Genomic DNA, 104714 nt, shown 5'->3' with positions numbered 1-104714 from the left:
GAGGGAACCGCCAGAAGGCCCTTGGCGCTGGACCTCAGCGTCCGGGCAGAACGATGGGGGTGGAGACGCTCCTTCAGGTATACTGGGCCGAGGCCGTTTAGGGCTTTAAAGGTCAACACCAGCACTTTGAATTGTGCTCGGAAACGTACTGGGAGCCAATGTAGGTCTTTCAAGACCGGTGTTATGTGGTCTCGGCGGCCGCCCCCAGTCACCAGTCTAGCTGCCGCATTCTAGATTAGTTGTAGTTTCCGAGTCACCTTCAAAGGTAGCCCCACGTAGAGTGCATTGCAGTAGTCCAAGCGGGAGATAACTAGAGCATGCACCACTCTGGCGAGACAGTCCGTGGGCAGGTAGGGTCTCAGCCTGCGTACCAGGTGGAGTTGGTAGACAGCTGCCCTGGATACAGAATTGACCTGTGCCTCCATGGACAGCTGAGAGTCCAAAATGACTCCCAGGCTGTGCACCTGGTCCTTCAGGGGCACAGTTACCCCATTCAGGACCAGGCATCCCCCACACCAGCCCGCCCCCTGTCCCCCAAAAACAGTACTTCTGTCTTGTCAGGATTCAACCTCAATCCATTAGCCGCCATCCATCCTCCAACCGCCTCCAGGCACTCACACAGGACCTTCACCGCCTTCACTGGTTCTGATTTGAAAGAGAGGTAGAGCTGGGTATCATCTGCCTACAGAACACTGTGACGGAAGCCAGAGCACACGGAAACGCTGTTTCCCTTCCCGCCGCAGTGGTACCTATTTATCTTCTTGCACTGGTGTGCTTTCAAACTGCTAGGTTGGGAGAAGCTGGGACAGAACGGGAGCTCATCCCGTCATGCAGATTTGAACCACCAACCTTCCAATCAGCAGGCTCAAGAGGCTCAGTGTTTTAGACCACAGTGCCACCCACTCTCTGCCACTTAGATTAATTCATAAACATATGAACGGCTAAGATTTGCTGCCCCACAAAATTAAGACTTATTATACACCACCTTTCGTTTTAGGGCAGTGGAATCGATATAGGTAACCTCTTAATTATAAGATTAGAGCATATTCCAGCAGGTTGCTGGTATTCTGAGAAAGTCCAGGTCACATCTGTGACAACATCCATTCCCTGGGTAAAAAGCTGACAGCTCAGCAGGATCACACGCTGCTGGTGAATCAATCTCTCCACCTCCTCAGGTCCCTTTCCACATCACTGCCTGATTCTTCCAGGCAGATGGCGAACACTGTAGAGTCCTCTGCTGCAAATGGAGCAGCATGTGACAGAAATGGATGCTGCAATAGTCAGAAGTTGTGATACCTGGGTGGGGAAAATGTGTCTTTCTTGGAAGGTAGGAAAGAAGAGAGATGCTCTTTGAATCAGATTGCTGGACGGAGGAGAGGCTTTGCTGGGAACTGTGAAGGATAAACTGTACTGCCCATAATTATTTGAAGGAAATAATGTGCTTTGAAAGTATAGTGTGTACACAGCCTACAACTGCAATTTATTGGTCTTTTCAATGCATGCTGGATGTTTTGATGAGTTGCTTGATATTACCGATTGAAAATGCAAACACAAATAAAAAGTACAGTATTAGGTGTTAGTAAAGAGAAGCTGCCTGCCCTGCCATGATTAATTTCTCTCCTGCATGTTTCATTTTCCTGTGGCTTCCTTGATGCAAACCCCTAGACCTAGTCCCCACCCCCTACTACAACTAAGTCTAAATGCATGCAACCACAGTAATTGCATATTCTTTCCCTTAATCCCCCTACCTCTATTTCCCACCCCCTTCCTCTCTTGTCTCCTTTGGGTTATTTTTTGATTGTAGACCTCCTGGGGCAGTGATCTGTCCACTCATTCTTTCAATGGATGACTCCATATAAACAATTTATTGATAATTATATTTGCAGCTAATGCTTTGCCTCCTTGCGATCAGCTGCCTCTGTGTCAAAAATTATGGCATATTCTGTTGGGCTGAATGTATGGTTCTATTGTACTTTTAGTGGAAGAAAGATTAGTACTATTCTAATAGTACAGTGCCTCTCTCAGATCATTGTAGCAAGTTATTTTTGAATGAAATATACTCTTCGACTTCATAATAATAATAATTTATTATTTATACCCCGCCTATCTGGCTGGGCTTCCCCAGCCACTCTGTGTGGCTTCCAACCAAATATTAAAATACATATTCATAAATATGACCGTTAAAATATTTTCATGTGCGCTGTTGCTGTTTTGCATTTATATCCTGCCTTTATTCTATCCTAGAACCCAAAGTGGTGTGCAGGAGCTTCTCAGGTTGCCAATTGACCAGGAGAAAGCAGCCTAGGCTGTTTTGCAGTCGGCTTGACGGCAACAGAGTTAAGCTTGATCAGCTTCCAATGCCTGCTTATCAAGCTGCAGACTTGAACTGTTCAGTCAATGGCTATTAGTCATAATACAGTAGTTAAATGGAGGCTTCACTTGCCAAAGACTTGAGGTTAACAACACCTTCCTCCCTGGCAGCACTCTCTCATGTAGAGGATTACATGCTCATGATGACAACCATAAATTCAGCAGGTGTGGCTTTTATAGCATTTGGACTTCAGCTCGTAAGTTTCAACTGGCTAATGACATTAAATAAAGGGGGGGAAATCCTGATAAGTAAGAGGGAAAACATAACTGAAAATCCACTCGTCCTCATTTGTTTCTATGCAGTGTTGATTTACAGATTATACGGAAATTATAGCCCATACTCTTAAATAATCACGCTAAAGTAAACCCATTAACAAAGTCTGTTCAACAGCCTTTTTGCCTTTGTAAGCGTGCTCAGTCTCGCAGCCTAAAAACTACACTTCCCAGAAGCCCGTGCGGCTTACGGGTGGATCCCAGCCAATCCGGGAAAGGTTCTTTGTTAGGTGCAAAGATGGCGGAGCCCAGGAACTAAGACAATTGTGTTTCTTTTGTACAGGAAAGGAAATCGGTAAGTGTTGGCAGCGCATTTTTTCCTTTTAGCGGCCAAATCCTGCTTTGGCCAACCAGTTCTCCTTGCCAGAGCTAGTTATAGCACCCGGGCACCCCAATCTCCCGCCTTTGTTTTAATTCCGGTTCAAACTATCTTCAGCTTTTCGCGATCTCTGTATTTGTTGAATGAATGCACCACGTCCGATGTGTTCAGAATTTAACAGGGAATCCCATATGTGTGCATATGGAATAAAGTCCCTCTGAATTTAACGGGATTTACTCCCAAGTAAGCATGTTGCTACGGGCAAATCCAGAATACAGATAACTCAGGATCTCCAAATCAGGCCTAAATGGTGTGTATTAAGTAATCTTGAGTACTTGTTCTTGTTTCAAAGTATGAAAAGCGTCTTGCTGGCTTAGACCAAGGTCCAGCATCATTTATTTATTTGTAAGAATCTTAGCAAGTGCCAGGTAGTCCAACATAAATAAGCTAGCGGTTTGCTATGATCTGCCTTCTCCCAATCTCTTTTCTAGTCTACATTATTTTCCTAGGATTTTTTTTTAAGGACTAGTGTCTTTGACCTGGGTTCTCAGACCTCCCTAATATATGAGGAGTAGCTGGAGGTAGTTATTCAAATGTGAGATGAAGATATTTCATATCGTTTTACTTGTCTCATGCGTTGGTTAACAACCACTTCATGGATTACTCTTTTTTTTGTAATGTAACCTAAGGTTGACACGGTTAGACTCAGTGAAACTTCCAAATAAGCATGATGCACAGGAATGGATTCTCAACATGTTTTACAAGTACAACTGTAAAGTGGGGATTATGATATGTTGTTGTATCTTCAGAGTGCACCATCCAGTGTTCATTGTGCTTTAAAGAGGACAGGTTTCACTTGCTGAGGAGTTTACAGCCTAAAACGTGTCTCATAAACATATGCTCATTCAGGAGCGATGGTTAGTAATGGCTCTGTGAGTGTATATTTAACAGCAAATACTGGCTTGTGAAAAAGCCCTTTTTTCTGAGCAGATGTAAGCTGACGTGAATGCCTGCTTCTCACCTGTTCTGGTCTTGTAAACATAGGACCAGCCAGCTCTGCTGGTTTACTAGTAAACTGGGATTTTCCCAAAAGAGGCGTAAGCAGAGGCCTGCTGGATCAGATGAAAGGTCCATCTAATTCAGCATCTGCTTTCCCACAGTGGCCAATAGACACCTCTAGGATGCCTACAAGCTTGGTTTGAAGATAGTGGCCCTTCCCAGCTGTTAGCACCTTCCAACTGGATTTCAGTGGTTTACAACAAGAATATGGACGCTCCATATAGGCATCATGACTAATAGGCATTCATATATTTTTTTCTTCCTTAAATTTGTCTAATCCCTTTTTAAAACTATCACCACATCTTGTGACAGCGAGACTAAATCAATTATACATTGTGGTGATGAAGGACTTAAGTCTGACAAGAATCATCTACAAATCAAGTTCGTTGTGTGACTATATTGTAGTACTATGGGTCGCCATTTTCTCCACTTCATGTCCACTCTTCATTTTCTTTCTTTCCTAAAAACCCCCCACCTAAGTGATTTATTCCTTCTGGGAAAAGTACTCTAACCACTTGATCATTTGGGTTGCCTCTTTCTGCACCTTTTCCAGCTACATATCCTTCTTGAGATGAGCTTAACAGAATGTATGTCACAGGGGTAGGGAGACCTGAACTGGGCCTGATCCAGCAGACCTGATTCTTCTCTATCCTACCTGCAGCAAATGGGGGATGGATTAGAGTGATGTGCAAATGTGGTCTACCTGTCCTGCTGATCTCATTTATTTATTTTGGTTCTGGGTCAGGCAAACCAGATAGAATGGTGGGATTTATCAAATATCTTCTGCTTTCTGTAGCTCAGCCCTTCTGTTTCTTAGAAAAAAAGCATTAGAATTTGACATGCGAAAATGATTTCCTCCCTAGGCCTGGGAGTATAAACCAGGAATTCAGGTTTCCCACTTTTTCTACCACCCAATTTGCAAGACCTACCAGTGCCATTTCATATTTGCTGCATTTGTACAGGCATGCAACATTTGAAGCAAGGTTCAGAGACTTGTTTTTGATCATTTGCAACATTAAATTGCAAAATCACGCTATATTTTAAGCAAAGGAATTTATGCCTTTGGTCATCAGTAATTAAATGGGATGCCTGACATAGTCACTCAGGCTGCAGTCATAAACATAATTAGAGAATTGGTTCTTTTGAACACAGAGGGACTTACATCCTGATTAAAAACATGTATAGGATTGCATTGTTTAAAACCAGTGGGCTGGTCAGAGGTGCTGCTGTAGAATAACGACCTATCTAAAACCTGGACATGCTTATGTATGTGCACAAGCTATATGAATGATTGTGAATGCTTCCTTCCCTAACTCACCTAGCACCATATGGCACTACCTGCTTTTCAAATGTATTTTCTGGAAGTGGAAATAGAGGACAGGATTTGACTGCCTCTAACATTTGAATGTCAAGTACTGTTCTTTGAGGGAGACAGCTTGTCATAAGCCAAATGTCTAAGCAAAATGGGGCCTGTATATGGCATATAGGAGGTGGGAGGGATAAGAGTATGGGCTTGGGAAACACAGGTTCAAATCTTTGTGTACAGGAAGTACATGGAAGGCTCCGAGAAAGGGTTCTCTTAGCCTAAAGGATGTAGGGGTTACTCTGTGCACCCTGGAAAATGTTATAGGGTTGTTTAATAATAACTGGAGTGCTGGAAACTTGACAGGGATATATGGCAGAGTTGCTGTGTCATGTTTTTCTGTTTCCTTTAGGACAGGAAGATGATGAAAGTGGTCAACCTCAAACAGGCCATCCTCCAGGCTTGGAAGGAGCGGTGGAGTGATTACCAATGGGCCATAAACATGAAAAAGTTCTTTCCTCGGGGGACTACATGGGACATCCTGAATTTAGCAGGTCTGGTTCAAAGTTCGTACAAATCATAAGTGTTGAGTTTGTTTTTCCTAAAGTTAACTTTGTGACCTATAAGCAATAAACTGCAGTTGCCTACTGTTTTGACAGCATAGATATTAGCACTTGACTGAAAATGCCCCAGCCACTGTGGTGGTTTCTAGTTCTTTATAGCGCTGCATTATATTAAATTTAGTCGCTACAGGGAGGTTCATCATGTTAGAGATGATGCAGGTGGTGCTGCAGGTTTGGATTAACTACCTTTTTGCTTCCTAAAAGAAATATATTTTCTCTAGTTTGGGTGCTGCCTAAAGAACTTCAGCAAGCTGACAGCTACAAATTATGAAATGGATAAAAAAAGTAATATTTGAGTCTTGTGGCTTTTTCAAATTCTCCATCTCTTCCCTCTTATGCTATGCTACTTGCACATGTGTAAGAAGGTGTGTGTGTAGTTTGTTTGCTTTCAAATGCTTTAAATTGTTTTTCTGTTTTGATGTGTACCACCCTGTGCTCCACCAGGAATAGAATAGAAATTTAATAAATGGGGGGAAAAATACATTTCATGTGTATTGTGTCAGAATACAAGGCAGTAAACATGACTAAATCACAATGTAGTTGTACATTTTGGTGCTGCAAAAGACAATTAGTTAAGGTGAATGGGCACCATGCAACTGAATATTCTGGATTCATCAATTGTTTTCTATTTTGTATTTTAAGACTCAGGTTGTGGGCAGTTTTGAGAGAGGCTGGTACTGACATTGCCTCTGCCTGCTCTTGTTATGAAAATAAATGCAGATAATTAGACAGAGACCGATTTGCCAGATCTGTGTGTGCCTTGACTTGTGTCTCACCATTTGCCCACATAAAGGATGTATATCCACTTTTTTTTTTTTGCTGTACCCCAGTACCATTTTTCAAACATACTACCAAACCAGGGTTTAGCATGATGGCCAGCTTAGTTCACAGGCAAATTACGGTTTGTGTTCAACAAACAATGATTTATTACGGGGTGGGGACTGAATTTATTCAGTCAAGTTTTATTTATTACGCGGTGGGGTGGTGGGCCAGATCCAAAAATCCCTCAACTCTCTGCAGGCCACACTGGCAGGTGGGTGGGTGGGGCCGTCCACCTCTCAGCCATCCGATGTTGCATGGTGGTTTGCCTTGCTTCAGAGAAGCCATGGGCTGGAAAACCAGGAACAAACCTTGGTTACAGCTTGTGATTTGTGTGGAGCAAGACAAACTAAAAGGCCTGGGTTTAGATGACATGCTAAGCCAAACCATGAATTAGCTCGTAGCAGCAGGCCCAGAGAAGGAATAAAGCAGCTGCAAGTTCCTCTCTGGGTACCCTCACGCCTGTGTTCATGCTAAGCCATAGTTTGGCTTAGTGTTATGAGCAAGCCAGACCATTCTCAACTCTGTTAAAATTGGTCTTTGCTTAGGCTCTTGCCAGTGTATTAACTAAAGTTTTTGTTGATTAATCAACCAATTAAACTGAGGTTGGTCAGACTGGCTTGCAGTGGCCTTCAAACATTTTGTTAAGACTCATCTGTTTCTGGAAGGCCTTTTGATGAGCTGTAACTTTAGCAGGTCTATCTCCTTACCGGTTCTTCAATTTTATTGCGCATCTCGCAGTCATTGAAAACGAATCTAAAAACTTATGCAATGTTTTAAGTTGGCTTTGGAAAGTTTAAATTTGGGTTTTTTTGATCGTTGGGCTGATGTGTGGTTCTGATACAGCCCAAAAGGTGGGATAGGAATGAATTAAAAAGCACATAGTTATAATAATTAGAAGCATCACTTTCACATTGTGTGCATTGAAAATTAAAGAAGAAAAGCAGAAGGAGGGATCTAAGGGAAGTCAGACTGACTCAACTGTTCTGGGGTCTCTTAATGTTCTGATTGCTAGAACTGGAGTGATTGAGAAGAAGTAATGGGTGGGGTTATGAGAGCAAAACTCCTGGTTGTCTTCTTGGAGCAAGAATGAGTAGTACAGAGTTCAAATCAATCTTATGTCCTGTTTAAACTTTGGAGCAAGCCTATTTTAAAATCATGCTGTAAAGATAAAGGACCTCTGGATGGTTAAGTCCAGTCAAAGGTGACTATGGGGTTGCAGTGCTTATCTTGCTTTCAGGCTGAGGGAGCTGGCATTTGCCCACAGACAGCTTTCTGGGTCATGTCGCCAGCATGACTAAACTGCTTTTGGTGCAACGGAGCACCGTGATGGAAATCAGAGTGCACAGAAACACTGTATACCTTCCTGCCACAGCAGTACTTATTTATCTACTTGCACTGGTGTGCTTTCAAACTGCTAGGTTGGCGGTTCTCAAGTAGAGAACTATGGTTAAACCATAGTTTATCTGTTGTTTGTCTGGATTAGAACATAATGCTTATCTGTAGTAAATTACAAACAGAAGTGGAAGTGTCTGAGCCCCTCTTCATGGGCACACCAGAGGATGAAGACGACATGCAAGCCCCAGATTCTCCTTGGCTTGTTCACATAATGATAAACCATAGTTCGCTGTTCCATCTGAATGGGACCACAGTGAAAATTATAGTTGTTTCAGATTTAATTTTCTAATACAGGTACACCTTCAGACCATGTTGCCCTCTAGATCCTGAAACCTAAGTAGACACTGTCCACAGGTTGTCATACTTGGTTTCATAACATTAAGGACTAAAAGCTTGCTTTTTAGGGAAATATTATATATGTGATACGTGGAATTCTTCTATATTACTGAATTTTGTGTTACCACTTCCCTGTAGTTTTCTGGGCTTCCCTCTCTTTTGGCTGTTGCTTGCATTCCTCTTCTGTTTTAATAATTTCTTTTCTTTTCAAAACCCAGATGACACTTTTATGGTCATTTTAGTTATCTTTTCTTGTACGGTACAAGCTTTGGAATTAAGTTTGCACAGCACTTTTTTTTTTTAAGGCGGCAAAGATTTTATGGCTGGGATCTGTTTTGTTTAATTTTGTAACATACCATGTGGATTAATGATGAACTATAAATCGCAGTGATCATCATTAATACTCCTGCGTGACTTCTGGAGTTTTCCAGCTGAACCACAGAAGATTTGGGTTCTTTGTTTGGACGTGACAACTTTATGTCTGCGTAAGCTGTGGAAACTCTCCTCCACATGAAGGCCATGGATGGACTGTAAAGATGGGTCCCTTTGTGAGTAGCTGTAGTAGTTGGAGGAGGAATAATCACGGTGTTGACATTGATAACTCTCCAAAGGTCATAGGAGATGGATATGAAGGATATGCCCACTGGAGGGAAGTCCTCATGCTGTGAACTGCTTTGGGTAGATGGAACTGTGAGTAGGCCTAGCGGTTGCTAAGGCAACACTGTGAAGGGTACCTTAGGAAGGACTGTAGTAAACTGGGCTTTGAGTGGGCTGGTCAGCCTTAAAAGGGCACACCTGTGGTGGCTGTAGCTGTTGCTATGGGCAACTTCAAAATACAGATAACTGAGAAATGAATTGATTTTAGAATGCTGTGTTACTTTTATTGTTGTTAGCCGCTCTGAGCCCGGCTTCGGCTGGGGAGGGCGGGATATAAATAAATAAATAAATAAATAATTATTATTATTATTATTATTATTATTATTATTATTATTATTATTATTAGCAATAGCATTAGACATAGGCTGCAGCACCACTGGCTAGGCCTAGCGATTGCTGACACTGGAACAACTTAATGGCTGAGATTGCTGTTTGGGGTAGACCCCCACTGGGCCTAAATTGTTGATAGGGGTGTTGTTCACTGTGAAGGTGTGCATTACCTGAATTGTTAGTTTGCCTTTGGCGTAGTCTCTCTAGTTGTGGTTGGCGACCTTTGGAGTACACTGTGGATGTTGATGTGAGGCAGGGCCGGATTTAGGTTTTATGAGGCCCTAAGCGACTGAAGGTAATGGGGCGCTCTATATGTCCAGCTGTCCTTTGTCAACAACAAATCGTCTTTTTTTTTTTAATATATGCTATATGGTAATTTGTGGACCTAATAGGTCCATACACAACACAAAACACTGTTGCTGTATGTAGGTTTTATTTTATTTGTTTTTTATCTTATATTTTGGAAATATACATCCTGGTTTTTTGTTTCCTTTTAAAAAAAAATTGGGCCCCCAAGAGAGTGGAGCCCTAATATAATAATAATAATTTTTTATTTATACCCCGCCCTTCCCGGTTCAGAAAACTGGGCTCAGGGCGGCTAACAACAAATTTAAAACACTTAATTGTAGAAGCAGCATAAAATACAGTATAAAAACATGAATAACAAAAAAAGTCAAAGTTCTTGTTTAGCTTATACATAAATCCGGCACTGACGGGCGAGTTGTGTCATTTATACACCGGTAGGCAAAGAGGGCCAACCATGCAATGGGGGATTGTGGCCTTTTTTTGGGTGTGATTCGAAAAGGGAGCGGGAAGTAATAGTTAAAGGGCACACAGTAAAATGGGTTTGACTTGGAAAATCCCCCCCCCCTACACCCCTGTAGTTATTCAGATGGTTAATCAAAAGCTTGACTGAGCAGATAAGACGTATGCTGCCCCTTTCAGCCTTGCCAAATCTGGCATGTTGGCAGGCTGCCACTGGGAAGCGCATGCCAGCAGTTGGTGCTCATTCTGCTGAGAGATCTTGCCTGCCATGTCTCCACAGCCCCTTCCCTCCATACCACCTTCAGTCTTAGGAAAAAGCATCTGCAAACACTGATGCTGCCAGCGAGCAGAGGTGAGGTCTGAGAAGAGTCTGTGTACGTGTCCTTTTCCATCTGAGGCCGCAGAGGTCAGGCAGAGGTCATTGCATTGACTGCAGCAATTTCTGCACATGGGGAGAGTGTTTGGTCATGATGTCCATTTCCTATCCAGAATGCCACCAACTGCCTCTTTTCTTCCTTGAATTATTTACTCCGCCGCCACCGCCGCCAGAAAATGCAATATTATAGCATCCTTGCAATTCCTGAGAGTTCCCCACGTTTTGTGAGAGGCCTTTGCCATAATGGTCTTTATTCTTCATGAGCGTGTATATACATTTCCAAGATTGAATTTCTTTCCTTTTTTCCTTCTTTTTTTAATTGCAGAAGCACTTCTTGAGCAAGCCATGATTGGCCCATCGCCAAACCCACTGCTCCTGTCCTATCTGAAGTATGCCATTAGTTCCCAGGTAATAATCCCATCGTAGACCCTTTCATCTTCAGAGTGTGTAAACACATTAATGGGTGAATTATTTAGTTAGGAAATCTGTACGTTTTTTAAAAATTGATTTTTTGACAGAACCATGACCTAAGTAACTTGACAAAGTTTTCCTGCTTTTTTCCTTTCTGAAGTACTTGACCCCCTTTTTTTTTTTTACAATGAATATTTTTTATGAAATAAATAAACAAATAGTTATTTATTTTGCATGATTCTGTAGTTCTTACTAGTTTGCATTATTTATTCTGGTTTTGCTAAATTGTGGGGAAGGTGATATGCAGGGAGTTGAAGCTCCACCCCAAACCACTGGAAATCTTACTAAGTGCCTTTTCTGGATTCAGAAATTTCAAAATAAGTCACCCACACATTTTGGGGCACATCTTTACAACCACAAGCGCTAGACACTTGCTATTTTAAAAAGGAAAACATGTGCATCTGAAGAAGCAGAATTCTGAAGAATTCTGTGCCATTGTAGTCTTGAATGTTATATTTTTGGTTTAGGAGTTCAAGGGTTGTTACAAGCCGTTGGCCAATTAGAAAGAAAAATAAGTGAATGTTTACTAAGCAGTTGCTACTAAAGGACCTGTGGGTCTGAAAGAGAATCTTGGGATATTTTGTTCACCTTACGCCAAGTTGATACTGACAGCGCATTTTCCCACATAGCAATTTTCCCAAGATGAAAATGACAAATGGCCTTTCCTCTCTCTTCCTCTTACTACAAGAGGTGCTTGGCTGTGTGCATACAAGATGCTTGCAAGACCCCTCGCCACAGAGAGAAGCTTTTCAGTTGCTTTTTAACTTCTTTCCTCCTCTCTACTCGCTCACTGTAAAGTTGATGTGAAGCAAATATGCCATCACCTAAAAATGTCTGTTTAAATTTGTGCCAGACCAGTGCTTGAGCAACAAGCTGCGTCCCTGTTAAGTGACCTTGTCGCCCCCCCTCGGCGGTCGAAATGGCAAGGCTTGTTTGTGGATTGGTTTGTTTAAATGTTATCTTTGGCTTGTAACCATCTCTCTCTCTCTCTCCTTTGTATTGTTTACAGATGGTGTCCTATTCTTCAGTTCTGATGGCCATCAGCAAGGTAGCATTCAAGCATTTCTCTCTCTACCTTTACCTAAATCCTGAGCACCGCTTTCTTTCCTAATATCCCTTGATAGAAGGCATCAGTGAATACTGAGGGATTGTGGGAACTTCACTGCAGCATTGTGTATGATATACAACCAGCAGCTTTTGTAAGCTCAGGAGAGAAGCACAGCAATGGCATGTTTCTAGCCCTCATCGTTATGTACAAATGTAGTTACTATTGATGGCTGAAAGCTGTCAGAATATACAGTGGTGCCTCGCAAGACGAAAATAATCTGTTCCGCGAGTCTCTTCGTCTAGCGGTTTCTTCGTCTTGCGAAGCAACCCTATTAGCGGATAAGCACGTTTAGCGGCTTAGCGGCTATTAAAGGCTTAGCGGCTTAGCGGCTTAGAAAAAGGGGGGAAAGCGAAAAAAATCGCAAGACTCGCAAGACGTTTTCGTCTTGCGAAGCAAGCCCATAGGGAAATTCGTCTTGCGAAGCGCATCGAAAAACGGAAAACCCTTTTGTCTAGCGGGTTTTTCGTCTTGCGAGGCATTCATCTTGCGGGGCACCACTGTACGTTGCAGGTTTTGCTAAACTGAAGTTTTGAGAGGAGATGAGGCTTGTTTGCATTCTCTGAGTTTATCCCTGCCTTCTTTTTCAGACATGTACCTTTCCCTTCTTTCCTAGTCCTTCACAAGTGAATCAGTATATGCTTCACAATATGGTAGAAAATAAAATAGAAACGGCATGGTTTGTCGCTATTTCAGAATCCTGGGTTCTTTACAGAATTTGAGATTTTAAAAGGTGTACAAAGTCCCTGCTAAATTGGAAAAAAGAGATCATGATGTTTAAACAGGCAGCAGATCTGAATCCAGACCTCCTGAGCCTCTCACATGGTAGTCTTGCTCACCTCCTTCTTGAGATCCATTAACTGCAGCTACCAGGAGTTGAACTTCAACTCTCATATATAAAAACATCCTCTTCACTGCTGGGCTTCCAACCCTGTAGAAGTGTAGGCTGAGTAGAGGTTAGCAGACAAAAGCCAGCAGAAATTCAAATGGTACACAACAAATGGAACATGCGATACTTTTCCTTTAGCGTTTCTTTGCAGAGTTTCCTTTGTCAGTTACTAAAGTATTTGCAAAGTGGGCCTAGTTTAAAAATGTACGCCCCAGAGGGTGTTTGCCGTGGACTCCCTCTTGCCCCCTCTCCCCTCGTTTTGCACCAGGAAGACTCCAAATCACTTCTGGATTTCTTTAATGGATAGCCAGGGCAAAATGCAATCCAAACCAAAACCAAGGTGCTGATAGGATAGTTGGTGATTCAGTGGATTGGGGAGTTGATGTTTTGCCCATTCTGGATTGAGTTGCACTCTCACTTAAGGAGCAGGTTTGTAACTTGGGGGTGGGGGTGTTCTGTTACATCCAGCCCCCCCTCCTTAGACGCTTGAGTTGCATACATGGGACAAAGCGCCTTTTCATCAGCTAGGCGTACTAATCATGGCCCCTTCTAGGCAGAGATGGCCTTGGTGCAATTATCATTGCTCTTGTAACAGCCAGGCTAGACTATATGAGGTGCTGCAGCTGGTTCAGAACATCGCTGGAGTTAAATAATTCTGAAACTCCAGTACTGATTCTAAAAAAATGCGTTGGAACTGGTGTACTGCTGGACTCAATTCGAGAAACTGTGATAAACTGTACTACTTATTTATTTTATTTATTTCATACAAAATTGTATGGCACTTGATTAAAGGGGGAAAAAACTGTACTGTATTTTTGGACTGCACCACTTCAAATGGAAGGGAATTAACAAAAACCTGTGTAGGAAGAAAACAAGGATCTCAAGGTCCTATCCTAGCCATCTCCTCAGTGTGTCAGTTTTCTATGTAAAGTGTGAGATTGATGTAATTTTGTATTTAAAAACACTGTCCCACAACTCTACTCTTGAGTAGTACAGTTTTTGGAGCAATCTTCCCCACCTACCACATTAGATTCCTTAAACTCGCACGTGTTTCGTCATTCTGTTGACCTAGGCTTGGTCTATATCGTCCAAAACAGTTTGAAGTTCGTATCGTGATACTGGTTTCATAATTTTTGACCTGGCAATATATTGCAAATTGTGTGTGTGCGCGCTATGCAAAAATCTAAATGTGGGAGAAACCATGAAGCCAGCCAAAATCTCTACATAGCTCCATCCTTATTTCGGACATTGTGATATATCAGTATAGCACAGTGTTTAGCTGGTGATATATCACAAAGCTGAAAACCAGACATCGCCCAGCCCTACTGTTCGCCTCTACATAGTTCCATCCATATTTTAGACATTGCGATGTTTACCTGGTGATATATTGCAATGTTGAAAACCAGATATCACCCAGCTGTGACTCTTAGCTGTGTTTATAAGACCAGGTGTGCACTTCCAGCTCACAGTTCTTTCCTTTCTTTTCGTGCTTTGATTTCTCTCTTCTCATAGAATGTATGAAGAGCCTTATAAATCAGACCAAAAGCCCATATAGCCCAGTATCTTATTTTTGGAGTGGCTAACTAGGTGCCTATGGGAAGCCTGCACACAAGACCTGAGCACAACGGCACTCCCAACTTGTGATTCCAAGCAACTGGCAGTACCCAGCCTTCATGGCTGGTAGCTTTAGATGCCGTGAATTTGTCTTCATTCCCTTTTGAAGCTGTCCCAAGTCTGTGTTTTGCATGCTTTTCTTTTGACACCAGCTCTTGCTTTTCTTTTACCTGTTTCAGTTTGATGACTTCTCCCGAGACCTCTGTGTCCAGTCATTGCTGGAAATCATGGATATGTTCTGTGACCGGCTCAGGTAGGGAGTGAGGGATACTTTCCAGTACACACGTTTGTAGTGAGACATAATCCAGGGTGGGCAGAAGCTGAACAGTAATCAGCTAATGGACCACTTGGCACCTGCTGGTTGTTGGGATTGTTGAAAAAGAATTACTGAGTAGGTGGGCCTTCATCTGATCTGGCAAGGGACTCCTTAGGTTCTTAAATAAGAGCACGTACCGTACTTTTCCGTGTATAAGACTAGGTTTTTTTTCTTTAAAAACCATGCTAAAAAACGGGGGTCGTCTTACACATGGGTATAAGGGTGGGTGTTTGATTGGTTGCTGCCGCAGCTGTTAGCAGCTATTGTGCGTGTTATTGGTTGCTGCGTCAATGGTTGGTGTTGATTGGTTGACGCTGCGGCAATTGGGCGGGCGATTGGCAGCTTCTGCCGGTGAGGGGACAGACGAGGAGTGTGTGTGTGAGTGATTTTCAGCAATTCCCCCTAAAAAAAGCTCAACAGCCCTGGGTAACCCCCCTCAAAAGCTCAACAACTCTGTGCCATCTCCCCCCATTTTCTTAAATTTGAGTCCCTCAAAGTAGGGGGCGTCTTATACAGGGAAAAGTACAGTATTCTGTTTTGCTGAACTGTGCATTGACTCTAGTTACTGGTAGGTAGCCATGTTGGTCTGCCGTAGTTGAAACAAAATAAAAAAAATCCTTCCAGTAGCACCTTCGAGACCAACTAAGTTTGTTCTTGGTATGAGCTTTCGTGTGCTCGAAAGCACATACCAAGAACAAACTTAGTTGGTCTTTAAGGTGCTACTGGAAGGATTTTTTTTATTTTGTGCTTTGACTGTTAGGAGATGCTAAGTATGTACTCCTGCATTGTAAATTGGATCATGGTAATTTAGTTTTTTTAAAAAAAGCTCCTACAAGACTGAAATTGACCCGCAGCAGACATAAACAACAACTAACAGCCACCAACTACATCTCCTAATAATTAAAGCAGAACTAATTTGCATTGGATATATAGTATACTTGCCCGTGTAAGAACATGAAAGTGTAATGAGAGGTTTCTTCACCCAACAAAATGCTTACCAGAAAAAGATTAGAGAAGGGGAAGACTACGCTGAAAAGGCAAAACTGACCAGAAAGCTCAAGGACCAAGAAGACAAGAAAGAATGGGAAAAGTTTAGAATTTATTTAGGAGACCACTGTAAGCTGATGAAAACATTGGCAGAGTTTAATCTCCCTTACAGTGTAACAGATACTATGGACAATATGGGTAGGTATAAAATACAGATTAAGAAATAATATGCAGTTGAAAATGTTGACAATAGAACCCATGGAGGGGATGGGGAGAAGTCTTAAGATTCAGAGTAATCTCTTTATATGGTTGTGTATGGTTATAAATTTTTATCTGTAAAATAAAAAAACGATTTCAAAAAAGAAAAGAAAAAAGAACATGAACGTGTACTGCTAGATCAGACCAAGGCCTGGCTAGTCCAAAGTGTCTTTAGAGTATGTTCTTGATACTTGGAAACAATGGGGCTGTGTGCTATGCTAGTCCTACTCAGAGCAGACCTATTGAAAATAATGAACCGAAGGTGGGGGTGGGGGGGAGAAAAAAGAAAATAATGAACCAAAGTTCATCATGTCCATTAACTTCAGCGGGTCTATTCTGAGTATGACCAGCATTGGATACCACCCAATGATGGCATACTAGAGTGGAGGTGCTTTCTTAGGTAGGTTGGCCCAAGCCACAGAAGTCCTTGTAGCTCAAAATCAGCTACTAGACTTGTGATGTAAAGCAATGGGGAGCCACAGGAAAGCTTTTTAGCCTATATAACATGCTGTATGACAGTGGCGCTGTGGGTTAAACCACAGAGCCTAGGACTTGCTGATCAGAAGGTCGGCGATTCGAATCCCCACGATGGGGTGAGCTCCCGTTGTTCGGTCCCAGCTCCTGCCAACCTAGCAGTTCGAAAGCATGTCAAAGTGCAAGTAGCTAAATAGGTACCGCTCCGGCGGGAAGGTAAATGGCGTTTCCGTGCACTGCTCTGGTTCGCCAGAAGCGGCTTAGTCATGCTGGCCACATGACTCGGAAGCTGTATGCCAGCTCCCTTGGCCATTAAAGCGAGATGAGTGCCACAACCCTAGAGTTGGCCACGACTGGACCTAATGGTCAGGGGTCCCTTTACCTTTACCTATGACAGTATTAAATGTGACAATGTGCTACTTTTTAAATATAGATTCATCAAGTGCCTTGTCCAGTGGCGTAAGTAGCTAGGGACAGAGTTTGTACAGGACATGCATATGCATGCACACAAAATACTGTGCATTGGAGTTTGGTGGATGAAGAGCCGTTACAATGAAAATACTGTACCTAAATTGGCAGCAATATGTGCTTAAACCCCCTGAGTGGCATGCAGTGACTGATATTGCTAATGTTATATTCGCAACCGTGAGAACTAGAAATGCGCTTTTTAAAATGTGCAGAATGATGTATCAGTAAAAGAACACAAGAATTGTCAGGAAACCCAATTCTGCCCTCTGTACAGGAGAACCACAGTTTTTCATGAAACTCTCATATCTTTGGTTTTATCAAAGAATAAAACCCCCGCCTTTCTAAAATCTTGACAAAGCCTGTGATGTTTTTTCTATAAGAGCCCTTAGTTTATTTAGAGCTAACAGGTGAGTACACTGGAGCAGACTGCAATAGGAGGAAGCAGGAACTCTCCCTTCCTACAAGAAAACAGAAACAATGAATATTAACCTGTCACAGAATGGTGATAAACAGCTGTTCTCAGCCATATACAAAGCCGACGACTTAATCCTCTCCCTGGTTAATTCAATCTTCTGTTTTTCAATTTGATCAAAACCCTTCAGGTCTGGGATTATTTGTTCCTACTGCAGTAGTGCTTGTCCCGTTGAGAGGGTTTCTTCTTCAATCCTCGTTCGCTTTCTGAGCCAGGCCACTTTAATCATAGGCTTGGATAATTTTCCTTTCCCCTTTTTAATTTGTTTAAACAAAGGCAAGTACTGTGGCGATGGTGAATGTGACAGTGTACCCAGCAGTGCCACAGGGTGCAAGCTCCAGATGCTTGATTTCTTCCAGTCATCGATTCTGGCATCCCAGGATGGTAGGAGAAATCCCCCATTATCCTCTCCCTTCCTGGGGTTGCTGTGAAGCCCCAGTAAAACAGTATTGGGCAGAGATGCTTGCAAGCTTAAGGAGGTTGGGCAACAGAGTTTTGCGACTTGAGCAATTCTCTGAGCCCCTACATTCCCCACGTACTGCTGTGTGGTGGCAGTAATGATATGTCACATTATTGTGAATAGCTTTTAAAAGGTAAAGGGACCCCAGACCATTAGGTCCAGGCGTGGCTGACTCTGGGGTTGCGGCGCTCATCTCGCTTTATTGGCTGAGGGAGCTGTCGTACAGCTTCCGGGTCATGTGGCCAGCATGACTAAGCCGCTTCTAGCGAACCAGAGCAGCGCACGGAAACGCCGTTTACCTTCCCACCAGAATGGTACCTATTTATCTACTTGCACTTTGACGTGCCTTCAAATTGCTAGGTGGGCAGGAGCAGAGACCGAGCAACGGGAGCTCACCCCATCGGAGGGATTCGAACTGCTGACCTTCAGATCGGCAAGTCCTAGGCTCTGTGGTTTAGACCACAGCGCCACCCACGTCCCTTGTGAATAGCTTTACGTACATATTATCTCAGTGATTCTTAAAATAGTCCCGTAAGGACACCTGAGTGTCGTTATGCTTATATTGCAGATGGAGGGTTGAAGCTGAGATAATGGCTTGCCTGAGCACCCTGGCAGGTTCCTGTTGAAGATATGATTTGAACCAGGAACTTCCTGGTTTGCAGTTTATTCTCTTAATAGGCTGCACAAAGTCCCTGAAAATGTACTTAGTCTTCTTTTCACTGAACCACACACAGCTTTGCAGCTTTTATTCACTACTTCCTGTGGATGAAGTGAAGGCACGCATCATATGTCATAAATGCATCTGCCTCCACCTCCCTTGTCTATTGCATTCAGCATCTTCACATAGTAAATATGCCTAGACTTGCCAGACCATTGGGACTCTCAGGAATGAGGCTACTGTTTTTCTTCAGTAAGGGCAGTTAGAGTGCTCAGACATCACTGTGGAAAAACCAGTTACTACAGTGATACCTCAGGTTACACACGCTTCATGTTACATATGCTTCAGGTTACAGACTCCGCTAACCCAAAAATAGTGCTTCAGGTTAAGAACTTTGCTTCAGGGTGAGAACAGAAATCGTGCTCTGGTGGTGCATCAGCAGCAGGATGCCCCATTAGCTAAAGTGGTGCTTCAGGTTAAGAACAGTTTCAGGTTAAGAATGGACCTCCAGAACGAATTAAGTACTTAACCTGAGGTACCACTGTACTGTGAAACTCACATGAGGCAGCTGAGGAAGAGGAAAATTTCCAACAACAATTTCCGACCCCTTTCAGTGTTCCTCCCTTCTTGCTGTACTCAAACAACAGCAGAAATTTGAGTAGAGCAAGGATGGAGAGACACTGAGGGACTGTTCTTTTTTTAAAAAAGCAAGCAAACTAGTTTTAATGAGGAGAAATAGCAGAGCTGGGGGTAAACAGAAGGAGAGGGGATAAGGCAAGGAAACGGGTTATCTGTGTGCAAGAGAGAGTTCAGAAAAGTAAGGAGGGTGTAGGAAAAAGGGGAATGAAGGTGAAAATGAGAGGGCAAAGGGGACTGCACAAAAGGAGGGAGTGTGAGGCATGGGAATGGAGTTGAAGATGAAGGTGGGGGCATGAAAAGGTATTTAGGTGGCCATTCACTGTTTTTCTACTAGTTCAGGCCTCCTGTCCTGCCTGTCTCATTTGGCATGGTAAACCAGAACACAAATAGAAAAAGACCTTCCCTGATTGTGTTCACATTCAAGTTGTCTTTTCTGCTCCCATCTCTGTCCTGCTTCCCCTTCCCCTGAGAAGTTACTGGATGGTCCTCGATACACTTTTCTTTTGGTGGTTCTGTCATTGTCTCCCAAGTTCCCACACGCATCTGAGTGGAGCTTGGGGGGGGGGGGGAGAATGAGACCTGGAAAATGATGCAGGTGTCCCAAAGTGAAGCTCTTAGGGCCAATCCCAAAGTGAAGTTCTTAGGGCCACCGAAGTCATGTGACTGAATTTGCCCTCTCATTTTTGCTTTTTGTGCAGCTGCCACGGCAAGGCAGAAGAATGCATTGGCCTCTGCCGTGCCTTGATGAGTGTCCTCAATTGGATGCTGCGCTGCGCTGCCTTCTACACAGAGAAGATGAAGGAGCCTCTGGAGCAGGGGTCTGCTGAGAACCAGCTCACAATGTGCCTGGAGCGGCTGGCAAAGATCCTGGGCAGCACCAAGAACCGGGCCCTGATTCATATAGCCAAGTTGGAAGAGACACGTACGTGGCTGGTGGTCTTGTGGGAGAGAGGCAAAATATTTACATTGAGCACTGTAGGGCTTGATTTGAATCCAAGATTCCAGAACTCTCCTGTAGTTTTGGTATGGATTCCCCCCCCCCCTGAAAATCACAAGGGCCCTTTACAAGATCTGAAGTAGCACCACCCCAGTCTTCTTTATTAACGGGTCTTCTTTCTTCTGTTTTGCCTACATGGAGATTGCACTGCTGCTTCCCTATTGGGCAAGCCTGCTGTTTCACAGCTTTCCCTCAAAAAAAATAATATTTGGAAATACTCTGATGCCTGTTTTTAAACTTCAGGATCTCCATTGCCTTTTTAAAAAGTTCAACATGGAAGCAGTATCTTCAGCGTTCGAGGTGTGATCCCAAACATTAATAAATTTACCTGGTCACGATAAAAGCCTCAGTTTGAGGAAACGGTTTCGCTTAGAAGGTCCTGGGGTCAACCCCTAGCATCTCCCAAGGCAGCAGAACTGGGGAAAATCTGTTACCAAGGACTAAGACTTGATTGGAATTTAAAATGCTGCTTTTCCTTTTTAGCTTCCTGGAGCGCGATCGAACAGTCTCTTTCCAAGCTGGGAGACAATTTAGGACACATCAGCAACAGCCAGTTGCAAAGCCAGGCAGAGGAGTGCATCGGCCTTGTCAAGAGGTAGGCAGATGGCAGCTGCACAGTGAGGAGCGAGCTTTTTCCTTTCCATACACAAACGGAACCGAAATTCTAATACCTCCTCTGCCTCCCTGTCCCAATTTTCCACACAGTATCCCCACTATGCTCTCTGTGCACGCGGAACAGCTGAACAAAACTGGCTTCCCCACGATCCATGCCGTGGTGCTGCTAGAGGGGACAATGAACCTGACTGGAGAGCCACAGCCGCTGGTGGAGCAACTCATGATGGTCAAAAGGATGCAGGTATGGCTGGACCATAGGAAGGATGCTTTGTCTCACTGCGTCTGTGGCTCCCATTGGATTGGGCTGGGCAATCCCATTGCATGGTAGAAATGCTCCACTTCGGACTGCAGACGGGGGCTTGCATATTTGAATTTTCTTCCATGAATAAAGAAGAACATCCAGCACTTAGGTAGCTAGCATGTCGCAGGAAGACTGGACTAGATCCCTTCCCCCTGGCACAGTTTTCTATATGAATAACATGCTTGTATAGCAGTGAATTCAGTCTTGTGGTCCCTCTTATGCATTCCGAAACGGTACTGTCCAGGATCAGTTTTACCATGAGGCAAACTGTTTATCTAGTCTGGGCATCTGTTGTACCTCTCTTTTGAAATACAAATTAAAACAATGGAAAATTAAAGAGAGTTAGATGACAGTAGGAGACCTATACTGGCTGCATAGTGCTGGCTTTGCCCTATAAATTTGGGGATGGAAAGAGGAAAAAGGCAGATGTAGCTTTTTAAGCAAAGTTTCTGTGCTTTTGGTTGGAAACTTGGGAGAGCTGGGAGCTTCTAGTCTCTGGAGAGAATGCTTCAGCATGATTTCTCCCGCCGTTATTCACTTAACAGGCTGATGACCAAGGCCCAGTTTTTCTTGTGATGCTTCTCTCTTTCTCTCTGAAGCGTAGGAGCGGATGGTGGCTTCATAACTGGACGTAAGGGTGCTTGGTAGTTGAAATGTGTAGGAGGGGGAAGACGCAGGAAGTTACCCACAGAGGTGGTGTATAGGGGAGCTTGCAGTAAAGGAGGGAGGAATGGACATGAGGGTAAAGGTGAAAACAGGTACGTGGTGGGGCTGCAGAATGCAAAAGAGAAGTGTCTTTAGAAATGGCTTGGGAAGGTGGAAAACAAGCTTAGTAATTGTATGGGGTGGGAAGGGAAAGGAAGCTCTAGGGGTTAATGTGGGAGGAATGGCAGGGGGTTGGCGAGCAGGGGTGCAGCCCCTAGTAAAAGAACAATGTGGTTGTGTGTGTGTTGCTGCAAGGAAGAGAGCAAAACATGGAGCGGGTGTCTATGATAGGAAAGGATATTGTTATTGAAATTGGAGTCCTACCTCACTTTGTATGGGCATGAATGAATCTGTGTAGACGTGGGTGCAAAGAACAAGGAAGAAGCTATTTGAGTCGAGAGAGTTTGGAGGATCTGAGAGGGAGGCAGTATTTTTGTGAAGAGCTGTTGGACAGGGATTGGGAAAAACCAGGACTAGCCTTTGGGAGAGGGAGGCTCTGTTATTTAGTAGCATATGTTATACTTGCAAGGGAGGTGGGGGCCGTATCTGCTTTCTAATAAGAGAAGTACACAGGCGCCATGCCACCTGTCCTCTAAGCTCTTCTCATTCATTTGTGGGTGGGGGAGGAGGAAGGGGGGGCACTGCACTCGCTTAGTGGAAAGAGGGACTGTCGGTGCTTATAGGAACTTAATCTTGTTGGCTAGGTTATCAAGCCCAGCTGCAGTTTGTGGACTCTTGGCTGAAGGATCATGATGCACAACACTCTTCAGAGTGTGGGAAGTCTGCTTTGCATGAGAAGTTGGGGTGATGGTGGAATGGGACTGCTGGATAGTCCAACGAGTGTGCTGGAAATCTTGCATCCAGCCTTTTTTTTGTCAGTACTGCACCACTCTGAATCCAAAATGTGTTCCCTGAGGAAGATCCTGAGGCCTTCTCTCCCTGTGTCTCTTCTCCCTGCTAGCGCATTCCATCCCCGCTTTTCATTCTGGAAATCTGGAAAGCCTGCTTTGTGGGGCTGATTGAATCTCCTGAAGGGACAGAGGAACTCAAATGGACAGCCTTCACATTCCTCAAGGTAAGGTGCCCTTAAGCCCAAATAGCTGGGGCTCAGCCTTTCGTAAAGTTCTTTTGTTGCCATCTGAGTTTCCCAGCTTACCGAGCAATAGAGACCAAAAGGGTTATGGGAAGTTGGATAAATTCGTGGTCGTTTTAGGGCATCAGGTACAAGAGAGGGCAGTAACTCAGTGGTAGAGCGCATGCTTCGCATGCCCAAAGCCCAATCTTTGGTATCTCCATGTGAGAGCTGGGGAACATCCCTTGCCTGAAATCCTGGAGACAGTTGGTCACTCCCAGTTGGTGCAGACAGTACTAGAGGGACCCATAGTCTGACATGATATAAAGCAGTTCCCTGCATTCCTGATACATTGCCTTAGCCCATGTCTCTTCCTGAGCAGTGTTGTTGACCTAGGTGAAGGGAACGGGTTTCTCTTTATCCCTCACCTACCCCGCTTCTCCGTAATTCAACAGTTTTCTCCCCCCTGCATCAGGCTTCTTTCTGCTTCTATTTTCTGGCATTGCACAGGCTTGATAGACTCTCCCAAATATCTGGTTGATATTCCTGTTTTTCCAGCCTGGTTACACACACACACCCAATTAGCCTTGGGGGTCTCCCTGCAGCCCCCTGTCCCCTGCTTCATTTTTTGATAGGGGCACCTTTGGAAATGTGTATGTGGAACATTTCAGACACTGATTCCAAACTTTTAGCAGAAAATGTGAGTTATATGTTCAAGGCTGTGGTTGTTTTCTGCAACTGCAAGGTCTAGAAATGTTATTTAAGCAAAATGGGGAAGGAGAGTGTCTCAGTAACCTGACCACTCTAGTGCTCCTTACTAGGTTCTCAACCAGGGAATCTAAACCTGTGACCTTCAGGTGTCATTGGACTCAGACTCCCAACAGCCTGAGTCAGTTTGGCCAGCGGGTCAGGAATTGGGAACTGTAATTGAACGACATCTGGAAAGCTACAGATTCTCAATCTCTGCTTAAAACCTTTATTGAACTCTGGCTGGGACCCAGCCTAATGAGTACCTGGGGCTGTTCTTGGGCCCCGGAGTTCTCTTCAGGTATAGAAGGCATGGATAGGTGTGTCCAACCTCGACCTCTGCAATTGGCAGGCAGCACGAGACCTCTGGAATGGCCAGTCTTGTGAGCACTTTGGAGCCCAGCCTTTTGCTTTTGACTGCTCAACAGAATGGTAGCTTCTGCCAACTCTACTGCAGCCTCACCTCTGGCTTCAGGAACCCTGGTTTGGTAAAACACGCTGCTGATCAGCATCAAGTATGGCTGCCCCTGTATCAGTCCTGGCACAACACAGCTGCAACATTAGGGATTAGGAATAAAAAGGAAGAAATACCAAAATCCTCTAGGGTCTTGGTCAAAGACTTTTACTCTCACACTGTAACCTCTGCCGTGCTAATTCTTGCCCTTTGTAATCATAGTTTACCCCATCTGCCTCAATCTAGGTTCTCAGATCTACTAGCAGCTGGGGTCTTAGATGCCATTCACTATTATAGTGAGTGGAAACACCAATCTCTTCTTATGCTCTTTCTGGGCTGTCATCTTTGGTAGAGCCTGGAAGAGTATCTGTATTTAGCTATATACTTCTTTTATTTTTTATTTTTTTGCAATGTAAACATAAGCCAGATGGCTCTGTCTTCCTTCTCCCTGGCTTTCTTGGTAAACACACTTGTGACGCTGCTAGATTCCCCCAAAGAGATCCAGCAAATTGCAACTTAGCATTCCCTGCCTGCTCAGTAAATCTCCATTGCAACTCAAGTACATCATGTAACTTATCAGCCATGCAAAGAGGAATAAATTAAGAAGTATGAAAGAGACAAACACACACACACACACTCCTGAACAAACTGGAAAGCAAAAGAAATAGCAAACAGTTAATCTCTGGAGCTTGTTGCCATATGATAGCATGAAGATCAGATTAGACATGCCTAATTCTACATTTAGGAGTTTGTTGGGTTTTTTTGAATATTTATTTCCAGTTTCATGTGCAAAATGCTTTCTTATCTTCAAAAGCAAGGGAGAAATCGGTTTCATAGCCGAGTTGAGATTTGAAACCTTCCGATTCAATATTTATCGCCCTCGACCACATTAGCATCCACCCCAGATTTGTCACTGGAAGTAATTAAGCCAGTTTGCGACTTTGACTTGGTTGATAAGGAGACCAGAAGCGGCAACCACACTGACTTCGAACCTTTTCTGAGCATTAGTTAGGCTAGTTTCACGTCATGGAATGTTTGTAGATGGAACATGAAATGTTCTAATACCGGAGTGTGAAGATAATAGTAACAAGAAATTGAAAAACATCTTGGCATTTATGAGGAAAGCGAAGGCCAGTTTGCACAGGGTCTGTGTGTAGTTAGGGTTCACAGGAGAATAGAGGTAGGAAAGTGTTTTGGGAAAGAGGACTGCAAGCAGCTGTGGAAAACTTTGGACACTTGTGATATGGCTGAACCATCCTTGGCCGTGCTTGCTGGGGTGATGGAGGACCAGAGGATTGTTAAAGGGCAATGGGACTGAATGAAACAGAAGTCAAGAACAACTGTCTTGCAGGGTCCAGGAGGAGAAGGAGGAGGGGCTGTGAAAAGGGGGAAGGGAGTGAAAATGCAAAGGAGTTTTTGGCAGTCCAGGACGAGTTAGCCAGGGAGCAAAATTCACAAGGAGATGGGGGGGGAGCGATAGTTCTGACGTCCCTTATTAAATTCTTACTTTGCTCTTTTTCAGATTCCACAAGTACTCGTAAAACTGAAAAAATATCCTCAAGGAGAAAAGGTAAAGGTTGCTTTTTGAAAAGCAAACCATCATCATCACAACAGCTACATCAGAGTTCTATTTACAGTGGTACCTCGGGCTACAAATGCTTTGGGTTACAAACTCCGCTAACCTGGAAGTAGTTGCTCCGCGTTGTGAACTTTGCCCCAGGATGAAAACGGAAATCGTGCGGCAGTGGTGCGGCGGCAGCAGGAGGCCCCATTAGCGAAAGCGCACCTCAGGTTAAGAACATTTTTGGGTTAAGAACGGACCTCCGGAACGAATTAAGTTTGTAACCCGAGGTACCACTGTATTTGTTTAGAACTGCTAAAAATTATTTGGGAAGAAAAATGGAAGCAAGTCATCATGATTTTAGTTTTGCAATTAATAATGCTTAGGTTAAAGATGGGATTTTCAGTGAGAACAAGGCCCATCAGTGACTCTAGCCATGATGGGTAAGGGTGAAGAGCCAGAATTTCTATGATTATCATGCTTTAGATCAAAGAAGAAAGGCATTTCCATCATACCCTCTTTGTGAGCTTCACAGAGGCATTTGACTGCTGTCTGCTGCCTTAGACAGAATGCTGGGCTAAATGGAGCTTTTGGTTAAAAAGTAGTTCTTCTGCCACTGAGTGAGTTTATGGCTAAAGTGGGATTCAAACCGGTCTTCCCAGTCATAGAGGTAATCTAATGTGGTCTTTAAGAGAGGCAGATGAAAACAAATTAGTCTCAAAGCTTAACATTTGAAACTGCCTCCTTTAAAAAATACAAATTAAAAAAACCACCTGCTATTCATATTTCACCTTTCAAACCTCAGCATAAGTTTACTTTTTCTTTCTAAATTCCATGCTACATAAAATATGGGGGAGACAAAAATGTTCCACACACATTTATCATATTCTCCCTTACTCTATAAAACCCCCAACTGCAATGGACCACTTGCAAAGAGCAGTTCAAAAGAAGTAATTCTTCACCAGTGTGTCTGCAGGGCTTCAGTTTACTTAATCAAGTGATTCAAGCTTCTACACCACAAAAGGGGGGCGTGGAGAGAAACAAAACAACCAACCCTTTAACTTTGCTGGAATTTTTATTCTAGCTTGCTCAGTGGCAAATTCTGTAGCATGAAACTTGCTGAAAAGAAATGACCAGGAGCTAATGTTCTCAGTGGGCTTATTGGGATGCACTGCCTTGGCCTGTTTTTATAGGGGATTATGGGTGGGGATTCCAGTACAGCATTGGCAGACCCTTTAGATGTAAGGGAGAAAATAATAATAGTGCAATTGCAGGACTTCACTGAAGATGTGAATTGTGCCTTTGAGTTCCTCCTGAAGCTGACGCCCCTTCTGGACAAGGCTGACCAACGCTGCAAGTAGGTTCCCTTTCTTCATGGCTCTTCAAGTAGAGGGGACAGAGCCCAAGGGCTTTTCCTGCTTGGCCTGGGAGTTCTTCTCTCAGTTTCACTCCCATGTTTATCAGGGTCTCTGCTCCCATGAGATGCCACTCTCTTACCTGCCAGCCACCATCCTTTGTCCTCCAAAGCTCCACTCCTTGAATCTCAGGGTCTAACTCTTAGGGAGCTTGGCAACCCTATTGTTGCTTTTTAAATTTTTAAATGAAGGCTGCTTTTAAAATTTAATGTTGTTGTTTGATATATTTAATTGAACGCAAAAAAATACAGCAAGTGACTAGAGACAGGACATAAACACATCATTATTTCCCCCCATTGAGCCAAGTTGAATAATGAGCATTGAAGACGAGGTTGGAGGGATATTTTGGGCAAAACCAGTTTGCTATTTGGAGTAGGGGCGTGCAAGGTGGGAGAACAGTCAAGGTTGAGATGAGAACAGCCTGATAGACATGGCAGAGTTGAGCAGGGTAGATAGTGGGATAAATTGCTGAGGTGGTTGACATCCAGAGGAAGTTACATGGACCAAGTGGTGAGGGAGGTGTGTTTGTTACTCAAACTGGAACCTGGTAGAAGCTCTCTGAAGTGGTCACCGGTTACAGAAAGTGGTGTGGTTAGTAGAAGAGGTCTGTGGGAGGACTGGGCCTCTTCTTCACTGCTCAGACCTACTCCCTGTTTTCCTAACACAGTAGCATTCCAGATGTTGATTGGTTGACTGTGTTTACTTACATGCTGCTGTGTCCAAAGCGGCCTACACCAAGCATTCAAAGCATCGAAAGAAAGTGTTGAAAATACAGATATATAAAATACAGAACAATAGCACTGACAACAGAAAACTAGAAGCTAGCACAGTTTAATCTGAAATGGGAATATTTCAAGGAAAATTCCCTGTTTTCCCCCTGCTGGGTGGGATATAACAGGAGATTAGAACTGGGGGAAGGGCCAGGGAAAGCAGGCAGCCTTGTAAACAGAATTCGCCATGCATAGGTTTGCTGCTGATGTCGCAATTAGAACTGTTTGTTCTGCATGATAGATTAAGACCCAAACTCCCCAATGTGTGAAGCAGTCGGTGTCGCTCTTGCATAAAGTAGTATTTTGAATCAGTTTGGTCCAATTTTTTTGTGCCCAGCTGTTGAACGCTTTGTTCTGTTATGAAGACATAAGCACAAACTTGAGGTGGTTCTTTCTTACTCTTAATCCTTCAGCCTGGGCTGGATGCGCACTGTGCATGATACATGATAAATTGCCTGCCAAAGAGCTGTAGGGTAGAATGGGCAATTCCTGGGTTCTGTTCATTCTGCACTCCTGAGAATCCAGGTGTTTGTTTTAGGTTTCTGGTGGGTTTTTGGGTTGTTGTTTTTTTAGGTGTCATGTTTTTAAAGTAGCCTTGAAAATGAGTGGATAGAGGCTCAGAAACGTCCAGTAGTTAGCGACCTCTCTCTCATGGCTGGCAGAAAAACTCAATAGATTATGCAAAGGAAGTGAGTGTACACATGCAAATGTGCTTTGTTTACAGAACTGAGCCAACCAATTTGGTTGGACTTGTAGGTAGCTGTGTAGTAATGGGAAGAGCATTGAGCTTGGATGGAGGAGACCAGGGTTCATTTCCCTGCTCCTCAACTAGGAAGCTGACTGGGCAGCATTGAGCAAGCTTCTGTCTCTACCCGGAAGGCATTTGTGTGGCTAAAATGACATATTCCCCATGAAAGCAAAACTTAGGAGTACCATGGATACAAATGCACAACATACCGCAGTAGGCCACTTAGGCCTCTAGAGACAAAGCTGTATCTGTGGCCATTCTGAAAATGCTAACCAATCCTTGAGTGGGGAGCACAACCCCCTTCAGGACAGGTTGAGCAATTTCCTTACTGGGCCCAAAGCGAAATTTAGAGCATGCAGTTGTTGGTCACTGAAACCACACAGATGCTTTTTGAACTTTTGAGCCTTTCAGCAGCGGTTGTTTCCACTCGAGGTTTGTCCTTTCCTTAACGCTGTGAAGACTAGAAGGTTGAATCCTGGTATCCTCCTTTGTATTCCTCCTTTTCCTGATTGTTACTATATTTGCAACGTCAAAAATGGCGCTCAATAAAAACTCTACAAATTTTATGACAGCTGAAACGCAAGGACTTTATACCCGATCAAAGAGAGGCATTTTAACAGGGGATTCGTTCTGTGCCTCCCAGTTATATTCTTTCACCTTTAATTGTATTCCCACCATCTCTTCCTTAATTCACCTTGTGCCATCAAGTGTCTTTCTCCAAAAGGCCCAGCGAGAGAACAGTCTGTCTCCATCATGGACCATGTTTGTTCAGACATTTTTACACATGTTTTTTTCCCTTCCTCTTTTGGCGGTTGTTCTTCCAGCTGTGACTGCACGAGCCTTCTCTTTCAAGAATGTGGCAAGCAGGGTCTGCTCTCCGAAGCCAACATGAACAACCTCATTGCCAAACGGTAGGCTTATCTAGCTTTGCGCAAAAGGGGCGATAGGCTAGATGCAGGGGCAAAGATGCATATAGTGGTTGCTTCAACATTTCTTGAGCTTCTGCCCCTTAACTTGTGGGGAAGAGGAAAGGAAGTTCTCAGCTGCCTGACAACTGTCTTGAAAACGTTCCCCTAGCAGCTGTGTATTATTCTCAGCTTCTCTAAAACCATGGGCGAATGCATGCGATCAACTTATCAAGTGGTAAATGCAAGGAAGCTTGCCCATTTCTTAAATGTAAGCTTAAAAGTGCAAGTGTACACAGGTGACTGTGGCAGGCTTTGTTTTAATCTGTGGCTGCTGTGGCTTCAGCTTCATTTACTGACTTGCTCTGCTGCAGTGGAGGGAAGACATCGCCCTCTGTGCCTTCTGGAAGCGTTTTGTCACTAGTTATTTCTTTAGGGAAGTGGATGGTTAATATATTCCCACAATCTTAAGGGTTTATTCATACTGATAATAGCGTTGTTGTTTCAAAGAGGCCAGTGAAACTTCTCACCCTGACTTTCAAATTTTCTTTCTCTTAAGGGGAAAAAAAAATACGGCTTTTTTTTAAAAAAAAAGATTGCATTTGGTTTTAAGCTGGCAAAGTCATTAAATGCATTGCTTTTTAAGCCTGTGAAGCATCTGCTGTGCTTAATTTCACACCTTTTAAACTGGTTGCGGGGGGGAATTGTATTCTCTTTCCCTCCCCACCCACCTCTCATCATATCACAAACTGACGCCTTAGCAAATAAACCCTCAGACACACTGTAGTAAGCTGTCCAGTGCTGATTTAGTCTTGTTTTATTAATATGGATTGGGCAAGGATGTACGTAGACTTTTCCTTCCATTTTCTTTCAGTTTCTGCTCAGGGTATCCAGCCACAAACAGCTTGTGAGTAGGAGTTCTGTTTGCATATTAAAAGGTTGCTCCTCAACAAAATACACTAAACTTAAGTTAATATTTTTTTTAATTTAAAAAAACAACCTGTCAGAGGCTGTAGATATTTCAGCATGTTTAAATGATAAACAGCACTTGGAATGGATATCTGAACTCTTTTAAAAAAACTGGTAAAAAAGCAGGGAAGACAAAAATCTTGCTTTGAAAGACAGCAGTAGCTGTGAAATGCTATAACTCAGGAGCTGTCTTCCTTACTCCAGGTCATATTTGCCTGCCACAGATTACTAATACAGATGACTAGTTTAGTAAGTTGGGACTGTAGGCCTTCTTCATCTGTTCTTTCAAAAGCCCCGAAACTTTTTGCTCCTCCTCTCCTTGAAATCCTTCTACTCTAGCTTGTCATTGCAAGAATTCTGTAGCTAAGAAATAATGGTTCCTGAGCTTGCTTCCCCACCCAACCCCTCCACCACCCTCTCAGTTGCATTTCCTTTTGTGCCATGTCTTTTTTAGATTGTGAGCCTGGAGACAGGGACTGTCCTGTCACCGACATAGCGAGATGAGCACCGCAACCCCAAAGTTGGTCACGACTGTACCTAATGGCCAGGGGTCCCTTTACCTTTACTTTTTTTAGAACAAAAATGTTTCAAATAAATAAGCTGCAAATGTGGGGGAGCCTAGCCACATGATAAGGTCTTCAGACTTTAGCACACATTAGAATGAGCGGTGGGAACCCCACCACATTTTCCTAAATACAGACTGGGGATGGGATACCTATGGTTCTCTAGATGTTGGACAACAATTTACATCACCCCCTGACCTTTGGCCACGCTGGCTGAATCTGATAGGAGTTGGAGTCCAAAAGCTTCCAAAGGGTTAAAGGGTATAGACAAAGCAAAACCATGGTAGAAAATTTTACCACTCAGTCAGTTTGTCATCTGCATTGAGCCCAAGGGGACTAGGAAGTCTTGTTTCTGAGAACCCACAGGTTAAATATGCAAGTTAACCTGAGTCAAACTCTCAGAAATTAAAAGTTCATTGCCCTGAATTTTCATCAGAAGCTTATAGATATGTGAATTTTGTACTGGTGGGGTGGTCCTTATAACAGAATATTCCACTTTCATTAAAGAGCTCTTTACCCTCTTATTTCAACTTTGGGTGTTTTTCTTCTGACCTCACCCAGGACCGCTGATCGGGAACATGCGCCACGTTTAAAGTCTCCTGAGAATGCTAACATTCAACCCAACCCAGGCCTCATCCTGCGAGCAGAGCCCACTGTCACCAACATCCTGAAAGTAGGCACTAAACTTGTGATGGCATCTTGAACACAGAAACTGGACTACCTTTATTATTTTTAGTACTACTGCTGTAGTAGTCTTTGGTGCTACTGAGGCCTAGACCAGGGGTAGGCAACCTAAGGTCTGTGGGCCGGATGCGGCCCAATTGCCTTCTCAGTCCGGCCTGTGGACGGTCCAGGAATCAGCGTGTTTTTACATGAGTAGAATGTGCCCTTTTATTTAAAATGCATCTCTGGGTTATTTGTGGGGCATTGGAATTTGTTCATTTCCCCCCAAAAATATAATCCAGCCCACCACATGGCCTGAGGGACGGTGGACCGGCCCACGGCTGAAAAAGGTTGCTGACCCCTGGCCTAGACACACTCCCACTGAACTCGGTGGGCCTTAACCTCTGTGTGGATATGCACAGTAGTTGTGTTTTGAAATGATTATGTTTGGCTATCTTCCCTTGACGTTGCTCAGAGCAATGTTTCATCTCGGAGATTAAGGCTACAAACTGAACAACCCCACTTACCTGGAAGTGAAGCCCACTGAGTTGCATCCAAGTAGACATGGTTTGAATAGCACTGTAAATTAGGTTGAAAGAGAGTGTCTTGTCTCTGGCTGATAGCAGAGCTTCACAACTGGGGATTTGAACCTACGCCTTGCATATCTAAAAGTGTATCAAATGATTTCAAGGCATTTTGGGGAAAGGGACAGGGCACGAAATATCCTGGGACAGTGGTCAGCTGTTTGGCACAAGAAGCCACTTGAGTAGTTTGTCTGTGCTTGTATTAGAGAGAACACAGCAAAACACACACTATTCTGTTGTTCTGTCACACCCATTGGGCTGTCACACATAAATCTGTGGTGGCTTTGCCCTCTGGGACAAAGTGACACAGGAATTGGGGGTGGCGCACCAACATTTACCAAGTTAGCAAACAGTGTGACCCTAGACATAAGGTATCTGAAAGTATGGTTTATTGTAGAAACAACTACCAGTTTTGCTACTCTGAAGGTTAAGTAGAGCCAGGCACATTTTTACAAGGCCTGACAAACATTTATTGAACATGTAACCAAAGAAACAACGGGCAGACCCTCATCTGAAGTATACAGATTCCTCTGGAAAGACATCCATGAACTAGTCTTGGAAATGCAATCCAGATATATCTGTTAATTCTCTGAAGACTTCTCTATGTATCTTGTTACCTTCTTGTATGTCTTGATACTGCTTGTAAAGACAATCAAGACAATCTATGGTAAGTTACGCGTTCTGTGTTTTCCCCCTCTTAGTTGGTGCTTTGTTAATGTGTGTTGATTGATTGTGACTTAGTCATATTTTTTTCTTTTTGAAAGAATGGAACCGGAGACATTTCTGTGTTAATTCTCTTTCTAATATTGGACAAAGCCTTCACATTCCTTTTAGCAATCGAAAAAATTTCACCTTTCTTTAGTTCAGGGATTCCCAAACTGTGATCTGCGGACCACCAGTGGTCTGCTGGCTTCATTCAGCTGGACCATGGCATGTCCACATTCATCTTGTTTTTTAATTGTATTTTTATTTCTCATATTGTATTTTTTTTTGTTTTACAATTTGAATTCTGTGAAATGGTGATGAATACCCACGGGCATGTAGTTAAGTTGCTAAGAGCTGATTTCTCTTTACACAATTCTCTGTAGTTTGTTCCCTGCCGGCTACCAATCGGGAACCTTCGTCGACTCAATTACTTTCTTTATTTATTTCTCTGCTACTCCAGACAATGGATTCAGATCACTCGAAAACCCCAGAAGGGCTGCTGGGCGTCTTGGGACATATGCTGTCTGGGAAGAGCTTGGATCTGTTGTTGGCAGCTGCAGCAGCTACAGGGAAGCTGAAAGTCTTTGCCCGGAAATTTATCAAGTGAGTGGGTCTGGATAGTTGGGGAGCTGGAGTCTGTCACTACGGTCACAGAGCGTGCAAGTGCTAAAACACTCACCCACAGCTCGGTTGAGCTTCTGCTGTTAGCTAGAGCTGGAGCACACACAACTGGCCAATTAAAAAAAAAGTCTTTATTAATAGTAAAATAAAATAAAGTAAAATAGTAAAAATAAGTAATGGGGTATTAGCTCTGCCCAAGGCATGATGGGGAGCAGCAATGGCTGGGAAAAGATAGACATAGCATTTTACAAGGACAGGAAGGAACACCACCAACAGAATAATTGTCACACACAGGAGGAATAAGGATATAGTTTGAATGCTTCACCTATAGATTTATAAATCATTTAATGTGTTAAGATGAGTGGATGTCATTCATATTACAGTTGTTGTATAACGGATTGTTATTTTAGATGGAATGTAATTGAGATGAATAAGGTTTGGAATGCAGAAAAGTAAATAATCAAACCATTAGTTCTAGCACATGTGGGAGGCCACCCAAATTTTATAATTTGATATTTGAATGATTGGGATTAGTAATTGTACTATGATTTGGCATTGTTATAATGAGGCTACCATTGGGTTATTGTAATTGAAAACTAATAAAAATTATTGGGGGGGGGGAGTTAAAAATAAAGTGAAGTACAGTTAAAATAGTAAAATAGTGAAAAAAGTAGCAAAGTAGAATAGAACAGATAAACAATATGCTCCAAGGCTATAGTCTCACCCAGCCTTGCCCATCCAGTTCTGAACTTGGGAGTATGAAATATTGTGCTGTTGTCATTCAAAAGGAGCTTGCAAGGCTGATGTGCAATGGCTAAAATGCAGTTGAGCATCCATTGGTTGAGTGTGTTGGAAGCTGTACCCTACCTGGCTTCTGTCTACATAGGATTCAGGCTGTTTTTAGATCCGCATCAGCACTTCCAGGCACAGTTCAGTGGGGGAACCACTGCACAAGGTGTCGGAGTAAAGTGCCCCCAGCTGTTAACAACTTAAATATTCCTATCACGTACAAATCACTCTTGATCTGGAGTTCGTTCTTCCCCTTCCTCCCTCTGCAGAAACAATGAGGCAGATTCGTAGAATTTCCACTTCACATAGATGGGAAACTGAGGTGGTGGCCGAAGCCTCGGTGGCATGGTAGGCTGACCTATCCCACAGCAAGAGCAGCGTGAACAATGTCAAATTAGCAGTTCTCGTTAATGTTTCTCTCCCCAGACATCTTGTGAAACACTTCTCATGACATGACATCACTGCATGTTGTGTTCCTCTGCCCTGGGAGTTGGGAAACTGGAAATACGTGTAGACATGGTGACTTAGGTGTTGTTGGGGCAGATCTGCTGCTTTCAATGGCAGCCAGGTGGCTTCCTTAACGTTTAGGGATCTAAGCCTTCAAGCCTGTAAGCCAATCTATCCTAACAGAATACAGGCACCATATGTATTTTAGCTGTAAGGCTGTTTTGCTTTTCTGAATTCCTGCCAATGACAAGAGATCAACTCCCTGTCTCCATTCCTCTTCTTTTATTCCACAGCCCATCCCCAATTCCATGTAAGGCTGCTGCATTTTTTCTGAACCCATTTGTGTCTTAGCTGAAGGGGCTATTAGGTAGCCACTCACGAGGCTGTTAAACCTCCCACAAGTGGCTATTTTACAAGCACACTCTGGCCTTTCTGTACTTGAGCAAATCAAGCAAGATTGTGGGGTAGGGGGGTCTTCTCCCACCCGTTATTAGACGCAAACAATTCTCCTGCAGGGTAAAGACAGATTTGTTTTTGATGTTGCTGTCAGGAGGGGGAACCGGGAGTGGGAGGTGGGGCTGGACTATCTTTTGAGCCATGTGATGGTAGATTTCTGTCACAAGACTCCTGTCTGAATAAATCTATTCCACTCCTCCACGTATAAGCTGCAAGCGTGCGAGCCCATGTGCTGCAGTATAGCTGCTGTGGCCATGTGTAGTCCACACAAGTGTGGAACATGATACCGAGTATGTAATTCAGCATCCTGTGTGAGGTTGAAAGCGAAAGGCTGTGCCATACCAGAAAGCAGGCCTTTCTTTCAGCCAGAACTCACCAGAACTGAGTGTGTCTGAGTTGGTGGGTTCTGTCACCTATGTGGCGTGTTCCGGCAGCTCTAGCATTGCGGCATGGTGGTGTGCGGCAGAGGCTGTGGGCGGCACATCTGTGCGGCAGAGGGTGGTGGCATAAGGTTTTGGTGGTGGGGCAAAGAAGAGAAGCTTTCTTAGGCCATCCTACCCCTAACAAAAGCTCAACAACTTGGGTGCTCCTCCTAAACAAGTTCCGGCACCTCTTCTATCTAGAAAAAAAGCCCTGCCAGAGTGTCAAAATGTTTGCATTATGGGAACTTGGCTTGCTGGATGAGCCACATCTGGGTGGGAAAGGCCTGAATCTTTTCCAAAAGAGTAAAGGCAGACTAAGGCTGCATCCACACTGTATACAGTGGTACCTCAGGTTACAGGCGCTTCAGGTTACAGACCTCTAACCCAGAAATAGTACCTTGGGTTAAAAACTTTGCTTCAGGATGAGAACAGAAATCGCGCAGCGGCAGCTGTGGGAGGCCCCATTAGGTAAAGTGGTGCTTCAGGTTAAGAACAGTTTCAGTTTAAGAACGGACCTCCAGAATGAATTAAGTTCTTAACCCGAGGTACCACTGTATTTTCAGAGCATATCTAAAGCAAGCCTCCCCCCCCCCCAAAATATGGGAACTGTAGCTTACCCACAGCAGAGCTACAATTCCCAGCACCCTTTACAAACTTTAGTTCCCATGATTCTTTGTGAGAAGAAATATTTAATTAAATGTATAGTGTGTGCACAGCCTAAGAGGAGAAGAATGGAGGTGGGGAATGGCTAAGAAGGTTTCAACTTGATGAGATTGGTAAAAAGAAGAAAGGACGGGGCAGCCCCCAAATTCAAGTCCCACTTGAGAGGTGCATTTAGTCTTGCCAAGTTGCTGTCTTGGTTCTTCTTATCATCTGTAGAATGGGAATGATTGCGACCTACTTTTTAAGTTCGCATTGTGTTTCGCACAGCAAGGTGGTCGACATTTTAGAAAGTAAAAAAAATAAATACGTGGGGCCAGTTACGATACTTGATTTGGTCCCTTACGAAATAAATGCAGCCTTAGCTCATTCTTTTCCCTTTTCTGTTCCTTCACCTCTCATTTTAGGCTTAATGAACTTACCAAGCACATCAGCGGAGAAGGCTGTAAGTCCCTGTTGTCTTGCTTGATTTCTTTTCTTTTCAGTCTGATGTTACTGCAGCTCCTTCCTGAGGCTCTAGATTGTTTTGCGTGTTAACTGAAAAGTCTGGAGGGGGTGGGGAAGAGTTGAAAGTGAGCCATGGTGCCTGGCAGCGTAGGCAGTGCCAGCGCAGCATTCCTGATGCAACAAGGGGGGCATTCAAGTTATGACTGGGGTCCCTTTGTCTTTTGGGCTACCACGTGCATCCTCCCGTTTCCCCACCACCCCTGAGAATAGTCACTTTGTGCTGCTTGGTGGGGGACCTCGGCCCTGGGAGGGGAAGGGTTAACTTGCAGCTGTGAGCTTGCCCTCCCTCTCCTCTCCCCTTCCTTTCCTCCCCACAGTCCTCTGAGCGCCCATACAGCTCAAGTCCTTTGGATGGAGTGATGTGTGTGAATCCCACTTAACCCAAGATAAGGATTCTGAATGCGTTTTGCATGTGATTAAATGCACAAAAGACCCTCTGACCTTCCACTGGACTGATGGGAACGGGAGCTCTCTTTAGCCATTGGCAGTTTTTGTTTCCTGCTTGTTCATTTTTCAAGATGTTTGGAGTGCTTTGAAACTGTTAATCTTGGTCACACCCTCAAAAGGGTTTGATAAAAAGTGAGGAGCTGGAAAGAGGGGCCTGAGTCTGATTTTCATTAAGGATGTCCATTGCTCTGTTCTTGCTGCTTTCTATGATTACTAGAAGGCCAATAAATAGCTAGGGATGCAGGTGGTGCTGTGGTCTAAACCACTGAGCCTCTTGGGCTTGCCGATCAGAAGGTTGGCAGTTCGAATCCCTGAGTTCTTGTTGCTCTGTTCCAGCTCCTGCCAACCTAGCAGTTCGAAAGCACACCTGTGCAAGTAGATAAATAGGTACTGCTGCGGTGGGAAGGGAAACAGTGTTTCCATGCGCTCTGGTTTCCGTCACGGTGTTCCATTGCGCCAGAAGCAGTTTAGTCCTGCTGGCCACATGACCTGTAAAGCTGTCTGTGGACCAACACTGGCTTCCTCGGCCTGAAAGCGAGATGAGCACCGCAACCCCATAGTCGAATTTGACTGGACTTACCCGTCCAGGGGGTCATTTTTAAATGAATAGATAGATCCATGGTTTTTTTGGGCGGTGTGTCATTTATATATGCATGTTTGGAGGAAAGGCAGAGAAGATGCATGTACCAAAAGCCCAGGCAACAGGACTGTTTTCAAAAGATGTCTAAAAGAAAGCAGGGTCGAGCCTGGCCGGACTTCTCTTGGCAAGGAGTTCCACAGGGCAGGGCCAGCCCTAGGCTAAAGGCGCAGCGAAGGCATATGGGAAGAGGGACTGCCAGAAGCGCCCCATCAGAGGCTGTCAGTGATCAATGAGGGACGTAAGGACTCAGCAATGGAAAGAAATGAAAAAACACAGAGCGAGAGATCTCCTCTTGTGTCAGTACAACGAACGAGAATGTAGTTGCAGAGCACTTCTTATGCACCAGATGTCGTTAATGGTCATAATAAATTACTGATAGATTTGTTGTTGTTGTTGTTGTGTGAACTTATCATTGTGGGTTTCCTCCCACTTCTCTAGCCAAAGCGGCGTCAGTCAGAGCGCTTCTCTTCGACATTTCCTTCCTCATGCTGTGCCATGTCGCCCAGACCTACGGCTCTGAGGTAGGGTCTTCTCTGCGCTGTACAATACGGGGGCAAGGGATAGGTAATGGTGGAGGAGAGGTTCTCTGCATAGGCACAGAGATGTAAGTAAAATGGGGTTCTTCTCTGAACACATGCAGTGTACCTTCCGAGCTTTCTACTCTCTTCTCCCCTCCCCCTGTGAGGAATATTTTTAATTTGCTTTGAGTTTTGTCATGAGCCACCCTGAGAACTTGGCAACAGGGTGCCATGAAAATGCCATAAATAAACAAATTGGGTGGCCAGAACCCTGACAGTGAGGGCTTATTCCAGGCACGGGAAACCAGGTCCCATGTTCATGCCCTGCTTGTGTTGTCCCTAACCTCTCACTCACTAGGTGGCGCTGTTGCTGTGGTCGAGGGCTTCATGATGTCTCTACCCTGCCCAACCCCTTTGGCCTTCTCTCTTTCAGGTGATCCTTTCTGAAGCTGGTCCACCTGGGGAAGTGCCTTTCTTTGAGACCTGGATGCAGACCTGCATGCCAGAGGAAGGGAAGATCCTCAACCCTGACCACCCTTGCTTCCGGCCCGATTCCACCAAGGTGGAGTCTCTTGTTGCTTTGCTCAACAATTCGTCAGAAATGAAGTTGGTGTAAGTAGCTGTGCTAGAATAGCTTGGCCTAGGAATTGGTGCGCTAAAAATAGCGCGCTGAAGGTTCCCTCCTCTCCCGAGCACCAGTCACTTTCTTCATGCTGCAGGGCTATTCATTGTTTTCTCTGTCCATGCTGTAGAGTGGATTCCTGAGCCTCGTGGCTTTCAATTTCTTAAAGCAGGTTTCTAGTCCTCATGGTTAAACACAGGGCAGGCAATCTCAACAGAGCTTTCTGATAGTTAAGATGTGGACTTTCTGTGCATCCCTTGCTGCTCCTGCCTCCTTCCTTATCCTGTATACATGGTTTCACCAACATTTATGTTTGGTGCCAACAAAACCTGCAAATGGTGCATAATTCTGCTTCTGCTTACTGGGGGAGGGAGAGACTGGAAATCTTTGCTCAGCCCTCACTTTTGAGCTTTTAGCAGGTATTGCTAATACACTTTCAAGAGAAGAGGAGGCGGGTTTGGAATGGGGGGAGGGAATGGCTAATGATCTCCTATATTCCTGAGCAGTTTTCCCCTTGATTCTTTCCCTCCCATCTGAGCAGGCAGATGAAATGGCAAGAAGCATGTCTGAGCATCTCTGCTGCTATCTTGGAGATCCTGAACGCTTGGGAGAACGGGGTTCTCACCTTTGAGTCCGTCCAGGTAATGACAGAGAGCAGGCTTTTCTAGTGAGCTTTGTATACAAAGGAGATGTGTTGCTATTCACCTTTTAAAAGCCCACCACCACTCAGAAGCAAAAATCCAAATCGGGAATGGTGCAAAAACATTCTGGGCTGTACCATGCAACAGGGAGGCTGCGTGTTTCTCCCTTTATAGAAAACCTCTCTGAAAAGAGAAAACTGTAGCAACAAACTCACTGCACAATCCTGATGATTTGGTGCTTTAGGCTTGTTCTTTCTCTTGTGTCGGTACATATGGGATGCATAGAATTGAGAGTTGGAAGTGATCTTAGAACTACTGCTGCAGTTGCAGTATGTTTGGTATCCAAACCATCCCTCAATTAATGAAAAGTAGAAAATCTAGAGTCTCAACAGCTGCCTTTTTGCCTCACTTTCCCTCCTCCTTCTCCTCCTCCTCTCTTCCCCAGAAAATCACAGACAACATCAAGGGGAAGGTGTGCAGCATGGCCGTGTGCGCTGTGGCCTGGCTCGTAGCTCACGTCCGTATGTTGGGCTTGGATGAGAGAGAGAAGTCATTGCAGATGATCCGGCAGTTGGCAACTCCCCTGTATGCTGAAAACACCCTGCAGTTCTACAGTGAGAGGCAAGTAAGGGTCTGGGTAGCAGAAAACAGGGTGTTAAGCGAAGGGTTTAAAATGTGGGGTAAAGGCTGCATCTGCAGGGCAGGTTAACCTGCTTGTATTCTGCTTTGTGCCCCCGGTGCGTGTTCTGCTTTTTTGTATGATTTCCATGCTGATATCATGTCTCTCATAAAAAAACCCACTGAATTAAGCATCCTGAAAGATCAGATATAACTGGGAGGTGGCCCAGGCTTTTTGCTGCATGGAGAAAAAAACCAGTTCAAATACTCTTTGGTTAAAGCATAGTGCTGATAATGCCAAGGTTGCAGGTTTGATCCCCTTATGGAACAGCTGCATATTCCTGCATTGCAGGGGGTTGGACTAGATGATCCTCAGGGTCCCTTCCGACTCTACCATTCTGTGATTCTATGGCTCCACAGGCAGTACGGGCAGTGAGCAGTTGATCAGCCACGTCGGGCTACTCTGGCTACCAGGCCGCACTGCCGCTGTTCTTAAGGTGGCCATCCTGGGACAAAAAGAGCATCAGAGGGAACCTGCAATGTGAAGCTGCTGAATTGCCACTCATTCATCTGGGTCTGAATGGAGACAATGGTTTCCTGTCCCAGTGTGAGGGTTAGGTTTACACAGCAGCGCTAAGATAATTCTGTTATTCCTCAATCACTGCTGCTCTGAAGGGTCATTTTGCAAATATTAAGCTCTGGTCAAAGACTGCTTCAGCACATTCCTTAGATCCTCAACTCAATGCCTTTAGTTGACGTTGCTTGGAATTTGGGGGCATCAGCAACTTGGAGCTGCCAAAGAAGCCTTGATAAGGATGCAGGTTTAGGGTGGCCATACTTTACCCTTTTTTCTCTCCCCTGCCCCCCCGTCCAGAGTGGTGATCATGAGTTCAATCCTTGAGCACATGTGTGCTGATGTCCTGCAGCAGACAGCTGCGAATATCAAGTTCTCAGCCACAGGAGTTGTCACTATGCCCTACTGGAACTTCCTTCCTGCCAAGAAGCCAATCAAAGAGGTGCTGATGGGCGTCTTTTCCAAGGTGCTGGAGAAAGGCTGGGTGGACAGCCGCTCCATCCACATCTTCGACACCCTTCTGCACATGGGTGGAGTCTACTGGTTCTGCAACAACCTTGTCAAGGTACGGCGCACACGCGAGTACTGTAATTTTCCAACAGCTAGAAAAAAGACTTCACCTATTGGAAGCACTACGTTGTAAATGGTTTTCCTGAAATTGTTGTGGGTGCTATGCTTTAGCAGAAGATGTGGGTTGTAAATGCTTACTAAATAAGTGGAATAGCTTTGCTTTTCATAAAAGAGTTTGCTTTACCTAAGTGGTCAAAAGGCTCTGAATTTGTTCTGAAAACCCTCACCCACTCTCCTACGAGGCAGAAAAGTTTTCTTTCTGCATTCCCAGTTGGGTGAGGCAAGACTGAAGCAGAGAGAGAGTGGCTTGCCTCTAAGTCACCCAAGGGATTCTCATGATGACGCCATGATTTGCATTCTTGGCCTTACCGTAGCTCATTAGCAGCTACATTCAGCCTAGATGAGGCTACTCGGAATTGCAGTCTCTTGATGCCTGGCCTCAGCTGCATGCCTTCCTATATGCATATTTGAGAAAGACCTGTGAGCTAATTAGGAATAGTCAAGTCACATAATTCTAAGCTCACTCTTCCCCCCCCCCCCGTTATATTGCCTATTATTATTATTATTATTATTATTATTATTATTATTATTATTTACTTACACCCCACCCATATGACTGGGTTGCCCCAGCCACTGTGGGCAGTTTCCAACAGAATATGAAAAAGCAAAGAGGAACATCAAACGTTAAAAACGTCCCAATACAGGGCTGTGTTCAGATGTCTTCAGAACATCTGATGGGAGGGCGGCCCATAGGGCAGGTGCCACTACCGAGAAGGCCCTCTGTCTGGTTCCCTGTGGCTTCACATTTCGCAATGAGAGAACTTCCAGAAGGGCCTTGGAACTGGACCTCAGTGTCCAGGCTGAATGATGGAGACAGAGACTAAATGTCCACAGTGATGGACTCAGGTGGAACTGCAGAGCAGACAGATTCCAAAGGTTCAGCACCATGACAGACAGACCTGGGGGTATTTGTAGCTGCATGTAGTGGACTGAATGCCTCCTAAGTATATTCCCTGCTCCTAACCATCTGGGAGGTGGGCTTATGTGGGTCAAAACTATGCCTCTCTCTCTCTACCTACCCCCTCCACTTCTTTCTGTTGGGGATACTGCAAGAGGAATGTTTCTTCTTCTGCGTTTAGCTGCACGGTGCTGTTCTATGGGGCTGTTTCTGACCACTGACAAAGCATGGGCGAGAGAGAGAGTCTGTGCGAGTTTTGTCCGTGGCCCTATGCTGCCATAGGCTCCCAGAGTAGTTCGGCACTCATGGCATTAAGCGAGGAGCGAATGTCGCTGCTCATTGCCCCTCTGCTCTTGTGACTTTCTGTTGTCCTCTCTTCCCTCTCAGGAGCTGCTGAAAGAGACACGGAAAGAGCACGCAATGCGGGCTGTCGAATTGCTCTACTCCATTTTCTGCCTGGACATGCAGCAGCTGACGCTCACCCTCCTGGGACACATCCTGCCCAATCTGCTCACAGACTCCTCCAAGTGGCATATGCTGATGGACCCTCCGGGCAAGGCTCTTGCCAAGTAAGAGATGAGCAGACAGGTGTTAATGAGCCCCAATTCTGTGCCGGTATGAAATCCACAAGCCAAAATATGATGTGATGTTAAGGACACTGGTGCCATTTTTTTTGCACAGTTTATTCAGTTTCTGGTTGCCATGAGAAAGAGAAAAATATTGAGTGCAGAAGCTCTGTCTCCAGCTTCCTGGGAATCCTGCATTCAGTAGTTAGCAGGTACCAGTGAGGTTACAGGGAACCAGGCAGAGGGCCTTCTCAGGAGTGGCACCTGCCCTGTGGAATGTCCTCCCATCAGATTTCATGGAAATAAGCAACTATCTTACTTTTAAAAGACATCTGAAGGCAGGGAAGTTTTTAATATTTGTTTGGGAGCCGCCCAGAGTGGCTGGGGAAACCCAGCCAGATGGTAAAGGTAAAGGTATAGGGGCCCCAGACCATTAGGTCCAGCCGTGACCGACTCTGGGGTTGTGGCGCTCATCTCGGGAGCCGGTGTACAGCTTCTGGGTCATGTGGCCAGCATGACTAAGCCGCTTCTGGCGAACCAGAGCAGCGCACAGAAACACCGTTTACCTTCCTACCTATTTATCTACTTGCACTTTGATGGGCTTTCAAACTGCTAGGTTGGCAGGAGCAGGGAACGAGCAACAGGAGCTCACCCTGTCGCGGGGATTTGAACCACCGACCTTCTGATCAGCAAGTCCTAGGCTCTATGGTTTAACCCACAGCACCACCCGCGTCCCAGCCAGATGGGCAGGGTATAAATAATTATAAATTACTATTATTGCCCTGTACCCTTTCAAGCCATGAAAACTAGAGTCTTTCCTTCCTTCCTTCCTTCCTTCCTTCCTTCCTTCCTTCCTTCCTTCCTTCCTTCCTTCCTTCCTTCCTTCCTTCCTCTTTCTTCCTTCCTTCCTTCCTTTCTTTCTTTCTTTCTTTCTTTCTTTCTTTCTTTCTTTCTTTCTTTCTTTCTTTCTTTCTTTCTTTCTTTCTTTCTTGTGAAAACATTTTGCTGAGCGCTTTAAAACATGTGAAATAATGATAGCTGAAAGCTAGAAGCAATAAGACATGGGAAGTTGAAAAATGACCACAAATTGAAAACGCTGTTAGAGGCAAGCTTTGGGAATGAAACATGGGAGTCCTTCCAGCCCATCTCCAAGGCCCTCCTAGAACTTCAAAGCTGAATTCCCACAAACACTAACAAGAAACATATTTTTATGCATCAAGGCAGTAAAAATGGCATAGTTTCACAACCCAAATGCAAGCTTCTAGGGTTCACTCCATTAAACCACAAGCTCGGCTTTTCTCATATTGCCCCAGCAATATGTTGTTTCCCCCCGTTGAGGCCGCCTTCCAAGCTTAGCGTGACATCTTGTGTGCTGGGGTACCAGGGATGATGGGGTCCAGGGAGTGGGAGTGGAAGAATGCATTTATTGATGTAAACTTAAGGAGACATTCTCTGATTACTGATCTCCTCCAAATATGATGCTAGTTTCCCTGTACTCCATATACGGTATGAGAATGTCGTGGTTCATGAAAACCCGCATCCAGTAAGAAAAAGGAAAAAAATCACTTGTCCTTCTTTGGAGCTGATGTATGCTTCTTTTTCCATTAGGTTGTCTGTGTGGTGTGCCTCCAGCTCTTACTCCTCCCACAACAAGGGGCAGACTTCGGCTTGGCAGCGCAAGAGGCACCGAGAAGATATAGAGGTAAACTGCTCTTCCCACAAGGATGTTGGGAAAAGGAAAACAGGCCGCAGTGGATTGATAAGTGCAATGGGAGTGGCTGGATTTGAAGAAGCGAGAGGAATGAATGGGGGAAGGAGAATTGTGCAAAAATGCAAACTTGTACAATTTTCAGTTGTAAAATTTAATTATGATTTTTCATTTTAAAAAATTAATCACAGTTTTAAATTGTAAGCTTTGAGATTGTAGCAAAGGAACTGTCTTTTCTTGACCTCTAAGAACATTAGAAACCAGCAACACCTTGTTGGATCAGACCAAGGATTCAAATCAACTAGCGTTTCGTTTCCAGGAACAGCCAGTCAGTTGCCTCCGAGAAGCTCAGAAACAGGGCATGGAAGTGACAACCTTCCCTTAATTTATGTTCCCAAAATTGAACTAGTATTGAGGTTCTTTGTCACTACCATGACTAATAGCTGTTTATAGACGTGTCCTTCATGAATTTGTCAATCCTTCAATAAGATGATCTGATTGTGGTTAGCTATCTTCCCCGCCCCTCTGATATTGTGTAGCATCTTGGACTGCATGCAACCCTATCTGAAACAATTTCGGACTTCAGTTTTCCTTACTTGCTTGCATTAAAAAATACAGACCCCTGAGATATGAAACTTTTTATTGATACCAAAGTGACTCCCTATGTGCACTAAGCTCTTGGGCAGTTATAGGCAACTTGGCCCTCCAGATGTTTTGGGACTACAACTCCCATCATCCCTGACCACTGGTCCTGTTAGCTAGGGATGATGGGAGTTGTAGTCCCAAAACATCTGAAGGGCCGAGTTTGCCTATGCCTGCTCTTGGGAACTTCACTAGTGTCCATGCCTCAGATAATGTGGCTCTGCAGTGTTAAAAATTCCAAAAACAATTATTATTAAGTGAGCACACACAGAGAAAAAAAGTTCTGTATGAAAACAAGAGGTGTGGCGCACAGGGGAACAGGAAAGTCTTTTTTTTCTCATTCTATCCCTCGCTCGCTCCCTGGATGCTTCTTCAGCTGATCCAGTGAAGGAGAAAAAACATAGTTCAGTAAGAGTATATACTTGGGTTACAGGAGGCCCCAATTTCAGTCTTCAGCATCTGCTGGTTGGGCTGCGAAAGACTTCTGCCTGAATCCTTGGAGAGACATGGCAAGTCAGGGTAGAAAATACTCTGCTAGGCGGACCGACAGTCCAGCTCCGAGGGCCTTCTGGTGGTTCCCTCACTGCGAGAAATGAAGCTACAGGGAACCAGACAGAGGGCCTTGTCGGTGGTGGCGCCCGACCTGTGGAATGGCCTCCCATCAGATGTCAAGGAAATAAACAACTATCTGACTTTTAGAAGACATCTGGAGGCAATCCTGTTTAGGGAAGTTTTTAATGTTTGATGTTTTATCGCTTTATTATTATTATTATTATTATTATTATTATTATTCTATTGGGAGCCGCCCAGAGTGGCTGGGGAAACCCAGCCAGATGGGTGGAGTATAAATTAATTAAATTATTACTATTATTATTATTATTATTTTTATTATTCCTGTTTCCATGAGATCAGTGTGAAAAAGCAGCTTGTCACATTTGTAAATGGAACAGACATTTTACAAACAAGAGGAGGGATAGCATTTTGTTTATGCAATGTGTCACATCCATTGTGGAGTAGCTCAGCCCTGTGAGGTAGGTTAGAATTGGAGTTTGAATTGGGGGCTTGTGGGTCGCAGCTCAGTCTCAGGCATCACACTACAATGGCTCTCTGGCACCTCTACTTCCTTCTTTTAAATATGTTGATGAGAAATGGAGTATGTGAATCATCCTTTTTTTTGAGAGAGGCAAAGGTGAGACAGTACAAGTCCATACATGAATGACAAAATCAGGACCAGACTGCCTGCCTTATTCATGGTTGTGTATATCAGTAACCGTGATGGACTCTTTTCTGTCCTTTCGGTTCCTCTTCCAGGATTACACCAGTCTCTTCCCGTTGGATGATACCCAGCCTTCCAAACTGATGCGCCTGCTCAGCTCCAATGAGGAAGACACCAGCATCCTGTCCAGCCCCAGTAAGTGGAATCATGGTGAGAAAGCTTTTCCTGGAATTAATATGAGTCCAAACAGGCTCCCTGGAAAAGACTGGCCAATCTTGAATCCATTCTAAACCTGACTAAAGCTCATTCCACTTCCTCTCTCTCTCCTTTTAATCGCGTCAAAACAACACCTTCAATCCATCTAGGAGGATTCAGATTAGAAGGATCTATTTAAAACATTTAATATTTTGCTTTTTTTAAAAAAAAAGTTATTAATTGTGAACTCTGCTTCCCCCAAGATAATAAGTAAATAGGTATAAGCCACAGGGAATGAATGTGGGGGTTACTTTGTTTGCTTCAGGGAAAATTTAGGTGTGCTGTTTGGAATGGGTGGAGGTATCAGAGCTCAATGTAGGTCACGTGCAGCTCCTCAGCTATCTAGCAATTCTGGCCCTTATTGGAGGCTTCTACACATCATTTTGATTTGTAATTGTGCCCCCTGGGAGGGTATGCTACCAGGAGCAAGTAAAGGTAAAGCTGACTTTTTAAAAGTTAAGGATAGCAGTACAGCACAGAACTCTGTCGGCAGTGGAAGTGTCTAAAACGGAGTCTGGCTCAGCGTAGGCATCCAACTCGGATGGAAGAATCTCTTGATATGAAGGAAGACCAAAAGCTACTAGATGGAAAGAAGACAAAAGTCCCTACCAGAGAAGAATGGCAGGTTAAGTTGATGGATTATGCTGAAATGGCAAAAATGACTGGAAGAAATCAGGAAGACCAAAATTTCAATAAGGAATGGGGGAAATGTATAATTTATCTTAAAAACCATTGTGTAAAGGGCTAAAATCATTAGTAGGATTGGAATAGCACTTGTAGTTGAATGTTGAGTTTTGGATATAATGGAGATATGAAAGGTTTGGGTTATTATAAAAGATGCAGGAGGAAATGGTTAACACAAGGACCCACAAAGGGGAGGAAGTTCAGGAGTTTCTTTGGAATCTTGCTTTTATGTTGGTTGCTGGACTGTAAAAATTTAAACTGAAAAAACTAATTTAAAAAAACAACAACTTAAAACTACTTAGAAAGAACTGAGACCTGGGTGGGCTGTGTCTAGGAGGAGCTGTAAAAGCTAGTAAAAGGTGCTTCATGCCACAAATCCCACTTGGGCTTTCTGTGTTCTGGGGGACCAAGAGCCACATGCAAAGAGAAAGGCCACTTCCCTATGCAGCTCCAGTTATCAGCTCACAGATGAGAACCAGGAGATCAAATGATCAGTAACTTTGTCAGTAGGGGAAACTGGTGACCTATGGATATGGAGAACATTACTGCTCATCACCTTGGATTCTTGCCCAGTGATTCAGAGATCTTGTTTTTGTATATTTCCCTTGCTCTCGAAGCCCATGATTTCCCTTTATTTCGTTATCCTTTTGTTGTGGTTTTACTTTTGTCTACATAACAATGCAATTGGGGAGTTTTCTCTCCCTAATTCCTCCTGTCATAGCAGTGATTTGGCACACCCGTGTTTCCTCTCTGATTTGCATACGAGATTATTTACAACCAAGCCTCTATCCTTGATCCAGCTATGAATCAGAGGGAGTGTTGGAATTTAACTTCCTATCTTGCAGCGTCATTGCATCTGATTCCACTCTCAGGGCAATTCCATGGCAGAATTGTGGAAATGGATAGAGAAGGTCTGTGAAACCCACCATCCAAAGCTGGACTGCTTAGCTTTTAAACACTTGGTGGTGCAGTTGATTTTGTAGCATATCTTTGTACATTCCTCAGTTATGCCATGTAGAAGAAGATCTGGGCTCAATTGGCACTGGATTTAACAGTTGACCAATCTCTGTGTTCATGTCTTCTTAAAAAAAGAAGTTTCTAATCCTCTTGGGATATTTGCAGTAGGTACTCAATCACACCTTGTTCATTTTTTAGTGTTTTAACATGAAGTTAAATCTTTACATTTATATGGTGCAGGGGTGGGGAACTGGTTATAACTAGCGGGCCAGATCATTCTCCCTCTCTCTACCAACAGCCAGGTCCACATTTGACAAGTGGGCAGGGCCACCACCTGTCATTCATCTGACATCACACAATGACATCAAGTGACCCTTATTTGCCCACATGGTTTGAAATCAATGTGCTGGCAGAGGGACAGCCTTCAAATGCCAGTGATTAACTGATCTTCGGATCTTGGGAATCCCCTTGCAAACCGCTCTGGAAGACCAGATGATCTTGCTGGATCTTGACAAACTCTTCACAGGACTCGATGATCAGCTGATTCTTGAATGTTGCAAAGCCCTGTGCGCAGTGCTTTGCTGGTGCCACCAATCAGCTGATCGCCAATGCTGCAAACCCCCATTTGGCTTGAGCCAGGTCTTTATGCATCCCATACCTGACATCATATATTACATCAGGCATGGGGCAGGTGCACTGGGCTTGTCCAAACCGGTCTCACAGAACAAATTGGGGGCAGTGGGCTGGCAAAGCCTAATTATGCCTGCAGGCTGGAGCTTCCCCACCCTTGACAGACTGCTTTCATACACCCAAATTCTTTCACTTACATTACTATGTTGTAATCATTTCAGTAGTCGTGCATAGTAGGTCAGTGCTATTATCCCCATATTGCAGATGTTGGGCTATTGCCCGAGAGAAAATGGCTTGAGGCCTTGTGGAGGTAACGTACGTTGAACACTTGGAAATACTAAATTGTGATGCTGTTAGTTTAATGTAATGTTGAACATTAGGATGGCGATCCAACATGATCAAAGTGACTTGCCAGAAACCTGCTGCTGCTGCTGCTGCTGCTGCCATCTTGTCATCCCAAGCCCCTCAGGCACCCAGCCCATTAAAAAAGGGAAGGAAGGTCCAATTCAAAGGCATTTCCTGTTTGGGATGCAAGTAGTCACCAAACTCTGGTATTTTCTCTACTTTCAGCAGACCGCACGATGAGCACTTCGCTGTCTGCCTCGCAGCTGCACACAGTCAGCATGAGAGATCCTCTCAACAGAGTTCTAGGTAAGAATCTTCAGTCCTAGCTAAGCGGAAGGGAAAGTTATAGAAGCAGGCTGGGCACCCAGCTGGCCTGGCTGAAATGTAGCTCAGTTTATGTGGGGCTTTGTTTGATGATCACTAGGGCTTCAGCTGTTAAACCTGCTTTTGAACGTTTCAAAATATATGATAGAGGCGGAAGGGGTCTTTGAAGTCATCTAATCCAACCCTTCCTTTATCAATGCACGATCTGTTGTGTAGAATAAAACAATGACATCCCTGCAAGGTGGTCATCTAGACTTCGCTTAAATCAAAGCAGGGGAACCTATCCCCTCCTGAGGCAGTCTGTTCCACTGTCAGGCAGCACTATGTTAAATCTCTCCAGTACCATGAACTCCCTGCTTGGTGGCCTTGGGCAAGACACAGCCTGCCGGCGTGCGGTTACTGATGTTGGTATAAACTGAATCTAGGATCTTGTGGCTGCCAAACGAAAACCTGTTGGAGATATAACTGCAACAATAGCACTTTGCAGGGTTCTAGTAAGGATCACAGAAAAAAGATGCACTTGAAATTCTTTCTATAGATATAGATGCATGTATGTATGGTGAATATTACTATTAACATTATTACAGTCGTACCTTGGAAGTCGAATGGAATTCGTTCCGGAAGTCCGTTCGACTTCCAAAGCATTCAACTTCCAAAGCGCAGCTTCTGATTGGCTGCAGGAAGCTCCTGCAGCCAATCGGAAGCCACAGAAGCCCCATTGGACGTTCAGCTTCCAAAAGAAAGTTTGGAAACCGGAACAGTCACTTCCGGGTTTCGATCATTCAGGAGCCAAAATGTTTGAGAAGTAGGGTGTTTGAAAACCAAAGTATGACTGTATTTTTTAAAACTGAAAAGGCCTCAAAATAGGGGTTTAGAGGAGACAATGCTTAGTTCCTTCCTCTTCTGCTCCCCAGCCAACCTCTTCCTGCTGATTTCTTCCATCTTGGGAGCCAAGACAGCCGGGACACACACACAGTTTGTCCAGTGGTTCATGGAGGAGTGCGTAGACTGCTTGGAGCAAGGAAGCCGTGGCAGCATCCTCCAGTTCATGCCCTTCACCATGGTGAGCGACTCCCATTTTCCTCTTGAAGATTTCTGTAGTCTCTCTTCGGGCTCTTGGTCCATTGCTGCTCTCTAGCAAAGCTTTTGGCTTATAGGGGGTTGCAGGGAAACTTCTTCCATGTGACCTGAGTAAAGGCCCATTCCCTGCAGTTTTCCTCACTCAGCAGTCACAATTCAACATGGCCCCTGGGAAGTAAGGAATCATTAAGGGAAGCCACCTCCATACCTTTGGGTGCCCTATTTTAGCCCCTTGAACTTCTGAGCCGTGTGGAAAGAGTTGTCACCTGGATCTCGGCCCTAGTTGGTTCCTTGCACTTCAGAGTTCAGTTTTAGATTAATTTAACAGATAGAGAGCCACATAATGTTAGGGGTGTTTGCTTCCAAAGTGGCTAAACAGTGGTGTACAAAACAGGTGGGTTTTGTGTGTGTGGCGACGATGCACTATATGCCAGCAAAAGTGTTACTATGAGCTAGGTTGGGGGGAGATGCCGTCTAAGTACCCAACAGTCATATGACCTGGCCCAGAAAGGCACAAGCAAATCTTCCCTTTGCAGTTCCCCAATGCATGTAGACCAGTCTTCTCGAACTTGGAGCCCTCCAGATGTTGCTGGACTGCAGCTCCTATCTTCCCTGACCGTTGGCATTGTTGGCTGAGACTGGTGGGAGACATAGTATAGAACATCTGGAGAGCACCAGATGGAGGAAGGCTGGTACAGATGATCCATATGAATCCTAAGAGTTCAAGTCTCTTTGGTTCTCTGTTCTTAGGAAAGGCAAACACTAGAGGGAGTCTGTTGGCAGGAATTGACAGCTCCAGAGACAATGACAGAGGAGTAAGTGAGGGTCACCCTAAGCTGCAATCCTGTGTACAATTACTTGGTGTAAAGCCCATTGAACACAGTGGTCTTAACTGCTGATTAAGCTTGCATAGGAATGTACCGTTAAACACATATCATAGGTTGAGAGAAAATGTACTCAAGGAACATACGGTAATTGATCCATTTCTTTGACTCGTACATGCACATACCTTCCTCTTTGAAGAAGCACTAGAGATGTGAGTTTTGCAGAAATATGAAGGTGGGAATTGTCCCCAGCTTTTGATGGTGTCTGTTGTGTGCATGTAAAGCTATATGTTTAAAGCTTTATTGCACATTACAGAATGTTGGGGTTGATGTAGAATGTAATCTTGCAGACTTTTCGAAATCATGTGAATGGAAAAACAGTTAAGAGGGAACAATCATAAAAAGGAACAAAATAATAATAACTGTTGTCATTATTATATTTATTCTGCTTTACCTGTTATTCCACTTTGAGCATAACAGGTAAGGTTCCAGTATCTCCTCAGCTACTGTTAATCCTATGCTGGGAGTGCCTAGGCCAGAAGGTATAAATTCTCAATATCAACCTCTTCTTAAAGGGAAAAAGATCTCATGGGGAAATCTACTCCCTCACCACCCTGGAATTTCCAGCTTCCTCAGCATCCAAAAGACTCTGGGAAAAGAGGGTTGTGTAAAGGCCAATTAAAGGTTTTCATGCCTTGAGGAAAAGCAGAAAGGAAGAAGCCCAGGCCGGGGAGTTTAGGTCATCAGCTCCTGAACAAACTTCCAGTAGCCTGAGATACGCCTGCTGTTCTCTTGTAACTCTCCTTATCCCCTGTATTTCAAATTTGTTTACTGCCCAGAATGCCTTGGCAGAAAGACAATAAAAAATTGTATTGACCTTTTGTAGCTATTTATAGCTTACAATTCCGTGAATCATGCCCAAGTCTGCTAATATTTACAAGTGCAGTAAATAAATATAAACACCCCTACAGGCGGTATGAGACACAGGCTAGGCAGTGCATCTGGACCAGTGCCACAAGCTCTCTTGAGTTGTTGCTTTGCCATGGAGGGAAATGGGTTGCTTCAAAGAGGAGCCTGCACTACACTCCAGAGCCCATTCTGCCAGTATCTACTTGCCACTGATGTGTCCTCCTTGACCTCTTTCCCCTTCTTTACTTCTGGGCAGGTGTCGGAGTTGGTGAAAGCATCCACCATGTCTAGCCCAAGAATTGTGCTGGCCATCACGGATCTCAGCTTGCCTCTGGGACGCAGGGTGGCAGCCAAAGCCATCGCTGCCTTATGAGCATCCTGTGGGTCCTGCTGCGGGTGAGACGGGGAACCCTAAGAGCAAAATCCCACCGATGGGATAATGGTCCAAGGAAGCTGCCACGTGGCCTGTGTTGAATTGTGTACATGCTCTACAGAAGTGGGCATTGCTGTGATGAGAAAATACGCCAGGGCAGACCCCTGAGTCGGTTTCCAAGGCATCTCAAGAGTGTCCTTCCAGTTGGTTTGGAGTCCCCATGGTTGCCATCCCAGCTTTTCCAAGGATCCTTGGCGTTCCAAGTCTTTCAAGCCACACTTCCACTTCTCACACCTGTGACGTCTGAATGTGTCCATCAGTTTTTGCTAATACTCCCGCGCCCCCTTTTGTTTGTCTTGTTTTATAAATGCCTGGGTGTATCTTTTTCTCTTCAATGGCCAAATACTTGAACAAAGCTACATTTACAAGCAGCACATCCCATTACAAGGTGTCTCAGAAGTGCCATGGTTTTTGATATTTTAGCAGTATGTTTAAAAAAAGTTACAGAAATCATTATGAAAACAGCTATATTCTTTTTTATATATGTATGTATATGTATATATAGTTTTTATTCATTTTCAACAATATAGCAGTTTATCAATGTATAACATGTATTCTCAATCTAAAAAATACAAAAACAAATTTCTAAAGTTTCTGATCAAGACATCGTTATAATTACATTCAACAATTTTCTAATTAGGTCCATTATGTTTCAGCATGGAAAAAAGCCAGCCTGGTCTGGGGCAACCAGTTTGTATAATAAGTTTTTTATATGATTGGCTAGCACAGAGGTAAATATATTGTAATCTTGATTTATCAAATAGCTTTATTCTATACCACTATTTTCCTCTTCAGGAATATAGAGGCTGAATTTTGCAAACAGGAGAATGTTGACAATCCTACATGCTTCCCCTCCTTGTTTTTGTGTATATAAATTTAGACAATTTCAGTTGCTTTTTTGTATAAATATTGGGGAGAATCCTTTTTGTCCCCTCTTAATAAATTCATATGGTGAAACACAGAGCTATGTTTATCCCCTGGTTCCATGATCATACCTTGGAAGCAGAGAGTTTGGGATTGCACACATAACTGAACATCCTGGGAATCTCAGCAAATTTCTAATCATTATGGATGCAAAAATAGGCTTTGAAAAGGAGGCTGTTTTTGGTGGGAATCCCAGGAGGTTAGATAGGATAGTGTTGGACTACTGATCAGGGGTTTTAAGGCCCCCAACCTCATTTTATTTCACCCTCAGCATGTTAAAATTAATAGGGAGTCTTGCGTTAGCTTTATTATGGCATAAGCTTTCATGAACTGGAGCCTACCATCGAAAAAATCTTATACCATATTAAATTTGGTAGTCTTTATGATGCCAGTAGACTTTGATTTTTCTGCTACAGCAGCCTAACCTGGTTACCCTTCTGGAAAAATGTTTGCCTTAAAATTGGTTGCCTTCGCATTGCTGATCTAGGATTGCTGTAGATGAGGAAGTGCTACTAAACACCTATGGTTTCCTGGAAATTCCAGAATTTGTGAATGTGATTGCTCACAATGTGATCGTAAACCATTTGTCTTATTTTATTGCACCCATGAGTAATAGGCAGTTCATCCTGCATTCCTTCTGATTCTTGTGACAAGGTCAAGGGGTGGTGGGTTTTTTAAAATTACCTTTGGAATTGTTTCCTTGCAATATACCATGGAAGACTTGGTGAGGATCATTAAGGAGATAGCTGTAAAGATTATTGCGACCACCAGTTGAGTTCTTTGTGACATGGCTTGAACCTGCCTCCCAATGTGTAGCAGATTGCATTTTGAGTTCTAACAAGTTGGACATGGGATGTCAGAGAGCTGGGTGGCTTACAAATTGGGGAAGAAGCGTCTGACCAACAGACTCCTCCAGAGGCTTTGTGTCATGCACTTATATGCCACTCAGCTGGGACAGTTTGCTAATGAAAGTGGTGGGGTTGCTGATCTAGAACCCAACCATTCATGCTGGGTGAAACTCAAAGCCGAAAACAGTAAGACTTTGTGATGACGTTGGCCCCAACCTGCTTGCACACGCATTGTAGGGTGGCATCATCTTGGCAAAACTGCAGCCATGTCAGATAGACTCCCACCTAGCCTCAATCAACTTGTGGGTGGAGGGAAAGGTTGTCCAGAATCCATTCATGGAGATGAATGGGCTTTGCTCATTTGGTGGTGGTGGAATTCAATTGTCCCAGTTCTGTAAGGAAGTGGTTTTCCCTCCAGATCAAAACTGGTTAATTAAGTGCGTACAGAAGAAATATGGGCAGAAAATTCAAGCAAGTGGATAAAGCTGTACTTGCTTGGTGAAGGTGCATGAAAACCCCTGCCCACTGAACTGTCCAACCTGAGGGATGGGGTGACAGTTCCTTCCCCACCACAAGTACCATTCCTGTCCTGAGCCAATATTTGTTTGCTAAAAGCAGTGTCAGTGCAGATGGGCCAAAAAGAGTATCTTGTGAAACTTATTCCGACACTTCCAGCTAACGTCCAAAGCATCAGACTCCGGCTGCTTCGCCTGCAGTAAGATGTGGCAGGGGGCTTAATATTTAGTTATGTTCTCTACAGCCAGTGGAGAGCCAGTGTGGTGTAGTGGTTAAGAGCGGTAGTCTCGTAATCTGGGGAACCAGGTTCGCGTCTCCACTCCTCCACATGCAGCTGCTGGGTGACCTTGGGCCAGTCACACTTCTTTGAAGTCTCTCAGCCCCACTCACCTCACAGAGTGTTTGTTGTGGGGAAGGAAGGGAAAGGAGATTGTTAGCCGCTTTGAGACTCCTGAAGGGGAGTGAAAGGCGGGATATCAAATCCAAACTCTTCTTCTTCTTCTTCTACAGCCATGGCAGGCACTGCAACCTGCCCCCAAAGGCGCATTCCTCCATTGTCTCCTGAAACGGACCGATGAAAGCTACATATTACCTATCTATATGAATGCATCCATATAGCCCGCAGTCTAAAGTGATACAATCCATTCTGCCACCTCATTCCTTCCTCATTGTGCTGCATGTGTAGACAAAGCCTGAGCTGGATGCACATCTAAAACTTGTGCATGTTCCCACAGCTAAGGTGCCAAATCATCACACTGGACATAACCCACAGGCATGGAAAGAAGAGTCACTCATGCGTTCTCTTTTCTCCACCCCACCCTCTGTCCTTTTGTATGAGATCCAAATATTATTGGGGCTGAGTCTAATGATATGTTTAGTGGTTCAGAAGTCCCTGATACCTTATAGGGAGGGGGGCTAGGGAAATTCCCAGGATCTTCAGTAAGCCCTTCCTGATCTCCCATTGGATCCAGTAATATCTGAGTGTAATTTACAGGTATTCCTAAAGCCATTTCATTCAGGATATCCTGGGTGTCATAGCAGCTCTTGAACATTTGCGTCAAGCGTTTCCCAATATGAATCATGAAACCGCAGAGAGTGAGGCATTCTGGACACTAGCAGGACCTAAGCATGAGGTAAGGAAACCTCACCACCTGCAAGCCATGCTTGTGGGAATTGCCTGTGATGTACAAAGAAGACGGCAAAGGAAAAACGGGGAACGAGCAGGGTTTCCAATCAGATTCTAGACTATTTGTTTGGCTGGCGCATGGCAACACCCCCATGTCTCAATCACACACAGGCACACAGCCAGTGCACAGCTAGCCTGAAAGAGATTGCCAACCAATCTCTGCAAACTGGACTCTGCTAATATGTAGTCCATACAAGTTTTAATGGGAATTGTGATCTGAACTCGGTAGGATGGTCAGCCTTTTGCCTGGTTGGCTTGGTGAAACGTAAAAGGGACCCTTGTGGATTTGGATTTGATGCTGTTCTTGGTCTGGGTTATGTTTCCTTCCTGTTTGGCAGGATGAGGAAGCAACAACTGACCCCAGATCATCGTCCAGAACACTGTTGGTTGCCAGGATTTGCACTGGAGCAAGTACGCATGAAATAAATCTCAGGGTGACTCAAAGTAAAGTGGTTACACTCTGTATTGGAGAGTGCTTATGTCTGTTTCCCCCCCTTCTTATTTCCTGTGAACAAGATATAAATAGCAGCATGAGTGGTCGTCCAATTCTTATGTAACCCCCTAGAGTTGGAGTGACTTCTTCAAAACGAAAGAGTGGGCCATAAATCCCACAGCCCAGGGAGAGGATGATCAAGGTCTATTGCCTGTGACAGCAGTTGATTGACGTTGGTAGAGCAAGGGACTACAGAGGCCATAGTTGTAAATCTAGGGAGTTGAAATATGATGGAGGCCTTTGGCATGCGGAAAGTACGTCTGCAGAGCCTAGGCTCTAGCATGACAGGGTGTGATAAGAATGTGAAAAGAACATAGCCCAAATGAAGGAAACTACCAGCCTCTCTCTCTCCCCCAGCTTCCTGTTAGAGACTGCAGTGGCCCAACAGCAGAAGTGCGTAGCCTGTGGGCTGTATCTGTATGCGCCCCCAGCAAATTAGCAAATTTGAAAATCCAAAGAGCTGCCAAAATAGCTACATCTCAAAACAGGGACATGTTTATTGTTTTGTAATCAGAACAGTGTATGCTTTCAGATTACAGAAGTAGCACCTGATACTATATTATATTGAGTTCTATTTTTCTATAGTGTATTGCATGTTTTTATTGAAGATACAGGGGCAAAATTATATGAAAGTCCAGCAGCTGTTTTATTTCCCTTGCATTTGGATACACTCTAAGCCATCAAAAGGTAAAACTAGAGATGACTGACACACACAAACTGAGGTGAAACAGGTGACAGTTGCAAGCAAAAACTCTTTAAATGTCTTGTCTCATTCAAAATCCAAACATTTTAAAATTTTACCATCTTACAGCTGCCATTGTGCAGACTCTCTGTGCAAGATTTCATGAAGTTGGGACAAATAGTCAACACAAATAGAAATGGATAACTAAGGAGTATTCCAAGCCAGTGTGAAACTTACACATTTTCGAAAACTGCTTTTTTTATCCAAATTCATGGTCAGAGTTGCAAGGTTGTCCGGTTAACCTGTTGACCCAAACTGAAAGCAATGTTGGTTTGTGGGACAGCCAAGCTCTCCTCTTGAGAAGTTCAGTCCTTTTTGTTGGTAGCTTCAGATACTTCTCAACATTTTGCAACTCAAGACTTTCCTTCCCTTGGCCCAGCCTGTTGAAGCTAAGTCAAGCTGATGCGCTTGTCAAAACCGAGGTTAGGAAAATGTGATTTCTGCAGGGATCTGTCTGAACGTGTGGAAAGCAGAAGGAAATCCTTTCGCTTTCTAAGAACTTGGCCTAGCAGAATACGTCATCAAGTCAGAATTTGGCAACAATGAGGAATGACTTCAAAGAATCCCACAGATGTCTGAGGGACCTCAAAGTAGGGTGGGGTGTCATGCTCATTTTGGTGCCAAATTTTGGTGCCCAAATTTCAAGCAGGAAGCTAAGAATGAGGGAGAGTGAACAACTTCACGGTACCCAACTTTTCAACTTCCGCTAACCCACTAGAGTGGTTGTATGTTGGATTATATCTGTGAAATCCAGCTTTCCTTGCCTCCTCAACCAAAGTCATGTTCCTTCCTTCATAATAGTCAATTAGTTTAAACATTCCGCTGGCCCCTTCAAATAATTTGTGACCAACCACAAAACTCGGGAAGCACCACTGTCAGGATGAAAAGATTGCCAGCAGCTTGAAATAAGAATAATGCCAGACCCAACAGAGTTGGAACACATCCTCCTTTTGGGCTATTTTTTTGGTGGTTCAAAATCAGTTGAAGTGAGTGAAGTAGCACATGTTAACATTTAAAGGCACCCGCCGTAAGTAAAGAGCCCCTCCCCAAGACGATTAAGTCCAAAGTCCAAATTGCTTAACTGCACAGCTGTCTGGATTACATACTTAGGATATTCAACATAATGCTAAATCCTGATGTTTGGAAACAAGTAAGCTTCCCCATCCCCACCTCCCCTTTCTGCTTTGCATTTTAAGGGTTTTTTCCTTGTTTGCTTTCCCACTCTCCTTATTGTCCCCCCCCCTTCTTTCTGTTTTTCCAGTATTTGGTCTTAACCTTCCAACAATAAGCTCTTAACCTTTCATTTTCTGCACCTCTCTGGTCCTTCAACCTAGGCAAACAGCAAGCAGGAAGTGCCACTGAATAATGTAGCAATTTTGGAAAACTTTCTGGTCTGGGGCTGATATGTCATGGCAAGCTGCCCAGGAAGTGGAAAAGTAGGTATGAACCAACAAGCTTCGACAGAGATCTGACCTTGTGACCGAGTTTGGGTAATCCTAGTGCAAAATTTTCTTTGCCTCAGGAACCATATGTAAATGTGTTGCACTTCTGAAAGGCCCAGGCCATTCTCACACCATACAATTAAAGTGGTATGATACCACTTAAACAGTCGTGGCTTCACCACAAAGAATTATGGGGGCTGCAGTTTGTTAAGGATGCTAAGAATTGTTAGGAAGCCCCTATTCATCCCACAGAGCTACAGTTCTAGGACTGGTCTACCAATCAATCCTTCCTTACAGGAAACTGACAGTTGTAGCTCTGTGAAGGGAATATCTCTTTCAGCTTCTGCCATCTGGAAGAAGGTATAGGGTTATAAAGGCCAGGACTAGCCGCCTGAGAAACAGTTTCTATGCAAATGCAATTCTGGTTCTAAACGCAGCATAATGGGTCTCTATAGTATAGTGTATTTTATAGCATAGTGTATTTTATAGTTTAGAATAGTGAATTTTAAAAGGGGGTTTCAGAGTTTTTAGGGGTTTTTATAGTATAGTATAGTATAGTATAGTATAGTATAGTATAGTATAGTATAGTATAGTATAGTGTATTTTAAAATGGTTTCAGAGTTTTTAGGGGTTTTTGAATGTTTTATGTAGTTTTTCAATTTCATTGTTCTGTATGGGACAGTGACAATAAAGATATCTATCTGTCTGTCTATCTATCTATCATCTATCTATCTATCTATCTATCTATCTATCTATCTATCTATCTATCTATCATCATCTATCTATCTATCATCTAATCTATCTATCTATCTATCTATCTATCTATCTATCTATCTATCTATCTAATCTATCTATCATCTATCTATCTATCTATCTAATATAGACCTCCTCACAATTCTCAGTATCCCAGCTGCTGCCCCTTCTCACACCCTTGGCCACCAGCTCGGCCACACCCAGATCTGGGCAGGGGGCTTGCCTGCTGCCACCGCTGATTTGCCTCAGGTGGCAAAATATATTGGGTCAGCCCTGGTTCCCAGGATTCTGGGAGCGGGAGGGATGTGCTTTAAAGGTATGGTGTCTGTGTGACTTGAGATCTGTGGTCAGAGTCAGAAACTGGGATTGTAAGCCTGCAGACAAAGCAGTGGGAGAGCTGAGTCATGGGTCCTCCTCCCTTCAAATCAAGTCAATAAGATTTTAAGATGACTATATCGGAAACCTGGAGAGGTTTGTGGGTGGAACCACCTCCTCTTTTGCTGTTATTGGGGTGTAGCTACATGTGGTGCTAAATGTGTTGCTGGAAATCTATTTCAGGTGTGTGACAAATTCAGGTTTAAGTCTGGACGCATTCCACACCAGCCCCATCACCTCAAGGAGCAAAATGGCCCTGGCAGCCATCCAGCTGATAACTCAGCACCCAGGAAGTGCTACTCTGTTTGCCTTCAGAGTAGGTTCAGCTAGTCTAGAACATGTCTGAGAGCGACTTACCCAGGCATTTGGTAACTGAAGAATTTGGTTTCCTGGCAATCCTGGGATCACCAGAAGGAATAGCGGTCACTGTTTTTAATGTCTTTAAATGTAATTGTTTTAGAATGTTTTTGCTTTGGAATCAGTTGGCGGCCCTGGGCTCCTTCAAGAGGGAAGGAGGAAAATATAAACCCAATAAATAAATGGATTTATGGCATGTACACAGCTTGAGTTATATTTACTACACTACTACAAACCAGAGAGAAAAATGGGACGTGGCTTGTTATGTGCCACTCCTTTGGTATCAGCCGCATCCGCACCATACATTTAAAACTGTGACAGTCATAACTTTCCCCCCCAAGAATCTCTGGCACTGTAGTTTACACCTCAGAGAGCTACAACCCCCAGCACCCTTAATCTACAGTTCCCAGCCATGACTGCTATAATAGTATAAATGTGCTTTAACCATATGGTGCCTCTGAGGGCTATTTTGCATCTTCTTTAAGTGGACCTTAATGGCAGGGGTAAGACGCCTCAAACCTGAGGGCCCAGTGTAGCCCTCTAGGCCTCTCTGTTTATTTTTCATTTTAATTGTGTACAAATTTATAGACTGCTTCCCAGCATAAAGCCATATAAGGGCAAAATAAAACACAGAAGCACCAGCTCACAGGATAAGGCCTGAGAACAGCCTCCTCACGGGATCATGCCTACTCATCCCTGAGGCACTTTTGCCTAGCTAGAAAGTGTTCGACTGTGACAATGCCTCTGGGTTTCCTGTATAGCGAGATATGTGTAGGGTGTGCATAGAAGCTTACTGCTTTTGTGTAACTGGAATGTTGTCTTTGGTACAAAGGTCAGAGTTGCATCCGTTTCTCTGCTCACTTTTGCCTCTGGTGTTATAAGAATTCTAAGGTCTCTGATCTAAATTAAATGTACAAGGCAAGCACATAGTACATAAGTATATAAACCACATGTCTGAAATAGTGCAGGAGAGCAATCCTGAAGCCATTTTGACTCTCCTGGTGAGCTCAAATATTTCTCTGCAAGGAGAAAGGAAATGGGAAAGCCTCTCCATTGTTGTTTGCTTACAAATCCTGTCTCAAGGGCGTATTTTTGTATGAATAGGGTGAGCCTGTGACCTGGATTCAGGAACTAAACTATTACCCATCACAAAGGAATGGCTAGACTGCCCAGGTAAAGCAATCAGTGACCATTAACAGGTATCCTGGGAGACAGGATTTCTGCTGTAGACCGCCTCCTTCTGTGATGTATGTATGATGTTTTTTGGGGTGGTCTTGAGCAAAAGGGTGGGCAATTTCCAAAGTCTGTCTATTTCAAAACATTTCTGCTCAGATGTACATCCTATTGAATCCAGTAGGGCTTACAGGCATGTAGAATTCCAGCCTTTGGATTCAATCCATCATTGCAGTTGTTTTCATGATAAGGTGGCCTATGATTATTCCTAGGTTGCAGATGGGGAAACTAGACATAAGACCTGTCTTTGGCATGTGAACAATGTCACTTTTTAACCGGGGACATCTCAGCTCCCCCAACTTATACCTCACCTTGTATGAATTAGTTACTTCAATACTTCATTTGCTTTCATTCATGCTTCAGTTGGGTCTCAACACATTAATAAACTTCAACACCACATTTTTGATTGAACAAATGTTAATTTTTATTTCTACTCAGAAATTGCATACACCATATCATAATAAATAAAATAAATAAAATTCATTTTCGGAAGAAGTAGTAACAGAATTAAAACCTGATTGGTATTACAATGGAAGCATTGAGAGACTCTAAATAGAAATATTAAGCACTAATCAATGACCCAGTGGCCAATTATTTCTACCTTTTAAAATAAAAATATAAATAAAATTTAAAAGTACCATGTCCATTCCATTTAGCATCATTGTCAAATAAATAGGTATTTATATCCTGCCTTTTCTAATCGTGTGGGGTGTTCAGTGCAGTTTACAGTTACAATGAAAGCACAACTACAGTGATGCGACAGAAAATCTAAACAGCTTCAAAAATAAATGCTTTGGAATGCTTCAGCTGAGCTTAGGCTCTTAGCCAAATTCCAGATATTTCTTTATCACCTCATGACATTTACAAGTCATATCATTCCAGCTGCCTTCTGTTGCAGAGGCTTGTAATGGAAGAATGTGAAGCTAGCAAGAGTTCTGGTGCAGTTTTGAAGGAAAAAACAGTTAGCATCGGTGGCGGACTAAAATCTACAAGCAACATTGTACCTCTCTAGCAAACTGCAAAGCGATTTTAAACAAAATACAAAATGGAATTCTGCACAGATCGATGATCTACATTGGTGTAAAACAAGTTCATTTAAATAACAAAAACAGTTTACAATCATAAGTTAACATTTATTAAAAACCTCAGTAAAAACAAAAGATCCTCTAGCATAGAACGTTACAGGAATAAATCACATAGCAAACGAGCAATTAATGCTTTGGTTTTTAGATACATCTCTCTGTCTAAAGCAGGAGTGGGGAAACATATGGCTCTCCAGAGGTTTAATGGACTACAGCTCCCATCAACCCTGACTATTGACTACAGTTGTTGGGGCTGATGGGAGCTGGAGTCCAGCAGCCTGTAACTGGCCACAGGTTCCCCATCAGTGGTGTGAAGGCAGGACCAGCCCTACCATTCAGCAGGGTGAAGTGGGTTGCTTCATGCAACTGCAAGGGCTGATGCAAATATGTTTGTGTTAACTTTATTTTACAGCCCAGTACTACATGATTCACCAGGCAGCGGAGTCTAGCTGCCATTTTAGTTTCTCACAATACCGCCAACACGAGGATTGTGGAAAATTTAGATGGCAGCCTCTGGCCAAATCGGGGATCCACTGATTATACAGCAACTGTTCGTAGCAGTTTCAGAATTATCATCTACTGGTGCTGCTCCAACAACAACAGGTATGTGTGCTTATGGTTCATATTCAGTGTTACTTATCTATAACAAGTACAAGAAGATGCACAGCCCAGCATGTACCCAGAAGACTGCCCGAGGTGGGAACTAGATACTCTTATTGTTCACCCCCCTGCAGTTCGGTCTGACTACCAATAGCCAGTACTCTTAATGTTTAAATATTAAACAGTGATTTAACATTGCATTCATCTTGACATGTGCGCCACAGCAAGGCTGTAAGTGTTGCAAGATGCACACGTAAAACTTGCTGAAACTCCCTTGCCTTTGATAAACAAAGGTTCGTATCAAACAGTTAATCTGACAGTTATCGGTATAAATATTAAATAAGTAATAAATACTCTTAATACCAGAGAAATGACTAAAGGTCTGAGGGCAAATTTTAAGATGCAGATCATTTGTTGTTTTTAAGATACAATAAATAAAAAAATAAAATAAATAAGCACAATAAATTAAAAACACGCAGTTGTAGGAATTGACTCTTAAGGATATTTCACTAGAAATCCAGCAAAGCAAACAAGATCTTTCCATACAAATGTCAAGTTGGCATCACAGGAAGAGTACATTTCATTTCAAGCCGAATTCAAAATTGCAATTCTACAAAATGCTTGAGATGAGCCAATTCCAGAAGTAGCCAATGTCTTGGGTTGACTCCAGTTCCCATCATCCCAGAGCATTGGTCATGCTAGCTAGGGCTGATGGGAACTGGAGTCCAACATCTGGAGGATAGCAATAGTTCACCCATGGAGTTGTTGCAGGAGTCTCATGTCAACACTATGATAAAAACATCAACAACACCCGACTGCTAAAGATGTCCTGCATCAGTCTCTTAAAAAGGCTAGTTTAAAAAACTCCCAAGGAATTTAGTTTGGCACAAACAGAAATGCTAAATGCCCAAACACGGAGAAGACTGTCCAATTAATTTGGAGGGACACCAGAACGTGGGGCTCTACTTGACTTTTGATTATAAAAAAGATAAAGATTAGTTCAGTTAACAAGAGTCATTTCCTGCTGGTAGCAGCAGAACATCAGACTGGGCACAGAGTGACTTCTTAAAAACGATGCATATGGTGTTCTGCTGCTTCTTTAAACATTCTTGTGCCTTTTGTTTTTCTTGCTTTTGCATGATAACGGCTTTTAAAACTTTACAATAAATACAATAAATAAATAATAAAAAGTTAGGAGGCTGGAATTCTGTAGTTTGGGAAGAGTCCAGGCAGAAGAGGTACATCCTCTTGTTTCAGTTTATCATCACCTATTAGGTCCTCCTTAGGATGCACAGGACCCTTCCACTCCAGGGTCTTATGGGAGAATCCTCTAGCCCTTCACATTATGAATAACAATGCCTCAATGCCCGGGCAATCGCTTCCATGAATTTCTCAAGGTTGCGGACGACAAGATAGCTTCCAATAGCTCTCTGATTTTGCAAGTCCAGGGTTTCTCCCTGGGGGAAGGTGACAGTGGTCACCACACTCTCAAGTATCTGAAGCAGGAAGATAGAAAGTGGGGTGGGGAGAAGAGAAATCACATCCATTATTGAAATGCAGCTGTTTGCTAAGTGCTTAGAGGATCATTTTTTCTGGACAGCTGGACGGCCTAACTTGGTACCCTTTTTGCACCTTGCAACCCCAGAGCTTAGAGAAGCTAAGAAGCTTTCTAAAGGGAGATCAAACATTCCTTGAAATACAGAGTACCAGTCTTCGCAACATTAAATATAGAGAACTCTAGATCAGGATGGGATTCCCATCAGCCACAGCCAGCATGGCAAGCGGTCCAGGATAATGAGAATTGCATCTTCAGGGCTACAAAGCTCCCCATGCCTGCAAATTGGGAACACTGAGAAGGGGAGAAGAACTGAAGTTCCTGGGGCTGTGTCTTAAGGAGGAGGGGATTGTGGATCATCGATTTCCATGAGCAGGAATTATCCTAAACAATTATACCCTTTAACAATCATGTGTTCCTTGAAGAAAGGACACAAGGACAGCCAGAGGTATCTAAGATTAATACCCTGACATGCTAATCAATATGTTCCAAAAGAAATCAAGAAGGAATGAGGCCAAGGAAAGCAGAGGGAATGAGCTGCCTGTCTCAGAAACAGTCTTCATCTGCAGTTAGTCTTCCATATTCTGTCTCTGTGTTGCCCATGGAATTTGGTGGAACAGACACTGATACTACAATAGCAGCCAAGACAAGCCATGCCAGAATATGCATCTGGGTTGGTGCAACTGCTGCTGCCATCACTAGGGGCATCACCACTCTTCCAGGAGGGGAAGCAACTACTGTGCAGGCAACAGACCCTGCTAAAATGGCTACGGATATTCCTGCTCCCACAGAACTTGGTGCAAGCATGCAAGGACTTCTTCTCACCTCCTGCCCACCTGTTCTGCCCCCTCCCTCAGCCCAAGCTGAGCAAGTAGTAAGCCAGCTTCTCACCTGCCGGTGGATGTTGGTGGAGAGGTTTGAGAGGTCCAGCTGGAGGCCAGTCACTTTCTCAGAGAAACTTGGCAGGATCTGGGCAACGTGTGAGAGACTGTGCTGGTAGGTGCTGAGGCCTGTCTGTATCTGGTTGAAGCAATCTTCCTGCAAGAACAAGATTTAAGGGTGGGGAAGAAGGGTTACAACTTTTGTCTGGATAGATCACTTTCTCGCTCACACACACAACTTTTCCTGGTTCCCATTTAGGCTGGCGACCACCATTTTTCACATCCAGAGTGTTGACAGTATTTTAAAAAGGGGGCTTGTTTAAATTATTTAGGACATTCATTCTCAGGGCAGTTAAGGTACAGTCAATCCATTTTTGCATCTACAGAGCAAGATCATTACAGCAGGGCAGAAATGTGCTTCCACGTAGGCTGATGAGGACCTTTTATGGAACTACAATTCCCATGAACCTGAGCAAACATAGCCAATGGCCAGAGATGATGGGAGCTGTATTTCAGTAGGGACACAAATTTCTTCACACCTGATGTGGATCACTGAAAGCAATGCCTCTCAAACCAGATTAAACTCTTAAAACCCTATACACAACAACCCAATTTAGTGTTGTGAGTGTAAGTAAAACCATGTGAGATGAGATATTAGAAGTGGCTCAGTTTGATCATATGTGGTGGGGAGAGAGAGCAGAAGAACAAATGAACAGTTCAAGTTGGTATAAAGGAAAAGGCTCAGTTTCCCCTGTCGCAGAAAAAAGCTACAGGTTTAAATATTAACTTAAAGTGGGGAAATTAAGAGGGTCCCTCAGAAGTAGTAGCAAGAGGAGAAAAAGTTTTACCATAGTAGGCAAGCCAAGACATTGACACTCCTTACGTACAAAGGCATAGAGTCCAACATCTATGTCATTGCTCAAGCTTTCGCCGAGCAGGTCGACAGCAATAAGATTGTTAAGAAATATTTGCTGTGTGCTAAGAAAACATGAAGGGGATTTTTTTTCTCAGCCTGCTCTTATCAGGGATACTTGGCTATTTGGTAATATTCCTCTTCTTGTGAAGTTGAATACACAACATGTTACAGAGGTGTGCCTGAACATCCCCTGGAAAAGGGTACCCCCTCACCAAACCTCATTTGAGCCCGTGATCAGCCTCAGAACTCATTTTGAGTGAAAGGAGGGGACCTAGGGAAGAATATTTGGGTATTTGAGCATGTATGGAGTCTTCTTCCTTTGCCACTGGTTAACTATAACCAAACTTTATTAGATACATATTAGCCTCAGTGATTTTTAACAGCTAGCCTTAAAGTGTAATTTGTTTTAATTTGCTGGTGGCTACCAATTTCATAGTCCATGCTCAACTGAATGTGCATATGTAGTTCTAAAGAGAAAGCATGTATTGAATATAAACAGAATCCATGTGGCACATAGGCATTCATTTTGGAAGAGGGGTGTGTGTGTGTGTAAAACTAAGATTGCACCTATAACCAACAATTTTATTGTGTGGGTGGCAAGGGAAGTCATTATTATAAATCAGTAGAGAGAATGCTCCTAGTTGATTTGTAATGCTCCTAGTTGATTTGTAATAAAGTTGTCCAATATATCAGTGAACATACTAATGCTAGATATTCTGGTGCAGTGGGCTCTAATCCACAAAAGTTTGTGCCATTATAAATGCAGTGAAGCCATCAGGGCTGGACTTTGGGGGCAGAGGTCCAGTGCTACGCCCAGAATGAGGAGCCCCCACCCTGGCAAAGCATCACATTGCCACCTAAAAAGATTCACCTCCACATAACTAGTTTGTCCAAAATTAGTCAAGTACAGCATACTTTAAATGTGCCATAAAACTCATTTTATTGCTTCCAACAAACAGAGCTACCCCCTGGAAATCGTAATGCTACAGTTTTTCACATGGCTGTCTAGATGCCCCTGAGATTCTTTCCTCTTCTAAAGTTATGTTCCCCACCCTTTCACAATCAGAAAAGGCAGATCCTTCTGTTTCTCATGAGCAAGCCCTTCTGTTAAGTACATAGCTAATCTTATCCACTCAGAATCCTTTACTTTGCTGGCTCATTGCTTAACCTGCAAACGCGCCGAGTCACGATTGCAGCACCAGGGGAAATGGATAACATCTGGTTTGGTTACCAACAGGAATTCCCCCTTAACCCTCAAAAAGTGTATTTTTGGCAGTCGGCCAGGCAACTACTACGTCAGGCGTGGACTGCCAATCTTAACCGAGATTTTGACATGAAGGATAAGGTATGCAAAACACATAGAATTATTGCCACAGACCCTGCTCATCCAAACACACATCTCCTTGCATTGGAGGCACAGTCAGGCATTTGCTGAAGGACCACACCCAAAGCAAGGTGAGGGGCATTAGCAAGAGCCCCCTAGACCTATTGCAACGAGGAGGCAGGCTCACTCAAGGATGGGGCTCACAGAGGGTGTCACAAACTGGCCATTGCCCATGTTATAACTGTGCTATCGTTTTGTCCCACAAATGAAATGGCCTCAGTTCTCTAAGCATTTCCCTACAGCTTTATAGCTAAAAGAAAAATGGAGAAATGACAGACACTTGCTGTTTCTCATAGCAGACATGAGAAATAAATGTGGGAAGAAGCTGGAGGTGTGAAGCCTGGCAAGAAGTTTCCAAAGCTGGTAGGCAGGCAGGAAGCCGCTTGCTCACTTTTTTGAGGACCCAACACTCCTTTTGGTTTTGGCTTCCTTCCACCCGTTGCTGCCTGCATTATTTGTAAACAGATCTTGCAAAGCTCCCTCCCACCTTATTGAATTGTTGTTGTTTTCCCCCCTGGAACTTTCTGGGGCGGTGGGAACAGGCGGGAAATATAATTGCACATTAACAGGAATGGGAAATATAACTGCTTTGGGCTTGTTGCCGGACGGTGGCTTCTACTCACCTTGTTACAGAGGTCTTTCCGACAATGGGAATAATCAACTTGCTCGATGCGCAGGATTTCCTGCACCAGTTGCAGTTCGTTGTCACTGCCAAGCCTGAATTCTTTACGCTGTGGGCAGCAGGCGGAGGGAGAAACAAGGAGTTGAGGTCAGGAGAGACAGAGGCCCCAGTAGCCAATACAGACATATAGCTTGCTACTGGCAACCCCATGAGCTCCCACCACCTTTATATTTTACAGTACTTTAAAAAGGAATTGGTGATACTACCAGGAAGGCAAGGGCTCCCCAATACTTGCTGCCCACCACCCAGCCTTGTAGTTCGTAAGAGTACAGAAACCTTATCTACTCATTCTGTTAATGCAAGACCTTGTCTCTGCCCTGCTCTCACAAGAACCTAACATGCCCTGTTATTTAGTGCCTTCACTTGAATAAGGAGTCCATATTAAAGGACTACATGTCAATAGACAGATCAACATCTATGGGATCACTTGGAATGCAGCAGTAAATTATTTCATAGAATAAAGGGAGGTGTGAATTCTATAGGAACACTACAGTAGTGCAGAATGGTTATAACTTATGAGTGCAGCGTTTGCAAACCACCAAGTTTCCAGTCCTTATGATAGGAAGCTAAGTTATGCTCTCAAGTGCATGAACTCTCAGAAGTCAGAGGAAGAGACTTATGAATACTATTTCTAGTGTTTGGAAAGAGACCTGCAGAAACCTCTGCCTTTTTTCATAACAAAATTGGAGTAAATTATGCCACACTGAAACTACTGAAAGCACCAACACGCAAATATCACACACCCAAAACCCAAACCAAAGAATCTGATTCTAGCCAAAGGGTGGCAGACTGAGCAGCAAATGTTGGCATTCATCACAGCGTGATTTTTCTTCCGGTTTAAGTTAGGCTTGGATAAGAGGAGGATTAAATGCATTTTTACGATAATTTGACAGATCTAGTCAAACTAGCCCCTCCGCCCTCTGAGGGAAGCCAACGAGAATGCCAAAGCTTTATTCACTGTCTGCAAACAATTTTTATCCTTTTGTCACTGAGGGAAGGTGACCTTTCCAGGTTGGCACAACCTCACAAATGCTGGGAAAGGTAGGATCAATGCCATTTGTTCAGATTAAATGGGGCCGGGGCCAGGGCCAGGAGAGACTTCCACAACGCTAGAAGGGAGAAAGCTACGCTCTCTATGAGGTTAAGTCTCCGGGGCAAGCTGCAATTTCAAGGAAATGCCGGGAACGGAGTCCCATACCAGAACAACTTGCCAACTATTTTGTTTATCCGAGAACTCAGCTCAATGGGAATAAGTTATTTGTACTGGAGTTTACAGTGGTTCAAAGCCAAGAGCTGCAAAATAATAACTGTCAGGGCACAATCACTTTCCAAGTTGTTATGTTACTGGGGAGATGTGTTATATACAGGATAAATTAGGCAGTTTTTCAGGACTGGGCTCCACCTTTTGCTCAAACCCGTCCTGACACAATATTTGGGGAGGATCATCAGTTGATCTTTGTACTTTTGAGATTCACAGCGGCAGTTTCAAAGAGTTGACACATTTTTAAAAGGTGGGTAAATAAGGGATATAATACGGAGAACTGGAATTGGTCCTTCAGGATGTCTCAGGAATCTTTTTAGATCATTGACCAAAGCATCTCTTTTGGATAGCTGCCTAAATCCACAGCTTCTGCCAGTGTGCATAAGCTGTGGATTTAGGCTTTGATCGTGAGCAGCCTTATCCAACCTGTTGGCTTCCGAGTGTTGTTCGGCTACAGCACCCATCACCCCTGACCGCGCTTGGATGGGGCTGATGGGATTTGTAGTTCCAAAACACCCGGAGGGCACCAAGTTGAAAAAGGCTGCTCTAGACAAACTGTACACCTTCATCTCTGCAATATTCCTTGCCCAGCATTTTCCTCTTTTGCTCGCTACAACTCACCAGATCATTCTTCATTTTAGCAACATCCTTCCTAATCCTAAGCACAAATTCCAAATTGTCGAGGACGGAGTCTGGGTACCCGGAAGTCTCTGGCAGGGGTGTAGCTGAGCACATCAATCCCCACAGTGCAATGCTGATCAGGAGGAAAATAACACCTGGAGGAGGGAGAGAGAGAATGAATGAGGTCATATAGTCAGTGGAATAATGGAAGAATTGTTTCACTGATATAAATTAAACCAGCACTAGTATCACTGGCTCCATGAGGTTGTACAAGAAAACTTCCCAGTGGGCTGCATCCTGCAGGTCAGATCTCCCAGGCTCCCAGTCCCACTTTTAAGGACATTTCACCTTCCTACATGACAGGAAGGAATACCTTTCAAACAAGCTCAAGGAAAGCATGATTTAGAAACACACGTTTCCCCCCAAAAAAATATAAATCCACATTCATTTTCCATCTTTAATCCAAGGGTCACTCACCCACTTTCAGTTACAAAACTGGGGAGCTAGATGTACTACTCATCTCAGAGCCATAGCTACAGGGAGGATGGGTGGCAGTGCCAACCTGGCCCTCAGAGAAGTTCCAAGCCCCCCTGGCCTGAATTTTAATCAATAATAAGAGACACAAAAGGAAAGGCTTTTGCTGGCTGGCCTAGCGTGATACAGCAAGTATTCTGCGCACTATAGGTTGATACTTCCAAGATTATTAAAACGCAAACCTACATTCTATTTTAACTGGAGTTCGGTCCCCAAAGGGCTTGTCCACACTAGGCAAGGAGGAGAGGGAGAAGTCCTGTACAGTATTTAGATCATAGAATTGTAGAGCTGGAGGGGACCACCAGGGCCATCTAGTCCAACCCCATGCAACGCAGGAATCTTTTGCCCAAAGTGGGGCTCGCACCCACAAACCCGAGATCAAGTGTCTCGTGCTCTACCGGCTGATTACGCACAACTAGGAGAGGGGTGTAAAGGAAGGGATCTTGTTCCTTTGGAGGGATCTCCCCTTGGTCACGTTTATCTTCCGGCAGGCGGAGGAAGTAGCTAGAGCACTCCCGCTTCCACGTGTTGCTGCCGGGCCGCAGCGGGTACTTTTGCTGATTTTTTTGTTCTCCCTTCTCCTCGAAGTAAGTCATCTCCTTGCTCAGCCCTTTTTGGCGGCTTTTTATTTTTTGCAAATAAATTCATTAGTGGGGGAGGCGGGGCAGGCAATTCGCGCATACACTAGTTATTTTCTCAAGTAAGAAGCCGCCCCATGGAGAGGTCTTAAATCCCCCTCTCCACATATTTAGGATGCGTGGGGGGGGGGGGAAATCAGAAAATCCCTACTCGAGCGTAAAACAGAACTGGGGCGCGTTAAGGGTTGGAGATGGGAAAGGAGTCGGGGGGAGGGGCAGAAGATCAAACTATCTCTTATACACATCCCGATTCCGAAGTTTCTGGCCCGCCGCCCTTTGGTTTAAAAAGCGGCGTGGGAACGGGAGCCACCGAGACGCGCCTGCGCGCGGGGCGTGGTTTCGGCTCGATTGGGTGGCCCGTGGCAAATCACTTTTTAGCTAATAGAGGCGGCGGACTTGAGGCTTGCGAGGGTGAGCAGGGGTGTGTGTGTCCTTGTGTTTTCAATAAGTAGACCCGCTAATCTGAGCCGGGTGGAAAAGACAGCACCTTGAGAATTTAACTCTCACCCCTGGAAGTTGTTTCGAGTACCAAAACTAAACCGCGCTCGCAGGCCTCCACGCAAAGACCCAGCTCTGCAGTGCAATTTAGAGTGGAGTTTTGCTGCCGTCGTTTGTTTGCTAAAGTAACCCGGAGTGAATCCTGGCCGGTTTTTATTGCAACCTGCCGGGAGATCAAGATCTCCACCCGCAGACTTGAAACTAAATTAGAAAGCAAATCCAAGTCGCCGAAAAGGAGTGTGGAGATCAGGGAATCATGCGGCAGGCAGTTCCAGAGGTTAACGCTGTTCAGCCTTTCCTAAAAGTCACAGGGACCTCTTGTGAAACTTAAATAGTGTCTCCTTCGAGCTCGTTTGAGGAACGATACGAAATATAACCGAGAATAACTTTTGAAAGAACTTGGCTTTTCTTCTGGAGCCCGTGGATTAAATAGGGAGGCTGGGAAATCTGAGCGAAAGAGTAGTCTCCCTGCCCCTTTAAGACTAAAAACCGGAATCAGCCCCTTGCTCAGAGAAAAGACCTAAACAAACGAACAAGCCCAAGGTTTATTAGCCTTCAAAAATCTCTCCAAGCTGGTTTTACCTTAACCACTTTAAACCTAATAGCCCACCATCCTTTCCATAAGAAAATCTGCTATTTTGGCGTAACGCAGAGTTGGGGGGTTGGGAGAGAACTCTTCTGCTAAACCTGAGACTCTTCCTCCTTTCCCATCCGCCGCCCCACAAATGTATGAAACAGGCTTTCAGCAGGGAGTAGGTAAATAGATTTACCCTCCTTATAAATAACAAAACCCAGCTGCGCTTGTCCCGAAGCATGCATGCAACTTACCAGCTCGCTCGACCTCTGCGCCAGGCGCCTAGAACGGGCTGACCAAAGTTCTACTTACTTCGTTCTGAGCTCATCCTTCAAAAGCCTTTGAATCTCTTTGCGCTGGACCTCCTCCCACTTTTTTTTTTCTCCTCCTCTCGAGATGCCGGATGACGGCTTGCCTGTACTTCTGCCGGGAAGGAACACACCAGGAGCAGGAGAGGCTTGGCTGCTTCTGTGTCCAAAGGGGAGTGTGAAAAGATCCTTCAGCCATTAGGGGTATTTATAGGAAGTTTGGGGAAATTCCTCCGATGGAATTAAAGGTGTGGCCATTAACGCAAATTGAGAAAGGGGAGTAATTTTTTTTTTTAAAAAAAGATATATCCTGTGGGTCGATGAGTAAATAGAGTAATGGGCTCTGATCTTCATAATGTGCTGGGGGAAAAATCCAAGATTTTAGTTAGCAGGACTCCAATCATTACTTTTTCACAGCTAACCCTATTTGTGCAATGGGAACTTCCTTTCGTCCCCCTCCTGCGGAATGCGAGTTTCAGTGACCTGGGCTGTTTTCAGGTGTTTTGCTTAAATTTGATTTAAATGGATTGCATTTCCTGGTTCTGTGGTTGAAATGTAATACCTGTGTTGGTTAAAATGTATGTTAGATTTAAAAACTGTTACCTTTTTGTTTTTAAAAAGAATTGCTGGAACAATAATGCAGAAAAACGCACGCACCACAAATAGTAGCCAAGTTAAGGAAGCACCCATATGTGGAAATCTACTGTTTGCAAACCAGAAATTAGTGAATGGTAGTGGTCTCTCAACCATTTCATATTCTGCCCCTCTTTTACTTTCACATAGCTGACCAAATTTGACATTAGTGCCAGATCATACTTCACATCTCCTCAAGCAGCTAGCTCTCTTTAAGAAGATACAACAGATTGCCCCCATTATCTTGCATACAGTATCTTCACAGTCACAATTATATAGGCTGCTGTGTTGCCTTGGGGCTGATGGGAACTGTAGTCCAAAACATCTGATATAAAGCAGAGGCTGGTATATAATAAAACCCCTGTGTCTTTACCTGAATTAGCTCATTTACATAGATGGTTTTAAAACCAAGTAATGTCTTTAGGTAAAGAGAATATGCCAAACAACTTTCTATCTGGGTATTAGTTTGACTCCAAAACACGTTAGCTAAAGCGAAAATCCGCTGTACGGTTGTCTCCACATTTTTAAGGCACTTCCAACACTTGGCTTATTCCAGGGGTTACATATTCATCAAATGAAAAGCTTTTGACTAGCCACAAGGTTGCCACAAATCAGTAGTTTAAAACCGCTTTACATTTTGTGTTGGATAAACCCATCTGTTGCCTGGGTGATTTCTATTCCTGAGGGCATCAGGTATGTAACCTAGAGGTGCTCCTGGGTACCATTTTGTCATTTGAGGCTCAAGTGGCCTCAGCAACTAGGCGTGCCTTTCACCATCTTCAGCTGGTCCAACTATTCCTGGACCAGGATAACTTGATCATGGGAGGCACTGGGAACTCGCAATGCACTCTATGTGGGGCTTCCTTTGAAGTTGATCAGGAAGTAAGATCCTACCAGCATTTTATACTTCCTTGCAACGATCTGCATTGGCTACTGATTCGTTACTGGACTGTTCTCAGTGTTATTCCTCTTTGGTATTTAAAGCCCTTAATGACTTGGAACCAGTTTACTTAAGCATCTGTCTTGCTTTGGTTTATGGAACTTTCACTTTTAAAGTGCCACATACTGTCCATGTTGCATTTATGAGCAGGCGATCTTTTAGTTCGACGGCACTGGTACTTTGGAAATGGCTACCCATTGATACCAGACAGGCCCCCTCACTACGTTGTTTCAGATGCCTACTGAAAACTTTTTCTGTTTCAGGAAGCCTATCAGCAAGACACATGATTTAGTTCCCAGATTTGTTGGTTATAGGTTTTATCTTTGTTTTGCACCATGATGGCTTTATGTAAATTTGCTTTTAACTAGTTTCTGGATTTCAGCTGTGTTTTTATCTATAATTTCGCTTGGAGAGCTTTTTTTTTATTTAATCAAGTTTACAAAATTTATAAATAAATGCTACTTCCCTGTCATTATAAATTAGATAAACCATGTTTATAATTGTTGTCCAAAGTTTGTCATAATTAGTTCCCTCCCTGACATGATGGTTGATTTGTAGCTAAGTGCATGGAAAGCCAATGCCATATAGTGATCAGAGTCTCAGAGACCAGAGTTCAAATCCCCCCACTGAGCCATGATGCTCACCAGTCCAGTTTGTGCATAATGCTCAGCCAAACCGTGGCTTTGCATGAATGAGTAAGGATGTGGGTTCCTAGAAAGCCACTTCACTCGTGGTTTGCCTTCCTGTTACTCTCAAACCCAAGCTCATGGTTTATCTCTCCGGGACAACCTATGAGCAGTAAGCCATAGAAGAAACCTTAGCTACAGCTTATCCATAGAACAAGCTTTGGCTTATTATGGTTTCTCCAGAGTGAGATAAACTATAAGCCCACATTCGGATGTATTGCTGAGCCAAACCATGGCTGAGCTCACAGCCGTGTGACAGCAGCAGGATAGGAGTAGGGGGCAATGTGGCTGTGATTTTCTCTCTAGGAACCTTCAAATTTTCTTGTTCATGGCATGGGCACTATTAGACAACTAAACATTAATCTGACTTTGGTTTTATTTGTTGATTTCTGGGGTGGTAATACGTTTTTGTGGTCTCTGCGGTTTTCAAGAACAGTATAAAAATTGTTTTGTATTAACTAAATAAATAAACCAAATATCTAACCAGACAAATAATTTTTATCAAAATATATATACAGTATTTCCATGTATTAACAGCTAGCTTACAGAATGAAGAGGTTGAGTTTAGCCTTGGCGTTCTCCTGTTCTATACCTGTGTTGGGCTGGAGGGGGGCAGGTGTTATGAAAGGACTTGCGTGAACCTAAGGATAGGATTACATTACCTCCCAAAGCTTGCCCTCCTACCTATAGAAGTGGCCAGGTCTCCCCACACAGCATAACAGGTGAGAAAGGACTGTTCCAATCCAGACTGATAGTAAGGAATCCTAGTTGTTGTTGTAATAGTTCTGTATGTAAATTCTTCCTCATCATAAAGAGAAACACTACTACTACTACTCATAATAATCATAATCATTGCAAGTAGAAAACTAGCCCAGCAGCAAATGGACTGGGCTGGAATCTTTCTCCCTGATATGCTAGCTTTTGTATGTGGGGAACTGCTTTTAGGAAACTGGTTGTGGGTTTTTTTAAACCTAGTAGGAATACATTATGAATTATTATTATTTTTTGCTGGATTTCTTTTCTTTTTTTCAAACACCCTCATCCTTCCAGTCCACTGGAGTGTTCTCCAGCTTTGTTACAAACGATGCAGAGAAAATTAATCGAGACCATGACCTTGGGCTTTCAAGCTGGAGTGAAAGCACACTCCGGTCTCTGCCGCTGGCCTCAGGATCAAAGGCCACTGTGAGGCTGGATCCCCAAATTCCCAGGAGGAGCATTGCTGCGAGGGGAAGACCAAAAGGACCCAGAAAAGGAGCCAATGATGGGAGCTTGGTCTCTTGTCCCTGTGAGAAAGAACACTTGGAGCAGTCACAATTTTACTGTATTACAGGAAATTCTTAATAAAAAATCTTTTTAAAAAGGAAGAACACTTGGTGCTAGATGCCAGTTCCTTTGAACTGCAGCAGAAGCAAGAGGAAAGGGGGGGGGGCATAAACTGCTATTCAAGCAAGAACAGACATGGGATTCAGGGGGTCTCACTGTAGGGAAGATTTTTGCACCCCACTTTGCACGTTAACCACAGAAGTGGGGAAAATCAGGGGTGTAGGTCTTGTATGACACATTGCTGTAGGCTGCACTTTTTTGGGGTGGGGGTTTCCAAATATTACCCTTACCTTGATATAAGTGGGTGCCAGGACAGAATGGCCCAAATGTCTCAAAACCAGCCCTGCTTATAGGGCAGACTATTCTGTCTTGCAGAGTCACCTTCTCTTGATGCTTTTGTGCAGATGGATGGCAAGAGGTCCTTGCTTAATGGCCATTGATAGCTGATGGCTACTGCACTGGGCCACTTATGCAGAGCTGGGTAAACACATAAAGGACGAGCCCAAGGTCTGTAGCTGGCTGGTTGGAAGCAGCCGTGGGAAAGGGAAGCAAATGGAAAAATGATTGCTTTTGGAATTAATACTGCTTTAGGACTGGCTCTTTAGACTGCCTGAGTGTCTGCTGTCTCCTCACTGCTCAACTTACTTATTTGTAGCTAAACAATCTCACCCTCTACCCCACAAAGCACCAGAAGTCGCAGTAACTTTTTTTCAGTGGGTGCTGATCCTGGAAAACCTTCCCCTGCAACCTTGCACCGTTAGACAGTGGTTTTAAATTGTCTACTTTCAGGAATAAAACACAGGTGTCGTGAAAGAGCAGCAAATGTTTGGTTGTTTCATTATTATTATTATTTTATTTTACTCTCAGAGGAAGGGAGAGGTGGGTTTTGTTTTTTTGCCTCAGGTGCCGAACTATATTGCCTGGTCTTGGATGTGACACACCCTGACTTGGGGAGCAATTCCTGCTTCGCCTCAGGCGGCAAAATGTCTTGAACCAGCTCTGAGGGAACTTTTTCTGCATCACCTGAGAAAATAGGGAGCCTGGCATGTGGGAAAGGATTTTGATCCATTTCCTTGAGTATTGTTATGTATTGAAGTTCTCACCCTGGCCACCAGGGGTATCGTGTATATAGTTTTCACTCAGGTCCACATCAGTCAATTTAGGCGGGAAACAGTGTTACAGTGTTGACAGCTGGCTGCCTATAAAAATAGGCTGGCTGAGCTGCTTGCTGTTCAGTTCAGTTCAGTTCCAGCTTACTTATAAAGAACTACTTGGAGAAATCTGTGTGTCGTCTGCTATGTCCACCCACTATTTAATAGGTACAGGCCCCCTTGGGCCTCATGAAACATTGCAAGGGAATGGTAGGGGGCGTCAGAAGTGCCCTACTGGGTCAGACCAAAAGCACACCTAGTCCTGCGTCCTATTCTCACAGTGGCGAACTCCACAACTCAGGAAAGTCCACAAGAAGGATATGAGCACAATGGCCCTATTCCCACTTTGGATTTCCAGCAACTGGTATTCAGAGGCCTGCTGCCTTTGACATTGGAGATAGTATCAAGATCAACCTTCTCAGGACCCCATTTCTGGAATGTCCTCCCTAGTGAGGTGTGTCTGTCTCCCTCATTACGGACTTTCAGGAAGAATTTAAAAACATCCCTGTTCACGCAGGCATTTGACGGCTGAAAGATACTGATCCTGGGAACCATGAAAATATTTGGGCTGGGAGAACGTGATTTCTAACAGGATTGGTGTGTTTGCTGCCCTGGGCTGCTTTGGGTGAGAGGTAAAAGGTAAAGGTAAAGGGACCCCTGACCATTAGGTCCAGTCGTGACTGACTCTGGGGTTGCAGTGCTCATCTCGCTTTATTGGCCGAGGGAGCCGGCGCACAGCTTCCGGGTCATGTGGCCAGCATGACTAAGCCGCTTCTGGCGAACCAGAGCAGCGCACAAAAACACCGTTTACCTTCCCGCCAGAGCGGTACCTACCAGTATTTATCTACTTGCACTTGCGGTACCTATTTTTCTACTTGACGTGCTTTCGAACTGCTAGGCTGGCAGGAGCAGGGACCGAGCAACGGGAGCTCACCTGTCGCGGGGATTCGAACCGCCGACCTTCTGATCGACTAGTCCTAGGCTCTGTGGTTTAACCCATAAATACTTCATAACCATTTATAGCGTTATCTCCCATGAATTTTTTAAAGACCTTCTTTCGAAGCTGGCCAAGTTGGTGGCCATTGCTGCAGTTTGTGGTATCAAATTCTTCCGTTTAACTATGTACTATGTAAAGAAGTGCTTCCTTCTGTCTGGGCTGGGGCATTTTTCGTTGAGCCAACTACTCTGTGGAATGCCTTGCCAAGTAAGGTGCACCAAGCCCCTTCAGACAGCTGGTAAAATGTGACCAGGGTTGCCAACTTGAACAAAATATGGGGGGGGAGCTCCCTCAAATATTTTATTGAGGGGGCGGAAGACCCCTCAGCCCCAAGGATTTGGCTCCTATGGATGTGGCTGTTCGAAAAAGACATTTATTTACTAGTGGGGAGTGCCTGCAGCTGCCTGGGGATTTGTAGAATTTTTTATTATAAAAAAGCTATTTTTAAATGGATAGTGCAGTTTGTGAGTCTGGATCAATCGCACCAAATACCAATCGAAGCCAAAGTCATGTTTTGGTCTGCCATCTTGATTCAAAATGGCACCCGGCATCTGAACGACGACAGCCGCTTCTACTGCTCAGGAATCCTTGTGCCCAGTTATCTTGAGAGGTGACCAAACCTTTGCCAAAAAATGGGTGAAAGTCACATCCAAGTGACATTTTGGTCTGCCATCTTGATTCAAAATGGCACCTGTCATCCAGATGTCAATAACAAATGCTGCCCTCAGCTTGGAAACTCTTGTGCCAAGTTTGTAAATTATATTTTGGGAGGTGGCCGAACCCATGGAGAACAGACAAACCACTTTCCAAAAATTTTACTTTACCTGAATTTCCCACCTTTCCTCGAAGGAGCTAATGGTAAAGTACTTAGTTCTCTCCATATCAGCATTCTCACATCAACCCTGTGAGGTAGGTCATGACTGAGTAGGGCTTTGAACTCTGGCCTCCCACATCCTAGTCCAACACTCCTAGTCCAACTCTCTATCCACTACACCACACTGGTTTTGTATCGGGACTTTTGAGCCACCATGAGTTTCCTGCAAATATTTGGTTTTAAAATAAAATAAAAACACAGATACATAAGCACCTGAGAGAGAGAGCTCTGTTGGGATATACAGTGGTACCTCGGATTAAGAACTTAATTCGTTCCGGAGGTCCGTTCTTAACCTGAAACTGTTCTTAACCTGAAGCACCACTTTAGATAATGGAGCCGCTGCGCCGCCAGAGCACAATTTCTGTTCTCATCCTGAAGCAAAGTTCTTAACCTGAGGTACTATTTCTGGGTTAGTGGAGTGTGTAACCTGAAGTGTCTGTAACCCGAGGTACCACTGTAATAAGAATAAACACCTTCACGTCGCTTTCAGGCATGTTCCAGAGCTAGCTGAACCTACTCTGAAGGCAAACATGTCTCCTGGGTGCTGAGTTATCAGCTGGTTGGCTGCCAGGGCCATTTTGCTCCTTGAGGTGATGGGGCTGGTGTGGAATGCGTCCAGACTTAAACCTGAATTTGTCACACACCTGAAATAGATTTCCAGCACCACATTTAGCACCATATGTAGCGTATGTAACCTGAAGTGTATGTAACCTGAGGTACCACTATATGTGTGTGTGTGTGTGTGTGTGTGTGTGTGTGTGTTGGGACCTGTTTCCTGTCCACATAGAAATGCCCAAGAGGACATCTCAGAACACCTTCCTTGATGACGTTCCTTTGTCTCCTTTCAATTGCTTCCACTTGCCGTTCTGTTGTTCCTGGAATGTGTCTGCTGCTTTCTCCCCCTTTCAAATCATTCTGTCATTTCTTGTTCCAACCTGTTCAGTTTTAACAGGATATAGCTGCAAGAGGATATGACTGAAGCAGACTTTAAAAAACCACATGTGCACACTGAAAACAGCCCCTGCGCCAGTGAGTAAGAGCAAATAAGGAACTGGTGTAATGCCAAAAGCAGAAAGGACTTGTGACTGCATGGGATTTAACTGTGGGCTGGGTTTTGGAGGTGCTCTTACCCCAATGCAGGGAATTGTGGAAGGAGACAGAGGCTGCAAAAATCATGTTCCGCTGTGACCGTGAAGTGCACAGATTTATTCACTACCACAAGTTTCAGGCTAGGACAGGCTGGAGAAGAGTCTACAGCAAGGCCCACAAACTGGCCAGGGACTTGGGTGCATATCTAGCAGGTCAAAGGCAAGATTGAGAGGCAGTTCCACAGTCTGGTCACATGGAGGATGCAGTTCTGGCAAGATAGAGGGCTGGTAGCAAGACAGTTAGTTGTCTCCAACGTAGTGCTAAGATCAACTTTCCATTTGCACAATAATTCCCCCCTGTGTGTTCTTCTATGTATGTGTACAGCCGCTTCACACTGATGCTGAATGTGAGGTCAGGGGTTGGCGGTTGGCAGGTGCAATCCCATTGCCATTCTTAGGTATCAAGTTCTCCTAGATATTAGAGGGGGAGGAGAGAGAGAGAACGTTTTTCAGCAGCAGCGGTGCTTTTCGTGTGAATTCTAGTTTGACCCTGAGTACGGATGCAGGAGAAAACTTATGCATAGACTGCACAAATTTCTTTGCTTCCAAGGAAAGGAGGGTTGTAGTAGTAAGCACAACTACCACTGTAGTAAGCACAGTACACTGTCATAGTAGTCGCCTAGTAAAAAAAAAAAGTGTTACCATCATTCTCAACGTTTCCCACACTCTGAATGGAGCTGAAACAGGGAAAGACCAAGTGCAGTGATATCACATCAGGCACCTGTATTGCTAGGTACTACTAATTAGACAGGGAAAGGAGAAGCAGTTTGGTGGCACCCATGTGCTCCTGCAATGTCTAGTTAGGTGCAGTCAGGCTGATGGTGATCACAACAGTGATACTCTTTTGCTTTGATTTAAGCATTTGCAGTGATGCAAGGGAACCTTTTTAAAGAAAAAATATTATTTATACTTTTCCTATCTATCTCTATCTATCTGTCTATCATCTATCTCACTGATTTTGCAGTCATTTTGACATTTAAAAACTTGACTTCCTTCCCCCTCTTTCTGCGGTTCCTTAAGTTTATTTTTAATGTCTTCTGCGTATCCAAATTAACTTAACTTACTCATTTATTCATCTTCTTTAAATATATACTCTTATGTAGCTGCAGGTCATTACAGTAATCCACCCAGTGTTTTTATCTGTTTACGATTTATCTGTAAATATTAAATAGACTATTTCCATTCTTTTATAAAAATGTTTGTTATCTTGATTTCTTATTCTTCCGGTAAGTTTCACCATTTCTGCATATTCCGTAAGTTTTTGTATCCATTCTTCCTTTGCTGGGATTTCTGCTTCTTTCCATTTTGGGGCAAGTAACATTCTCCCTGCTGTAGTCGCATACATGAATAAATTTCTATACAATTTAGGTTGTTCTATCCCTGTAATTCCCAAGAGAAAGGCTTCTGAATACAAGGGAACCTTTCGCCCCTTTGGCACACCTTCACCTTTCTAGTAGGTGTCCTCTTATCCCTGCCTCCAGGGATATTGCTAAGTACTTACAGGATGTGGGCTGGAGGCCTATGGCACAGATACACATAAACATTGCATATGTCAAGGAATGTGCATGGATGCCTTTGGGCAGGAGTAGCCAGCAGGGTGGTGTGGTGTGGCGGCTATGTTGCTCTCTAGCCTCCCGAACGCCGCACCTCACTTCTGGCAACTGAGGGTGAGAGCAAGGCAGTGGGCAGTTTTGTTGGCATGGTGCAAATGCATTGTTGGGAGTGTTGTATTGGCGCTACACTGAGCACCCTTACTCCCCACTCTGGATCCCCACCCTTGGGTGAAAGACACGGGTTGGGAAATCCTGAAAGAAATCCTTATGAAAGAAATCAGCACATCGCCTGAGCATCAGGATACATGACTCAAAAGGTACATAGGCAGAATCTAGGAGACACGGATGGGCATAAGAGCAAGACCTGGTCCCAACACCTGGCAGGCTGTCTCCTCACTCTTTTAAGGCATGAGCCGTTTGCGTGATTCTCACCCCAAGCAAGAAAACTGTGCTTGCAAGCGAGTTCTTCTATTGGGGTGGGGTGTTGCATCTGTTGGTGACGGGCCTCAAATCCAACCCTCTAACTCTCTCTGCCTCTGATCTGGCTGGCTCCACCATTTGACCAGCCTGCCAGCTCCTCAGCACTTGACTGTTTTGGACAGCTTCCCCTCTGCTTTTGGGACACCCAGCCACCCCAGGGCAGGACATTTATCCAAGTCACTGCTTGAACTGCCTTCACCCCCACCCCTTGGGATCTGGATCAGATCCTCCTCTGACGGATCCTGCCATTCCCCCCCCCCCCAATCCTGCTTGGAGGCATAGAGCCCATGATACCTGCTGCCTTGCCCCTCTCCCTCTGGGTAACCAGCGGTGATGTGTGGCGTAGCCCCTCCTGTGGCTTGCAATGGCAGGTACCTGGAATCTCCCCAGCACTGAACTTCGCATTGCACCCAGCTGCACTGTATGCAAAGGTTTTCTATTTTTTAAGTTAGAGAAAAGGGAAGAGAGGGGCAGGAGATCTGGGCTGAGTGCAAAAAGATTCAGAGTTTGCTGTTGTTGTTTAAAAAACCTATCTTCTAATTTAATGCTGTGAGACATTTTCAGCTATATATATTTTTTTGGAAGACATATTAAAACATTAATTCAATGATACCGAAATTGGGGGGAAAATGTTACACCACTAAATTGAACAAGGATTTGTGATCATTTCTGCAAGGTCCCCCCATGTGTAGATTTGTCCTAAAAACGTATGAATATATGAGGTATGACTATATTTTTTAAGAAAAGTGAGGCCGAAGGAAGTGCTGTGATTGTGAAACTTGCAGAGACGAAGCAATTGATGACAACATCCTCAGCTCCCCCCCCTCTTATTTAGCAAAATAGACAAATATATAGATGAATCATCTTATATCAAAGCTTCTACGGAACAAGGATTTGCACCCATAGCTGTTTTCTTTGACACCATTTAAGCAATGTGCTTATTTCCAGTGGTACCCCTCCCACCCCAATCTTCAGTTTGTCCTAAATCATTTGAACTTTTTTTTTAATGTTATAAATAAGCATACATATATCTATATAAAGAAATGGATAGTTTTAATTCTATCAACGTTTACAGTAATTGTACTTTAATGTTTGATTTTTCTATGGTTAAAGCGGTTTTTGTTTTTATCTGTAAGCTGCCTTAAACCCCATCAATGAAAAAGGTGGGGAATGAAAGAATGAATGAATGAATGAATGAATGAATGAGAGGCTGTGCTTTTAGTGTGTAGCTGTGCATTGACCCTGAGTGAGATGTGGGAGAAATGGTATGGATGTCACCGGCACAAATCTATCGGCTTCCAAGGAAAGGAGAGGTGTTTGGCTAACTCTGCTCATCAGCAGATTACCTTGTCCAAGTAGTTATCTGGTAAACGAAACATGAATCATTCTCAACATTTCTCGCCCTCTCAAAAGATGCAGCAATACTTAAATGGGGAAATGCTATATTTGCCCCCTATTGCCTTTCCATTTGCCAACATCCAGGCAATGTGATCATTGCTGCAAGCCCCCCCCCCCCAATGTGTAGATTTGTCCTCAAAACGTATGAATATATTTTTAAGAAAAGCGAAGCCGAAGGAAGTGCTGTGATTGTGAAACTTGCAGAGACAAAGCGATTGATGACAACATCCTCAGCTCCCCCTCCCCTCTTATTTAGCAAAATAGACAAATATATAGGCGAATCATCTTAAATCAAAGCTTCTACGGAAGTGGTGGGTGGGCAGCTGCAAATGATGAATCAGAATACAGATGAAAGGGGAATACTGGTGAGTGAAAATCGAAGCTTTCCTGAGAATGAACTTGCAAATATTATGTGGTTCAAGGCAAAAGCGCTACTTCCATGCTGTGGCTGCAGATAGGGAGCTGGAGTCCATCTGACGTGGAACGCTAAACCATTTAGCATCAAAATCTAAAGCTGAGCCAGCTTCTCTCGCCATCTTCGTCTTACATGTCAACTTTCCCGCCGCAGCTGGCTGCCAGAGTCTGCGATACTAGTTCTCAGTAATTAACCAATGGGAACAATTGAAATCCATTTCACCATCAGCACCACGGCTTCATAACCAGTTGAGATGTCTAATCAGCATCTCGGTTAAAAGTGGCCTGAATTAAGTGGTTTTCAATGATGTTTTAAAAGCCTGTACAGAGGGGTCTTTTCACATAGCTGTTGGGAGGAAGTTCGACAAATGTAAGCAATAGTTCAGCGCAGGGAAGTAATTACGTAGCTTCTAACAGTGCAATCCTATGCTTGCCCATTCAGAAGCAAGTTCTGTGAGACTTACTCTCAGGTAAGTATGTGCAGGATTGCAGCCTGAAAGGGCCTCTCCAGATTGGTGTGTTATTGAGGGCGTATCCTGCAACAGTGAGTGTTCCAATAGTGGGTCTGATGGTCAAGAAAGTGGTTTCTGCACATGCTGCAGAGGGAAGTGAGGGGCAAATGGGACTTGTCCACCTGGGAACGTAGTTCATCTAGGAGAAGGGAAACTCTCATCCTAAACCTCTGCTGCCTTACAGAATATATTTCAAAGGAGTAAACTGAGAGCCAGTGTGGTGTAGTGGTTAAGAGCGATAGACTCGTAATCTGGGGAACCGGGTTCGCTTCCCCGCTCCTCCACATGCAGCTGCTGGGTGACCTTGGGCTAGTCACACTTCTAAGAAGTCTCTCAGCCCCACTCACCTCACAGAGTGTTTGTTGTGGGGGAGGAAGGGAAAGGAGAATGTTAGCCGCTTTGAGACTCCTTCGGGTAGTGATAAAGCGGGATATCAAATCCAAACTATTCTTCTTCTAAACCCTACACAAATGGAGTCCCTAAGATGGTTGGATGGCACCTTGTATGCCTCCTTCTGGCAACTCCTGCAGCCAAGCTGGCGCCAAACGTATTGCTCTGCTTTTCTTTGGGCCACATCACTGAGGTGAAGAGGGGGTTGTGTTGACTGGGCAGCCCAGGACCTCCATGTCACTTCGGTGCTGCTAACACAGCGGTTTGATATCACCCCCAGAGGCGCACTCCATTGTCTCTTGAGACAGATGGGTAGCCAGCGACAACAACGATTCTGCAACATGCTCTAGACGCAGCAATAGTGAATTTATTTATGTTTTAGTCTGTCCTGTGTTGGGAGTAAAGGTAAAAGTAAAGGGATCCCTGACCATTAGGTCCAGTCGTGACCGACTCTGGGGTTGCGGCGCTCATCTCGCTTTATTGGCCAAGAGAGCTTCCAGGTCATGTGGCCAGTATGACTAAGCTGCTTCTGGCGAACCAGAGCAGCACACGGAAATGCCATTTACCTTCCCGACAGAGCTGTACCTATTTATCTACTTGTACTTTGACGTGCTTTTGAACTGCTAGGTTGGCAGGAGCAGAGACCGAGCAACAGGAGCTCACCCTGTCGCAGGGATTCAAACCGCGACCTTCTGATCAGCAAGTCCTAGGCTCTGTGGTTTAACCCACAGCGCCACCTGCGTCCCATCTGTGATGGGAGTACCTGTTGGCAATTATTAGTTTGCCATATTCGGTTTACATTTTCAAGCGTACACTTACTATTGCCTTAGGTGTGCTTATAATATAACGTGTGAAGCATCCCTACAGTCACCAGAGTTTGTGCAATATCTGGAAGCGCCACCTTGAGGAAAATTCCAAGACCCCTGTGCTTTTATTACTCTACAATCTGATCATCAGGGAAAGCTTTTCTCATGACAGAGCCCGGAGACATATCCTTTCTATATCCTGTGATCAATCCATCTTGGGAAATCCAGGACTGTCTACAATTTCCCCTCAGGATGCCTGGGGGAGGGGAGCAACGAAATGTGCAACATCAGGCTTCACTCAGCAAAGCTGACATCATGAAATCAGTGATGTGATGGAAAAACGTGTGATGTTGCTGGAAGCAACATATGCCTTAGATTTGATAGCACTCTAGTGGCTGTTCCCAAATGGGCTCACCAACTCTTACATCTCATACCATGTTCTGGTCACCTCTCGGGATTGAGTCCAGGGTCATTTCCTTTGGGTGACCAACCACAGTGTCACATTTAGGGCATCTGTTCAAAATATGTTGTGCCTTTATCATGAGCCAAACATGCATTTAATTAGCTTATGTAAGTATGTAAGGGTAATGGTGTCACTCATTACTGCACTTTCTCCTTTGACTGCCCAATTAATTTTCTCGCTTTGAAGTTCACCCACAGCTTTTTGGTCCAGGGTAAGAATGGATGGGACGTGGGTGGCACTGTGGGTTAAACCACAGAGCCTAGGACTTGCCGATCAGAAGGTCGGCGGTTCGAATCCCCACGATGGGGTGAGCTCCCGTTGCTCGGTCCCTGCTTCTGCCAACCTAGCAGTTGCACACCAAAGTGCAAGTAGATAAATAGGTACCGCTCTGGTGGGAAGGTAAACGGCGTTTCCGTGCGCTGCTCTGGTTCGCTAGAAGCAGCTTAGTCATGCTGGCCACATGACCCGGAAGCTGTATGCCGGCTCCCTCGGCCAATAAAGCGAGATGAGCGCCGCAACCCGAGTTGGTCATGACTGCACCCAATGGTCAGGGGTCCCTTTACCTTTTTACTAAGAATTGATAGGATCTCGTCTGTTCAAAATTATGTTTAGTCTGGTATTACCACCCAGTCTGCTAAAATGTTCTCGTTTATGCACTCTTTGACACAAAGAACCGTATCACCCTTGACACACCCTTCCATGAACGTTCTATAGAATCTGTATTGTATCCCACTTCTTCTCTGGAGCCCATCATGCTTCCATTATTCCTATTACCAGTGTTCCTGTTTAGCATACCACAACTTCCCCATGTTGGTTTCACAGGCTTGGGAAACCTACAGCTCTCCAGCTATGGTTAAGACTCCAACTCCATGCTGGCTGCAGCTGATGAGAGTTGGAAGTCAGACATCATCATCAGTGATTTTTCTCCATCACTGCTATAAACTTATACCATGGTTTTTGAAGCCACAGGCTAGTAGAGTTCCTCCTATGGCACAATTATGGATTGCATCTAGCTTAGCAAGGGTCTGATCCTGGCTCATTGTCCTGGATTTTGTTAACCAACGTGAAGACAGCACCCACCCCATTGAGATACAAAGAGCAGCTATGGCTTAATGCAGATCTGACTATCAGCGCTGAATACAGAGGGAGGAAGCAGGCAGCCATGACACTTGGAACAGGTAGCATTTGAAAGGTCTTGGATTTCAACATCCTACCTAGCAACCTAAATATTGCTTCTAGGATCACATGGCATTTCCCAGTGTCATAGGTGCCTACAATATAAATCCTTGCTGCAGATTCCTCCCACTTGTTATCACCCTGTCTATCTAGACCACAACCATCGCACCCAGCAGGGAACTGTGAGGCTGATACACTTGTCCACAAACACTGGTGCCATTTTTTTTAAAAAAAGTCCTTTTGTGGATGGCAGGTCTTGAAATAAAGAAAACTTAAAGAAGAGGAAGATTATAGCTAGTTGCTTTTTCCCCTATATCAATTCATGGTGGAAAGAATGCAAACACCAGTGCTAGATGGTAGAATAGAACACTTTGCCTGTGGATGGTCCTCGTTCAATGATGTCAAAGGCAGCAAGGCTGAGAAAGATGCCTCCCTGCCTGCCTGAGATGTCGCTAAACTGCTGCCAGTTGCAGAAGTGAAGGCCTAAATAGATGGACCAGAGGCCTGATTCTGATTAAAGCAGCTTCTTAAATTCAAAGAGGATACTGCCACATTTTAACAGGAAAGTTTTAAAATTTCAGAAGGTGTCATTTCCCCCCCTTGGTGTTCATTATTCAGTGAATGTTCTGGGATTATCAATAGAAGTGCATTCCGTACACGTAATAAATGAAAAGTAAAATGTGTTGGGAGTACTAACACAATAAATTCGGACAAGTTGGAAAAATATTTTTTTTATGTGTTACATTTTTAGATAGCCCTGAGAGCTTGTGGCTAAAGTCACAAGCAAGCCACAGATAATTTAAGAGTACCTTTCATTGCTATTACTTAGCAGCATGTAGGTCTGAGGTTTCAACACTGGAAATAGGTTTCTGACTCAAATTAAGGATTAATTAGTAAGCCTGTGTGCAGGGTTAGGCATGGGGAGCATGGCTTGCGTTTGTGCCTTTAAACAAATGAATCAATATTAGCAGTTGCAGCTGTCACAAATAAGCATCATCAGTTAACAAATGCTGCTTTATTCAAAGAGTAGGTTGGTTGAAAATAATAGATTTGGCCCCTGCAGACATGTGTAGTCAGTGCAAGTACAACTTAGGGACATCTTCAACAGGCAGGAGCCAAGGCCTCCAAACACATCAAGGGGTTGATGATATACTTGGAACTTTCACCAAAGGCTCCCAAGTATACTACTGTCATGGGATAAAAGGGCAGTTCGTCTTATGGCTTAGTAACTGGCTAAAGAACAGGAAATGGAAGGTACTAGTAAATGGACAGTTCTCACAAGGAGGAAGTTACAGATCCTTGTATTAGGGCCAGTTCATAACTGGTATTAGGACAAATGTTCACAACTTATCTGAAGGAAAAGGTGAGCAATCAGGAGGCCAAATTTGCAGATACCATATTATTCCAGATGGTGAAAATGGGCTGTGTTGTCCCATTTGTTTCAAATTTTAACTTTTCATGTATTTCATTTTTTCCGTTGTTGTTTGTTCCTTTTTTTTTTTTTGGTCTTTCACCGATTTATTATGCCAGTATCCTGCTGCCAGTAACTTCAGAGTTCTAAAATTTCCAGGCTATCGTCTACTAAGCAGAGAAAGCAAGAGCTCCCACCTTTCCAAAGACCCCGAGACTGCTGCACTGAACATCAACCTGGACAAAAGGCACATTCCATTTCCCCCAAACTTTTATTTAAAAGCCCTAAACAAAGTTTGACAAAAATCTCCAACTGCAGTTGCTCTGCCCAGCTAGAGCTGAAGAGGTGTTTCACAGTGCCACCAGATCCGTCTCCCCCACCCCCATTCGTCCACCTAAAAACTGGTAAGGACAACTGTGAATTCATTTAGGCCCTTGCGGGTACATCCATGACTGAAAACCACAAAGTGGCCTTTAGTTTAGAGGGAGGGAGGCCCACCCCTTTAATCTGGGGTGCTGCTTCCTCCACCACAAGCAGCAAGAGGGTTTTGGTTTCCCCCCCTCTGCACCACCCCCAAACATGCAGAATATAGAAAGAAAGGCAAGTTCTGGGTTTCAGCCAGTAGACAATGGTTTGTATTGGGCAAGAAACAAAAAAACGAAAAAATATATCTGCAGCCATCCCCCAGAGCATCAAGGAAAACCGTCGTCGTCGTCCTCTGCCATTTCCTTGGCGAATTCTAGATCCTGCTGCTCCCGCTCACGGCGCTCCTGCAAAACAAAAGGGAACTGTGTGAACGGGGAGCTCTGCAGGTTGAGATGAAAAGGCACTTCCCTAAAAGGAGAGCTAAAAGACAGCATCTCATACAACCTCACATTTCTCTTCTTTAAAGTTCCTATGGGTAAATATGTATTATAGGGAAACTATATCTTTAAACTGAATGAGAACTATGCTTCTGGGGCTATTTACTCTGAATGAACGAGGTCGTAAAAGATGCACACTTTTATGTTGCTGGCTACTATTTTGGCCACGCTGAAACAAGAAGCACTCTTCCTGTGGCTTGCCCGACACTTTAGTTACTTAGAGCATCAAAATGTTGAAAACCCACCCACAATGGAAGAACAAGGGAGGCTGTGGGGTCACAGAGGGTAGTCTGCCTCACCCCACCCCCCACAGACATGCCTCTCTGTGCATTTGGTGTGTGTTAAAAGGGGTCCTAAACAAGTACATCAGCATACAAAACTAACGAGTCTCTTTCAGATTTTGTACAAGCAAAGACAAACCCAAAGTATTTACAAAAACAAGGAAATGTAAACCCAAGAAAGCAAGGAGGCAGGTCTGCCTGAATCTGCTTCAAGAAAAACTTCAAATAGCTGTAAGATGTGTTAACTCCTACCGACAACAACTTTCATTTTCAAAAAATCTAGCCTTTGATTATGAAAATATGTTTGAAACCAAGCGGGCAGTATCTGCGGCAATCACAGAAAGCTGCTGAAGTATTTCAGCAGGGCTTCAGTGTCCTTGCCCCTTCTCTGTTTAGCGAAACTATAATAAATCGCACAGAAGAGCAAACACGATGGATTAAATGGTGCAAATGTGCTTGATTTACATAGTTTATATAGGTCATAGAATCCAGCTTTCTTGGCACAGAATTTTAAACCCTTTAGTGCAATGTACACATGGCTTGGGAATCCTCACCTCTGCAGACTCCAGGTCCTTGTTATAAGACTTCGGTGGGAACCTCATAGCCTAGAAACAGCGGCAAGGAATAAGAAAAGGCAGGCAATTATGAATTGGGAGGCAGGCCTCACAGCAAGAAACTTTGCCATAGGGACTTTCAAAGGCAGAAGTACAAACAATGCAAATAATGGGCTTGTTTCAGAGTAAACATGCTTAGGACCACGCTGCAAGAGTTCCAACAGCAGGACTGAAGTCCCACTTTTTTATCCAGTGCAAATGCAGGCAGGCCCGGGAATGCCCGCTGTAAGATAACCGCTGCACACTTGCTCCATTACCTTGACAGACATATTGTGAATGTCGAGGCAGAAGGAGATACGCTGGTGGAAGGCCAGCTGGGGCTCCCGTGTGGAGTAGATGTCAGTCATCTCCTTGGACTGGACGTAGCCCTTCTCATGGTTGATGCTGGCTTCAATCACGCCATCCCGAATGGCCTGGGAAAAAGGCAGCACATTGTCAGTTGTCTTCCAATGACAACATCCAGAAGAGCCAAGACAACTCTTCCATTCTATGATTCTGTTTTCTCCAGCTCCAGAGGCTACAACCCGAACCAATGGATTCAAGTTACAAGAAAGGAGATTCCGGCTAAAGAACTTTCTGGTGGTAAGAAGCTGTTTGACAGTGGAAAGGGGTGTGCTCTCCTTCCTTGGAGGCCTTTAAGCAGAGGTTGGATGGCCATCTGTCATGGATGATTTAGTTGAGATTCCTGCATTGCAGGGGGTAGGACTAGATGACCCTCGGTGGGTCCAACTCTACAATTCTATGATTCTAGACTAAGATTTTAATCCAGCATTGGGAAACAGGCAAGTCTTCCAAAAGGCCATACCCTCACATTCCAGCTGGGTTATGGTGGGTCTTTCTGGGGAAAAGCATTCACCACCACACATTCAGAACTGCTTCTTATTTTATTAGTTCACATGAACAGGGCTGACTAAGAAACAAAACACACAGCAATAACCTCTGAATCCTTTGGAACGTTGAGGGAATTAATAGTCTGCTACTGAGGCTGGTATCGAACTGCCTCACCCAGTTGCTCATTGTGTAGACTGTGGGCAGAGACATAAGAGGGCTAATGGTAAACAGGACAGAATGAGGAGGAGAAACAGTCGTGAGCCTTTACCTGACACAGTCTGTATTGCCAAAAGGTCCCTCACATATTTCCTGCGCACACATTTAGAGCTTGTATATTCTATGCCGGGGAAATCAGAGCTTAGAGTTATCTGGATTATGGTGGCCCAACCCCTGGTATTTTTCAGTATTGTGTGAGATACTGAAGGATGAACCCCTAATTCTTGGCAGATACATCACGGCATTTGTTTTAGGACCCAGAGGTGGTCAGAGCTTTAACAGCCTCACCAAGTGAGAGGGTAAGTAGGGATTCCCATTCAACTCAGTAACCAAGGCAACAATGCAGACACTCACCTTGGCAACAATGAATTCAGCATCCTCTGGGCTGTCCAGCTGCAACTTCTGGGCGATGTCAGCCAAGGAGATGCGCGAGTACGAAAGGCTGATCATGCGGACACCTACACAAGAGACAGAAAGGCAACCTTTAAAAAGTGCAAATGGGGTGAACACACTTAAGGGGCGTCCACCAGGTATCTGCCATCTTTTCCCTCTGGCTCAAGGGGCAGCTTCTGCAGGAGCAGGGAGCTGCCTGCCACCCGCACACCCCAAAGGAAGGCGATACATTCACTAGCAACTCAGAAGTTTATAGTGAAGACAGATCAAGCTCAGAGACAGAGCACCTGCCTTTGCAGGAATAAGGTCCCAGGTTCAAAGCTCAAGAGTCTCTAGGTAGGGCTGGGAGAGAACGCTGCCCCAAATCCTGCAGAGCTACTGCCAGTTAAGTGTAGACAATGTGGAGCTAGCTGGACCAGTGGTCTGACTCAGAAGAAGGCAGCTTCCCATGTTTGTGGATGCACGGCAGAGTTGGGATTTCAAACACCGTTCCAAACCCAATCCCCCGTGTTGTCATGAGATGTGATATCATATCATGACTCGAGGATTTGGTGGTCGCTCACCTGTCTTAATCACATTGTGTCTCAGCCGGATGATGAGGGTGTATGTCCCATCGGCCTGGAACTTATCACTAAACTGATCAAGGACTTGGTTGAACTTGGCCAGGTTCCCAGTCCGAACGGCTGCAAGGAAAGAAGAGAGATTCAAGAAAGGTGAAACACAGTGTACATATGTATGGTCTGCATGCACACACATACATGTGGTGTGTGCATGTACGTGTGTAAGTAACTGCAGCCTAGGAATTCTAACTCCCTTTCCTGCACTCCAGTAAATTTATCCCCTTGCTGAGGCCTTGGATTACTGTGCAGTGTGTCTAAGGGCTACACCACAAAACTGAGTACAAAGTACAAGGGGTATGTGTTGCAAAGTCAAAGAAACCATCACCCTGACTTTTTAAGTGCTTGTGGGTGGGCACTGCCATGCGCACACTGTCTCCACCAGTTTTGCATGGCTGGTGGTGTTTGAAGGATGGGAAGTGGGCCATTGCTCTGTGCCCACAAGGGCCTCCCTCTGCTAAAAAAATGCACTGTATTATGCACACCTTATGTGCAAAAGAAAACAAGAACATTTAGTGCAACACCTTTCAAATCAAAGAGGTTACTGATTCTAAGAGCATGACAGGGTTGATTTGGGAATTAAATGAGGAGGGGGAGAACCATGTACACCCCCCCTTGAGCTCCTTGGATAAAAGGTGGAATATAAATGCAAGAAATAAATATTAATGGACTGTCTAGTAAGAAAGATGCTGAAATCACTTAAAATGGAGGGGGGGAGAGAATTGCATTGTTACTAAAGTTTATTCCACATTCTAGGGTTTTTTGTTGGGATTCCAGTGCTGCAGTACCGATGGGCTGCTACATCTTCACCAGCTGCGCCACTTACCCTGCGTCAAGAGAAAGTACGGCATGAGAGATCTCTTCAGAGACGGCTGCCGAAACTGCAGTCTATCTGGGATCTCGCCTAATAGCAGCTCCACCACTATCAGCAGCTTATGGACCTAGGGGCACAGATGCAAGAGATACAGTTTTGTCCTGCTGTCTCAACCACAAAGCAAGACTCGGGACTGCGGAGAGCTCTGTGTACAAGGAGCAGATGCACTCCCTTTTCATCGCTACTCCACAGCACCACCTGGAGGTGCTATCAAAATGTTTATTTGGCTTTACGCCCATCATGAAACACACACATGTAGCGGACTTGTACAAACCACAAATAATATAACACAATTCACAACTCACAAGGGCAGATATTAGCCATTCATAAGAAAAGATTAAGAAAAGATTAAGATTAAGAATTAAAAATTTTAGGCACTACATTAAAATCAATATCTGATGTCATTATAGAAAATTCTTATAACTATGAATAATCAGCTAACATTCCATTCCGTCTCTTGTACGAGAGGACGGCTGTTAGGAATTTAGCAACCTGTAGGGTAATATAAGGATCCACATCTTGAAGAACCCAGGCAAGCTGTAGGTCTACTGGTTTGTCAGCCATAGGCTGGATTATGGAGTTTAGTATACTAGCACGGGCTGAACTGTACAAAGGGCAGATAAACATAACATGATGTAGAGATTCAGATGTTTTCATTTCACAAGCACACATTGAAGAGACTTGGCCCTTAGTGAATCTATGTCTCAGCACATTTGTTGGAAAGACATTGAACCTAGATCTAATGAAGGCATATCGGTGAGACGCGGCCATTAGCGATGTTAAGTAGGACGGAGCGCGGTAGATAGGGGTTATGCCGAAATTTAACGGCGAACAGGCTCCACCGCCAGCTATGAAATTTTGGAATAGCTCCACATCATCCAGCCTTTGATTTATACACTTTTTTGCCATATTTAGATCCAGCTTGAGCAGTTCAGTGGGCGAGATCTCATAGGACAGCAATTTGGCATGGATTTTTCCTGACCACAAATTTGTAAAGTTATCACGCCACATGCATTGAATGAGATAGTGGTTCGGGAGTTTATGCCATAGAGATATCCAATAAATCAAAACTCTCCTCCATATAACTAACTCCACTGAGGGGATCTTCATTTCTAAGCGGATAGCCGCATTACTTACGCATGTTGGTAATTTTAGGAGTCGGCGTAAGAATTGGCTTTGAAGTGTCTCTAAAGGTGAGAGGTTTGCAAAGGCAGCCCATAAAGGTGCAGCATAGGCCATTGTGGCCATCACTTTGATGCTATACACTTTCAAGGCCGCAGGGATGAATAAGGCCCCCTCAGAGTAGAAAAAACGGAGGAGGGAGTGTGATAGGGCTTTTGTCTTGTTTTGAATATATTCAACGTGCGCTTTCCACCCTAAATTATATTGAAAATAAATTCCTAAATATTTAAATTTATGTACTTGTTCAATTTTCGTGCCCTCCTGGAGGTGCTAGTCTCCACTCACCGTCTGTTTGAAGCCAACAGCTGTGTGTTGTGGCGCTTTCCGCAGGGCGTTTGTCATGGTTCTCCGAGCTTCAGAATATTCCAACTGGATGGCCTTGATGCGTCCTGGAAAAGGATAGGAGATCAGCACTAGAACGGCTTGCCAGAGATATAACAAGATAAAGCTGCCTCCAGAGAACACCTCCCTCCATGGTTGATTTTGCACTGCACAGGAATCTGTGGAGTGGGGAACGGGATAGGAGGTTCCTTAAGAAAGGCTTATTTGCTACAGTCACTCTTGGGCACTGTGCCATCTATGCCGATCCTGCCTATCTTTATTCTCCATGTGGTTTGTGGCCAGCAGGGAACTTTCGCTTTGCAAAAACGGCACTTGGTTCACGTACTGGCAAATCTGGGCTACCCTAGCTAAGGCCCAAAGTTCTTTGTTTTCCCGGGTGAATCAAAGCTTTGTTACCCTCTCCACCTTGTGTCTCACTGAATTCTGAGCAGCGTAACAATAGCAGATGAAAATAGTGATCTGTTTTCCCATTTACATTTTTAATGTCCATCACTTTGTTACTTCCTCCCTTTTGAAAGTATACTATGCCTTGGACAGCCGATGGAGAGTTGAAGGTTCTCAGCTGCATTCCCTGGAGTGCAGCAAATATAAAACCCAGCTGATGAGTGACTAAGCTGCCTCTACAGGCCTCCTGCAGAAGTGCAGGTAACAGCTTCCTGTCTCTGGGCAATGCATGTGCCAGGAGCACATGTATTTAAGGCTGAATTTTCAGTATTTGTTTCACCACATTATGCTTTTAAAACTGTAATTTGCTTCGAGTTCCCCATTTGGAAGAAAAGCAGCATGTGTGAAAATGAATGAATAAATAGCTTTTGTAGAAAATCACTAACACAAAGCACAGCAGGCAGGGAGAAATTGCTCTGCCCTGCCCTGAAGACTTGATCAGCTGGTAAAATGAACATGTTAAAAGTTTTTTCTCCGTTGTCAGAATCTTAATCCAGCCAAACTTAGCATCATAGATTTGTAGAGTTGGAAGGGACCACGAGGGTCATCCAGTCCAACCCCTGGGATGCAGGAATCATTTGTCCAATGTGGGGCTTGAACCCACAACCCTGAGATTAAAAGACTTAAACTACAGGTTGCTTGATGGGTTCGCATCTGAACCTGGATGTCAGTGCCAACAACAGACAAGTGTCAAATGTGTTATCTGGTTTTGAAATTGGCACCATCATAACCTTAGCTCCCTCACCAGCCCAAAGCAAGTTTCTAGCAGCTACAGCTAAAGAAACAAGCTTGAAAACACTTGTGTAACTGTTGAAGAATCTCAGAAGTCAGAGGGACAATGGGGATTTCATGTTCTGCACAGAAAACCTGTCTATTCCTCTTGGCAGCAGAACAAAATAAATTATGGGAGAGGCTAGCATGCCTAAGCTTTTCAAGGGATTGGCTATTTCAGTTTTTGTGTTTGGGGTGGGGTGGGGAGAGATATGACGATATAATACCAGTTACACAGGTGCCTATTTTGAGCTCCATGTTTGACCCCAGGCCACCCAGGATCTCAAAAAGTGGTGAAGTGCCAACTCTCACCTGTGTAGTAGAGGTACCTGGCCCACTCATTGTTGTTTGCCTGCTCAGGGAACACCGATTTGGAAACCAGCTTTTCTGCCTGGTCATAGAGGTCGTAGTGAAGGTAGTTCCTCAGCAGCAGATTCAGGAGGGTTGCCTGGCCATCTGCATCATGGCGAAGTGTCGCTGTCCTTAAGCGGGCATGAAGGAAGCTTTGAAAGAAGGAATGGAGAGAGGCTGTGTCAGAAGAATGCTTGGGGTAAGAATATTATGGAGGAGGAAAGAAGGAGGTCAGAAAATTGCAACATCAAAAGCTTACCTCCTCACCACATCCAGCTTGTTCAAGAACTCATAGATGCGAGCGTGGTAGTAGTAACACTTGGCCACCACCAAATCAAGGGCTCGGCGGTTCTGAGGACTTATTTTTTGCATCAGATCGTCTGAAACTTTCTGGGCCTGGATGGAGAGAGAATTCATGTGGTGGGCTTGCAAGGCTGCATAGATGAGTTCCTCACAGTGACACTTAGGGCTCCAGGGCAACATGTGCTTGTTTAAAAACCTAAGTTTTGAAACAAGGTCTGCAAGAAGCACCCCTTATGCCCCTCATGGATATTCCTGGTGGAAGCAAAGCAGGCTGCCATAAATTACTGGGTCAGAATTGGCCTAGCAGAGCCCTTGCTCATCTCCAAACAGAGTTCACTCAAGTCTATACCAAGACTTGGTGTTCTAAGTTAAGATTTTGTGTTTCAACCTACAGCTTTTAAGTGTCTAGCTGGGTTTGGGTTGAGAGGAAAGTGATGAAGGATAGTGTCTAATTTTGCTCGCTTATTTCTCTGCCCTCCCTCTAGATCCAAACACTGGCAGTTCTTTGCTTTCCACTGGGGAATGAGGCACACAAGAGCAGGTGGTGCATTACCTCTTGGTAGCGCTTGCTATTCATCAGATAGATGACCAGGAGCAGCTGGAGATATGCTTCTACCTCTGGCAGAAGAGGAGTAGAGGCTGCCTTTCCTGTGCGGGGCCGGAACTGTAGATCAGCTTCCATGTCCATAAGCTATAAAGTGTGACATAGAGACAAAGAGAGAGGTGATCAGAGCAGTGAGAAGGTGTCATCCCACTCTACCTTCTGATTCTCACAGAATGCTACATATTAATGCCTAAGGAGACCAGATGTTGCCCACTTACTGCAACTGAATGGCTAGTAAATCTTGAAATTAGTCACAGGCAACACTGAGCAGCAAACCAAAATGATGCTAGCGCTCCACAGAGCAATGTTGAATTGGGCCCCAAAGAATCATTTGAAGCATGCCAAAGTGGGAGTTCTCCAAAACATGCATCAAGCCTCAGTAAAAAAGGTAAAGGTAAAGGGACCCTTGACCATTAGGTCCAGTCGCAGACAACTCTGGGGTTGCGGTGCTCATCTCGCTTTATTGGTAAGAGTACCCAAACCTCCTATGAACCTGCTTTTTGACTTGCCTCCTCCAGGAAGCCAATGAGGAAGTCCCGCACAGCACTGTTAGATGTGAAAAAGCCATTGATAGCTTTCTGGAGCACATTGGGGTTGAGGCGTCGGGAAGTGGAGGGCAATGCTCTCAGGGCACGCAGGACATAGCGTGGCTCCTTCCCAGATACGGCTTTCTCCAGCTGCTTCACATGTTCCTTAATGTCTGCAATGGTCAACAAACAGCACCATTAGATGAATAAGCTAAGCTATATGGTGTGGTGGTCAATTCCTACCAACGGTTAGAGCAACTGAACATTTGACCAAAAACCTCAAAACGAAACAGAGCTGAAACCACAAAACCCAAGAACACACCTAGAGTTGTATCAGGCAACCTACGGACTCTAAAACAAGGGTCTCAGCACCTCTAAACAGCAAGTTAACTCAGATTCCCAAAGTAGTTATGGCCATTTTGGGAGTTACAGAGAAGTAAACATGTCATTTGGTAGAAGTAGTATGTCAGTGAAAAACAGTGCTTTAGAGACCCACTGGATTACCATGGTAAAACCATTCTTAGGGCTGTGCATTCAAGAGCACTTCTTGAAGTCAAATGAGTAATATCCCTCATTTGGGATAACTTTAGCCAATCCCTGTTGTACTCACAGGGCAGATAAACAATGTATCACTTTCCTACCATTTATGTGTAAACTGGATTCCAATCCACACTGGCTGCAAGCAATTTTGTGCCCACTGCGTACATCCAATGAAGACTTGCCACCATAACCCATAGCTCCTGCAGCAAAGAGTGGGCTGGTGGAAGATGCAACTGTACTTTTGATCTTAAAGTAGAGGCTCCTCTGCAGTGAACTGCTCTGGATGCCCAGTTTGCACCCCTGTGGTCATCTGATTGTCCCGCTTTCTCAGTTCTGACCCACTTCTGCCTCTCTTCCTCTGCAAAACCACTCTCCTCCATCTTTTAAAATTGTAGGTATATTTACAGTATCCATTTGAGTGTATGTAGTGTTGGAGTGTTCCCAAGTATGAAAGCTTGCTTTTAAAACGTAACACATTTTGGATGGCCGCAACAATATAGAAACCAGCCCATCTTTGTGCTACAGAGGTCAGAGTGCAATCCTATACATGTCTGTTCAGAAGAAAACTCCACTGAGTTCAATGAGTCTTTCTCTCAGGTTACTATGTATAGGACTGCAGCCTTAGTCAATATGTCACTGGCATGAAATCAATATCTAGATTATAAAAACGCTGCTGAGTGGTTCAGTCATGCTCACTTTCTTCCAGCAGGCAGGTCCACTCACCAGCCTACTCTCTCCACACTTTGCTGTAACCTAAATAATTTTTATTGCACATTTATTAAAGAAAAACACACAAAAAAAGGGGAAAAGCAAAGCAAACAGAAAATTGTCAGCTCACATTCACAGTGCAACAAGCAATGCAACCATCTTAATATATACATACAGATCACAATATGCCACCCAAATAGATATGCAAATGAAGCTGTTTATAGAAAATGAATTCAAATGTTAACAACGGCTTTTTTATTTTCAATGTGTTGTCAGGGAGATTCATAACAACCAAAGATCTAAAACAGAGTAAGCCCAGTCATACACATACAATGACAGAAAATTAAAAGCAGCAAACAAAGCCTCTCTGCAATGAACTTTCAATAAACACATGTAAATTAGTATGCAAGGATGAGCACAGGCAAGTCTTTTTCGAGAAGGAATTCCAGTGTTACAGTGTTATATTACAGGGTCCATTTCTGCTAACCCAACATAACCGGAAGATGGAAACTGGAGCAGCACATCACCTGTTGTTGATGGCAATGAACTTTGTGTGTGTTCAATCTCTTCATTCAAGAAGTACACGATTGATGACTGTACATGTTTACTTGGATGCAAATTGCAGATCAGGAAGCAGACGGGTGAAAGCTTCCGAAGTAAACATGATGGAGAACCTGGGCTATATAAAAACCACTACCTTGCCCAAAATCCCGGGATGGTGATATTAGGGTTGCAGGATCTTCTGCGCATTTACACACATTTTTAAACACCTGCTGACACGCTGCCCACCCTAAGCTACACAGGTGGCCAAGGTGTTTGTACACGGAAATGCTGCGCGTTATTTCTGCCTAAATCCCCCCACGCCCCCCCCAACCCTTGCACCGCGCTGTATACTCCAAGTCTCCCCTTCTACGGGACACCCGGCTATTTTAGGTGGGCGTTGCTGCAGCTTAGCCCCGCCCCTCCAGCCGGGCGGTGGATGGGTACCTCTCCACCTTTCTCCAGGTACACAACGCGGCCGGCCAATAGCCGCTCGGCACTCCGCTGGCCACGCCCTCATCGAACCCACCAGGTGGGGGTTGCTGCCGCCGCCGCCGCGAGGCGTTCTAGCCACGCCCCTCCCCGCGCGCCCCGTCTCCTGCTCCCCCCTCCCCCCCCACCTCACCTTCGAGCGTGACGGCGTCGAGCTCGCGCTGCGACTTCTCCCCCGAGGCGGGCTCGGCCGGGGCCGCCTCCTCGTGCATCTCAACGTCGGCGAGCGGTGGGGGAGGCTGAGGGGGCTCCGCGGGCGGCGGCTTGGCCTTCTCCGACCCGGCGCGGCGCCGAGAGCCGCCTTCCTGCTTCATGGCTTCACCTTCCACACACACACACACCGGCTACGGCCGTGACTGAGCAACTATCGCGGAGGACGACGGGAAAAGCCGAGCAGGCTCGACGAGCCGATCGCCGAACGCGGACGAATGGATTGATTCCTCGCTCCCTGTCCCCACCCCCGTCTCCATGGTAGGGAACCATAGAGAGAGAAAGGCGGGCTGCGACGCCGCGCTTCGGCTTCCGGGTTGCGCCTCTTCCTTTTTTCCCTTTCCCCTGCCGAGAGGGAAGCGCCTCAAAGCGGGTGGAGGGAAGGAGGGGGCAGTCCGGCATCCAGGCAAGCAAGCGGGAGGGGCGATGGGAAGGGCCTTCGAACTGAAACAGTAATACATTTTAAAATTACTGATTTATATACCGCCCTTTATCAAAAGATCCCAGGGCGGTTTACAATATTCCTAACGGGTGTGTGGAAATAAGAACCAGAAGAATCTTTATTTGCATCAGCCACTAGCCATGGCAATAAATAAGTAAATAAAATGTACTGAAGATAAGAGGTAAAAACTTCTATAGAAAATACATTTTGGGGGTTTACATTAATAATCAAATAATCTTTTTCTAATTGCCTCCGCTAAAAACCTTGCAGTCAGTGTGTGAGACAGAAAGAATGTGGAACCCCGCCTGCCTTTGTGGGGCAAATAATAACAAGCCCCAAAACAATGGATTCTTTAACGTTGAAATCCTATGCATACTTACTCCCTTGTAAGTAACAAGATTGCAGCCTCGCATTGCAGCATTTAATATTTTTTTTAATTTTTTTTAATCGTTCTACACTAAAAAAAAAAAGTTTTACAAAAGGGTGCTGAATGTCGTGCCGCATATGTAATTGTGCATGACTTGGTGTGTGTATATATATATATATATATATATATATATATATATATATATGTATGTTTATTCAGGGAGAAGTTGAGGATCCTCCCTGCACCAGAAAGCATGGAGAGCAAAGGTGGCAGCATTAAACTCTGGAATCTGCCAGCAAACTTCACTGCCTTGCATTTGCAGCTGGGCCACTCAGCGTCCTTCTCTTCTTTTCCTTTCCCTGGTCTTTGGGTTGGGGACTACATTTCTCCCTCAGCAGGCTAAGATCAGTGCTGAAGCAGGGCCAAGTATAGTACAGTATCCAACTCTGGAGAAGGATGCTTTTGAAATATTGTATGAACTCTTACAGCTAACCAGATGTAATAGCTCGTCTCTTAAACTGCAGGCCATAAATATTCTGTCTTTTACTCCTCAGTCAAAATAGGAAACCAATGAAGTAAGTAGGTATAATAGGACAGAAACAGTAGACTTGCTCAATTAATTCATTTAAAACAGAGCCAGTCTATTTTATTGTAAATACACAATTGCTCCCATTCTCCTGCTGTCATGTGCTTTCTTCATGATGAACCAAACACATACTCATCTGTCTCCCATCTTTTCTGTAACCTCCACCTGTCAGCTTTGTTCTACACCCCTCTACAGCTTGTAAAATTATTGTAATACTATCCTCTGTTGTCTGCTATTAGTATTTATTAAAGTTGCATAAGAACATCAATAACCCACCCCTGCATTATACAACCCTTCCTATCTAAAATAACCACCCCAATAAATAACATTAAAAACTATCAGCAACAGGAATATGTTATTTGTATGGAAGGACACATACAGGAGTAGGAAATTATTAAGCTACCCATGTCCCAAGCTGTTCAAGGATTTAAAGGTAAAGACCAGCATCTTGATTTGAGCCATGAACCAATGCTGATCAAATAGGACCAGTCACATGATCTGTCTGGTGCAGGGGTCTGCAACCCGCGGCTCTGGAGCCGCATGTGGCTCTTTTACACCTTTGCTGCGGCTCCGGGGCAGATACTAGCAAAGGGAGGAGGCGCATTGTGCGCCCCGACACTCCCCACTGTGGCGGGCGCTGTACTGGCTGTGACGTCACATGGGGGCAATGCGTGTGTTAGTTTTGCGGCTCCCAGTTTTTTTTCCTTCGGAAACGGGTCCAAGTGGCTCTTTTTGTCTTAAAGGTTGCAGACCCTCTGGTGCATCATAGAAGGTTTGAAATGCAGTGATGGGTGAATACATTTCCATTGTACCAACACTAGAGGGTGCTCAAGGAAAATATTAATACAGTCACAGTACAACAAAAATAAATTATTTTATCAACTCTATTAGTTTTCACTGCTACAAATTTAAGATTCTGATTTTTAACTTAAATGTCAGGATCCTTTCACTAATGGAATTCTCATGCCAGATTTTCAATATTTTCAAGTTCCTTAACTTCCATTTCCAGCTATTCATTCGAAAATTATTAGAAGAACTCATCTAAACCTCTCCCACCCATTCCTATTTTTTGAGTTTCAGATTGTAATTTCTCCCAAGCATATACTTTTAGTCTTTAAAGGGTATTCTCACCGCCCTGACATGTTATTTATTCCTTTACTCTTCAGTATTTGCTGCTACACTTCTCATATAAACCCAAAATAAAGGACCTGTGTTCATTAGAGCTGTACCACAAACAGCCACCAGATGGATACCACCTTTTAAGTACCACTCTTCAGATGTCTGCTGGGCATCTGTCACTGATGAAGGCAAGGTTGCTTAAGCCAATCTTAGGTTCGTTCCTGTCTGTGCTTCACCTCATTGGCTAAGATTGGCAAAGCCAGGGAAATAGGTGGATAGAAGATCAGTAGCATTACAATGAGCTGAGACAGATCAGGGCTGCCATTTTTTGTGGTAGTAGCTCCCTATCACGGGTATCAAGTTCCACCCACAGTACTGAAGTGTGGATTAAAAATTGAGTAAACGCATTGATGTTTGAAGCAGTTTCGCAATGGGACCAATTACCTAGAGGGGTGGTTGGTTG

General features: G+C 44.2%; 3 protein-coding genes and 1 long non-coding RNA gene across 13 annotated transcripts; 1 reads left to right on the top strand and 3 right to left on the bottom strand.

The window, feature by feature from the left end:
• Positions 1-2834: 2834 nt before the first annotated feature.
• Positions 2835-54237, top strand: MED24 (mediator complex subunit 24). 7 transcript variants are annotated; one of them, XR_014162536.1, is made up of 28 exons: positions 2835-2938; positions 5737-5878; positions 10954-11036; positions 12109-12147; positions 14887-14960; positions 20138-20361; positions 20920-21031; positions 21142-21292; positions 23019-23132; positions 25853-25900; positions 27166-27248; positions 29649-29735; positions 30604-30636; positions 31823-31934; positions 33674-33816; positions 37016-37053; positions 38641-38723; positions 39154-39332; positions 39884-39983; positions 40429-40604; positions 41476-41740; positions 43091-43272; positions 44878-44971; positions 46931-47045; positions 49932-50012; positions 50945-51093; positions 53100-53970; positions 54008-54237. XR_014162536.1 is itself a non-coding variant. In XM_081886224.1 (27 exons), exons 2-27 carry the CDS (start codon positions 5746-5748, stop codon positions 53214-53216), a joined length of 3000 nt encoding a protein of 999 aa, XP_081742350.1. In that variant the 5' UTR covers positions 2835-2938; positions 5737-5745; the 3' UTR covers positions 53217-54237. The 7 variants fall into 7 exon arrangements, 6 of the variants coding, with proteins under 6 accessions (XP_081742350.1, XP_081742349.1, XP_081742347.1 ...); XM_081886224.1 differs by having other exon boundaries at positions 46931-47030; positions 53100-54237; XM_081886223.1 differs by having other exon boundaries at positions 49935-50012; positions 53100-54237.
• A 3744-nt stretch (positions 54238-57981) lies between these two features.
• LOC309355623 lies at positions 57982-60904 on the bottom strand. The gene is made up of 2 exons (XR_014162572.1): positions 60321-60904; positions 57982-59770 (listed from the first exon to the last, which is right to left on the bottom strand). It is a non-coding gene; the product is annotated as an uncharacterized lncRNA (long non-coding RNA).
• A 1641-nt stretch (positions 60905-62545) lies between these two features.
• CSF3 (colony stimulating factor 3) lies at positions 62546-77728 on the bottom strand. 4 transcript variants are annotated; one of them, XM_081886548.1, is made up of 5 exons: positions 73684-77728; positions 71128-71282; positions 69187-69294; positions 66274-66420; positions 62546-65323 (listed from the first exon to the last, which is right to left on the bottom strand). In XM_081886548.1, exons 1-5 carry the CDS (start codon positions 73697-73699, stop codon positions 65171-65173), a joined length of 579 nt encoding a protein of 192 aa, XP_081742674.1. In that variant the 5' UTR covers positions 73700-77728; the 3' UTR covers positions 62546-65170. The 4 variants fall into 4 exon arrangements, with proteins under 4 accessions (XP_081742674.1, XP_081742673.1, XP_081742675.1 ...); XM_081886549.1 differs by having other exon boundaries at positions 62547-65323; positions 73626-75783; XM_081886550.1 differs by lacking the exon at positions 73684-77728 and adding an exon at positions 72075-72367 and having other exon boundaries at positions 62547-65323.
• Positions 77729-90286: 12558 nt separating this feature from the next.
• PSMD3 (proteasome 26S subunit, non-ATPase 3) lies at positions 90287-101937 on the bottom strand. Its single transcript, XM_081886566.1, has 12 exons — positions 101661-101937; positions 99230-99420; positions 98670-98807; positions 98073-98209; positions 97775-97965; positions 96191-96294; positions 94676-94790; positions 93796-93915; positions 93194-93297; positions 92050-92205; positions 91733-91783; positions 90287-90804 (listed from the first exon to the last, which is right to left on the bottom strand). Exons 1-12 carry the CDS (start codon positions 101839-101841, stop codon positions 90727-90729), a joined length of 1566 nt encoding a protein of 521 aa, XP_081742692.1. The 5' UTR covers positions 101842-101937; the 3' UTR covers positions 90287-90726.
• Positions 101938-104714: the final 2777 nt, after the last annotated feature.

This window comes from Podarcis melisellensis (genome assembly GCF_964234715.1).
Source record: "Podarcis melisellensis genome assembly, chromosome: 13".
NCBI lineage: Eukaryota > Metazoa > Chordata > Lepidosauria > Squamata > Lacertidae > Podarcis > Podarcis melisellensis.
The sequence above is the reverse complement of the archived record's forward strand: the minus strand, read 5'-3'. Positions and strand labels throughout refer to the sequence as shown.

Excerpts from the sequence above, each read along its gene's own strand:
- MED24 (XM_081886221.1), top strand. The coding sequence starts at position 5,746 with ATGATGAAAGTGGTCAACCTCAAACAGGCCATCCTCCAGGCTTGGAAG. Across the intron at positions 21,293-23,018 it reads TGATGGTCAAAAGGATGCAG|CGCATTCCATCCCCGCTTTT; the intron begins GTATGGCTGGAC and ends TCTCCCTGCTAG. Across the intron at positions 27,249-29,648 it reads AAGGCTGACCAACGCTGCAA|CTGTGACTGCACGAGCCTTC; the intron begins GTAGGTTCCCTT and ends TTGTTCTTCCAG.
- CSF3 (XM_081886547.1), bottom strand. The coding sequence starts at position 71,316 with ATGACCTCATTCATTCTCTCTCTCCCTCCTCCAGGTGTTATTTTCCTC. Across the intron at positions 69,295-71,127 it reads CTAAAATGAAGAATGATCTG|CGTAAAGAATTCAGGCTTGG; the intron begins GTGAGTTGTAGC and ends TGCTGCCCACAG. Across the intron at positions 66,421-69,186 it reads GGAAAGACCTCTGTAACAAG|GAAGATTGCTTCAACCAGAT; the intron begins GTGAGTAGAAGC and ends TTGTTCTTGCAG.
- PSMD3 (XM_081886566.1), bottom strand. The coding sequence starts at position 101,841 with ATGAAGCAGGAAGGCGGCTCTCGGCGCCGCGCCGGGTCGGAGAAGGCC. Across the intron at positions 99,421-101,660 it reads CGACGCCGTCACGCTCGAAG|ACATTAAGGAACATGTGAAG; the intron begins GTGAGGTGGGGG and ends TGACCATTGCAG. Across the intron at positions 98,210-98,669 it reads ATAGCAAGCGCTACCAAGAG|GCCCAGAAAGTTTCAGACGA; the intron begins GTAATGCACCAC and ends CTCTCCATCCAG.